A 144179-nucleotide genomic window follows, 5' to 3' on the forward strand; every position below is an offset into this window, starting at 1 on the left:
GACTCGTCGTATAACATGTTTTTGGCCATCTCTTGTTCCTCCTCTTCGAGGTGTGACAATTCAATAGGTGGATGCCATTTATCTGGAGTCAGAGCGGAGCAGGTTTGAACAGTGGAACGGTTGATGGGTTTTGGGCTGTTGGAGGAGTGGTTAATGGGTTTGGCCTCAGTAATTTCCTCTAGTGTGCCTAAAATGGTTCTCTGTGACAGATAGATGTCATGCTTAGTGAAATTCTGAATAGGGATTTTGGCGGTTTTAGATGTGCCATTGGGGACATCTACTAAAGTGGGAAAGGGGTCTAAACCCTCAGGGCAGTTGTTCTCTGGGCTCGGCTCAAATAGCATTGTTCCGCCACGGGGCCATGCTCTGACTCTGCACTTCACCTCACATATTTGACCAGAAGGGATAGTTAGTCCTTTCTTCCCAACTCGCACAGTGTACTGAGGAGGTGTTTCATCAGGGGGCAGCATCTGGAGAACAGAAATAAGGGTTTCCACTGTGCTTTCACTGACACTCATGGCTTCCTTCAGTATTGCAGTCAGATCCACCTGTTCTGTGTTCTCTTTGATCATCTCTGCAATGACATTGCTACCTAACAGGGGACAGTTAACACAGTTCTGACTGATTAATATGGGCACCTGTATGTCAGCATGTCCATGGTTCTCACTGTGTATCTGTAAGTCAACGTAAGCCCATCCATCAAAGGGAACCGCCGTGCCATTTGCTGCAGATATTTTGAGGGGTTTATCTGTGAATAGGGATGAGAGTGGCTGTATTTTGACACTAGGCAATGCTTCCTCTACCCACGCTCTCCCCACCATAGTCACTTGGGCCCCTGAATCGAGCAGCATTTGGAGAGGGACCCCATTGATTGTACATGAGACCATACATCGCTTGCCAATTAGTTGTGCTACACGTTTTCTTGGTGTTGGCTGGCACTGTGTAGTTGGTTTTCCTGGGTTTACTGTTTCAACTGAGTTAACCTGTACTGGAGACTTGTTACTGGCGACGGTCACTGGCAGCCTCACACCAGTGACCTCCTCTCGTTTCCCGATGCCTTTCTCTGCAGACAGCCAACGGCTCTATGTCCTTCCTGACCACATATGAAACAGTGAGGACAATGTTTAATGTTCTTTTGCACACAGTCCTGACATCGGCCCCTGGTCTCAGCTGTTTGGGGTCGAATTGAGGGTCGGTTCGGGGGTGGATCTGGGTTCACAGGAGTCGCAGATTCTGTGGGTTTGAGAACCTGGGCAAAATGTTTGGTCAGTGAGGACACTTGTGCGGTCAGTTCTAGAATGGCAGCACGGTTAGCCTGTAATTCAGAGTCAACTTTGGTCTGTTTAGTCTGGTCAGTCTGCTCAGTCTGAGCTGTACTTACAGTCACTGGTCGGGGTTTAATCACAGTACCAAGGCGTCTTAACCTCTCTGCCTCCTCACTGGTGGACTTAGTGATCTGTTCTAGGAGAAGGTCATCATTAACCTGCAAGTCTGTGAGGAAAGGTTTGAGATCACATCTGACATGGTTATTTTTTTCATTCAACCCTTGGTAGAGTGTGTGAAGGAATGTACCCTGAACAAGCTTTCTGTCATAACAAAAATCTGCACCTGGCTGTTGTGACTCAAAAACAACTCTCTGTTTTAGACCCATGATTCTATACAAAAACTGCTGTGGGCCCTCTTTGTCTTGCTGTCTGGCAGTACTAAGCTCCTGAAAAAGCTCAGTGCTGTTTTTGTCTCTGATATGGGAACGGAGAAACCGTTTTAACTCACTCATAGTAAGGTCATCTTTGTTAGTTAACATTTCTCTGAATGTACCAGGTTTAGTGATCTTAAGCACAGTGCGGATAACCTCGGACTCACTAAACCCTTCATGTAACCCTTCATCCATCTGTTTACAAAGGCTACTGAATGACATTTCAGACCCTGTGTCAGAAATCTGTCCACCATAAAGTTTAAACTCTCTGCGTGGAAACAGAGCAGCTACATCAGTCAATCTCACCACCTGCTCACCACTACTGGAGGACGGACTGGCACGGCCAGGAGGGGCACCACCTGCACTGTTGGTGATGGATCTGGCTGGTGATGTAGTGGCAAGGTTCCTGGTTGGTGTGCTAGTGTCTCTGTCCATAGTCGGTGGAGGTGCGTGAATGTCTCTTTCCCTGGGTGGGGACAGCAGGTGACTGTCCATGGTCGCTGTAGTTGAACTGGTCTGTTGAGTCGCTGCATCTTCTGTCTGGAGGGGTGCAGTCTCAACCACTCTTCTCACGTCCGCTCCTTCCACAGTACCTCTTCCATCCAGGAGTCGGAACATGTCATCGATCATGTCGTTGAGGGGAAGGATTTGTGACATGCCTTCATCCTCCATTTCTTTCAACTTGTCACCTTTCAGGTAGTCGACAATCAAATCAAACAGTTCTGGTTCACTCAAAGCCGCAAGCTCCTCAGCTTCTCTGTATTCATCAACAGCACTGGCAACAGTCTGTAGCTGACTGGTACTCAAAGCTAAGAGTCTCTTTTGGATCGTGAATATCAGCATCCGTCGTGGGGTTGTGGTAGTAGCCATCTTTAGCGCCCGTGGTCTCTACTCTCTGGATGACGCACAGCAATGCAGCCTTCCCTGAAGCTTTAGACACAGGTTCTCTCCGTGGCAGTTCCCACTTTCCCAGCTAGGTGGCGCTGTATCCCGGACGAGCCCCCAATTGTTACCGGCCTCAGACCTAGGGGAGTCTGGGTCGGCACAAGCGATACACAGGCTTGAATGCGCTGTGGATCTGTGAAAAACGAGGAATGGGACACATTCTTTAGTGTTGCGTAGCTCGGTCTGCAGCGGTTTATTACTGACTCAATGTATCAACATTCATTTGCATTCAGTATCAAAATAATAAAAACAGACATCTTAATTCACAATAGCTCCAAAAGTACAAAAGACAATAAACCAAATAAATCAAAAATAAACTGTATCCTTCATGAAACCAAAAATAAAGTATTATGCACTTTATAACCCTTGCCAAAATATCAATCTGTATTCTTACTCTCAACATACAACTTAATACTGTAGTCAGAACACTCCATTTATCATAACAATACATTTCCTGTCAGAACACTCAGATTGCATTTATCATCATAACAATAATACATTTCCTGAATCTAATACTCTTCTTCATTCACACCATCAGCTCAAATACACATTCAAAAGAACACGTTTGCATTCAGACACGCGCGCACGCACATGCGCACCACGTGTGGCGTCTGTGTGGTAACACAGTGTAACACTACCTGCAAACTACCTGGCAGCAGCCATTATTCAACTCAATCAAAACAATAAAACTACTGGTCCAAACTCACTTCAAGTACACTCAAAACGTTACAAAACATGTCACTGACAGTTCACAGTAGTTTCAACATCATTAGGAATGTTTAGATATCATATTTATACCTGTGAAAAACGAGGAATGGGACACATTCTTTAGTGTTGCGTAGCTCGGTCTGCAGCGGTTTATTACCGACTGCGCATGTGCGGGACCGAGACTATAGGCAGTTCCTCTATGATTCACAGAAGCGCATGAGCGCCATCTATTGACTAGGAAGTCTAATAAGATGTGGCATCTCATAGAAAAGTGTCAATAATGTTAGAATAGTTCTAATAAATCTTTAAAAATGGGGGGTGTATGTTTTAGTGCAAAACTACAATAGAGGCTATTTCTGAACCCTCTACACACGCACGCACGCACGCACGCACGCACGCACGCACGCACGCACGCAGCGGCATCAAAGTGTGTGCAACGCCTCCCCTCCTCAAACCCGCAGCAGCAGCAGCAGCGGCGATGCCTTGTGATGTGTCGTCCCTCCCCCCCCCCCCCCCCCCGTCCAACATGTCAGTGGGCTCACACTAAGACACTTACCAAATGAAAAGTGGTGGCTTGACGTTTTCCAACTTATCGAATCATATCGGGTTACCCCCCCACCCCCCCATCGCTCGCTCGATGGGCTCGCCTCGCGTACGCACTCACTCACTCACTCACTCACTCACAGCACGCGCGCCGAGGTTGGGGTCATCGGGTGTGTTGAACAGCCTCTTAGTGGCTTAGTGGCTGTCACGGACCCCGGAGTGCTCTGACTCTGTGCCTCTGCGTCCCTCGGGGGGGGGGGGGGGGGGGGGACAGATTGCAGCCGATATCTTTCGGCTCCCGTCACTTTCACCACCAGTTTTGCCGTTTCCTCGTCGTGTAGAAGTTGTATTCAAGTTGTCGTACGTATGCCAGCGCCGCTCACCGGAAACAATTAGGGCTGCACAATTAATCGAACTATGATTACTCCCACAATTAAATTAACGCGCTCGTCCCATTACTGATATTCAAAATGTGTGATGCATCGGGAGCTTGTAGATCGGCTATTTTCGGCACGTGGAACTGTCGTACGACGAACCGTCAGTTAAAATGGGTGTCAAACTATAAGTGAGGTTCAGCAGGTTCATTCACAATCATCCATCATGCAGGTACAATGAAAGACCCATCGGAGTGAATGCAAACTTGGTCAGGTAATTGTAAAATTATAGCATATAGCATATAGCACAACATGAATGTGAAAGCAGTCGTGCGTCACGTGCAAACTCGTGCCGAAGTCGTAATAATCATTTTGGCCATAATAGTGCAGCCTACACACACTGTGGAACGGCTACTTTCAGCAAGCAACGTCATACGACAAAAGTATCACTCCATTAACAGTTTGACGGCCGCTAATTGTTTAGTTCCACCGCGCGTAAAACGCTATACCCGACATTGTTTAATGCGTTTAATTTGCCCTTTTAAAATAATTAAAAAGAAACAGCGGATTTATCCGGGACCTGATGACGAGGCCGTCGCGTTATGATGAAGAAACCGGAAATCAAGTCATCATCTGGGCTGCTAGGGCTTCTGGGAAATTGAGCTCAATGTAAGTGGACGGGGGGTTTGTTTGGACTACAATGCCTCCTGTAGCGCATTGTAATGGCCGCTGGTGCTGATGATCATAACATGCCGACGGACCATTTTTCGCCGGATTTTCGTCGTTGAAAGCTGCAAATACTTCAGCGTATGCTCTAAAGGTAATAAAACAATCTCGGCAGCGTAGAATATTTTATTAAATAGCGGGTAACGAGTTTGATGGAGTCAAACTGTTAACAGTTTAAGGGCCCCAGACGGAGATCACTGTCAAGTTCAAGTTCACGGTCAGTTGCCCGAGACGGAGATTGATAAATAGGACGGAGATTAATGATAACAAAACCGGTCGCATCGCTCCACAGCCTAGGAGCACTTGTTGCCCAATCCTCGGTGTTGCACAACAGTGACACGTCATCAAAAATGTTCCCTGCCTCTTTAGCGGACGAAAACGAAAATCTTAAAACATTCAGAACTCGCAATCTAAATCATCACGTCTAATTATGAAAAAAGATCCGGCGCTCCGTGGTCCAGCCGCTAGTCGCGATAGATTTATTCTTACCTCTCGTTGTTGTCGATCGACTCTAGAGTGGTGTGGCTATTGTTAGCTGCACAGACATTCACAACAACTTCCGGTCCGCCGGTAAAAGTGGTCCTGGCGCTATAAATGATGGGCACATTTTATTAATGGATTAAATAGGCCCGGGCCCTCAAGGTGTTAATCAGGCTTTGCTTTCGCCACCTCTCTCTCTCTCTCGGCTGATTCTTACGAAAGACATCCGTTCAAGAACTGGAGCACAATATCAAGACCTGCGATACAATGTTTGAAAAGAGTTCAGAAATATAGTTAGCATTCGCCCGGCAACCAAATTCTGGAAGAAAAGTGACGGAATCCCGATGGGGGAGGTCACAGATCGGGGCTAAAAGTCCATTATTGGCCAAGTGAGATATATTTGTGTCCGGCGGACATGTCATGCACAAGTTCACATGGACCCGTATAAGGGTCCATTTGGTTCTATGTTTCATGGCTGGATTGGCTGCCCAGTGTCCAGCACGTCCCTTCCTTGACTTGTCTACGTGACATTTGAAAATGGGTCTCAAACAGGACGATAGCCAGACGGATACGCGAAGTAATAAAAAACAGAGAACGCTGGACGAGCGTCTCCGTCTGAATTCCTGTCTACCAAAAATGTTTATTATAAGGCTAATAAGTAGAAGTAGAACGAGAAGGCCAACACAAACATACACACACAAAATTGAGAAACAACTTTCATTAAAAGAAAATGTTCTGAGGTTCTGAGAAGAATTTACATTTCAGTCTAAACCGGCTTGAGTGAGTGAAAACCACTCCTTAAAAACATCCATTTCCATCTAGGTTGAGAATTTCCTCGACACAAAAAGCTATTAGCGAAGAAAAAAAAACAAAGAAAAGCGCTCGACTGGTCGCAACAATTCTCTGCTCAAATCAACCGAAAAAATATTTAGGGGGAAAATACACTGGCTTCTCCTCCTTAGCCTATCAGATGACATTCCCGTACACTTCTTGACGTCATTGAGCTCATTTCCACAGCCCAGTAGCCCCCCAGCCCTCCCTCTTACGTCTTACCCCCCTGAAATGTGATTTGGAATACACCTCAGAAACTCTCCCGTCACGGGGCCAAACAGATGCTAGCCATCTCGTCCTCTCATGTGAGTGAGGGTTGGTATAAAAAAACCGCAGAAATGGAGAGCAGGGTGAAGAGCCACAGCAGAATGTCAATCAAAATGCACAGTGGCTGTTCAGTAATGTCAGTGGTGTAAAATATTGACTTAAAGGAGAATTTCGGACTAGAAGGCTTTCTTACCTTTATTTGTAGTTGTTACGTCCCCTGCACCAAAGAGGTCCAGGTGTTATTTTGTGCAAAAGCGCAAATTATTTTGGGGAGTCCCAAAATTATTTTCTTTTTTTTTTGCAACTGAATGGCTGGAAAATGGAAATTAAGAGTTTACATACAGTAGTACACACATAGTGCATGCATAAACCTTCCTTAATGATTATATCTTGTTAAAGTATTAATTTATGATATCTTTTCTCTATTATTAAGGTTATTTTTGCAGTCAGTTTGTATTGGTGTTGGGGAAGGGGGCGCGAGACATGGCCAAAGCATTTCCGGGGGTCCCCATGGAGCCAAAAACGTTGAGAACCCCTGCATTAGGCTACGGACCCCCCATTTAATGGCATTTCTATCTCTGGGACCCCCAATTTATATTGTAAAGTTAGTTAGAGTTACTTTAACTCTGAGAGTGTGCAAATGGGGGTCCATTTGGTTCCATTTGTACACTCTCAGAGTTACAGATACATGGGTCCATTTGGTTCCTATATCCATCATAGCATGGGGGACCCCCTGGAACTCCCTGAAGGACCCCTTGGGGGTCCCCGGACCCCACTTTGCAGGAACCTGTGCCCTAGAGCAGTGGTTCCCAAAGTGGGGTCCGGGGACCCCCAGGGTTACTTGAGGGAGTTCCAGGGGGTATACCTAGCTCAATTAGAGATAGTTAGGAACCAAATGGACCCTTATGGGTCTGTAACTCAGAGAGTTACAGACATTTGTACACTCTCAGAGTTAAATTAGCAGTGGTTTTACAATATCATGGGGTACCAGAGATAGAAATGCCATTAAATCGGGGGTCCCTGCAGGCATAATGTTTTCAAATGGGGGTCCGTGGCCTAATAAATGTTGATTTGGGGGTCCTTGACACGAAAAAGTTTGGGAACCACTGCCCTAGAGCGCTGGATATACTTCATATATATCGGCGAGGAATAATAGGAAACACCTGATAGCCGAGAAGAAGCATTCCTTATAGTCCACTCCACAACAACAGCTTGGGGTGCCATGAAGAACCTCCCGAAGAATGTCGGACGGTAGTCCTTCCCAAAGTACTTTGTCTCGTTTTCGACCGACAGCGGACGTTTTGTGATCCGCCAGGGCTTCATGCTGCATGCTGGCACAGTCACCTAACAAGAAGACACAGACACGCTGAAACAATTATGGGGAATAATTGTGCTGTGTTTTAACAGCTGGGTGGATGGAGGAGGGGGGCCGGGGAGGGGAGGGGGGGCTGTGTTTTTTTTGTGCACGTTATAGCAAGAATCGTTCAAATGGTGATACAAGCATGACATTTGGTACATATACTCTTCAAATCCCACTCTTTTCAAAAATCCAAGATGTCCGTCCAGAAATGAGGTTTTTCCTTTATAACTTGAAATGCATTGATTTTAAGCCACATACATGTATTGAAGGCGAATATAAAGTGGGCATTGCGGATATGTTGGTGCCAAGTACATGTCTGCATCTATTACGGGTCTTGAGATACAGCATATAGGTACTTTTACAGACTCGGGAAAGCTAGAAATTTGTAACATTGATTGTTGTTGTGTGAAATGAAGTGAATATGGTAATACAAATGTTATTTTCATAATCCCATATTTTCAGTAAGGTTATAACATAACTGAAAAATAGCTTGACTAATGCTGGTTATTTAGTTAGGACCCATTACAGTGGTGTTCGATACGAACTTAACCGGGATATGGAAACCTCCAATGAAAAGCTCTATAATTTGCTTGGCCAGATATTCCGTCCTATCCAACTGACTCCGGTCAAAGATATTAGAAGATATTCTGCCACCTTAAGTCTCTGACTGTAATCCTTTTATACTTTTTGTCTCCACCAGGCCGAAGGCATGGGGAGAGAGTATGTTTTGCACTCCGTCCGTGTGTCTGTGTGTGTGTGTGTGTGTCCGTCCGTCTGTTACCAGCTAATCTCCGGCACCGTTAACCCGGTCGATGCCAAACTTTGCACACACACTCCCTGGATGCCAACGATGAACCTCTGCCCCACATTTTCCAGAACGGCCTGTTATAGCGCCACCATGAGGCAGCTTTTCAAATGTTTTACCTAAAACTGCACCGATCTGTGTGAAACGTTGCATGCACACTCCCTAGAGGCCAAGGACAAACCGTTGACCTGCATTTTCCGCATCTGCCTTTTATAGCGCCACCAGGAGGCCGACTTTTGTAAAACACATTTTTTTATATTACTCCTCCAGATTCTGTCCAAAAATCTCACAAATCGTTACACACTATCTCTATGGTCATGTGCTCAAGTCGGATCTGTCCGATATTTCATATTCCATCCTAATTGGCTATAATTAGCTTTCACAGTTTGCAAGATTGCCCCGTTTTGAACAAAAGCCTCAAATCATGAACGCAGCATGCAATTTACGTGAAATCTTTCACACATTTTCTTACTAGGCTGAGGAATTTATCCCACCCTTTACACATTGGCCTGTTATAGCGCCACCAACAGGTTGATTTTTGCAAAACACATTTTTGCAACAAAATGCCTCAAAGACATGTTTATATTAATCCTAAACATTTTGCCAAACATCTCACACAGTCCTATCCTCCTGGTGGAGACCTGTGCCCAGAAGGGCACTTTTTCTAGTTAGTTATATGTGTGTCATAATGACAATGCTATCCAATCGCATATGACGATGACACACGTGTATATCCCTATATGGGGTTCCCCTATTAATCTGATGTCAGCATTGGATATTTCCATTATCTCCACATATGGGGCTATAAAGTATCCTCATATGTGGAGATCCAGGTGATACGACGATGACACACGTGTACATCCCTATATGGGTTTCCCACATCAATCCGATGTCAGCATTGGATATTTCCATTATCTCCACATATGGGCCATAAATCATCCTCATATATGGAGATCCAAGTGACGGCCTTTTATCCCCATATATGGAGATCCATTTGAGAGCCTTCGCAACAATAACATTCTAAATGCAAGATGGCGTCCAAGATGGCTGCCATTAACTTGACGTAATCATATTTGAGCAACTATGACACATTACTTTTTGGCGTGCACCTGTTTTTGGTCTACGAATCGAATTATAGGTACTTTTACAGAATTGGGAGAGCAAAAATATGAGTTTGAGACCCACACAAGTGTAGTGTTACACCTCACAGAGCTGTACACACGAGACCCAGTTTATAGCACTTGCACCTGCCACGACAGCCAGATTTACTGCCACATTAGTGAGCTGTTCACAAGATTTGGCTATTGGAGAGTTGGCTGTCCAGAAGACCTGTCATTCCTCACCAACCTTCTGCCATTCCCAGTCTGCAGGGTCCAGCTGCTTCTGGTTGACACTGGGTTGCCTGGGCCAACACACAACCAGCCTGGTAGGCAGCACACCCATGGTGTGTTGGAGCAGAGCTGCTCTGGTTGGTGGGATTGACTCATAAGGCCTCTGCTTTCTGGTGAACATGTCAAGCCTGGCCTCATCCACAGTAACAGCTGTGCTGGATCTGTCATACATAGTATGACAAACTTCTCCAGAATCTCTAGGTCACTATACTCTAGGCCTCTGGACATATGTCCCATGTCTGCCAAGCAGCCCCATATCCATTAGCTAGTAAACCATAGTTGTTAGTTAGTGATAATAGTTAGATAGCCCACCTGAATTGACAGGGTGTGCCAGCGCTGGAGAGCCGAGCCAAGGGTAACGGGCCTTCAGTTACCCGGATGGTGTACAGATCACACGGGACTTAAATGGCACTGGATGAATAACCGGGCTAGGTGTAGGTTAAACAATAACTGAACCTAGTTGTATCCCATACAGGAATGTGTGTTATTTGATTGAACCCAAAATGGCAGATTCAAACCCCATGTTTGTAAAAACACAAACTGACTGGTCTAAATGTTGTCTTTGTCAAAAAGACAGCACAGACACAGACCTACAATTAATTTGTCTTTCATACTTCCTATATATCTGGATTTCATAAACATACCGATGTTTCATAAAATCCAGCAAATGCCATTGATCCTGGATCCAGCAAGGCTGGATGAAGGTCCTTCCCTGTTGCATTGAGCAAGGGTGGAAGATTGTACTCTTGCCAGAAGTTTCAGCTGACCTCTACCCGTGAGACGTATGTCCCACCAGTTGACAAAGAACCTGAGGCAGACATTCTCATTGTAGATGGGTCAACTTTGGTCCATGCCCTGCCACCAAAAAGATCCAAGACATTTGAGGACTATGCAGCTCTCGACTTCCTACCAGTGATACACATGTACACCAGCAAGTATCTGGTCTTTGATGTGTACAGCCCATCAAGTCTTAAAGCTGAAACCAGGTCCAAACGTGGCCAGGGAGGAAGACGCAAGGTGACAAATAAGAACACCATGCCATCTAACTGGCATAACTTCCCGAGGCACAATGACAACAAGACAGAGTTGTACCACTTTCTTGGCGACAAGATTGCACAAATGTTTGCTCCAAATATTATGATTGTCACAAAGGGACCTGTCCTCAGCACTCATGAAACTAGTCTTGATGGACTGGATAAATGCTCTCACGAGGAAGCTGACAGCCAAACATGCTGCAGAACATGGTAGCCAATCCATCATAATCAAGGCAAATGACAGATGTTCTTGTCTTAGCACTAAGTGTCATTGCTGCTCTTCAAGAGGCTGGACTACAAAATATGTGGGTTGCATTTAGGCAAGGTCAGACCCTGATCAATGTGCATGACCTATTTCACTATGTTGGCCAGGAGAAGGTCAAAGGCATGCTATTCTTTCACACGTTTACAGGATGTGTCGCCGTGTCAGCCTTCCGTAACAAAGGCAAGAAAACTGCTTGGCAGACATGGGACATATGTCCAGAGGCCTTTATTCTCCAAACTGGGTATTTACCCTCCCACAGTGGAGTATAGTGACCTAGAGATTCTGGAGAAGTTTGTCATACTAATGTATGACAGATCCAGCACAGCTGTTACTGTGGATGAGGCCAGGCTTGACATGTTCACCAGAAAGCAGAGGCCTTATGAGTCAATCCCACCAACCAGAGCAGCTCTGCTCCAACACACCAGGCATGCCTACCAGACTGGTTGTGTGTGGGCCCAGGCAACCCAGTGTCAGCCAGAAGCAGAGGACCCTGCAGAAGGTTGGTGAGGAATGGCAGGTCTTCTGGACAGCCAACTCTCCAATAGCCAAATCCTGCGAACAGCTCACCAAATGTGGCAGTAAAGCTGGCTGTCGTGGCAGGTGCACTACACTTGTGTGGGTGTCAAACTCATATTTTTGCTCTCCCAATTCTGTAAAAGTACCTATAATTCGATTCATAGACGAAAAACAGGTGCACGCCAAAAAGTAATGTGTCATAGTTGCTAAAATATGATTACTTCAAGTTAATGGCAGCCATCTTGGATGCCATCTTGCATTTAGAATGTTATGTTATAACCTTGTTAAATAACATTTGTATTACCATATTCACTTAATTTCACACAACAACAATCAATGTTACAAATTTCTATAGCTCTCCCGAGTCTGTAAAAGTATCTGTATGCTGTATCTCAAGAACCGTAATAGATACAGACATGTACTTGGCACCAAAATATCCGCAATGCCCAACTTTATATTCGCCTTCAATACATTTATGGGGCTTAAAATCAATGCATTTCAAGTTATAAAGGAAAAAAAACATTTCTGGACGGACATCTTGGATTTTTGGGGCCGCCATCTTGGAATTTTGCGTGGCCAGCGGTATTTTTGAAAAGAGTGGGATTTGAAGAGTATATGTACCAAATGTCATGCTTGTATCACCATTTGAACGATCCTTACACTTATCTGCTCCACTAGTTAGACAATCGGCAATGACGAGGGAGCGTCCATCCACTTTATGCATCCATCTCTCCATCCATCTTATCTATCTATCTATCCATCTATCCATCTATCCATCCATCCATCCATCCATCCATCCACCTACTGTATAGGCAATACAAGTCTAGATAAATACATTATATTTTTTATTATTATTATTAATTTATCATTATTATTTTTGTTTGAAGCATGCAATCCGTATGTCTTACACCGGATTCGAACCCAGGCTCCAAATCACACTTCCATCTTCAACCGCTTATCCGTAGTCGGGTCGCAGGGGGACGAGAGAGTTCCAGACTTCCCTCTCAACAGCAACATTAGTAACTTAAATTCTGGGGGATCCCGAGGTGCAGGTCCCGGCATATCTTGGAGATATAAACCCTCCAACTCATCCTCATGGTCTGCCCCTGGGGGGGGGGGGGTCTCCTTCAAGGGGGATGTGCATCGAGGACCTCCCTATAGGGAGACGCTCGAGAGGCATCCTAACCAGATGCCCGAACCACCTAAGCTTGGTACCAGAGCATCCAAGTCACACTTCCGAGACGAAAAACCACTTGACAAGGGGAGATGTCGCACTTATGACCCTCAGGCACATCTGACTATACCCGTTAACCTAACTAACTCCGCCGGGGTCTCCATGAACCGATGCCGCGTGCAAGTTATGCAAGCGACAATAAACAGTTTTGTCGGCCTGGGCCATGGCTCAGTGGTCCAGGCACCTTGGCTGGTAATCTAGTCTGGCAGTGTGCCGCGGGTTCGACTCCCGATCCCGACGGCCTTTACTGCATGTCATCCCCCCATCTCTCTCCCCATTTCCTGTCAGCCTACTGTCTGTCACTCCATAAAAAATAAATAAAATAAAGGCGAAAGCCACAAAAAAACATTTAAAAAATAAACAGTTTTGTCGGTCATTATTGAGAATGGAGCACTCGGTGGCGCTGTGGTATATCAAGTACCTGCCCACCAACGTTGAGTGGGACAAAAATTCGGCCCGGTCATTTTCGCATGAATTTGGCCCAGACCAGCCCACCACAACCAGCACGCAGATACCAGAAACTCTACCGCCCGCTCCGTCGAGAACAACATAAATGATACTGTATACAAACCAACAGACAACTACACAACCCTTTGTTGCTCTCACAAGAATGCTGGCAAAAGGATTCAAGATAGAAGAGGGTTTATTTGTCACTCAATTTGCCTGCCTGCCTGCCTGTCAAAAAAAAATATATATATTTATTTTTGAATCAAATCATAACTTGAGCGGCCCCCTACGGTCGCGGCCCACCGGTAATATGACCGGTACGTCCTGTGGCCAGTCCACCCCTGGTCCAGGGGTTCGAATCCACCGCGGTGCATGCATGGCCAAGTGTCTTATATATGAACACAGTTGGACCGCGGGGGATATTTGTCACTGCGTGTATACACCTATAGGGCTGCATGTATACACCTATAGGGCTGATACACTTATAGGGCTGGGGCGGCACCTCAACTCAATCTGCATGTATACACCTATAGGGCTGGGGCGGCACCTCAACTCAATCTTTATTTATAAAGCACATATTATTACAAAACCAGTGTTGTTTTTGGCAGCACAGTTTTATTTTAATTTTTGTCATAGTCTCTTCAATAGTTTTAATTTAGTTTCAGTCACATTTTAGTCACCCCATGGAATCAGGGCCGGATTAACACCTCTGAGGGCCCCTGGGCACTGAAGCTTGAAGGGCCCCCCTTCACATGCACGCGTAAATCTTTGTGCGTGCTCGTATTTCCCCAGAGTTACAGCCAGGCAGTAACAAACACATAATTTTTATTTGACCCACATAGTAAGCAAATGGGTAAGAGAATTCGCCAGTTCCAGTGTGTATTTCAGTGTTGTTTTTGTCTAACCACCTGACGCGCTATGCATGCAGAATGAAAACAAAGCAATGCTGGATGGCGGACGTACGTATTTTATTCCACCAGAATACACCTCTCCACCTGACCTCACACAGCCCAGTGGGCCCACCCACCTTGAACAACAGCCAATAACCTGACCTCACACAGCCCAGTGGGCCCACCCACCTTGAACAACAGCCAATCTAGTGCATTGTTGCTGCTTTACACACAATTGCACTATTCAGCTGCCTTCTCACTAACAATAAAACACTAATCTTTTTAGACACCATTTATTTCATTTGGATTAGCAGGGAAAATTCCAGTGGTGCCCCTGGGCACGTGCCCAAAGACGTGCCCATATGGTAGATACGGTCCTTATATGTAAACAAGCAAATCGGCTAACCAACCTATGTGTTGAACATGGGCCTTTCCCTCTGGGCTCAACTTTCTTCCAGAGGGTCTCTGGACTGAATTTCCAGATCAGTGAAGTTCTGGTACCCTTTGCGACCACCAAATATGTACAGCTCTCCATTGTAGGTAAAGGCTGAATGCTCCCAGCGTTCTTCTGGAAGAAGCTGTGCAGAAGGTGTTCTCAGCCAGAGGTTGGTCTCTGTGTCAAACACTCTGAGGATGTTGTTGCAGGTGGCGGCTCCTACCCCAAATACAAACCTATTTGGCCTGATGATGGTGGCAGAGTGGTGTGATGAAGCAGGAGGTGGAGTGCCTCTGGTGTTAATTAAAGTCCAGAGGCATGAATTTGCTTGGATATCCATTGTCTGCTGTTCTTATAGCTCCTCGAGCCCACCCTGTTTCTTCAGGAACAGTATTTCCTACTTCCTGTTGCTGCTGTTAGTCATGGCTGCCAGTTCCCACCTGATGTTGTGTGGGAGTCCAGACTGCTTCAGATTGTGCTGAATAACCGCTAGTTTGCAAAACGTCTTAAGACTAGGATTTAAGTCCAAGACATGCAGTTCATCAGGTCTGTCCAATGATCCAAAGAGGATGATGCGATCTCCCACCATGCAACAGGACATCATATATGTTGAACATGGGCCATTCCCTCTGGGCTCAACTTTCTTCCAGAGGGTCTCTGGACTGAATTTCCACAGATCAGTGAAGTTCTGGTTAAAATTGCTACCACCAAATATGTACAGCTCTCCATTGTAGGTAAAGGTTGAATGACCCCAGCGTTCTTCAGGAAGAAGCTGTGCAGAAGGGGTTCTCAGCCAGAGGTTGGTCTCTGTGTCAAACACTCTGAGGATGTTGTTACCGTTGGTGGCTTCTCCCCCAGATACAAACATCCTTGTCCCAATGATGGTGGCAGAGTGGAGTGATGAAGCAGGAGGTGTAGTGCCTCTGCTGTTAATTAGAGGCCAGACCATTGTGGTAGTGTCCATCTTGTACATGTCATTATAGTCTCCAATCCCAAGTCTCCATCCTCCATGGATAAACATGACCGTCCCCAAGACACAGGCTGAGTGGCTGCTCCTCGCCTCTGGAACAGTTCCAGAAACATTGGTCTTGAACCATCTGTGGGTGTCCACATCAAATGCATAAAGAACATTACAGTGCCTTTCTGTGTCGCAATTATAACCCGCCCAGATGTAGACGATATAATCTATCATCACAGCTGTGTGTCCCCACCGATTGGATGGAACTTCAAGTTGGCATTCTCCTCTTCCAGTAGTCTCTGGGGTCAACTCCGTCCAGCATAAAGCCACTGTGTTGAAGACGTGAACACCAATCTGATCCTTGTTGACGTCACAGCACCCTCGAAATGAGTAGACTTTGTCTCCCACGGCAACAGCAGCCTGTCTGTGTTCATTAGGTCCTCTGTTCAGATTCAGCGTCCAGCAGAACATTTCTCACAAACAGCTCCTCCGGGGATCAAAGACAATTCCTCAAATGCTTCTCTGTGAATTAATGGCATCCTATTGTGTGCACTGGCACTTATATTGGTTCAGTGGTGGAAACATCATAAACATTGTGGCCAATCAAAGGGCCGGTGGCTGTTGCAGTCCCTAATATGGCAAACTGATCAGAGTGACGTCATCAGAAGGCCAACAACCTCCTAACTCCACCCTCACACAGCCCAGTGGGCCCACCCACCTTGAACAACAGCCAATAACCTGACCTCACACAGCCCAGTGGGCCCACCCACCTTGAACAACAGCCAATCTAGCGCATTGTTGCTGTTTTACACAAAATTGCACTTTTCAGCTGCCTTCTCACTAACAATAAAACACTAATCTTTTTAGACACCATTTATTTCATTTGGATTAGCAGGGAAAATTCCAGTGTAGCTAAAAAAATAAAAATAAAAACATTTTTTAAGGGGCCCCTGGTGTCCATGTGCCCTTTTGGTGTTTTAAAGCATTATGTTATACGTTAGCTATTGAAAAATAGCAGATCTACAAGCTCACAGGTGCCGCGCTACGAGCTTGTAGGTCTGCTATTTTTGAAAAAAGCGTGGCGCAAATCTTTGAATATATATTCTTTCAGAGTGAAAGCTTTTAACTCAAATCTTTGAGTTAAAAGGTCCCTGGAACAACATATTTACAAATGGGGGATGGCGGCCAATTACATATAATCTTTGGTGTCCTTGACATGAAATATTGAGCACCACTGACACAAAACTGTCAGGATTTAGAAGACATTTTAAACATTTCGACGTCAGAAGTCAAAAGCAATTTGTTAGCTGACCTAAGTGGTCTGGTTGGGACGTACGGATAGGTACATGCGGGGGCGAGTCCATTTAGGGTTTTAAATAGTGGTGCAACTCCGTGTGGGGGTCCCCGAGGGGGTCCCCGCAACTCCTAGGCCCACAGGAATGCGCCCCGGGGTGCCGCCGGCCCGGTTCTGGCGAGCTGCCCCGTGTCCGAAACTTTCAATGAAATGAAATGAAACTGTACCGTTTTGTAAAAAAACGACCTCTCCTCTCCTGCACAAACTCTTGTGGCCACGACTACAGTTATACAGGAACCAAAGATGCTCCGTCCGGTATACCTTTTTTTTTTGGACCCGAACCGACCGAAACCATCTGCTGCTCATTTGGGTCAGCCGGCTCCTCGTCCTCCGTCTGTCTGCCAAGAACAGCCGACAAGACACATCATCATAACAAGCGAGCGGAAGAATGCGAGACGGCGTGAATCAACTTTACGTGTTGTTTCATGAGACACACGTGTGTCAACATGACAGATAACCCACTGAGTGTCAACAATGATAGATAACCCATACCGAGCTGTGAAATATCTGAGCCTCTGGATGTCATGCATGTCGCTTTTTCCTCAGTGCTGGAAAAAAAGTTACTTAAGTAAAAGTATCAATACTGCAATATATAAATACTCCGTTACAAGTAAAAGTCTGGAATTCAAAATGCACTCGAGGTAAAAGTACACAAGCATTGGTTTCAAAATGTTGAAAGTACCAAAAATAATAGTACTCAGTGTGCAGAATGTCTCGTTTCGAGTTTGCAAATGTAAAAATAAAATAATAATCATTTGAGAATAGAGGGTATGTGCATGCTTAAAGTGAATGGCACATCGAGTGGCAAATCGAGCATGCAAAGTGAGTTTAACATTGTTTAATGTTGTTTAATGCAATCAGATAGGACTTTTCTGTTTGGATGCATGGGTTGTCAAGGCCAGAAAGTAGTTTTTTGCCACTCAGTAGACATTCCTGCATAACTTCCGGGTTTGATGATGATGTCACACGCATACCCTCTATAGCTCGCATTGTGAGCTTGTAGATCGGCTGTTTTCAAATGGCCGAAATGGTTAATGTAATGTGGTTTTGTAATAATAATCAGAATCAAATACATTTGACCCCAGAGTTAGCGTCGAAGTGTCCTTGAGCAAGACACTGAACCCCTTTAAATCGCTCCTGATGTGCAGGTTGGTGCCTTGCATGGTTTCCTCCGCCATCGGTATGTGTGTGTGAATGGGTGAATGTAATGCACAATCTATGTAAAGAGCCTTGGATAAAGGCGCTATATAAATGCACCATTTACACCTGAAAAGTTTTAGACATGAGGTTTCCACCCGACAGAGACATTTACTACAAGTACAAGTACTGCACTCGAGTACAATTTGAGGTACAGGGGGTACAAAGTTGTGTTCGCAGTGTTTGCATGCATAATATTTGTGCACAGCACAAAATGCTATTGATCGGTCATTTGTGAGGCAACAATCTGCAACCGTTTTATTGCCTCGTTTTAAAACCCATTTAGACCCGAGGACGATTCTACAAAATGTCTTCGAAATCCTATAAATGTTTTCTGAAAACCCTATGTTTCTGTATCAGTCGTTCTCAAACTATTTCATCATGTCAAGGAGCCCCAGAATGATGTATTTGGCCGCCGAACCCCATCTGAAAATATGTTGTTCCAGGGACCCCCCCCCCGAGAAGCAAAGATTTGAGTTAAAAACGTTCGTTCTCAAAGAATATATATCCAAAGATTTGCGCCACATTTTCAAGATTTTTCAAAATAAATAGCAGATCTACATGTTCGTAGCGCGGCACCGAGTGCCGCTTTGAGCTTGTAGATCTGCTATTTTTTCAATAGCTAAAAGTATAACATATAATGCTTAAAACACCAAAAGGGGTTCTGTCTGTCAGATGAACACGTCTTTCTTTGAGTAATGCGCGCAGCGGATTCCTTGTGCCGCCAACGAGAAGTCGATAAGCTCCCGAGAGCGGATCCGTAAAAGATACATCCGTCAGAATTTACGTCATGGGTGGAAACGTGCCGATTTCTAATATAGCGGACGATCTCGGGGCCCCATGCTGGCTCCTGGCCAAGTTTTACAACGATGTCGTACATGCATGAGCACTCCATCATCGGCGGGGTCACTGGGAGGCCCGTCCAAAACGCCACGATGTTTGTGAAACCGCGCGCACACACACACCCCTAAATGGTGCATTTACACTATATAGCGTGCCTTTATCCAAGGCACTTTACATAGATTGTGCATTGTGTACGCACGCACACACGCACGCACGCACGCACGCACACACGCACGCACGCACGCACACACACACACACACACACACACGCGTAGTATATCGATATGTAAATAGCAAATATGGTATCGTATCGTTTGACTTCGTATGGTATCATCAAGCTGTCTCACGCTACAGAAACAGGAGGCTCCTGCAGCCCGATATGGGCCTCATGGCTACAGAAACAGGAGGCTCCTGCAGCCCGATATGGGCTTCATGGCTACAGAAACAGGAGGCTCCTGCAGCCCGATATGGGCCTCATGGCTCGGCAAGGCTTGCTATAATGTTTGCCCGCTTGCATGTGCATGACAACACAAAGATCCTGCTGGGTCTTATCAGGACGCTGCATGGCTGCTCTCTGGACAGCCAGAGGCCCAGGAGGTCTTATCAGGACGCTGCATGGCTGCTCTCTGGACAGCCAGAGGCCCGTGGGGTCTTATCAGGACGCTGCATGGCTGCTCTCTGGACAGCCAGAGGCCCGTGGGGTCTTATCAGGACGCTGCATGGCTGCTCTCTGGACAGCCAGAGGCCCGTGATGCAGAGCGCTGTCCGGGTATATATGGTGCTATCTGTGCTGGAGAGGAGAGCAAACATCTGCTCTGGTTTCTATCTGGGCTGGAGAGGAGAGGAGAGGAGAGGAGAGGAGAGGAGAGGAGAGGAGAGGAGAGGAGAGGAGAGGAGAGGAGAGGAGAGGAGAGGAGAGAGGAGACATCTGGGGCTGACATGGAGCTATGGCAGCTAATTGGTTGTTAGACCCGGGAATGAGTGCACGTCTCCGTCTCCGAGGAGAGTGCTGATAAAGATGTCCATTAGCTGTCTCACACTCGTACGCACGCACGCACGCACGCACGCACGCACACGCACATGTGTTACTATACTTGCGAGGACATCAACGTTTCATGATGTCAATTTTATGACGTTTAACTTTTAGTTTTTTTGCCACTTTTAAACCTTTTTTTTGTACACATTTTCTGTAGATCGGCTATTTTGGGTACGTGTGACGATAGGAAAACAGTCCTCACTATGTCTAGAATTGTGCTGGGGGGGGGGGGGGGGATTCGGCCCCCTGCACCAGTATAGTAAAACAAGTGCACACACATTCACACGGACGCGCGCACACATACCCACACGCAAATTACGACCTAGTACTAAAACTTGAGCGCTCGTATAAATCTAAGTGGCAGATACTAGCTGGCATATAACTGTCCATTGAAAGGAACAGCGCCTAAGAGTCTAAAAGCCACCCATTAGCAGCCCCTAGAGGCCGTGTTGCTCGTAACACCCACTTGTACATTTTAGGCGCTAGACAAGTGCTTCCCAAAGTGGGGTCCGGGGACCCCCGGGGGTCCTTGAGGGAGTGGGAGGGGGGTCCCCACCTGAATAATTAGTTAGGAAACAAATGGAAGCTTGTGGGTCTGTAACTCGGACAAATGGAACCAAACGTACCCTAAAATGGGTCCATTTGTACACTCTCAGAGAGTTAAATGAATATTGATTTTACAATAGGTAAGCCATTCATGGCCTACTTGTGTGTAACACGCAAGTCCTGACGCCACTCGCTCATCCCCTGGTCTTGCCTGGTTCACAGAAGTAATTTCTCTATGGAGAATAACATGGGGTCATCTTAAAATCGTTTCATATAAGCATTGTGGTCCAAAAATAAACAAAAATTGTCGAGGGAGGTGTCTCTGTATCGTTTGCGACAGTCAGTCACTCATATATGATACAGTCTGTTTCTAGCGAAAATGTAACTAATTCAGCAGCAGTAACAATAGTGTTTTCTCTCAGTCAGTTGATTCTTCATATCCATATGAGTGAAACGGCCTGGATGATTTGTTTATTTTTGAAACACAGTTCTTATATGAGGCGATCTAAAATCCCCCTATGGGGATTACAATGCAAATAAAAAGTACATGAACCAGTGAAGTTATAGCGCCCTCTACCGATATTGACGTCAGACGGTCTATAGAAGCCATTTCTATTTGGATATCAATACAATATTGTGGCTTTGACCCCAAACAGTCGGGTCTCCTCCGACCCACTGTTTTGGAAACAAGACGTGTTCTAAAGTCCTTTTTTGTCCAGTCACGATGATGGCCACTTGGTCAGCACGGTGTTCCTCTCCTCCTCCGGGGTGCGCGGAGGAGCCAATAAAGGCCTCTGTGGGGGTTTGTGTTACAATTAATTTTCTGTTTCGCTCGGGACAGGAAACAGAGGTTGTTTGCACTAACCTTTCCTGTGTGAATTGACTACTTGTTTCAACCCCCCCCCCCCCACACACACACACACGCCCCCCCCCCCCCCCCGATACCCTCCGCCCGAACAGGGAAGTTTTATCCTCGTCACCTTTGACCCCCCGTGTCTCCATATTTACGTCTCAGGGAAAATAGTGGAATTACGACACTTAGCGCTGTCGCCTCGAGAGCGTCTGGTATGAAGACTGTGGGCGCTCTATTGAGAGCCCGGGGGGGGGGGGGGGGGGGGAGGGGGTGTCCGATGTCTCTCTCGGCGCGTAACGGTGGCACGTTGGAGGGGCGCGTTCACGCTGACTGACACACATCGTGAAAACAACACAAAAAAGCTTGTGTTCCAAATGTCTGGTAGAGGAAAGAGAAAAGAAAAAGGTCATTCTTAAACGTTTTTAATTTAAGAATGAAAAACGGTCAGTGATTCCTTGGCGCGCGCGCACGCACGCACGCACGCACGCACACGCACACACGCACACACGCACACGAGCGCACACACCGATGGCCAATGGCTTCCAGTGCTGAACCCAAATCCAGTATACATCAAAAAATAGGAATTAAAACAAAAAGTAACACATCCAAAAATGTAAAGAGTGGCGGACCAAGTACCGTATTTTGCCAAATATAAGACGACTCTGATTATAAGACGACCCCCATTTTTCAAGACTCATTTGTGGGAAAAGAACATTGAATGTCAAATAGTCTAGTCCCCGATTCTAATACGACCCCATTTTTGTCTCCACCAGCCCGAAGGCATGGGGAGGGAGTATGTTTTGCACTCCGTCCGTCCGTGTGTCCGTCCGTGTGTCTGTCCGTCCGTCCGTCCGTCCGTCCGTCCATGTGTCCGTCTGTGAACAGCAAATTTCTGGCACCATTAACCCGGTCGATGCCAAACTTTACACACACACTCCCTGGATGCCAACGATGAACCTCTGGCCCAACTCCAGATTTTGTCCAAAAATCCTGCAAATCGTTACACACTATCTCTATAGTCATGTGCTCAAGACAGATCTGTCCGATATTTCATATTCCATCCTAATTGGCTAACATTGGCTTTCAAGGATTGCAGGATTGGCCCGTTTTGAACAAAAAGCCTCAAATCATGAACGCAGCGTGCAATTTACGTGAAATCTTTCACGCACTTTCCTACTAGGCTGAGGAATATATCCCACCCTTTTCACATTGGCCTGTTATAGCGCCACCAACAGGTGGATTTTTGCAAAACACATTTTTGGAGCAGTCCCCCCTTTCATGACGACGCCAGGCCCAGGAAATAATTCCTAATGCATTTTCCCGATAGACATTTCAAAAAGTATTTATTTAAAGACCTTTTAAGAAAAACAACAAAAAAATGTTGTAACCTGCCGTTTTTTTTCGAAATATTTGTTCGGCCCAAAACATTGTGTTTATTGTTTTGATTTGTCACGACAAGAGTTTGCTTTGTCCGCGGCGTAAACGTCTTTAAATAAATACTTTTTGTAAAGTCTATTTTCCGGGTCTCTCGAGGGCCCGGGGTCTCTGCGACGCTCTATAGGGTACTGACATTTCCATTTCTTTATTGGCACACACCAAAGAGCCTTCATCAGAGCATTCAATGCTCTGATTAAGGCTCTGAATTTTCTTTTTTTTATTCCTATTTTTGACACACACTATATACTTGATTCTCGTCCGATTATAGCTAAAAACAGCTCAAATCCAATCTTGCGAGCTTACTTGGATTATTACAGACAAAACATGCTTTCTGCATTAGCTGATCCGATCGTAATATACCCGATCCACAAGCTCACAACACATGTCTTTGGCCTATATACAGGCCAAATAGGGCCGGCAGGATGTAAGTGTAAGTGTGGGAGGCCTGAGGAGGCTAGCAGCGGAAACTAACGGAAGCGGGGAAAAATGTACCAATAATATTTTAAAATATTTTTAATCAAATCTCATGTTTTCTCGTGGACGGTAATATAATAGCTTTCCTCGAGATATCTCGTGGATGGCTTGGATTGGGTTAACCCATTTAGACATAAGAGAACAGATTCTAGAAATGTCTTCTAAATCATGACGCTTTTCAGAAAAACCTCTGTTTCTATGTCAGTGGTGGGAGCGGACGTAGATGACCTGATGAAGATCAAAAAGATCGAAACGTTGTCAGAATTCTCAATAAAGAACGTTCTTGTACCTGTGGTGTGCGGGCTCCATCCAATATCTATGTCAGTGGCGCTCAACCTTTGTCATGTCAAGGACCGCCAGAATTATATGTATTTGGTCACGGAACCAACATCTGAAAATATGTTGTTTCAGGGACACCCCCCCCCCCCCCCCCAAGCAAAGATTTAAGTTAAAAAGGTTCACTGTGAAAGAATATATATTCAAAGATTCGCGCCACAATTTCAAGATAAAAAAGCTCATATAGCGTGGCACTCGGTACTAGCTAAATTATAACATATAATGCTTAAAACACCAAAAGGGGTTCCTGTCCTGGATGAGTTAAAACAGACACATTGAGCTGACAGAACGGGGTGCAGTCGAAACACAGCCGAAAGCCATACAACAGCTTGTAGTCCAAAATGTGGACTACAAACCATGTGACTCCCATTGGAAATGCATTGGGGCAAGATGTATCACACCCTTTGCATACAACAAGCATACATCAATCTGTTGCGACCGTGTGAGTGAGGCCTAGGTAAACGTCCGGTATTCAAAATGTACTTGAGAAAAAATACAAAAGTATTGGCATCAAAATGTAGCCTACTTAAAGTACTCATTGGGCAGAATGTCCCATTTTGCAAAATATACAATTGTACAAAGTAACTATAGTAAATAAAGTTGTCAAATAATTGTAGTGGACTAAAAAAGTACAATATTTGCCTCTCAGATGTAATGGAGTAGAAGTAAAAGTACCGAACATTGGAAATGCTCAATTACTCAACTGCAGTACTTTATTGCTAAAGTAAAGATACACACACACACAGTGTCCTCCGTTTTCACAATCACATTCTCGCTACGACGTCAAACAAGGTTAATTAATTGTGGTCGTAGTCACGCCTGGGCAAGATGCAACTATAAGCTGAAGTGGGAGGTGAGTGGTTTAATTTCGAGGAGACCCCCCCCCATATCTCAATTGTTTTACTTAAGTAAAAGTACCAATACTGCAATTTAGAAGTACTTCGTTACAAGTAAAAGTACAGAATTGAAAATGCACTTGAGTAAAAGTACAAAAATGTACTTAAAGTACTAAAAGTAAAAGTACTCATATTGCAGAATGTCCCATTTCACAAGTTCAAAATGTGTACAAAATCTATTGAAAATAGCCGATCTACAAATAGTACAAGCTCACTTGGCCGAAATGTATAGGGTTGAAGTGGTTAATGTATGTTTTCTAATCAAAATTAAAAGCACGGCTCACCGCTCCAAGAGATGGGTCAAATGCGGAGAACAAATTTCACTGCGGTAACGTCTGTGTGACTAATTGTATGACTTTGATGTCATGTAAGCCACAAATGCACGTGCGCACCGCACCCCCACAGTAGATGGTTTGACACAGAGGTCCATCCAATAAGCCCATATCTGTTACGCACACAAACCCCTATTTTTCACAATAATACATAAAAAAAAGCCATTTACACAGGATATCCCACAGGCCTAAAAGAACAGTATATGTGAAAATGTCCTTCCTGATTATTATAAATGACATTGAAAAGACATGTCCTGGCTTATAGTGGCTACATCCTGACGATCAGTCTGGTGAAGGAAAACGTCACTCAGCGCTTTACGGGTGCAAAAAGTACTTGTTAAGTATTTGTTAAAAATGAATGTGCTGCGAACGTTCCTTCTTTTTGTACAGTTACTCGAGTAATTCATCGACAAAAGCAAACCGGCGGCGATAACCTCTGTGATCGTCCCTGTGATGCGTGGCCACAGCAGTGGTTTCGTTTTCATTCTCTCGTGTTTCTAAAACCCTTCTTCTCGGCTCAATCAAGTGCTCGTGGAGCGTTGCGGAGTGTTGCGGAGCGAAGGCCACGGCTCGGCTCCGAGGAAGCAGAACCAACCAACCGCTCGGCCCACAGCGAGAGGAACCGCCCCCGGGGGGGAGGCCAATCAAATCAACGGGCCAATCACATTCCCTCTTATCGGTTTGGTTCTGCCTGGATGGGAATGTGAATCAGTCCCATATCGTCGATCGGGGTAATGGTGTTCTCGTTAATTGCCCCCTCCCCCCCCACGCCTCGTTGAGGGGGCTGTACCCCCCCCCCACTCCCTCCCTTTACTTATGATCTTTATCTGCAAATGAGGTCAGCGAGGCATGTGGATCTGGTTTCCTCCAAACCGAGCCGCTCTGCTGAACGCTAAAGAGGCCATTTGTATAACTCCTCGGCTGTATACTCCGGGGTACTCCGTGGCCGGGCAGCTGATCTAATAAGCTCACGTACGACGCGTGGTGCTGCCGTGCCACGCGTCGCGAGCTTGTAGATCGGATATTTTTTTCATTTCAGTTTGGCAGTGTGGACAGACCGGTTGGGGTGATGATGATTGATTGCCTGTGGACCCTGCATGCATGTGTGGTTGCTGGTGTTTCTCTATCCATATCGTCGTGTTGCAAAATTAAACCTTTTCATAGATGTCACAGACGTGTTTGACAGCACTGTCCTCAGTGCTACTATCTTCATAATTTAACCACTTGACCCATTTAGGCCTGACGTCGAAATAAAAAAAAACGTTCGCTCTGAAAGAATATATATTCAAAGATGTGTGCCGCATTTTTACGATTTTTCAAAAATAGCAGACCTACAAGCTCGTAGCGCGCCTCTCGGTGGCGCGCTATGAGCTTGTATATCTGCTATTTTTCAATAGCTAAAGTATAACATAATGCTTAGTTAAAACACCAAAAGGGGTTCCTGTCCAGAATGGGTTAAACTGTCAATACTTCATACATGTAACCATTCACTACATGGTCTGCTCTATTTTCCCCTCTACACCAAACCTCTTAGCCAAATATGTACAAGCTCACAGCGCCTCGCAGTAGATCCGCTATAGTTGTGGCTATAAAGTTCCCCTCAGAATAGGGGTGCAGGCCTGGGTCGTGGCTCAGCGGTCCAGGCACCTTGGCTGGTAATCCAGTCTGGCAGTGTGCCGCGGGTTCGACTCCCGATCCCGACGGCCTTCACTGCATGTCATCACCCCCATCTCTCTCCCCCATTTCCTGTCAGCCTACTGTCTGTCCCTCCATAAAAAATATATAATAAAGGCGAAAGCCACAAAAAATAGGGTTCAAGTGGACACACTAAGATTAGGCAGCCTCCCTGTAGTAACTCTGTCAAAAAGACGCCTTGCTCTAGGATGAGGGCTTCGGTCATCGCTGTGACACGTTACTGTCACCGCCATCAACGCCGTCCGACGTTCAAAGGCTCTGTTTTCCGGCTGCGTCCAAACAGTTATGCAAAAAGCATAAGCACGGCGATTAAGGCTGCTCTCTCTCTCTGAGCAGGGCTCCCTCCCTCCCTCCCTCACCGCCTCAGTCCGACACAAACCAGAGCATCATTGTTCGGTGCAAAACGAGGAGGTCGGTGTCAATCTGCATTCAATTGGCGGTCAGTCTTATCGTGCGGTCGCTCCGTCCCCCGAGAGAGAGAGAGAGAGAGAGAGAGAGAGAGAGAGAGAGAGAGAGAGACAGCTAGCGTTTGCTATAGCATTTGCATATATTCAGCCCAGCGCGGGCGGACGTCTGCCGTGCGCCTCGTTAAGCCACGTATGGCAGCAGAGTGATGTGTGGAGGGACAGCTCCGGGGCAGAACGCAGCCAGAACGTCTGACTGACATGCAAATACGCTCTGATCCGTCTCCCACGCCCGTCTCGTAGCGTCGTGGAACTATATAAGCACCCAACGCTGAACCCTAGTGTTGGAACCAGTGGGGTAAAGTAACTAAGTACATTTACTTACAGTATAAGTACTGTGCTGGGACTACAATTCCGAGGTATTTGTATACTTTACTTGAGAATATCCAATACTTTTACCTCTACTCCACTACATCTCGGATCCAAAATATTGTACTTTTACTCCTATACTTACTATTTTACTCAACTACTGTTTTACTACTATCTTACTCCACTACAATTTTACTACTATTTAATACATTTGAGTACTATTTTACTCCACTACTATTTGAAAATGTCAGTTACTAGTTTTAGATTAAATTTAAAATTATTATGACAAAACATACATTAACCGCTTCAGCCCTATATACTAGTCCTTACCCGTTCTACAGCAAATGATGTTCAGTGTGGGTAATCTATCTAATCATTTAGCGATCACCCCTTAAAAAATGCTTTTTTTATTAATTTTTAGCTCCACTGGAATTTTCCCTGCTAATCCAAATGAAATAAATGGTGTCTAAAAAGATTAGTGTTTTATTGTTAGTGAGAAGGCAGCTGAAAAGTGCAATTTTGTGTAAAACAGCAACAATGCGCTAGATTGGCTGTTGTTCAAGGTGGGTGGGCCCACTGGGCTGTGTGAGGTCAGGTTATTGGCTGTTGTTCAAGGTGGGTGGGCCCACTGGGCTGTGTGAGGGTGGAGTTAGAGGTTGTTGGCCTTCTGATGACGTCACTCTGATCAGTTTGCCATATTAGGGACTGCAACAGCCACCGGCTCCTTTGATTGGCCACAAAGTTTGTGATGTTTCCACCACTGAACCAATATAAGTGCCAGTGAACACAATAGGATGCCATTAATTCACAGAGAAGCATTTGAGGAATTGTCTTTGATCCCCGGAGGATCTGTTTGTGAGAAATGTTCTGCTGGACGCTGCATCTGAACAGAGGACCTAATGAAGACAGACAGGCTGCTGTTGCCGTGGGAGACAAAGTCTACTCATTTCGAGGGTGCTGTGACGTCAACAAGGATCAGATTGGTGTTCACGTCTTCAACACAGTGGCTTTATGCTGGACGGAGTTGACCCCAGAGACTACTGGAAGAGGAGAATGTCAACTTGAAGTTCCATCCAATCGGTGGGGACACACAGCTGTGATGATAGATTATATCGTCTACATCTGGGGGGGTTATAATTGCTACACAGCAAGGCACTGTAATGTTCTTTATGCATTTGATGTGGACACCCACAGATGGTTCAAGACCAAGGTTTCTGGAACTGTTCCAGAGGCGAGGAACAACCACTCAGCCTGTGTCTTGGGGACGGTCATGTTTATCCATGGAGGACTTGGGACTGGATACCTAAATGACATGTACAAGATGGACACTACCACAATGGTCTGGTCTTTCATTAACAGCAGAGGCACTCCATCTCCTGCTTCATCACTCCACTCTGCCACCATCATTGGGACAAGGATGTTTGTATTTGGGGGAGGAGCCACCAACGTTAACAACATCATCAGTCTGTTTGACACAGAGACCAACCTCTGGCTGAGAACACCTTCTGCACAGCTTCTTCCTGAAGAACGCTGGGGTCATTCAGCCTTTACCTACAATGGAGATCTGTACATATTTGGTGGTAGCAAATGGAACTTCACTGATCTGTGGAAATTCAGTCCAGAGACCCTCTGGAAGAAAATTGAGCCCAGAGGGAATGGCCCATGTTCAACATATAGGATGTGCTGTTGCATGGTGGGAGATCGCATCATCCTCTTTGGATCATTGGACAGACCTGATGAACTGCATGTCTTGGACTTAAATCCTAGTCTTAAGACGTTGTGCAAACTAGCGGTTATTCAGCACAATCTGAAGCAGACTGGACTCCCACACAACATCAGGTGGGAACTGGCAGCCATGACTAACAACAGCAACAGGAAGTAGGAAATACTGTTCCTGAAGAAACAGGGTGGGCTCGAGGAGCTATAAGAACAGCAGACAATGGATATCCAAGCTAATTCATGCCTCTGGACTTTAATTAACACCAGAGGCACTCCACCTCCTGCTTCATCACACCACTCTGCCACCATCATCGGGGCAAATATGTTTGTATTTGGGGTAGGAGCCGCCGCCTGCAACAACATCCTCAGAGTGTTTGACACAGAGACCAACCTCTGAGGCTGAGAACACCTTCTGCACAGCTTCTTCCAGAAGAACGCTGGGGTCATTCAGCCTTTACCTACAATGGAGAGGTAGGTGTACATATTTGGTGGTCGCAAAGGGTACCAGAACTTCACTGATCTGGAAATTCAGTCCAGAGACCCTCTGGAAGAAAGTTGAGCCCAGAGGGAAAGGCCCATGTTCAACACATAGGTTGGTTAGCCGATTTGCTCGTCTACATATAAGGGCCGTATCTACCATATGGGCACTTTGGGCACGATATAGGAACGATTCTCTCTTTCCCTTTCTTACTGTATTTAATGTACCTGTGCAGACTAAGACTTGCACAGGTCCCATTCAGGACGGGAACCCCTTTTGGTGATTTTAGCATTCTGTTATACTTTAGGTATAGCAGAAGATACAAGCTCATAGCGCGGCACTCTCGCGCTATGAGCTTGTAGATCTTCTGCTATTCTTGAAAATGTTTTAACTCAAATCTTTGCTTCTGGGGGGGGGGGTCCCTGGAACTACATATTTTCATATATGGCGGTCCGCAGCCAAATAAAGACAATTCTAGGGGTCCTTGTACAAAGGTTGAGCACCCACCCCCACTGACATAGAAACATAAAGGTTTTTCAGAATACTATTAGGATTTAGAAGCCTTTTTTTTCTTTTTTTTTATCAGCCTCAGGTCTAAAACGGGATGAAGTACAACGTCAAACTTCGAACCTCAGGCACAATCAGGAGGTCAAAGGTCGGCGTGGCGCATGACAGAAAGGGGGAGAAATGTCATTTCTTTGAACCGTGCGTCGAGCCGCGATGCTAAACCCCAGGCTAATAAGCAGACGCAGATCGGCATGAGACGAAGTGAAAGGGTTGGGTCATAATCGCGGGATCGCCCTCATTGTCGGCCTTCCTCGATCCACCCCAACCCCCCCCCCCCCCCCCCCCCCCCAAATCAGTCTTTCACTATGAAGGTATAGGGGAGGCAACCTCTGCTCTTCTTAACCCCCCCCCCCCCCTTCCATCAATAACCCCACCCTCAGGGCCAGCTCAAGAGGAGAGAATAAGGGTCTAAGAGCATTCCTTCCCCGTGAAGACTTTCCCCCTTTACTACCTTTACTTTGATTTCACGCTCATTACAAGCCCCCCGTCTGTCCCCTGTGGCACAGACAGGACAAGGGCCTCCGTACCTGGGGGAACAATGGGGGGGTTGAGGGGGTGGATGGGGTGAGTTGAGGGGTTCGGGGGGGTGGGGGTGCAGAAGGCAGTGCATTGTCCCCCCTGCACGACCCCTCTGTACCTCAGACTGGCAGGAGGAATGGGGGAGAGAGATGGCCATTATTGTCCCCGATTTTCTGCAGACTAAAATCAAATTAGCAGAGTATATAGAGGGCAGACTGGAAGTGTGTGTGTGTGTGTGTGTGTGTGTGTGTGTGTGTGTGTGTGTGTGTGTGTGTGTGTGTGTGTGTGTGTGTGTGTGTGTGTGTGTGTGTGTGTGTGTGTGCATTGCCATGTCTGCTATAATTATAAGGGACTTACAAAAAAAAAGTTCCAAAAATGTGCCATTGAGCATTTGAAGTGCTCACGTACCTGTATGTGTGTGCCTATTAATTAAGAGCCGCTTCCTTTGGGCTCGTTCTCCGAGACCTGGTTGCTTGTTTCTCTCACAACATTTGGCAACGAGGGAGGGGGGGGGGGGGGGTCAAGTCGCCTCTTACTTCTTTGTACTATGTGCTGCCGCCCAGCTGTTGTGTGTGCGTGTGTGTGTGCGTGTGTTCGCGTGTGCGTGTGTGTGTTGGTGTGTGTGTGTGAGTGTGTGTTTGTTGCGGCTGCGGTTTGAAGGAGGCGGAGAAGACCCTTCCTCTTACCCCCTGATCTCCAAACCTCCAACCTCTTAATGATGCCCTGGAGGCACATGGAGGGGCCGGAGGGCAGGTGGCAGGGTGAGAGAGCAGAGAGGACCTCTCTCTCTCTCTCTCTCTCTCTGGATGGATGGACGGATGGGGACAAACCCCCTCTTGCTCCGATGACCTCACGCACATAGTCTTTGAAGTGCCAAACAGGCCTTAAGACTAAAGGTTTACAGAGTGGATTTGTTTGTAAGGGCCAGGGGGGGATTCAAAGAGGATTTTGAATCCACAAAGCCATGGGGCTCAGGTTTCGGGGCCCACAAAGATTTCCTGTTTGCAGTGAGTTGGTATGTCCGTCCGTCCGTCCGTCCGTCCGTCTGTCTGATATATTGAGTAGTGTTTGAGAACAACAAACAAACAAAGAACTGAACCGATAATAAGACGAGTGATTTGAGGGAATAGGAGTTGTTAATAAGCTCGTGTTCAGGACGGGAACCCCTTTTTTAAGCATTAATGTTATACTTTAGCTATTGAAGGATCGTGTCGCAAATGTGTCGCAAATCTTTGAATATATATATATTCTTTCAGAGCAAACGTTTTAAACTGAAACAGTTCCTGGGGGGGTCCCTGATATTTTGAGAGGTTGGCAGACAATTACATGTATATCATTCTGGGACTCCTTGACATGAAATAGTTTGAGAACCACCAAAATAAAAAGGCAGACGTTTAGCACGTTTAAGGGTTTAGCATGGACAAAAATACAGCCTCTCTGACCCCCTTTCCACCGGTTGGTGGAAAGGGACGTTGGTGCCCAACGTCCAACTTCTCGCCGCCGCACACCGCCGCCGGACAGGAAACGGACACGGCGGGTCGGCTGAGGATGAGGCCTCTCCGTTGTCTTGACGCCGAGGTCAGAGGTCTTCGGGCTTGGTGGTGACGAGCACGGCCGTGCCCGGGCCGAGACCCCGGGGTGCGTGACATTCTGAGAGAAGCAGCAGCAGACCTCTCCTCAGCAGAATGGTGCAGCAGCCCCCGCCGCGCTGACCCCCGTATGGTGACGCTGTGTAGTCCCACTGGACCTTGGCAAACTGGTAGAGCTGTAGTCTGGACGTCGTGTTCACCAGGACACTGAGGAAGCGCACGCACACGCACACGCACACGCACTCAGCATGTCTTCTATGAAATCCTGCCACGCAGCGAAAATAGTATCTACAAGCTTTATTTAAGCTACATTATTGAAGGAGCACTATCCGCTCCAACGCCTGGCTTTGTGTGTAGTTGTGTACCCCCTTGACGTCATGTGATGTAGTGGGTGCCCCCAAAGGTGCCCCTCACCTCACATGAGTGTGACACATAATGGTTTAAAGTGCTCATGTTGGCCTAGTATTGACTTATTTTGGGCTTGTTTTCATAGACCTATAGTTTCTTATTCCTCTCACAAAATCTGGCAACACTGCTGACAGTGCAGTGACAGTACAGACTCACTTGAAGCCGTGGCAGTGCAGTGACACTAGACAGTACAGACTCACTTGAAGCCGTGGCAGTGCAGTGACACTAGACAGTACAGACTCACTTGAATCCGTGGCAGTGCAGTGACAGTACTAGACAGTACAGACTCACTTGAATCCGTGGCAGTGCAGTGACAGTACAGACTCACTTGAAGCCGTGGCAGTGCAGTGACACTAGACACTAGACAGTACAGACTCACTTGAAGCCGTGGCAGTGCAGTGACAGTAGACAGTACAGACTCACTTGAAGCCGTGACAGTGCAGTGACACTAGACAGTACAGACTCACTTGAAGCCGTGGCAGTGCAGTGACACTAGACACTAGACAGTACAGACTCACTTGAAGCCGTGGCAGTGCAGTGACAGTAGACAGTACAGACTCACTTGAAGCCGTGACAGTGCAGTGACAGTAGACACTAGACAGTACAGACTCACTTGAAGCTGTGGCAGTGCAGTGACAGTAGACACTAGACAGTACAGACTCACTTGAAGCCGTGGCAGTGCAGTGACAGTACAGACTCACTTGAAGCCGTGGCAGTGCAGTGACAGTACAGACTCACTTGAAGCCGTGGCAGTGCAGTGACAGTAGACATTAGACTCACTTGAAGCTGTGACAGTGCAGTGACACTAGACAGTACAGACTCACTTGAAGCTGTGGCAGTGCAGTGACAGTACTAGACAGTACAGACTCACTTGAAGCCGTGGCAGTGCAGTGACAGTACAGACTCACTTGAAGCCGTGACAGTGCAGTGACACTAGACAGTACAGACTCACTTGAAGCTGTGGCAGTGCAGTGACAGTAGACACTAGACAGTACAGACTCACTTGAAGCCGTGACAGTGCAGTGACACTAGACAGTACAGACTCACTTGAAGCCGTGACAGTGCAGTGACAGTAGACATTAGACTCACTTGAAGCCGTGGCAGTGCAGTGACAGTACGGGGATGTATGTTTTCAGGACTCTCAGACAGTCTCCGGTGAGGAAGTGAAAGATGCGGACCTTTCCGTCCATGCAGCCGGTGATGACGCGCAGGAAGCACAGCGTCACGCAACGCACCTCCCTGAAAAGCAAAATGACATTATCCTTATTATCAATGCTGTTGGGTGCACGGACTGTTGTTTTTTTACCCATTTTGACCTGAGATCAGATTCTAAAAATGTCTTCTACATCCTGACAGTTTTCTGAAAAAGCTATGTTTCTATGTCAATCGTTCTTCGATTTTTCAAAAATAGCAGACCTAAAAGCTTGTAGCGCGCCACTCGGTGGCGCGCTATGAGCTTGTAGATCTGCTATTTTTCAATAGCTAAAGCATAACATAATGCTAACACCAAAAGGGGTTCCCGCCCAAGATGGGTTAATGACCTCATCCGTTTCAAAATATACAGAAAAGTGTCAAATATATTTGACAATAGCTTGTGGTAGTATTGTTCTTCTTAATTTGGGTGTCTGAAAGTGTTGAGACAGTTTGGTTAAATCTGCTATAAGGAATAATATGTCAAAATTCAGACAGCCAGCAATGGGTAAAACGCTCCCCAAAATAATGTAGTCTCTGTGACACATCTAGGGGCTGTAATCTGCATTCAAAGAGTTTCCCAGAAGCTTTGTCATTGGTCGATTTGCCTGGGTTCGACCGGGTTTTTTTCGACCAATGACAAAGCTTCTAGGAACATCTTTGAATGCAGATTGTGGACCCTAGATGCCCCTAGAAGTTATTCGCCCTTTCAATTAGTAATGCCCGACGCCCAGGACGAAGATTGATTCAAAGGACGGAGATTATTGATATCAAAACCGATCGCATCACTCCACAGGCTGGGAGCGTCTGTTGCGCAACATTCAATGTTGCGCAACAGTGGGACGTCATCGAAAATGACCCCCCCCCCCCCCCCCCCCCCCCCTGTTTAGCCGACGAGACCGAGAATCTTAAAACGTTAATAACTCTGGATCTAAATCATTCCGTCCAATTCTAAGCAAAGATCATGTATTAGACGGCCCACAGCAGTCCTGTCGCTAGTCGCGGTATAATGTATCATACCTCCCGTTGTTGTCGATCGCCTCTAGAGTGTTTTGGCTACATCTAGCTGCTTCAGCCACATCCGGGATAACATCCGGTCCGTCGGTAAAAGTGCTCCGATGCTATAAATCGCTGGGCGCTATGATTTAATGGATTAAATAACTCCGGGCGTTCGGGGGTGTTAAAATGTTGACATATTATTGCTTATAGCTACTTTAACCCATTTTGGGCGGGAACCCTTTTTGGTGATTTAAAGCATTATGTTATGCTTTAGCTATTGAAAAATAGCAGATCTACAAGCTCATAGCGCGGCACCGAGTGAACTTGTAGGTCTGCTATTTTTGAAAAATCGTGAAAATGTGCCTCAAAGTTTCAGTTTTTAACTAAAAGCTTTGCTTCTGGGGGGGGGGTCCCTGGAACAACATATTTTCAGATGGGGGTCCACGGCCAATTACATATAATCTTTGGGATCCTTGACATGAAATATTGAGAACCACTGATATAGAAACATGAGGTTTCTCAGGAAAAAAATACATTTTAAAAATACATTTTTTTTTAAATTTCGACGTCAGGCCTAAATGGGTTAAGAGGTGGTTCTATTTACTTTGGGTGGATGAAGGTGTTCAAACAGTGATTGGCATCACAGCTGCTGCTCCAGGCCATCACCTGACCATCACTGTCTCCAGACGAGGTGCCACTGGTCCACATACAGGCACTTTACTGGCCTCTGGTGGACGTTAATCACCTGTGGGGGGAAAAGTAGGGCAATACAGTGATCCTCAGACGTTTTAGTTTCACAGATAGACCCCCATAACGTACGCGTTGAGAATTACAAACCAGTACTAATAAAGCATTAACCCATTTTGGGCGGGAACCCCTTTTGGTGTTAGCATTATGTTATGCTTTAGCTATTGAAAAATAGCAGATCTACAAGCTCATAGCGCGCCACCGAGTAGCACGCTACGAGCTTGTAGGTCTGCTATTTTTGAAAAATCGAAGAACCACTGACACAGAAACATAGCTTTTTCAGAAAACTGTCATGATGTAGAAGACATTTTTTAGAATCGTTCCCAGGTCAAAATGGGTTAAATCAATCAAGAAATGGTTCCAAATGTGACGGTTCCTCAATGAGGTTGTGTGTGTGTGTGTGTGTGTGTGTGTGTGTGTGTGTGTGTGTGTGTGTGTGTGTGTGTGTGTGTGTGTGTGGACTGTGGAGGTCTGTCTCACCCTGAGCAGAGCTCCGTGGTGGAGGTCCCAGGTCTTGATGAGCCCTCGGTCACAGCTGCTGTACACCCGTGCCGCGTGGACCTTCACACAGCGGACACAGCTGGCGTGTCTGAACTTCAGCTCCTCACGACACCTCCCCGTCTGGAGGTTCCACACTGATGCGACATACGGAGGAGAAACAACTTAACCCATTTAGACCTGGGAACGATTCTACAAAATGTCTTCTAAATCCTGACAGTTTTCTGGAAAAAAAAATGTTTCTATGTCAGTGGTGTTCAAACTTGGTTCATGTCAAGGAGCCCCACAATTCTATGTAATTGGCCGCCGACCACCATCTGAAAATATGTTGTTCCAGGGACCCCCCCAGAAGCAAAGATTTGAGTTGAAAACGTTCGCTCTGAAAGAATATATATTAAAAGTTTTGTGCCGCATTTTCACGATTTTTCAAAAATAGCTAAAGTATAATGTAAAGGGGTTCCCGCCCAGAATGGGTTAACACAATGAACCCCTGGGATTCCTTCAAAATAAGAGCTCTGGGGTGCCGTTTAGACATGACCGCTTTTACTCTTACATTATTACCCTACTCTCGGTTCGCCAGGAACCCATGTCTAACCAATGACTAGTCTAAACTAAGTATGCACCCCGTTTTAAGCATTATGTTATGCTTTAGCTATTGAAAAATAGCAGATCTACAAGCTTGTAGATCTGCTATTTTTGAAAAAATCGTGAAAATGTGCCTGAAATATATATTGTTACAGAGGGAGTTTTTAACTCAAATCTTTGCATCTGGGGGGTCCCTGGAACAACATATTTTCAGATGGGGGTCGGCGGCCAAATACATATAATTCTGGGGGTCCTTGAGATGAAATATTGAGCACCACTGACATAATAGAAAAATGAGGTTTTTCAGAAAACTGTCAGGATTTAGGAGACCTTTTGTAGAATCGTTCCCAGGTCAAAATGGGTTTAATCAAGCAAGCTGCTGACCTTTGACCTTGCAGTCCTTGGCACCAGAGACCAGCGTGTCGCCCTGTTGGTCCAGACAGGTGATGGTGGACGAGTGACCCGACAGCAGCAACACACACTCCACCGTCCTCAGGTCCCAGCACCTTCACATACAGATACTATTAACACACACTCCACCGTCCTCAGGTCCCAGCACCTTCACGTACAGATACTATTAACACACACTCCACCGTCCTCAGGTCCCAGCACCTTCACATACAAATACTATTAACACACACTCCACCGTCCTCAGGTCCCAGCACCTTCACATACAGATACTATTAACACACACTCCACCGTCCTCAGGTCCCAGCACCTTCACATACAGATACTATTAACACACACTCCACCGTCCTCAGGTCCCAGCACCTTCACATACAAATACTATTAACACACACTCCACCGTCCTCAGGTCCCAGCACCTTCACGTACAAATACTAATATTACACACTCCACCGTCCTCAGGTCCCAGCACCTTCACATACAAATACTATTAACACACACTCCACCGTCCTCAGGTCCCAGCACCTACGTACAGATACTATTAACACACACTCCACCGCCCTCAGGTCCCAGCACCTTCACGTACACATACTATTAACACACACTCCACCGTCCTCAGGTCCCAGCACCTTCACGTACACATACTATTAACACACACTCCACCGTCCTCAGGTCCCAGCACCTTCACGTACACATACTATTAACACACACTCCACCGTCCTCAGGTCCCAGCACCTTCACATACAAATACTATTAACACACACTCCACCGCCCTCAGGTCCCAGCACCTTCACATACAGATACTATTAACACACACTCCACCGTCCTCAGGTCCCAGCACCTTCACATACAAATACTATTAACACACACTCCACCGTCCTCAGGTCCCAGCACCTTCACATACAAATACTATTAACACACACTCCACCGTCCTCAGGTCCCAGCACCTTCACATACAAATACTATTAACACACACTCCACCGTCCTCAGGTCCCAGCACCTTCACGTACAAATACTATTAACACACACTCCACCGCCCTCAGGTCCCAGCACCTTCACGTACAAATACTATTAACACACACTCCACCGCCCTCAGGTCCCAGCACCTTCACATACAGATACTATTAACACACACTCCACCGCCCTCAGGTCCCAGCACCTTCACATACAGATACTATTAACACACACTCCACCGCCCTCAGGTCCCAGCACCTTCACGTACAGATACTATTAACACACACTCCACCGTCCTCAGGTCCCAGCACCTTCACATACAGATACTATTAACACACACTCCACCGTCCTCAGGTCCCAGCACCTTCACGTACAAATACTATTAACACACACTCAACCGTCCTCAGGTCCCAGCACCTTCACATACAGATACTATTAACACACACTCCACCGCCCTCAGGTCCCAGCACCTTCACATACAGATACTATTAACACACACTCCACCGTCCTCAGGTCCCAGCACCTTCACGTACAGATACTATTAACACACACTCCACCGTCCTCAGGTCCCAGCACCTTCACATACAGATACTATTAACACACACTCCACCGCCCTCAGGTCCCAGCACCTTCACATACAGATACTATTAACACACACTCCACCGTCCTCAGGTCCCAGCACCTTCACGTACAGATACTATTAACACACACTCCACCGCCCTCAGGTCTCAGCACCTTCACATACAGATACTATTAACACACACTCCACTGTCCTCAGGTTCCAGCACCTTCACATACAAATACTATGAAATACACACTCCACCGCCCTCAGGTCCCAGCACCTTCACGTACAGATACTATTAACACACACTCCACCGTCCTCAGGTCCCAGCACCTTCACATACAGATACTATTAACACACACACTCCACCGTCCTCAGGTCCCAGCACCTTCACATACAGATACTATTAACACACACTCCACCGTCCTCAGGTCCCAGCACCTTCATGTACAAATATTATGAAATACACACTCCTCAGGTCCCAGCACCTTCACGTACAAATGTTGTTTTTGTCGACTAAAACTAAGACGCAAAATGTTTGGCGACCTTTTTTCACTGGCAAATACTAAATGGAAACGAAATGAAAACTAAGCTATGATGACTAAAACTAAGCTAAATGTAAACAGATATAGTACATACATAGATACATTTTACACTTGGTTGCATGCTGAAAATAGCAGATCTAATTTCTAAATTTGAGCAATAATCGTGCAGCACTAGCTGGCTGTCCAATTCATTTTAGTTACTCTTATGATTTTAAGTCAAGCACTTTCATATTGTCTCTTGAAAAGGCACAGTAGTTGGCTCCAGGTGCCACATTTTGAATGTAGTAAATGTTCAGACTAAAGACAACAAATAATTTCATGGGAAAAAAATGAGAATTGTGAATTTGTGGAAGAACATCGAGATTCACATTATTTTGAGCAAGAATCATGGAGCACTAATGCACAAGTGTTAAAGAGGCACTTTTAAGCATTGAGGCATGAACATAATGTTGTATAAAGTTGAGCGCCAGACAGCTCTCTTATTATAATGTTAATAATGTGAATGGGTCAAATGATTTCATTACATTGTAGTAACTCGAGTGGACTTGGTGGGGGAAGTGTCCTTGATCCGAGTCAAGACAGAGACAAATTATAAGGGCAAGAAAATGTGGACTGACTGGACTCGAGACCAGACTCGAGGACTACAACACTAGCAGTGTTGATTTCGTCGACTAATACTGAGACGAAAAATGTTCGTCGACAACCTTTTTCACTGACGAAAACTAAATGGAAACTAAATCAAAACTAAGCTATGGTGACAACAAAAATAAGACTATTGTTGTAAATTTTTTGACAATTTCGTCAACAAATTAAAACTAACTAAAATGTTAGGAAGGGACTAGTGGACAAGAGATCCAGTAGAAGTCATTTTACAATTAGTTGCATGCTGAAAATAGCAGATCTACAAGCTCACAACCCATCGCAAGCTTGTAGATCTTTTATCAAGTGTAAAAACAGTCGTTACGACGATCTACAAGCTCATCGGCTATTTTCAGCAAGTGTAAAATCTGTCATTTCATTATTTAAGTTAAATCTGTCATTACAACGACATCAAGGCCTGCCAAAAAAAACACATTTTAGTCGACTAAATCAACTGTAGATTTAGTCAACTAAAATCGCATGACACTCAGTCGACTAAAACTAGACCAACACTAAAACATTCCAGGTGACTTAAGATTTGACTAAAACTAAATGAAGTTTCAGTCCAAAGACTATGACTAAACTAAAAATAGAAATTTGCTGACAACACTGAACACTAAGATACAGAGGTGAAAATGTCTGATCCCAATTTTTTTTTTGTAAGTATTGTTTATTATCATACATTTTGTCTTATCTATAAGTCTATTCTCCCCTCAGGGCTAGCGGGTGGGTGGGTGGGTGGGTATGTGTTATTGTCGGTTTTGTTTTGTCATAGATGTTGTTGTTGTTTTGTTTTTTTTGTGCACCATGTTCCTTGTATGTCTTGTATTTTAAAAATGGAAAAAAAACAATAAAAGAGTATAAAAAAATGTCTGACCTGATGTTGAGGTCATAGCCGGCGCTGATGACCATGCGTCTGTCCTCGCACAGCAGCAGCGTTCGCACGCTGCCGGCGTGGCCCTTCATCGGCGTCGGCGCCGCCCTCTTCCTCTCCGCCACGTGCAGCAGGCGCACCAGGCGGTCCCTGGACCCCAGGGCCGCCAACGCCCCGCCTCTGTAGTCCACCGTGCGGTACGGGTCCTCCCTGTCCCGAGACACGGTATATATACGGGTTGAAGTCAAACGTTCTCACAAATATGGCAGAAATACGGTACCGCAGTATTTTATAGTGTGGGTTCTGTAGGAGGCTAGCCGTCTATGAAAAGGTCGGTCGGTCGGTCTGTGCGTGCATTGCAAAATAGTACTAACTTCTCCAGCAGTACCCGGACATTATAGACTCCACAGTAGACATTCCGTTCTTCCATTTCCACCATCTTGGTTCTGACGTCAGAATAAACAGCCTTAAAGGGCCCGTCCTGTAAGAACACAAAGATATTATTGTTAATCATAAGCATGAGCATGAATAGCCTATAACAGTAGACTTGCTTCAAGAAAGCACTCTATAGCAAATCACTTTGAATTAGTTTGTGACATGTTTTCCACCTGGGGGGGGGGGGGGGGGTCCCTGGCGCAAAACATTTTCAGAATGGGTGTCTGCAGCCAAATACATATCCTTTGGGGTCCTTGACATGAAAAAGTTTGAGAAGCGCTAGGGCTTTAAGAGCAACCAGTCGACTATTCAACTTTTGTTTTGTTTTTTTTCGTTTTTGTAGGCCTCAAGATCAGCTAGGATACTACATTATAGTCACCAATGTACAGTTTTTAAATGTTTTTTAAAACAGTTCTACTGCCAAAAAACACGTTACCCGCTATTTAATCAAATATTATACGCTGCCGAGATTGTTTTATTACCTTTAGAGCATACGCTTAAGTATTTGCAGCTTTCAACGACAAGAATCCGGTTATGGCCGCTGGTGTGGATGATCATGTTATGATCATCCACACCAGCGGCCATTACATTGCGGTACAGGATCCGCCTCTATGAGGCATTGTAGTCCAAACAAACCCCCCGTCCACTTACATTGAGCTCAATTTCCCAGAAGCCCTAGCAGCCCAGATGATGACTTGATTTCTGGTTTCGTCATCATAACGCGACGGCCTCGTCACCAGGTCCGGGACAAATGCGTTTCTTTTTAATTATTTTAAAAGCGAATTAAACGCATTAAAAAAATAGCGGGAATGCCGCATTACGCGCGGTGGAACACTGGATTAAACAATTAGCGGCCGTCAAACTGTTAACATAATAGGTAGTTAAAGTGAAAGCCCTAAGAAGCGCTGATGGAGTGTAATGGTGACTGCTGAGCTGACCTTGTGGACATTGGAGAGGACGTCTTCTTGCTCCTCCTGCTCATCATCATCATGTTCCATGATGGGGACCGGCACGCCCACCATGTTGGCAAACAAGTCACTCACCCACCAGTTGTTAGAGCTGTTCTGGAACCAAGATACAGACAGCAATAAAACACCAACTGTGTTCCTGACCTTTTTCTGTGATCAGGGCAGTGTTGATTTCGTCGACTAAAACTAAGACAAAAAATGTTCGTCGACTACCTTTTTTCACTGATGAAAGCTAAAATGGAAATTAAACGATAACTAAGCTATGATGACTAAAACTAAATATATTGACAATTTCGTCAACAAATAAAAACTAGACTAAAATGTTAGGAAGAGACTAGTGGACAAGAGATCCACTATGAGTCATTTTACACTTGGTTGCAGCGCGACACGTTGTGAGCTTGTAGATCTGCGAGCTTGTAGATGTGCTATTTTCAGCAAGTGTAAAATCAGTCATTACGACAGGATCAAAGCCCGCCAAAATAAAAATCTTATTATATTTAGTCGACAAAACTAGACTAACACTAAAGCATTCCAGGTGACTAAAATGTGACTAAAACTAAATGAAAACTATTCAACAGACTATGACTAAAACTAAAATCTGGATCAGGGCCCACTTGAGAATCTCAAAAAGTGTGCATTTTGGGCCCACCAATATGACCAAACGTGTGCATTTTTAGAGCATGTATATTTTGTAACACGTTGTGCGCTACTACTTTAATCCATAACATGGCGCCAGTGCCAAATAAATCAGCACTATGAGCTTACAAAACACGTCACTTCCGCCTTCCCCGGATGCGATAGCCGTCCATATTGGAGCCAGATTCTCATTACGGGATGCATCGCCGCCCCGCGGATTGCTTTCACTTTCTTAGCGCGATCAAAGTTTAGACTTTTATAAGGTCTCAAAGATCGTAGTTTGTCTCATTTTGAAAATAATAAGGACTATTAACACCCCGGACGCCCAGGGTTATTTAATCCAGATTTATAGCAGCGGAGCACATTTAGCGACGGACCGGATGTTATCCCAGATGTAGCTGAAGTAGCTATAGATGTAGCCAAAACACTCCCGAGCTGATCGACAACAACGGGAGGTATGATTAATTCTAACGCGACTAGCGACGGGACCGCGATGGGCCGTCTAACACATAATCTTTTCTTAGAATTGGACGGAATGATTTAGATCAAGAGTTATTCACGTTTTAAGATCTTCGTTCTCATCCACTAAAATGGGGGGGGAACATTTTCGATGACGTCCCACCGGAAGTTCAATTTGTTTCCACTTTAGTATAGAAGACAGTGGTCTGGGTTCTGTACACTTCAAGTGTACAGAACCCAGACCACTGTCTTCTATACTAATTTGTTGTCAGGCATTGACCAGTCCTGTACAGTGTACAGGACTGGTCAATGCCTGACAACAAATTAGTATATTGTCAAATCCTCAAAGTCTACTGTGCTCTATTGTTCTCATTTTATTTCTTATCTATATTTACAGTGAAATCCCATTGTGTAATGTGTAGGCCTGTGTGCAGAAACATGTGTCCATAGTGTAAGGTATTAATTCATGATCAGGATAAGTCAGGATAAATCAGGATAAGTCATTCTTATAATACTCATATCCTGTATTCATGGGAAACAAGTAAAGTCATTGTGCAGGTTGTGTTGCTCTGAGGGAATGAGGAGCACTCGTGGAATTAGTTTCAATAGGCTTGTGGCTGCACTTTATTAAAAAAATGAAATGCTAAATAGTGAACAAAACCCACATTCTTTCCCAGGTTAAAACACGCTAAATGATGCCTGATGCTTCATTCACTATAGACAACGCATTAAAATGCAGAGATTAAACATGTTAATGGTCACTGGTTCTCTGGCATCGGACAGATCACCTGTTAATGATCACATTATGGATGCACTGAGACCAGTTTACACCTCTTTGACTCTGATGAGTTTCAGCAGAACTACAGACATAGGTCTATCATCACATGGAACGTATTATTATCCTTTGTGAAATGTCAATGGTGTTGTAAGGGATATGTTTTGTTAAAATAGCTCTAGTAATCATTGATAGGCTATATTGTTTGTTCAGTAACAGAAGTCTTCCCATGTCTCCATACCTACTTCACTAACAATACTAAACAATATTCCATACTAACAATATTAAAAATCCATTGTATGACAAAGAAACATCCCCAACATGAACGAGACAAAAATCATCTAAATGAAGCTTTTACATACTGATCAGAAATGATTGATATCCTGGAGGAGTTGTGGAGAACTGACAACTACAAACTCTTATGCTAGAGAGCTTGAGTTGGAACCACTAACGGCTTGATGTTGATTGACCAAGTGTTCACACAGATTAATCGTGTGTGTGTGTGTGTGTGTGTGTGTGTGTGTGTGTGTGTGTGTGTGTGTGTGTGTGTGTGTGTGTGTGTGTGTGTGTTGAATTTCCCATTGTAGAGAAGTGTTGTCCACACTGATCACATCCATAGGGTTTCTCTCCAGTGTGAATTATCTGGTGTTTTTTCAGGGTGGACTTGTCAGAAAAGTGTTGTCCACATTGATCACATCCATATAGTCCAGTAATAATGTAATTTGACCTCTAACTAATTGCAAAAAAAAAAAACTCAACTGATTTTGCATCTTCAATATATCCTGAATAACAGAAAGAAAGTTGCCTGGAATTGTCTGAGGGGAAAGTGTTGAAAATGGCCTGTACAGTATGGCCACCATTGACATCCTATTATAAGGCAATATTTTCTAAATTTCCTTATGCTTTAAGTAGCATGTGACATATCAAACTAGGTTGTTGTCATGATGCTGAAGCCATTCCAAGCATTAGTTTTGCATAAAAACACTCATTGGGCTAAATTTGGCCATAGCAACTTGCCAAAATGTAATGAGGTCAGCACATTTGGGCAAGTTGCTATGGCCAAATTTAGCCCAATGAGTGTTTTTATGCAAAACTAATGCTTGGAATGGATTCAGCATCATGAAAACCCCCTAGTTTGATATGTCACATGCTACTTAAAGCATAAGGACATTTAGAAAACATTACCTTATAATAGGATGTCAATGGTGGCCACACTGTACAGGCCATTTTCAACACTTTCCCCTCAGACAATTCCAGGCAACTTTTTTTCTGTTATTCAGGATATATTGAAGATGCAAAATCAGCTGAGTTCGGTTTTTTTGCAATTAGTTAGAGGTTGATCCTGTATTTTCCATAGATTTCCTGTACTAATAGGGTTTCTCACCAGTATGAATTCTCTGGTGTTGTTTAAGGTGTGCCATTTGATAGAAGTGTTGTCAACACTGATCACATCCATAGGGTTTCTCTCCAGTGTGAATTCTCTGGTGTGTTTTAAGGCTGTTCATTAGAGAGAAGCGTTTACCACACTGATCACATCCATAGGGTTTCTCTCCGGTGTGAATTCTCTGGTGGCCTTTAAGGCTGTCCATTCGAGAGAAATGTTGTCCACACTGATCACATGCATAGGGTTTCTCACCAGTATGAATTCTCTGGTGTGTTTTAAGGGAGTTAATTTGAGAGAAGCGTTGTCCACATTGATCACATCCATAGGGTTTCTCTCCAGTGTGAATTCTCTGGTGTGTTTTAAGGCTGTTCATTCGAGAGAAGCGTTTACCACACTGATCACATCCATAGGGTTTCTCTCCGGTGTGAATTCTCTGGTGGCCTTTAAGGCTGTCCATTCGAGAGAAATGTTGTCCACACTGATCACATCCATAGTCTTTCTCTCCAGTGTGAATTCTCTGGTGGCTTTTAAGGTTGCTCAAGCTAGAGAAGTGTTGTCCACACTGATCACATCCATAGGGTTTCTCACCAGTATGAATTCTCTGGTGTATTTTAAGGTCTTTCATTGTAGAGAAGTGTTGTCCACACTGATCACATCCATAGGGTTTCTCTCCAGTGTGAATTCTCTGGTGTCTTTTAAGACTTCCCATGTGGGAGAAGTGTTGTCCACACTGATCACACCCATAGGGTTTCTCTCCAGTATGAATTCTCTGGTGTGATTTAAGGTCTTTCATTGTAGAGAAGTGTTGTCCACACTGATCACATCCATAGGGTTTCTCTCCAGTGTGAATCCTCTGGTGTATTTTAAGTCTAGACATTGTAGGGAAGCGTTTACCACACTGATCACAGCAGTGGCATTTTTGCTTAGCTAAGCTTCTTTGTTCATTCACCTCTGGTAGAACAGGGAAGCCAGACTGATGATGCAACACTGAATTGGAAACAAAGACAAAGGGAATGTTGTTTAGAGGCATTCCTTAAAAATAGCAAAAAACTAGTGTGAAGTTATTGTACCCAATTATTAATTTAACATCCATTTATAAATCGATTCTACAATTGTTTTATATTTTAGAAAATACACAAAAACAGGTCGCCAATGCTAACATTAAATCAAAAACAAACATGACTAGATAAAAGAAATCCTTATGGCATGCTGTATAACCATATAGACCAGTAAGTAACTTACAGAGGGTCATTGGGTCCTCCCTGTTGAGCAGAATCGTTTGAGGTGGCATTGAGAGAGTCCATCTTCACTTCAAGCCTGGAGTCCACAGTCAGATGAGATCAGAAGGTATTGATATCCTGGAGGAGTTGTGGAGAACTGACAACTTCAAACTCTTCTTATACTGGAGAGCCTGAGGTGGAACTACTATCTGCTTGGTGTTGATTGGCCAAAGAGTGGAACTGTTACAGGCCTCACGATTGAGTTGCCTGATGGCAGAAGATAAGTCCTGTTGTACAGGGAAAATATAGACAGGAGATTTATGTTGCGTTCATCAGAGCAGGCTGCAAATCTGTCTTTATTCACAGAATCTTATTTTCATATTCTTTCTCTTTTCTCTCTTTGAATGCAATCATCATATTCATATCACATTCAATAATCACATATTCACATTCATATTTCACAATTCACAATAAACTGTTACTGTAGAATAATACAACTTTACACATTTGGTCTTTTCTGTTGTCACATTTCACCAAAATACGGTATAGAAAATACATTTGTACTGTATGTGCTCCAAAACTCACATTTATAATACTGTTACTTTAACCAGTCTCTGTACTTTACTTTTCCAGTCAATACTGTAATACTGTTTAAACCTTGCTTTGTTTACTTTTTTAGTCAGTCTTACTGCATACAGAACGTTTTTTATAAAACACACAATGTACTGAATTAATCACATTAGGCTACTTGTTCACAAAATATCACAAAACATTCAATAAACATTTGTACATTATCACACCAAACCCTATGCTAAACTGTGGTGTTAAAACACATGTCAGTGAGCTCCGTTTTTTACAAACAATAAACAAGGCCTCCATTTTAGATTCAGTCACTCATTCACTTGTACATTTCCCAAGTCTCAAACTAAACCAAAACACAACATTTCTGTATCAGTCTTAGCCCAAACAACTGAAGAAAGGCTTATGAGTCCTTTGATATAAGTTATGATGCTTTTGCACACTTTACTAACCTGTTGTACAGGGAAAATATAGACAGGAGATTTATGTTGCGTTCATCAGAGCAGGCTGCAAATCTGTCTGAGGACCGGAAGCCTCCGTGGTCCATATACCACACAAACCATTGCTCACCCTAGGGCGATCTCCCCCTTGTGGCGTGACTCAGTAACTACTATTAGTATAGTTTGAACACAAAACACAACTGGAATTGGCCTCTCTCAATACAAATACATACAATTAAATAAAAACAAAACAACAATTGTGCACATACACTTGTAAGTGTCACAGAACAATAGAATCATCAGCCACCAATCACACCCTAACAAACTGCTACATGTCCTCCAACCCTCTCTGACTCCTCCCCCAGGTCATGCTCTATGCAACATTCTAGAAATAAACTGCTAACTGTGAGATTGCTTTGTAAGCTTCATATTTAATATATTAATCTATCTACATCCAATATAGAGTATCTGACTATCTGGATAATATATGTACAGTCTAACAATATTGAATAAGCGGATATTAATTAATTGTTACTGCAGCAGAGCCATTAAGTGGATTTCTTTACATTATTTCAGTAACATAGAACCAGCTCTGGTGAAGAAACAACAAGAAAAACAGTTTCCCAAAACTATTGTTTTCAAAACACAAACTGCCACCCACCCCCTAAATTATTGCAAACAGTCTTTATAAATAGTACACAAGCCTTCACATCTTGTCTTTTACAAGAATACTTAAACGTTAGAAGACAGTGGTGGGGTATCTGTACAGGACTGGTCAAGGCCTGACAACAAATGAGTATATTGCCAAATACTCAAAGTCATTATCCTTATAATAATCATATACTATATCCATCATTACATTGTTATTAACAACAGAGACACAATAACAGCAACAACTGTATTTGTGTAAACCTGGGAAACCTGGACAACCTTTTAAGTCTTTCAGGTAAGTTGTTCAGGTTGTTTTGCTCTGAGGGAGCACTCAGGTGTGTGGAATTAGTTTCAATAGGGTTGTGACTGAACTTGTATTCAATGTTTTTTCAAATGCAAAAAAATGAACAAACCCCACATTCTTTCCCCAGGTTAAAATGTAAACAGGCTAAATGACCGCCAGAAGTCTGTCAGATTTTGACAGCTTCAAATGAGTGTTAAAAATAATATAACCCAATTGACTCCAGTCATCTCTGTTTAATTAACTACAGTAAGCACTTGTGTTATTTGTAATGTTTGTAATCTTCTTAGAAGACAATTGTAAACAGCTCCCTGGATACATTGTAAAAGTATACTGTACCAATTTTATAATCATTTATAACATGTTAATACAAATGTATGACAAAAATAAAGTATAGTTGATTATTTGAGCTTGTTTCTAAAGTGTAGTTGTTTATGGAGAGTAGGTAACCAAGTGATTAGATGTAAAATTGTGTCAAATTCAGGGATAATGAAAGTTAAAACAACTCCATGACACATTCATTTAAACCAAAGATGAGGCACTTTATTTACAGAAGCTAAGAACATAACAGTGGAATATATCTATATAATGAAACTATATGTATAAACTATGCATATATACCATGAAGTGCTATGACTACATAATGCGTGGGGTCAAACTGGGGTTTTTTCATGACTCTGAATCCATTAAAAGCATTACTTTTGCACAAAAAGCACTCAGGGTGACACTACAGCTCTTGTCATGATTTCTGGATCAAAAATGCAATCATGAGAGAGATGGCTTATTGACATTCCATTCATCCTGGATAGATGGCTGTGTATGGCCTATTGACACCCCATTCCTCCTGGATAGATGGTTGTGTATGGCCTATTGACACCCCATTCCTCCTGGATAGATGGTTGTGTATGGCCTATTGACACCCCATTCCTCCTGGATAGATGGTTGTGTATGGCCTATTGACACCCCATTCCTCCTGGATAGATGGCTGTGTTATGGCCTATTGACATCCCATATCTCCTGGATAGATGGTTGTGTATGGCCTATTGACACCCCATTCCTCCTGGATAGATGGTTGTGTATGGCCTATTGACAACCCATTCCTCCTGGATAGATGGTTGTGTATGGCATATTGACACCCCATTCCTCCTGGATAGATGGTTGTGTTATGGCCTATTGACATCCCACAATCAAAATAGGAATGTCAATTGGCCTGCTTGATTGCCATTGTGTTTGTTTGATTGCCAAGTGTATGGAGTCCATACCCATTTCACCAACATCATTATTACTCTTTCATGATGTGAAATGTGTTAATAATAAAATTGACCAGTACTATGAAGAGAAGAAGGCCCATGGGCTCTACAGTATAATAGCTTATGACACAATATTCGTTCACAGGTTTTAATTTAAAAAATGCTCACATGTGCTTACCACATATATCACTATAAAATACATTAGGCCTATATACAAAAACGTGTGCTAATTTCTCTCTCTCAGTTGGAATGGAGACAAATCTGAAATGGTAACCAGAGAATTGGAATTTGAGATGCATGATCTGAGTAGGAAAGAGAGAGAGAATACATCTTGTGATGTCAAAGTGCAATGTCAAATATAAATTAAAAATAATAAAACAAAATTATTAAAAGAAAAAAAATCACTCACCGTCAAACATTATGACAATCAGTCACCAGAATACGGGTGTTTTCAATGAATCTGAATAAAGGAGATGTAGTTCGCACACCGGCCTTGAGCTCCACATTTTTATTTCATGGAGAAGAGGATAAAACGTTTCGACCCCTTCGGTCTTTGTCAGGATATGTTCAATTAATCTAACATGGTTAAAATGGTGTTTGAAAATACAATGGGAAGCTTGTATATGGACTTCTGTTAAATGGCCCCAAACTGTGAAATACCCCTTTCATATATTTGACCAATGGCTGTAGCCATAATATATAAGAACATAGGCCTACGTTCTTATATAGGCCTACGTTCTGCTATATTGTTGCATAACAGAGATACCCATTTCACTAACATAATTATTACTTTTTCATAACGTGAACTGAGACAACACTTAGCACGCAGTGAAATCCCATTGTGTAATGTGTAGGCCTGTGTGCAGAAACATGTGTCCATAGTGTAATAAGGCATTATTAATTCATGATCAGGATAAGTCATTATCCTTATAATAATCATATACTATATCCATCATCACATTATTAACAACAGAGACACAATAACAGCAACAACTGTATTGTCTAAACCTGGACAACTTTAAGTCTTTAAATCATTGTTCAGGTTGTGTTGCTCTGAGGGAATGAGGAGCACTCAGGTGTGTGGAATTAGTTTCAATAGGGTTGTGATGACTGCACCTTTATACAATGTTTTTTTCTAAATGCTAAATAATGAACAAACCCCACATTCTTTCCCCAGGTTAAAATGTAAACAGGCTAAATGATGATGGCTGATGCTTCATTCACTATAGACAATGCATTCAAATGCAGAGATTAAACGTGTTAATGGTCACTGGTTGTCTGGCATTGGACAGATCACCTGTTAATAATCACATTATGGATGAACTGAGACCAGTTTACACCTCTTTGACTCTGAGTTTCAACAGAACTTCAGAAATAGGTCTATGACACAGAACTTATTATTATTATTATCCTTTGTGAAATGTTAAAGGTGCTGTAACTTGTAAGGGATATGTTTTGTTAAAATACCTCTAGTAATCATTGTTATATTGTTTGTTCAGTAACAGAGGTCTTCCCATGTCTCCATACCCATTTCACCAACATCATTATTACTCTTTCATGATGTGAAATGTGTTAATAATAAAATTGACCAGTACTATGAAGAGAAGAAGGCCCATGGGCTCTACAGTATAAGAACTTATGACACAATATTCGTTCACAGGTAAAAAAATGCTCACATGTGCTTACCACATATATCACTATAAAATACATTAGGCCTATATACAAAAACGTGTGCTAATTTCTCTCTCTCAGTGGGAATGGAGACAAATCTGAAATGGTAACCAGAGAATTGTAATTTGAGATGCATGATCTGAGTAGGAAAGAGAGAGAGAATACATCTTGTGATGTCAAAGTGCAATGTCAAATATAAAATAAAAATAATAAAAGGATTTAAGTACAGAAATGCCTCATCAAGTAGAAAAAGTAGAAAATCAAAAAAATGAATTAAAAGTAAAAAAATCACTCACCCGCAAACATTATGACAATCAGTCACCAGAATACGGGTGTTTTCAATGAATCTGAATAAAGGAGATGTAGTTCGCACACCGGCCTTGAGCTCCACATTTGTATTTCATGGAGAAGAGGATACAACGTTTCGACCCCTTTGGGTCTTCGTCAGGATATGTTCAATTAATCTAACATGGTTAAAATGGTGTCTGAAAATACAATGGGAAGCTTGTATATGGACTTCTGTTAAATGGCCCCAAACTGTGAAATACCCCTTTCATATATTTGACCAATGGCTGTAGCCATAATATATAAGAACGTAGGTCTACACAATATGTATTTTGTAACACGTTTCATTTCATCCATACTTGATTGATGATCATGTGCCAATTTCTTCCCTGTCACAGACAATGTGTCTAATTTAAAATGTCTTGAAAAATGTCCAATAAGAAAATCCATTAACAAGTTAAACAAAATCGATCTATACATACAGATGTATGGTCACAAAAAATATCTGAAATGGCAACGAGAGAACTGGCCATTTGAAACATCTATTCTACATAAAAGCGAGAATATGCCTACATGTTGAATGTTGCGCAACAGACGCTCCCAGCCTGTGGAGCGATGTGATCGGTTTGATATCAATAATCTCCGTCCTTTTTATCAATCTCCGTCCTGAGTGCTACCGTGACGCAGACAACGCGATTGCGTGGGGGCCCATGACGCAATCTCTGGATGAAAACGAAACAACTCCCTGCAACAGAGGAAATTGGACAAAGAAGATGAAGATGGATCGGGCACACACTGCGCAAGCCAGTATCAAACACCACCAGACAGGCTCTGACTGGTGGTGTTTTCTCCAGTGTGAATTATCTGGTGTGTTTTAAGGGTGTCCATTCGAGAGAAATGTTGTCCACACTGATCACATCCATATGGTTTCTCTCCGGTGTGAATTTTCTTGTGGCGTTTAAGGTGGGACATTTGAGAGAAGTTTTTTCCACACTCAACACATCCATAGGGTTTCTCACCAGTATGACTTATCTGGTGTGATTTAAGATTTCCCATTGTAGGGAAGTGTTGTCCACAATCATCACATCCATATGGTTTCTCTCCAGTGTGAATTCTCTGGTGTGTTTTAAGGTTGCTCAACTTAGAGAAGTGTTGTCCACACTGATCACATCCATAGGGTTTCTCACCAGTGTGAATTCTCTGGTGTGTTTTAAGGTTGCTCAAGTTAGAGAAGTGTTGTCCACACTGATCACATCCATAGGGTTTCTCTCCAGTGTGAATTCTCTGGTGTGTTTTAAGGTTGCTCAAGTTAGAGAAGTGTTGTCCACACTGATCACACCCATAGAGTTTCTCTCCGGTATGAATTATCTGGTGTGTTTTAAGACTGTCCATTCGGGAGAAGCGTTTATCACACTGATCACATCCATAGGGTTTCTCTCCAGTGTGAATTCTCTGGTGTGTTTTAAGATTTCCCATTATAGAGAAGTGTTGTCCACACTCATCACATCCATAGGGTTTCTCTCCAGTGTGAATTATCTGGTGTGTTTTAAGACTGTCCATTCGAGAGAAGCGTTTATCACACTGATCACATCCATATGGTTTCTCTCCAGTGTGAATTCTCTGGTGTTTTTTAAGGTCAGACAACTGAGAGAAGTGTTGCCCACACTGATCACATCCATATGGTTTCTCTCCAGTGTGAATTCTCTGCTTAGCCAAGCTTCTTTGTTCATTCACCTCTGGTAGAACATGGAAGCCAGACTGATGATGCAACACTGAATTGGAAACAAAGACAAAGGAAATGTTGTTTAGAGGCATTCCTGGACTTAAAATGTGACCACACGCGATGTACGGACTGCCATCGCGGGGGTGGCAACTGTTGAGGACAGCTGAAAAACTATTTTCTTTGTCCTTTTTTATTGTTCTGTCTAAAATAATCTGAAGCTATATTATTATTCATGTCATGTTAGAGCAGGTCTGAAATAAATGTCAGAGCCGATAGACATATAAATATGAAATAAATGCTTAAACATGTCACTATGTCTAATGTTATAACCATTGGGTTAACCAATGCTAACTAGACATACGGCTTCCCTGCTAAAGTATGCAAATTCCGCTAAAATCCGCCTTTTTGTACACAATCGTTTTGGAAGATAATACTAGTCTTTTACTAACTGGCTAACAGAAATAGCAGAGAAAGAAGTATTAACAACGTAAAAAGTGTGTTTATTTTGGTCCGCCTAAAGCTAATTCATGCTAATGTTCCAACTGGGGGCACTGGTGACCACAACAATGGAAAATGCGGAAATGGCTTCCTATTTCCAATAGCAGAAGAAGAAGACTCGAATGAATGTAATGTAAACATTGTAACATTATGTCACCATAACGTGGTTATTATTAGTTGCTTTGGAATGTACCTGCCATGAAAATTAAGGTCATAATAACGCAGATCGCATCGATATGTAATATAGCGTGATAATGTACTTGTTTTAGCTACAGGATTGATATCAATATATTAGCTAAATGTAGCTAACGGCTATCGTTGCGGGGTTGCCAGTTTCTGCGAGAGAAATAAGCAACCCGGTATATGAAAAGAAGCCCAAAATAGCCGATCTATATGCATACAAACAACACAAATCTTGTGTCTGGCATAAATTATTTTCATATGGGGGTCTGCAGACAAATAATAATAATAACAGGCTAATGAAACAGGAATTAAGAGAAGAGCATTCATATAGCTCTTTTATTTGTACTCATCTGGAACATTTACATAGGCCTAATTTATCTGCCACTGTTATTTTCCCTTTTTCATACTACAAAATGCCAAATAAATACAGTAGCCTATTTAAAAGAGAGATAACAACATTCTCTAATTGTGTAGACTTATTGTAAATTAAGTAATGCAGATGTTTAACAATTATGTATATCTTGTGTAAAATGAAACAAAATTTACCTTTAAGGTTTCTTTTTACACTTGATAGTTAAAGATCTAATAAGGGTCCACTTGGTTACCAACTCTCCATAATCAACTACACTTTAAAAACAAGCCCAAATGATCAACTACACTTTATTTTTGTCAAATACATTTTTATTAACAGGTTATAAATTATAAAATTGGTACAGTAGGCCTATGCATTATTTTTCTTTAGAAACAAGGCCAACTAATTATAATAAGCAGACATGGCAACACTGCTGGTTGACTAATGGAGGAATGAAGGGAAAACAGCACCCCCTAAAGTCACAGATCACTGAACGAAAGCTTAGAAGTCCATTTTCTCTGCTTGGTCTTTTTTCCACTACTCCTGCAAGACATTTCTCTATAAGCCATATCTCCAAAACTGGTGGGTCAAACTGAACAACCAATATGTCAATTTGAAGCTATGATTCCCTGCTTTCATATGACATGAAAATTCAAAACAATCCAATGGCAGTCCTTCGATCAAATCGTCACAAATAACAAGACCTATAGTGTTAAGTTAATGTACCCGATTATCAATTTAGCATCCATTTATAATTCGATTCTACAATCATTTTATATTTTAGAAAATACATGCTAAAATAAATCAAAACAAACAAATTACTAGATAAAAATAACATCCTTATGGCATGCTGTATATCCATATTGACACAGTAAGTAACTTACAGAGGTCTTGATGATCCTTGGGTGTGTTGAGAGAGTTCATCTTCAGCTGAAGTCTGGAGTCCACAGTCAGATGTGATCAGAAAGTATAGATATCCTGGAGGAGTTGTGGAGAACAACTACAAACTCTTCTTATACTAGAGAGCCTGAGGTGGAACCACTAACTGCTTGGTGTTGATTGGCCAAAGAGTGGAACAATACAGTCATCAGCCACCAATCTCAACCTAACAAACTGCTGCATGTGCTCCACCCCTCTCTGACTCCTCCCCCAGGTCATGCTCTATGCAACATTCTAGAAATAAACTGCTAACTGTGAGATTGCTTTGTAAGCTTCATATTTAATATATGAATCTATCTATATCCAATATAGAGTATCTGGCTATCTGGATAATATATGTATAGTCTAACAATATTGAATAAGTGGATATTAATTATAATTAATTGTTACTGCAGCAGAGCCATAAGAGGATTGCTCCACATTATTTCAGTAACATAGAACCAGCTCTGTGTGAAGAAACAACAAGAAAAACTGTTTTCCAAAATACTATTTGTCTTCCAAAACACAAACTGCCACCCACCCCCTAAAATGATTGCAAACAGTCTTCATAATTAGTACACAAGCCTTCACATCTTGTCTTTTACAAGTATAATACTGCACACCCTGTACGCACATCCCGACTTTAAGTCAAGTCAATTTTATTTATATAGCACATTTAAAAACAACAGCAGTTGACCCAAAGTGCTTTCCAGAGAATAGGTACACCACAGTGCAATAGTAGAACAAACAAACAAAATAACAACAAAAACAATGAACAACAATAAACAATAAACGTCACACTGTATTAAAAGCCAGACTAAAATGGTCCAAAATCTGTGTGGAAGATTATTCCAAAGTGTATATAGGTCCAGCTACAGACCGATCACCTTTTCTTTTCAGATTTGAAGGGGGGACTGCAATGAGTTGAGAGTGGAGGATCTGAGTGTCCTGGTGGTAGGGGGAGCAGGTAATAGTTCAGAAATATAGGAAGGGGCAAGGCCGTTTAGGGATTTAAATACAGGACCCTCTGTAGGCGGGAGATGGCGGAGTGGACTTTAGAAGACAGTGGTGTGGTTTCTGTACAGGACTGGGACAGCAGAGAGTACCCAGTGTACTCTCTGCTGCCCCATCTGGCGGAGTCAGGTTAGGGGAGACCCAGGATGAGCTTGATGGAGTTGATAGCAGTGGTATAAAGAAACCATATCATGGATGGACACTGAATCTTATATGATATTGTTTATTAATTGTCTCACATTGTTTATTACACAGACATGTTGTCTTCTATGTCTTCATAGTTGTTGTCAAAATGACAAACCCAAAACATCAAGGTAGAGTAGGGGACTACGACGTGAAGCACCGGACAAAGATTTATGTTCTGACAGTTTGTTTGTGCAAGGAGTCCAGTATTTATAGGTGGTGGGTTGATTGTAGCAGAGTTCACAGGTTTGTAATTGGCTGGTGCTGATGAGAGTGGAACCAGGTGTGTAACTAGGACTGAGGGCTGCAATGGGAAGTGGGAGTGGCTGAAGTGGAAAGACAGACACAACTGGGCAGAGGGAGAGATACAGAAAGAGGGGAATAAACAGGCAGAGGGCCAGACCATGACAATACTAAACTTACGTACAATCATGTTGGCTTGTGCATATCACATTCTACGTTGCCTGTAGATGTCCCTATCATCAGATAGGTCATTTGTTAAATAATGGCTTGACGTACTTGACCTCACCACAAAACTTAAGGGCTTTACCAGACAGAAAAAAGACTGGAAATTACAAGTATACTACCGCACACCCTAAGTTGCAATGCAAGTTCAATTTGTTTCGACTTTAGAAGACAGTGGTGGGTCTTCTGTACAGGACTGGTCAAGGCCTAACAACAAATTAGTATATTGTCAAATCCTCAAAGTCTCATAGCAAATTGTGCTCTATTGTTCTCATTTAATCGCTTATCTATATTTACAGTGAAATTACATTATGTAATGTGTAGGCCATGTGTCCATAGTGTACGGCATTATTAATTCATGACCAGGATAAGTCAGGATAAATCAGGATACGTCATTATCCGTATAATAATCATATCCTATATCCATCATTACATTGCTATTAACAACAGAGACAAAATAACAGCAACAATTGTATTTGTGTAAACCTGGAAAACCTGGACAACTTTAAGTCATTGTTCAGGTTGTGTTGCTCTGAGGGAAAGAGGAGCATGCAGGTGTGTGGAATTAGTTTTAATAGGGTTCGACTGCACTTTTATTCAATGTTTTTTCAAATGCTAAATAATGAACAAACCCCACATTCTTTCCCCAGGTTAAAATGTAAACAGGCTAAATGATGATGGCTGATGCTTCATTCACTATAGACAGTGCATTCAGATGCAGAGATTAAACGTGTTAATGGTCACTGGTTGTCTGGCATTGGACAGATCACCTGTTAATGATCACATTATGGATGAACTGAGACCATGTTACACCTCTTTGAGTTTCAACAAAACTACAGAAATAGGTCTATGACACAGAACGTATTATTATTATCATCCTTTGTGAAATGTTAAAGGTGCTGTAACTTGTAAGGGATATGTTTTGTCAAAATAGCTCTACTAATCATTGCTATATTGTTTGTTCAGTAACAGAGGTCTTCCCACGTCTCCATACCCATTTCACTAACATAATTATTACTATTTCATAATGTGAAATGTGTTAATAATAAAATTGACCAGTACTATGAAGAGAAGAAGGCCCATGGGCCAAATCTGAAATGGTAACCAGATAATTCGTCAGGATATGTTCAATTAATCTAACATGGTTAAAATGGTGTTTGAAAATACAATGGGAAGCTTGTATAAGGACGTCTGTGACTCCTTTCATATATTTGACCAATGGCTGTAGCCATAATATATAAGAACGTACACAATATGTATTTTGTAACACGTTTTATTTCATCCATAGTACAAAATGTGATTACGTGCTAATTTCTTCCCTGTCACAGACAATGTTTCTAATTTAAAATGTCTTGAAAATGTCCAATAAGAAAATCCATTAACAAGTTAAACAAAAACCAACAACAAAAAATCATTTGGGTTTCTCTCCAGTGTGAATTCTCTGGTGGCCTTTAAGGTGTGCCATTCGAGAGAAGCTTTTACCACACTGATCACATCCATAGGGTTTCTCTCCAGTGTGAATTATCTGGTGTGTTTTAAGATTTCCCATTATAGAGAAGTGTTGTCCACACTCATCACATCCATAGGGTTTCTCTCCAGTGTGAATTTTCTGGTGTGTTTTAAGGCTTGACATTTGTGTTTTCCACATTGATCACATCCATAGGGTTTCTCTCCAGTGTGAATTCTCTGGTGTTTTTTAAGGTCAGACAACTGAGAGAAGTGTTGCCCACACTGATCACATCCATAGGGTTTCTCTCCTGTGTGAATTCTCTGGTGGCTTTTAAGGCTGGACATTTAAGATAAATGTTGTCCACATTGATCACATCCATATGGTTTCTCTCCAGTATGAATTCTCTTGTGTTTAAGATTTCCCATTGTAGAGAAGTGTTGTCCACAATCATCACATCCATATGGTTTCTCTCCAGTGTGAATTATCTGGTGTGTTTTAAGGTCAGACAACTGAGAGAAGCGTTTACCACACTGATCACATCCATAGGGTTTCTCTCCGGTGTGAATTCTCTGGTGGCCTTTAAGGCTGTCCATTCGAGAGAAATGTTGTCCACACTGATCACACCCATATGGTTTCTCTCCAGTATGAATTATCTGGTGTTTTTTTTAAGTCTAGACATTGTAGGAAAGCGTTTACCACACTGATCACAGCAGTGGCATTTTTGCTTAGTCAAGCTTCTTTGTTCATTCACCTCTGGTAGAACAGGGAAGCCAGACTGATGATGCAACACTGAATTGGAAACAAAGACAAAGGAAATATTGTTTAGAGGCATTCCTGGACTTAAAATAGCAAAACCTATATTGTTAAGTTAATGTACCCTATTATCAATTTAGCATCCATTTATAATTCAATTCTACAATCATTTTATATTTTAGAAAATACATGACAACAGGTAGTCAATGCTAAAATAAATCAAAACAAACAAATGACTAGATAAACTAGATCCTTATGGCATGCTGTATATCCATATAGACACAGTAAGTAACTTACAGAGGTCTTGATGATCCTTGGGTGTGTTGAGAGAGTTCATCTTCAGCTGAAGTCTGGAGTCCACAGTCAGATGTGATCAGAAAGTATAGATATCCTGGAGGAGTTGTGGAGAACAACTACAAACTCTTCTTATACTGGAGAGCCTGAGGTGGAACCACTAACTGCTTGGTGTTGATTGGCCAAAGAGTGGAATAATACAGTCATCAGCCACCAATCTCAACCTAACAAACTGCTGCATGTGCTCCACCCCTCTCTGACTCCTCCCCCAGGTCATGCTCTATGCAACATTCTAGAAATAAACTGCTAACTGTGAGATTGCTTTGTAAGCTTCATATTTAATATATGAATCTATCTATATCCAATATAGAGTATCTGGCTATCTGGATAATATATGTATAGTCTAACAATATTGAATAAGTGGATATTATTATAATTAATTGTTACTGCAGCAGAGCCATAAGAGGATTGCTCCACATTCTTTCAGTAACATAGAACCAGCTCTGTGTGAAGAAACAACAAAATACTATTTGTCTTCCAAAACACAAACTGCCACCCACCGCCTAAAATGATTGCAAACAGTCTTCATAATTAGTACACAAGCCTTCACATCTTGTCTTTTACAAGTATAATACCGCACACCCTGTACGCAACTACGCACACCCCGACTTTATTCAAGTCAAGTCAATTTTATTTATATAGCACATTTAAAAACAACAGCAGTTGACCCAAAGTGCTTTCCAGAGAACAGGTAGACCGTAGTCTATCACAGTGCAATAGTAGAACAAACAAACAAAATAACAACAAAAACAATGAACAACAATAAACAATAAATGTCACACTGTATTAAAAGCCAGACTAAAATGGTCCAAAATCTGTGTGGAAGATTATTCCAAAGTGTATATAGGTCCAGCTGCAGACAATCACCTTTTCACTAGGAAAGACCAAACATCAGACATGAGAACCTTTTAGATGGTTTATTGAATAGATGTGGCGCGTGGACGTTTATGTACTCGTCGCATGGGGAAGGAGCATGGGACGTGAGGCATAAACGGCCACGGCAGGACAGGTGAGGGTGAAGCCAGCATGGTCATCGAAGGTCAGCACCACACGCTTTCTTGCAAGAGTGCGGTGTGCGGGGGGGGGGGGTGCCATAACGGGCCTGATCATCCAAGGTCACGACCTCACGCAAGCGTGAAGTGTGCGGCTTGGGTGGTCGGGGCACGCATGACATGTGGGGCGCCGGCGTGACCATCCAGGGGCATCACTACTCGCGAACGTGTAGCATGCGGCTTGGATTGTCAGGTCGGGGGGAGGATGCCATTAAAGGTGCTCAGCAAGAACATCGAAGGTCATCACCGCACGCGAGCGTGCAGTGTGCGGCTTAGATGGCACGGGGCACGAATGACATCGGGGGTGCTTGATCATCGAAGGTCAGCACCACACGCTTTCTTGCAAGAGTGCGGTGTGCGGCTTAGATGGTCAGAGCACGGGAGTGGGCGTGGGGCATGAATGACGTCAGGGTGCTTGGTCATCGAAGGTCATCACCACACGCGAAGCGTGCGGTGTGCGGCTTAGATGGTCAGAGCACGGGACGTCGGCGACAGTGGGATCAGGTTCGAGGGGGCGTGGACCCAGGTACTTTGGCTTAGGGGTCGAGGCGAGCGCCTGTGTGATTGTGTTGGAACCCCCTCTGGAACCTGCAGAGAAGATGGGAGTAGGAGAGAAAAGGGGAGGGAGGGAGGGTTACTGGAAACTGGCACACTGGCATTTTTTTAAACTTGCGTTTAAATACCCCCGGTGGTAGGTGAGGGAGGAGTGGCCAGGTTGGTTGGAGGTGGGTGAGTGGTTGGCAAGGGTGGCAAGGGTGGAGTTGGCAGTGGCAGGTGGGTTGAGCTAGGTAGTCATCTGCTTGGCCAAACCTCCCGAACCTCAGTTGTTCCAACTCCATTTCACTAGGAAAGACCAAACATCAGACATGAGAACCTTTTAGATGGTTTATTGAATAGATGTGGCGCGTGGACGTTTATGTACTCGTCGCATGGGGGAGGAGCATGGGACGTGAGGCATAAACGGCCACGGCAGGACAGGTGAGGGTGAAGCCAGCATGGTCATCGAAGGTCAGCACCACACGCTTTCTTGCAAGTGTGCGGTGTGCGGCTTAGATGGCCCGGGGCGGGGGGGATGCCATAACGGGCCTGATCATCCAAGGTCACGACCTCACGCAAGCGTGAAGTGTCCGGCTTGGGTGGTCGGGGCACGCATGACATGTGGGGCGCCGGCGTGACCATCCAGGGGCATCACTACTCGCGAACGTGTAGCATGCGGCTTGGATTGTCAGGTCGGGGGGAGGATGCCATTAAAGGTGCTCAGCAAGAACATCGAAGGTCATCACCGCACGCGAGCGTGCAGTGTGCGGCTTAGATGGCGCGGGGCACGAATGACATCGGGGGTGCTTGATCATCGAAGGTCAGCACCACACGCTTTCTTGCAAGAGTGCGGTGTGCGGCTTAGATGGTCAGAGCACGGGAGTGGGCGTGGGGCATGAATGACATCGGGGTGCTTGGTCATCGAAGGTCATCACCACACGCGAAGCGTGCGGTGTGCGGCTTAGATGGTCAGAGCACGGGACGTCGGCGACAGTGGGATCAGGTTCGAGGGGGCGTGGACCCAGGTACTTTGGCTTAGGGGTCGAGGCGAGCGCCTGTGTGATTGTGTTGGAACCCCAAAAGCATCTTACCCTCGGATTACGAGACCATGGAGAGCTGGGCATTGTGCAGGTCCGGGGCGTTGGTGCGGATGTAGCCGTGGTAGGCCTGGGACGACCACCGGCCGAGGATCTGGATCACATGGTCGGGAACTCCCTTGCTCGAAGCCGTGGATGCTGCTCCGATTCTGAAGGAGTGGCCTGAGAAGTGTTCTGGGGAGATTCCCGCTTTGGTGAGGACCAGGCGGAGGTGGGAATGGAACCAGGTGCGGGTGGCGACTGAACCACTGTTGGTTATGAAGAGGGGATCCGATGGTGTAGCGTGCTGGGCACGTCGGGAGAGAGAGTGGTTAACGAGGGGCTCGTATGGGCTGAGGAAGGTATTGAGTTTGTAGAGGAAGATGGGGGTGGTTTTACCAAACTGGTCCGTTTTGCTGTGCTTGATGGTGAAGATGAGGGAGGAAGTGCTGTGGATGGTTAGGTCGGCCAGCCTGGGATGGAGAGCTGGGTCGAACCTGGAGTTGGAGGAGGTGAACTCCGAGCATCTCAGAAACCCAAAAAAGGCTAGAAGGAACATGGCCTCGAGCGTGGCGTCGGTGTGGGGGACTGAGTAGCCTGTGCGGAGGATGTGGACGCAGCTGGTTAGGATTTCGGCTGTGAGGGGTTGGCGTTGGGGGGGGAGTTTTGGCTCGATCCTCTGGAAGCCTTTGAGTAAGAGGGTGGTCTGAGGATGTTGTATGGATGGATGGGGAGAGCCGGTTATGAGTTTTGTGAAGAAGTTGATGCCGCACAGGTAGACTCGGATGGTTGATGACCTGGCGGTTGTGGAATGGAGGTAGCTGATGTAGGAAGAGAGGGTGATGAGGTCCGAGGATGGGAAGTGGACGTGGAAGAGGGTGTGGAAGGACTGGAAGTTCTTCCAGGCTGTCCAGTAGGAGGAGAGGGTGGATGGGGCAATGCCTTGCAGGATCATGTGCCGGGAGTGAGTGAGGAGGTGGTGAAACGGGTGGTTTAGGGGAAGGTCATTTCCGAAAAGGGTGGAACCGGGGTTGGTGTCGGGTCTGCTTCTGGGGCCAAGCTCCTGAATCTCTGAAAGGAAAAGCGGGAAAGAGAGTCAGCGATGGTGTTCTTGTGACCGGGGATGTGGGCTGCGCGAAGGATGAAGTTTTTTGTGACAGTTATCCAGGTGAGTCTGCCGAGGAGGGCCATGATGGGGAGTGAGGAAGATCTGCCTTTGTTGATGATGTGCACTGTAGTGAGGTTGTCGGAGTGGATCAGGATGGACCTGCTGGCCCATTCTGAACCCCAGAGGGAAGCCGCCACGACTATGGGGTAAAGCTCGTAGAGCGCGGAAGAGTGGACGTCGCTGGCTGACTGGGCCAGCAGCGCCTGGGGCCACTTGGCAGCGAACCACCGACCTCCGAAGTACCCCCCGTACCCGATGGAAGGTGCTGCGTCGGTAAAGAGCTGCAGATCCTCTGGAGATGACGCGAAGTCCTGATAAAATAAAGTGATGCCATTCCAGTGGGTCAGGAGCTGGTGCCACAGTCTCAGTTCCGAGAGGCACTCGGGAGTGAAGGTGACTTGGTGGTGGAGCGAGGGGACTGAAGATGCCAGGAGGAGGAGGTGGGAAATGAAGGAGCGGCCTTGGGGGATGATGCAAATGGCGTAATTGAAGTGGCCAAGGAGTGAGAGGAGCTGCTGCTTGGTGCACTGCGGGGCGACGAGGTGGTCGGAGATGAGGAGTAGAATGCGGTTGAGCTTGTCTGGGGGGAGTGAGGCTTGGAAAGTGACGGAGTTGAGCGTGATGCCGAGGAACTCTATGGTGGTGAGGGGGCCTTCGGTTTTTTCGGCTGCGAGGGGGATTCCGAGGCGGTTGAAGACGGACTTAAGGATTGTGAGGCTTCTTGCTGGTGGTGCTGATGGGGGGTCGACTGTGAGGAAGTCGTCGAGAAGATGGACCAGGTATGGGAGTTTGTAATTGTTAGTGAGGATCCAGCAGAGGAGGTTGTCAAAGAGTTTTGGGCTACTCTTACAGCCAAAGGTCAGGCGGACGGCAAAGTAGAAGGAATTGTCCCAGTGAACACCGAACAGGTGCCAAGAATCTGGGTGGAGTGGCAAAACTTTGAAGGCGGCGGTGATGTCAGCCTTAGACAACCAGGCGTTGCGGCCGGCAAGACGGATGAGGTTAATGGCGTGTTCGACGGTGGCATATTGGAGGGAGAATTCTTCGCTGGGGATGAGGCTGTTGATGCTGCGGACGTGGGTGCCGTGGGGTGATGAGAGGTCGATTATGAGTCGTTTCTTGCCTGAATATTTGCGGGTGGCTATGCCAATGGGGCGGTAGGTAGGGAAGGGGGGGGAGGGAAAGGGGCCGATCATAAAGCCGTTCTTAACCTCCTTTTGGAGGAGGGAAAGAACGGTCTCTGGATCGGTGGTGGCGGACAGGAGGTTGGCTGGAGGAAGGTAGGGTGATGAGTCCGGGGGAGAAACCATGGTTGAGGCCGTCTAGGAAGAAGCGGATGAAGGTGGGATTGGGGTTGTTGGAGAGTTCCTTGGCTAGTTCTGGGATGATGATGGGGGTGGTGAGGTGTTTGGCCAGTCAGCTGCGTGATGGATGTTTGGCTTGTTTGTTGGTGCAGTTGATGCGGGTGTGAGATTTGCCACAGAAAGTTCAGATGTGAAGCATGCGGCAAGAAGACATGTCGCAGCCGCCTTCGTTGTAATTATTACACAACATCTTGCTCCCTATGAACAGGAGCGGACGGCCGCGCCTGTCTCTGGCGTGGCTGGCGGAGGGAAGGGGTTTGCTGGAGGTGGTGACGCTGAGGAGGGAGGGGATGGTGGAGCTGGTTTGGAGTGAAGCGTGGGGGCGGGGTTCTGGGGCTATGAAGGTGCAGAGGGTGGTGGGATGGGTGGGGCAGTTGCAAAGACTGCAAGCTTCAGAGGTTTTTCCTGCAAAAATCCGGCAGTACAGCTCCAGGTCGAGGGAGCCCCAGTACGTGCCGGAATTGAATTGCTGGAGTCTGGAGGCGGCCCTGGCAGAGAATTGCCGATGGTACTCATAGAAGAGGCTGCCTCCGAAACGGGCGCAAAGGTCCATACACAAATAGAGGTGGTCATCGAGCTCTTGGCGGCGGGAAGGATAGGTGGTGCAGCGGAAAATGGAGAAGGCTAGAACAAACTCGGTGGGTGTGAGGACGGAGGAAGTGGATGGGGAGAGGTCGCGGAGAGTGATGGAGACTCCTTCTGCGGTGACGGATCGATGTTGGGCGGTGCTGGCGGAGGGGCGGATGAGGGAGGAAAGGTCAGTGTCCATACCTTGGAGAATTTGGGATCGGAGGGATGAGGAGACCATGTTGAGGGCGATGGCTGATGGCGGGACGGGTGCTGGCGTGGCTGTAGCAAGGGAGAAGGAAGGATGGGGGGGGGGGGGGGGGGGGTTGGGGAACACTGGGTGGGGGGGGAGAAAAGAAATGTTAAAGTGAGGGGCACTGGGCGCTGCTGGGGGATATCCTAGTGTGGCTGGGGGACCTCCTAGGGCCGCTGGGGGACCTCCTAGGGAAGATGGAGCCTGGAATGGGAAAGATAGGTTGTACTGGAGGAGGGGGGAGGTGGGGTGGGGGGGGTGGAGGTGGGGTGCTGCGGCCTGCTGGAAATAGGAGGGAGGGACGGGTGGGGCAGAAGGGAGAAAACCGGGTGGAATTAGTTTTGTAGTGTGTGGTGGATGGAGGATACTGGCCGTTTGCATGGTGGATGGGGCTGAAGTGGCTGGAGCTCCTATGGTTGAGTGATGGGAATGGAGATGGTGGGCGTCTGGGGAGAATGAGAGTCTCTTAAATGTCACTGTGGCAGCGGAACGCTGCGTGACGTCACCGGAGCGGGACGGAGCCGCCGACTTTGTGGCGGCGCCGCCACGAGACGTGGCAGCCCGACGCGAGGGGTTTCCGCGATGCGACGGCGCTGCCTGCTGCGCGACGACGCCACCACTCGGCCGAGCGGACGCCCGAGAAGCGTCTCCTGGGCTGGGTGGATGACGCGTGACGTCACGGCTGCGCGACAGACTCGCGTTGGCTGGCGAGGCTGCTGTTGTTGTGCTGTTGCTGAGCTGAGCAACGCGGGTGGACGTGAGTAGTGTAAACAAGGCTAGCTTGTTTGCTGAGCGGGTGAAGTTGATGCCTTTGGTGATGAGGGCTCTTTGAAGGCCGACTACGGTCCAATCTGACACGAGCGTTGGTGCTGGTAGGTTGGAGCCGCGCGGAGAGGCGACAGGAAGGCTGGTTGGAGAAGCCGCTGCTGCTTGAGCCTGCTGGCCGAGGCGACGGGATGAGGTGCGGGATGGCTTGGGCTGCTGGACCGGTACCGGGTTCTGCTGGTGCCCGTCTCCTGACGGGGAGGAATGTGGACCCTCGCGGAACTCCCGGGGTGTCCGATTCATGTTGGACGCGGCGGAACCGGGAGGTACGTTCACAACTGACCTGAGTCTACCGCGGAGGTGCTCTGGGGTGTCGGGCACGAAAAGGAGATCGGCGGCGACGACGGCTCGGTGAGTACCGGTGTCGGCGGCGGCGGGTTCGTTGGTGGAGGGTACGCCGACGAATAGATCCTCGTCGTCCGAGGCGTGGATATTCAGCAGGGCTGCCATACTGAGCGTTGGATTGCAAGCTGAGGTGAGCTAGATAGAGAAAACATACGCGTATCGATTCTCTTGGCGTTGGTGTGTGCTTTGTTTACTGGAAACTGGCACACTGGCATTTTTTAAAACTTGCGTTTAAATACCCCCGGTGGTAGGTGAGGGAGTAGTGGCCAGGTTGGTTGGAGGTGGGTGAGTGGTTGGCAAGGGTGGCAAGGGTGGAGTTGGCAGTGGCAGGTGGGTTTAGCTAGGTAGTCATCTGCTTGGCCAAACCTCCCGAACCTCAGTTGTTCCAACTCCATTTCTTTTCAGATTTGAAGGGGGGGCTGCAATGAGTTTGAGAGTGGAGGATCTGAGTGTCCTGGTGGTAGGGGGAGCATTTATTAGTTCAGAAATATAGGAAGGGGCAAGGCCGTTTAGGGATTTAAATACAGGACCCTCTGTAGGTGGGAGATGGCGGAGTGGACTTTAGAAGACAGTGGTGGGGTTTCTGTACAGGACTGGTCAAGGCCTAACAACAAATTAGTAGATTGTCAAATCCTCAAAGTCTCATAGCCAATTGTGCTCTATTGTTCTCATTTAATCGCTTATCTATATTTACAGTGAAATAACAACAGAGACACAATAACAGCAACAACTGTATTGTCTAAACCTGGGAAACTGGGACTGGGACACTGGGACAACTTTAAGTCTTTAAGTTTGTTCAGGTTGTGTTGCTCTGAGGGAATGAGGAGCACTCAGGTGTGTGGAATTAGTTTCAATAGGGTTGTGATGACTGCACTTTTATTCAATGTTTTTTTAGAAAGCTAAATAATGAACAAAACCCACATTCTTACCCCAGGTTAAAATGTAAACAGGCTAAATGATGGTGGCTGATGATTAATTCACTGTAGACAATACATTCAAATGCAGAGATTAAACATGTTAATGGTCACTGTATCTGGCATTGGACAGATCACCTGTTAATGATCACATTATGGATGAACTGAGACCATTTTACACCTCTTTGACCCTGAGTTTCAACAGAACTACAGAAATAGGTCTATGACACAACTTATTATTATTATTATCCTTTGTGAAATGTTAAAGGTGCTGTAACTTGTAAGGGATATGTTTTGTTAAAATAGCTCTAGTAATCATTGGTATATTGTTTGTTCCGTAACAGAGGTCTTCCCATGTCTCCATACCCATTTCACCAACATCATTATTACTCTTTCATGATGTGAAATGTGTTAATAATAAACCAAAAAAAATGACCAGTACTATGAAGAGAAGAAGGCCCATGGGCTCTACAGTATAAGAACTTATGACACAATATTCGTTCACAGGTTTTAATTAAAAAAAATGCTCACATGTGCTTACCACATATATCACTATAAAATACATTAGGCCTATATACAAAAACGTGTGCTAATTTCTGTCTCTCAGTGGGAATGGAGACAAATCTGAAATGGTAACCAGAGAATTGGAATTTGAGATGCATGATCTGAGTAGGAAAGAGAGAGAGAATACATCTTGTGATGTCAAAGTGCAATGTCAAATATAAAATAAAAAAAATAAAAAAGGATTTAAGTACAGAAATGCCTCATCAAGTAGAAAAAGTAGAACATCAAAAACATTAATTAAAAGTAAAAAAATCACTCACCCGCAAACATTATGACAATCAGTCACCAGAATACGGGTCTTTTCAATGAATCTGAATAAAGGAGATGTAGTTCGCACACCGGCCTTGAGCTCCACATTTTTATTTCATGGAGAAGAGGATAAAACGTTTCGACCCCTTCGGGTCTTCGTCAGCATATGTTCAATTAATCTAACATGGTTAAAATGGTGTTTGAAAATACAATGGGAAGCTTGTATATGGACTTCTGTTAAATGGCCCCAAACTGTGAAATACCCCTTTCATATATTTGACCAATGGCTGTAGCCATAATATATAAGAACGTAGGCCTACACAATATGTATTTTGTAACACGTTTTATTTCATCCATACTTGATTGATGATCATGTGCCAATTTCTTCCCTGTCACAGACAATGTGTCTAATTTAAAATGTCTTGAAAAATGTCCAATAAGAAAATCCATTAACAAGTTAAACAAAATCGATCTATACATACAGATGTATGGTCACAAAAAATATCTGAAATGGTAACGAGAGAACTGGCCATTTGAAACATATATTCTACATAAAAGCGAGAATATGCCTACATGTCATTTGAACAGTACTGTATTTCTGTGTCACTAATCATACATCACAACATTCACCTGTGCCACAATGTCTAATACAGAATTAATCAACAAATTAGTTTCATTGCCATCGTATTATTCTTGATCATCATGCTACACTTGGATCCATCGTTCATAAATTCATGACGTTTTCGGTGGCTTGAATTAGTAAAATTATTCCTACACTGACCACAAGGGAACAGTTTAACATTGAATGTTGCGCAACAGACGCTCCCAGCCTGTGGAGCGATGCGATCGGTTTGATATCAATAATCTCCGTCCTTTTTATCAATCTGTGGCGTTTAAGGTGGGACATTTGAGAGAAGAGTTTTCCACACTCAACACATCCATAGGGTTTTCTCACCAGTATGAATTATCTGGTGTGTTTTAAGATTTCCCATTGTAGGGAAGTGTTGTCCACAATCATCACATCCATATGGTTTCTCTCCAGTGTGAATTCTCTGGTGTGTTTTAAGGTTGCTCAAGTTAGAGAAGTGTTGTCCACACTGATCACATCCATAGGGTTTCTCTCCAGTGTGAATTCTCTGGTGGCTTTTAAGGCTTGCCATTGTAGAGAAGTGCTGTCCACACTGATCACATCCATATGGTTTCTCTCCAGTATGAATTATCTTGTGTGTTTTAAGGGAGTTCATTTGATAGAAGCGTTGTCCACATTGATCACATCCATAGGGTTTCTCACCAGTATGAATTCTCTGGTGTGTTTTAAGGGAGTTCATTTGAGAGAAGTGTTGTCCACACTGATCACATCCATAGGGTTTCTCACCAGTATGAATTCTCTGGTGTGTTTAAAGGTTTCCCATTGTAGAGAAGTGTTGTCCACACTGATCACATCCATAGGGTTTCTCACCAGTATGAATTCTCTGGTGTGTTTTAAGACTTCCCATGTGGGAGAAGTGTTGTCCACACTGATCACACCCATAGGGTTTCTCTCCACTGTGAATTCTCTGGTGTATTTTAAGGCATTTCATTGTAGAGAAGTGTTGTCCACACTGATCACATCCATAGGGTTTCTCACCAGTATGAATTCTCTGGTGTGTTTTAAGACTTCCCATGTGGGAGAAGTGTTGTCCACACTGATCACACCCATAGGGTTTCTCTCCAGTGTGAATTCTCTGGTGTATTTTAAGGCATTTCATTGTAGAGAAGTGTTGTCCACACTGATCACACCCATAGGGTTTCTCACCAGTATGAATTCTCTGGTGTGTTTTAAGGGAGTTCATTTGAGAGAAGCGTTGTCCACATTGATCACATCCATAGGGTTTATCACCAGTATGAATTCTCTGGTGTGTTTTAAGGTTTCCCATTGTAGAGAAGTGTTGTCCACACTGATCACATCCATAGGGTTTCTCTCTGGTATGAATTATCTGGTGTGTTTTCAGTCTAGACATTGTAGGGAAGCGTTTTCCACACTGATCACATCCATAGGGTTTCTCTCCAGTGTGAACTCTCTGGTGGTTTTTCAGGTTGGACTTGTCAGAAAAGTGTTGTCCACACTGAACACAGCCATAGGGTTTCTCTCCAGTGTGAATCCTCTGGTGTATTTTAAGTCTAGACATTGTAGGGAAGCGTTTACCACACTGATCACAGCAGTGGCATTTTTGCTTAGCTAAGCTTCTTTGTTCATTCACCTCTGGTAGAACAGGGAAGCCAGACTGATGATGCAACACTGAATTGGAAACAAAGACAAAGGGAATGTTGTTTAGAGGCATTCCTTAAAAATAGCAAAAACTAGTGTGAAGTTAATGTACCCAATTATCAATTTAGCATCCATTTATAATTCGATTCTACAATTGTTTTATATTTTAGAAAATACACAAAAACAGGTCGCCAATGCTAATATTAAATTAAAAAAAACATGACTAGATAAAAAAATCCTTATGGCATGCTGTATATCCATATAGACACAGTAAGTAACTTACAGAGGTCTTGGTGATCATTGGGTCCTCCCTGTTGAGCAGAATCGTTTGAGGTGGCGTTGAGAGAGTCCATCTTCACTTCAAGCCTGGAGTCCACAGTCAGATGAGATCAGAAGGTATTGATATCCTGGAGGAGTTGTGGAGAACTGACAACTACAAACTCTTCTTATATGCCTGAGGTGGAACTACTATCTGCTTGGTGTTGATTGGCCAAAGAGTGGAACAATAGAATAATCAGCCACCAATCACACCCTAACAAACTGCTACATGTCCTCCAACCCTCTCTGACTCCTCCCCCATGGCATGCTCTATGCAACATTCTAGAAATAAACTGCTAAATGTGAGATTGCTTTGTAAGCTTCATATTTAATATATTAATCTATCTACATCCAATATAGAGTATCTGACTATCTGGATAATATATGTACAGTCTAATAATATTGAATAAGCGGATATTAATTAATTGTTACTGCAGCAGAGCCATTAAGAGGATTTCTTTACATTATTTCAGTAACATAGAACCAGCTCTGGTGAAGAAACAACAAGAAAAACTGTTTCCCAAAACTATTGTTTTCAAAACACAAACTGCCACCCACCCCCTAAATTATTGCAAACAGTCTTTATAAATAGTACACAAGCCTTCACATCTTGTCTTTTACAAGAATACTACCGCACAGTGCACACCCTGTACATTAATTTTTAAAAGACAGATTAATTTTAGAAGACAGTGGTGGGGTTTCTGTACAGGACTGGTCAAGGCCTGACAACAAATTAGTATATTGCCAAATACTCAAAGTCATTATCCTTATAATAATCATATACTATATCCATCATTACATTGTTATTAACAACAGAGACACAATAACAGCAACAACTGTATTTGTGTAAACCTGGGAAACCTGGACAACCTTTTAAGTCTTTAAGTCATTGTTCAGGTTGTTTTGCTCTGAGGGAGCACTCAGGTGTGTGGAATTAGTTTCAATAGGGTTGTGACTGAACTTGTATTCAATGTTTTTTTCAAATGCTAAATAATGAACAAACCCCACATTCTTTCCCCAGGTTAAAATGTAAACAGGCTAAATGATGATGGCTGATTATATTCATTCACTGTAGACAATGCATTCAAGTGCAGAGATTAATTAGTACCAGCTTAGTAACAGTGTTAATGGTACTATACAGAAATAGGTCTATCACATGGAAATTATTATCTTTTGTCCTTTGTGAAATGTTAAAGGTGTTGTAAGGGCTATGTTTTATTAAAATGGCTCTAGTAATCATTTTCATTGCTATATTGTTGCATAACAGAGATACCCATTTCACTAACATAATTATTACTTGTTCATAACATAACACTTAGCACACAGTGAAATCCCATTGTGTAATGCAGGGGTGTCAAACTGGTGATCCGTGGGCCGCATGCGTACAGGTACAGGTCCAATGCGGCCCTCGAGATGATTTTCAAAAAGGAAACAACACTGCTACTCCCCCTCCCCCACCTACCCCACAGCCCTGCTGTAGACGGCTTTGTCTCTGCCCAGGTGTGGAATGTTGTCACTGATGGGCTCGTTAACAGTCTATTCAACTACTAGTTGAGTTGTGGTGGATACTCTCCTCACACTCTGATGCAGCAGGACATGGAGAGGCTAATCATAGTTGTTACAGCTCAGTAGAGTTTCATTTCAGTTACCAAGTGTAGTGAGGAATATAGTCTACTTACACACGATGATAAAATAATAATTGCATTTTGAACTATCTCCATATGTCTATTATCGAATGGTTTATTGGGTCTTTTTTCCAACTATCATACCAAATGTCTTGTAGCCTACAACTGTAATACAAATAAAGTCAATTCATGTCAATAAACAGTCTAGAAAACAAAGCCGAGTGACAACTGTAAGTCAACGCACGTGAGCTGCAACTGGTCGCGGCCCTCATCAAGTCACCTTGCGCGCAATGTGGCCCTCGCCCCAAAATTAGTTTGACACCCCTGGTGTAATGTGTAGGCCTGTGTGCAGAAACATGTGTCCATAGTGTAATAAGGCATTATTAATTAATGATCAGGATAAGTCATTATCCTTATAATAATCATATACTATATCCACCATCACAGTATTAACAACAGAGACACAATAACAGCAACAACTGTATTGTCTAAACCTGGACAACTTTAAGTCTTTAAATCATTGTTCAGGTTGTGTTGCTCTGAGGGAATGAGGAGCACTCAGGTGTGTGGAATTAGTTTCAATAGGGTTGTGATGACTGCACCTTTATTCAATGATTTTTTTCAAATGCTAAAAAATGAACAAACCCCACATTCTTTCCCCATGTTAAGATGTAAACAGGCTAAATGATGATGGCTGATACTTCATTCACTATAGACAATTCATTCAAATGCAGAGAATAAACGTGTTAATGGTCACTGGCTGTCTGGCATTGGACAGATCACCTGTTAATGATCACATTATGGATGAACTGAGACCAGTTTACACCTCTTTGACTCTGAGTTTCAACAGAACTACAGAAATAGGTCTATGACACAGAACGTATTATTATTATTATCCTTTGTGAAATGTTAAAGGTGCTGTAACTTGTAAGGGATATGTTTTGTTAAAATACCTCTAGTAATCATTGTTATATTGTTTGTTCAGTAACAGAGGTCTTTCCATGTCTCCATACCCATTTCACCAACATCATGATGTGAAATGTGTTAATAATATAATTGACCTATGAAGAGAAGAAGGCCCATGGGCTCTACAGTATAAGAACTTATGACACCATATTTCGTTCACAGATTTTAATTTTAAATTTTTAGCCATGTGCTTACCACATATATCACTATAAAATACATTAGGCCTATATACAAAAACGTGTGCTAATTTCTCTCTCTCAGTGGGAATGGAGACAAATCTGAAATGGTAACCAGATAATTGGAATTTGAGATGCATGATCTGAGTAGGAAAGAGAGAGAGAATACATCTTGTGATGTGAAAGTGCAATGTCAAAAATAAAATTATGACAATCAGTCACCAGTACGGTTGTTTTCAATGAATCTGAATAAAGGAGATGTAGTTCGCACACCGGCCTTGAGCTCCACATTTTTATTTCATGGAGACAGGCCCGGCGCCAGGATGAAATGACTGAGGGGTCAATTGAGATTTAATAATGTCACTAATAAAATATAAAACTACCTTTTGTGCTGGATTGGTTTTCTAGTGAAATTTGGCAGTTATATTCACTAGCAGCACTGGTTATAACAACTCTAAACATGCTGCTACAAACCAAAACAGTTTAAAAAAAAATCATATTGTGTTGCTAAATCAAGCAGGCAGTGTCAGTTCCATGACTCAGCTGGTCATATACAATATTGTAATGATAGCACTGGCCCGACAGGGGGGGTGCTATCCAGATCTGTTTTTTTAAATTTGCGATGAAAATGCTTCAATCTGGTGCACTTTGAGATAAAAATGAAGAGGCTATAAAGAACTACACACATCATATTAGATTATTATCATCTTTACTGTGCTATTATTGCCATTTGCCAACATCACAGTAGGCTACAAAACAACATTGGAAAGGGCAGGGGTGGGCAACTTTGATGATGGAGAGGGCCACTATATTTCAAACTCACACCAGAGGGCCACAATGCATATAGTCAAAAGTAGCTGATCTACAAGCTCAAAACGTGTCGCAGTGCGATGCATTTTGAGCTTGTAGATCTGCTTTTTTGCTATTTTTTAAATTGGAATCCTGAATTATTTTCACCTATTTTTTAATTGGAATCCGGAAAAGTAATATTTTTTATTTAATTTCAAATACATTTATATGTCATGTTAACTTTATGATTATGAACTGAAATGCAAATATTGGACATAAAAAAGGCTAGTACTATAGTCATTAAGCTACTAGTAATTGAAGTGGGTCATGTTTGCATGTTTGGAATTGTAACAGCTGAAATCAATAACATATCAGTATTCTGATATTAACCTGCAGACCGCATTAAGTGAACCGAGTCTGTGCTCAGAGAATAAATAGAGAATATTATATCCAATCTACAAGCTCACAATGGATTGCACATGCACATGCACCACATGAAATAGTTTGAGAACCACTGACATAGAAACATAGTTTTCAGAAAACTGTTAGGAATAAAAATAAATATTGTTTTAGAATTGGCCTCAGGTCTAACTGGGTTTAAGCCCGGAGCTCTGAGGGGCTCTGGTCAGTGAAGAATAGACAAGATATACACACAGTACGTGGGTTAAAAGAACAAAACCCTGTAGAACTGCAGCAGGTAATATCTTTAGCCCAAGGACATTCTGACAGGACATGTGGTGGTGGTGGTGGTGATGACACCTGGGTTTTTTGGGTTATAAAACCTCTAGCCTTCCAGTTACTGTGTACAGGACAGCCTGCCTCTCTCTACAATAGGCCTCCTTGGAGCCATGATCATATAACTCCAATCCAATGAAGCCAGGGTTTATGAGTGAATTTTTGTTTGTGTGCAACTTGACATGAATCTTAATGTCAAATCTTGAACGAATGGTTGAAAATCATGAAGACTTGGGTGCCGCCCTGGTGGCACAACCAGTAAGTGCAGCTCCTATAGTGTGAGCACTGCATGGGTTCAAAATCGACCCCAACTTATCTCGCCCACAATAGTCCACAGCCCACTTTGCCACTTGCTCTGATCCACTGCATCAATAGCACCCCTCCCCCCCAATGGCAGACAATCATATGTCAGACACATACATTCAGTTGATCCGAATTAACGTGTTAAATTCCTGTGCCTCAGGAATGTCGTACTTCTTGTTCTTTCCAGATGGGAGATGGCCATGACGCATGTTAGATGTTCCTTGCATGCCTGTACAATACATGTTTTTGTTTGTAGCAGCATGTTTTGAGTTGTTATAACCAGTGCTGCTAGTGAATATCACTGCCAAATATCACTAGAAAACCAATCCAGCACAAAAGGTAGTTTTATATTTTATTATTGACATTATTAATTTTAGGGGTCAAGGAGGTCGGGTTGAGGGGTCAAGTACCCCCTTTGACCCCTTCGAGTCTTCGTCAGGATATGTTCAATTAATCTAACATGGTTAAAATGGTGTTTGAAATTACAATGGGAAGCTTGTATATGGACTTCTGTTAAATGGCCCCAAACTGTGAAATACCCCTTCATATATTTGACCAATGGCTGTAGCCATAATATATAAGAACGTAGGCCTACACAATATGTATTTTGTAACACGTTTTATTTCATCCATACTTGATTGATGATCATGTGTCACTAATCATACATCACAACATTCACCTGTGCCACAATGTCTAATATAGAATTATTCAACAAATTAGTTTCATTGCCATCATATTATTCTTGATCATCATGCTACACTTGGATCCATCGTTCATAAGTTCATGACGTTTTAGGTGGCTTGAATTAGTAAAATTATTCCTACACTGACCACAAGGGAACAGTTTAGCATTGAATGTTGCGCAACAGACGCTCCCAGCCTGTGGAGCGATGCGATCGGTTTTGATATCAATAATCTCCGTCCTTTTTATCAATGTCCGTCCTGAGCGCTACCGTGACGCAGACAACGCGATTGCGTGGGGGCCCATGACGCCTGAGGGCACACCCAGATCGGGAGAAAAAAAGAAAAAGAGGCGGCAAAAAAAAAGAAAAAGATGCGGCCGGGCCCCTTAACAATATATTGTTAACTGAGGTTGATTTTACGTCGCAACTTAATATTTTATAATCTGACCATGTATGATCACTTCACTTTTTGATGGGAGGGGGCATGCCCCCGGCGGCCCGGCCCCGCCTGGTACCGGTCCGGAAGACGGAAGAGACAGGTCACAGCTAGGTTATAGGTGTAAATGGCGACAGACACAAACAAACAATGGCGAGCAAGAAACAGAAAAGCGATAGTGAGAAGCGAAAACTAAAAGAAGAGAAAGACAAATAGATAAAGAAACAGAAATGTGGTAGTGAGAAGCGAAAGACAAAAAAATAGCAAAACTTCCAAAAATAATTGGTTTCTTTCAAAAGAAAGACGATAATAAGGTTGATGCGGCCGCGGGGGGACAAGAAGAAGAGGCACCACCACCACCGGTTGGGGCTTGTAGCTCAGGCCAGGTGCAGTTGGTAGAAGCTGGGGAGACCAGCCGAACGTGGCCACAGTGACTGCTAGCACCAGCAGCGGACCACGCAACCACGATGGAGGTGGAGAACTTGGAGTTCTTAATGAGAACATCATCATGGACATGGTCATGGAGACTGAGCCGGCGGAGGGGATGGAGGAGGAACAAGCTGCGATGGAGGAAGAGAATTCAAGAGGGTACCAGGTCGACTCGCCCCTTTTCCAACTCGCCCTCGCGAAAAGTGAAGACGGCTCGCCACAGAATTTCGAAAAGTGAGGACGGCTCGCCCCGAGCCGTGGAGAGCCCGCCCCCATAGTGTGGACAGCTCGCCCCACCGCGTGGATATCTCGCCCCAACGCATGGATATCTCGCCCGTGTTTATTTCATGTTTATTTTACCTTATTTCTCATATTAGAACATTGTTTGTCAAAGGAGAACATTTAGAACCAGTTAGAACCAGTTTGTTGTTGGTCAAATGAAAATTATGCATGGATAATGAATGGCTTACTCCCCTCCATTGTTCTGGAAATTCCATTCCAAGTACAGTACTTGAAATTCCAAGGTGTTCCTTTCCCTATTACTGAAATTAGTTGTTGTTGTACTACCATTATGTTAAACTTAAAGGGTGGAGGGGCTCGTTAGCACGCCCGACTCATACATATAGGCCTACTGTTATCATGTCTCACCTGCACCTGAACGACAGTCGTTGAGGTTACCTTTTTGCTGGACTTTGAAACTAACCCTATGGGACACTAGTTTTTGCTGCTAGTATTGAAGTAGCGTTGTGCATTTTTGTTCAACATTTATTCTTCTAGTATTGAAGAAGCGTTGTATATATTTTTTTTGTTCAACTATTATTTAAAGTGGCATCTGCACAATCACAAACAGCTGTCAGTGAGACATAACAGCTACATGTTAATATCTCTCTCTCTCTTTGTTGGGGCGACTTCTCCAGACTTTTGGGGGTGAATTCTCCGGACTTTTGGGGGCGAATTCTCCGTGCGTTGGGGCGACTGCTCTTCCCGTTGGGGCGACCGCTCTTCCCGTTGAGGCGACCGATCTTCGCCGCTTTTGGCGAGTTGGAAAAGGGACGAGCCGTCTCGCATTCAGAAAGAGCATGCTGCTGGAGATGAGGAGGGGCAGGGGAACTTGGACAATAGTAGGGGGTAATACCGTCTGGAACGTTACGCGGCGGATAAAAGCATGAAATTTGGTACACATGTCCCTTGGGTCATCCTAAAACATCCCAGAAGGGGTGCCCAAAAAAATCTTAAATAGGAAGTGAGTTATTGACAAAATTCAAAATGGCCACCCAGTTGACACAAAAGACAACAAAATAATCTCCAAAAACCATAATATTTGGTACACATGTCCCTTGGGTCATCCTAAGACATCCTAGAAGGGGTGCCCAAAACAAATCTTAAACAGGAAGTGAGTTATTGACAAAATTCAAAATGGCCACCTAAACTGTTGACAGTTGACTCAAAAGACAACAAAATAATCTCCAAAAACCATAATATTTGGTACACATGTCCCTTGGGTCATCCTAAAACATCCCAGAAGGGGTGCCCAAAAAAATCTGAAACAGGAAGTGAGTTATTTACTAAATTGAAAATGGCCACCTAAAGCATGTGATACAAAAGAAAACTGATGGTTAATCCTTTAACTAAAGTGCTTAGACAGGAATCAAACAGTTTTGCAGTGCTTGAAATATGCACCTGTGTTCTGTATGGCAAGACAACTGACATTGAAAATGTTAATGATCTAAGGAAGGACCTGTTTGCTCAAAAATGTCTCTCAATGGAAAACATTCCTCCCACACAAGCTGCACTGCTACAACATTCTGATTGAGCAGTTTACCAATCTGGCTTTTGGTCCAGATCGAAGCCTGAAATATGGACGGATTAAAGTTGCTGATTTGTGGACACTTTTAATTTTTACTCTTTGTTCGAGAAAGACGGTGCCAGGATGCTGGGTTACCTTGCACAGCATTATGTCAATGTGCTGGTGTGCAATGGCACACAGTTGCTAGAAGAAAATAAATAAGAAGATAGAGTCCAACATAAACAACAAGATGAGTGCAAAATAACTAAGATGCAGAGAGTAAAATAACAATATGCAGAGTAAGATAAGATGCTGAGTAAAATACACAAGGATATGCAGAGTAAGATGAATAAAGATTCAAAGAGTAAAGTAAAGAAAAGGAAATAAATATGCTGATGAAGTGTAAATTTAAACATAATACGCCAGGTTATACATTCTGCAGTTGTCAACAGTTTAAACATCCATTTAGAATTACTTCTAATTTCTTCAACATTTATCACCTTTAGAAATAATAGGTAATTTCTGGTGGCCATTTTAGATTTTTCCTTTCCTTTAAAAAAAAGCCTTTAATGGGCACCCCTTCTGAGATGGTGAGATACACCCTAAAGAGTGCATGTACAAGATGTGTACAGAAATAGGTCTATGACACAGAACTTATTATTATTATCCTTTGTGAAATGTTAAAGGTGCTGTAACTTGTAAGGGATATGTTTTCTAGTAATCATTGTTATATTGTTTGTTCAGTAACAGAGGTCTTCCCATGTCTCCATACCCATTTCACCAACATCATTATTACTCTTTCATGATGTGAAATGTGTTAATAATAAAATTGACCAGTACTATGAAGAGAAGAAGGCCCATGGGCTCTACAGTATAAGAACTTATGACACAATATTTCGTTCACAGGTTTTAATTTAAAAAATGCTCACATGTGCTTACCACATATATCACTATAAAATACATTAGGCCTATATACAAAAACGTGTGCTAATTTCTCTCTCTGTGGGAATGGAGACAAATCTGAAATGGTAACCAGATAATTGGAATTTGAGATGCATGATCTGAGTATGAAAGAGAGAGAGAATACATCTTGTGATGTCAAAGTGCAATGTCAAATATAAAATAAAAAAATAAAAAAAAGGATTTAAGTACAGAAATGCCTCATCAAGTAGAAAAAGTAGAAAATCAAAAAAATGAATTAAGTAAAAAAAATCACTCACCCGCAAACATTATGACAATCAGTCACCAGAATACGGGTGTTTTCAATGAAACGTTAAAAAACGCTAAATGATGATGCCTGATGCTTCATTCACTATAGACAACGCATTCAAATGCAGAGATTAAACATGTTAATGGTCACTGTTTCTCTGGCATTGGACAGATCACCTGTTAATGGACATCACATTATGGATACACTGAGACCATTTTACACCTCTTTGACTCTGATGAGTATCAGCAGAGTCAGATTGACCAAGTGTTCACACAGATTAATCGTGTGTGTGTGTGTGTGTGTGTGTGTGTGTGTGTGTGTGTGTGTGTGTGTGTGTGTGTGTGTGTGTGTGTGTGTGTGTGTGTGTGTGTGTGTGTGTGTGTGTGTGTTGAATTTCACATTGTAGAGAAGTGTTGTCCAATGTCCACACTGATCACATCCATAGGGTTTCTCTCCAGTGTGAATTCTCTGGTGTTTTTTCAGGGTGGACTTGTCAGAAAAGTGTTGTCCACATTGATCACATCCATAGGGTTTCTCACCAGTATTAATAATCTGGTGTTGTTTAAGGTGTGCCATTTGATAGAAGTGTTGTCAACACTGATCACATCCATAGGGTTTCTCTCCAGTGTGAATTATCTGGTGTTTTATAAGGCTGGACTTGCCGGAGAAGTGTTTTCCACACTCAACACATCCATAGGGTTTCTCACCAGTATGAATTATCTGGTGTGTTTTAAGATTTCCCATTGTAGAGAAGTGTTGTCCACAATCATCACATCCATATGGTTTCTCTCCAGTGTGAATTCTCTGGTGGCTTTTAAGGTTGCTCAAGTCAGAGAAGTGTTGTCCACACTGATCACATCCATAGGGTTTCTCTCCAGTGTGAATTCTCTGGTGTGTTTTAAGGTTGTACATTCGAGAGAAATGTTGTCCACACTGATCACATCCATAGTCTTTCTCTCCAGTGTGAATTCTCTGGTGGCTTTTAAGGTTGCTCAAGTTAGAGAAGTGTTGTCCACACTGATCACACCCATAGGGTTTCTCTCCAGTATGAATTCTCTGGTGTGTTTTAAGTCTAGACATTGTAGGGAAGTGTTTTCCACACTGATCACAGCAGTGGCATTTTTGCTTAGCTAAGCTTCTTTGTTCATTCACCTCTGGTTGAACAGGGAAGCCAGACTGATGATGCAACACTGAATTGGAAACAAAGACAAAGGGAATGTTGTTTAGAGGCATTCCTTAAAAATAGCAAAAACTAGTGTGAAGTTAATGTACCCAATGATCAATTTAGCATCCATTTATAATTCAATTCTACAATTGTTTTATATTTTAGAAAATACACAAAAACAGGTCGCCAATGCTAATATTAAATCAAAAACAAACATGACTAGATAAAAAAAATCCTTACACAGTAAGTAACTTACAGAGGTGTTGATGATCATTGGGTCCTCCCTGTTGAGCAGAATCGTTTGAGGTGGCGTTGAGAGAGTCCATCTTCACTTCAAGCCTGGAGTCCACAGTCAGATGAGATCAGAAGGTATTGATATCCTGGAGGAGTTGTGGAGAACTGACAACTACAAACTCTTCTTATACTAGAGAGCCTGGGGTGGAACTACTATCTGCTTGGTGTCGATTGGCCAAAGAGTGGAACAATAGAATCATCAGCCACTAATCACACCCTAACAAACTACATGTCCTCCAACCCTCTCTGACTCCTCCCCCAGGTCATGATCTATGCAATATTGTAGAAATAAACTAAATGTTAGATTGCTTTGTAAGCTTCATATTTAATATATTAATCTATCTACATCCAATATAGAGTATCTGACTATCTGGATAATATATGTACAGTCTAATAATATTGAATAAGCGGATATTAATTAATTGTTACTGCAGCAGAGCCATTAAGAGGATTTCTTTACATTATTTCAGTAACATAGAACCAGCTCTGGTGAAGAAACTATTGTTTTCAAAACACAAACTGCCACCCACCCCCTAAATTATTGCAAACAGTCTTTATAAATAGTACACAAGCCTTCACATCTTGTCTTTTACAAGAATACTACCGCACAGTGCACACCCTGTACATTCATTTTTAAACTTTAGAAGACAGTGGTGGGGTTTCTGTACAGGACTGGTCAAGGCCTGACAACAAATTAGTATATTGCCAAATACTCAAAGCCATTATCCTTATAATAATTATATACTATATCCATCATTACATTGTTATTAACAACAGAGACACAATAACAGCAACAACTGTATTTGTGTAAACCTGGGAAACCTGGACAACCTTTTAAGTCTGTTTAAGTCATTGTTCAGGTTGTTTTGCTCTGAGGGAGCACTCAGGTGTGTGGAATTAGTTTCAATAGGGTTGTGACTGAACTTGTATTCAATGTTTTTTCAAATGCTAAATAATGAACAAACCCCACATTCTTTCCCCAGGTTAAAATGTAAACAGGCTAAATGACGATGGCTGATTATATTAATTCACTGTAGACAATGCATTCAAGTGCAGAGATGAATTAGTACCAGCTTAGTAACAATGGTTAATGGTACTTGTGCTGTTCCTGCCAAAGTGTATAGCTTAACTTCAGCTCAACAGCGAGCTAAACTCCAATTCCCCATAGAAAGAATGACAGAATCGTGAGGTAAAGTTCCTTTACTGAGTGGTTCTTCATCTTTTACAAGGTCATGGAGTAAAAACTGAAACAAACATAAAATACAATACAACATGCATGAGTTCAGTTGTCCTGTTCTTAATTTTACAGTAGCTTGTAAATACAATCCTTTTTAATCCAAAATTACCATGAAATCCTTTTTTTAACATTAACTTATTATGCATGAAATTGAAATTCACAAGTTCACAACATGAAATACAACACTTCCATAAGAGTCCTAACTTACAGCATTGCCTCCTGGTGAAGGTATGCAGAAGGTGAGAAAGAAAAGCTTCACATGTTGCACAGAGAAGTAGTGGGTGCACTCTCTGTGCTGCCTCTAACACAAATGATGTTTGCAAGCCCACACAGCTGATTACTATCCAGTGAGTGCAATCATCTAAACTCACGCACCTGCCTTAACTAGGCCAAAAGTCACAGTGACCTCTTCTAATCAAGAAGGCATTTCAATATAAGGGTCCTTAAGTCTTTAAAAAATAAAGCCTTTCTAAACATAACTGTTTACAATATAAATGACATTATAAAACAACACAGTACTATACAGAAATAGGTCTATCACATGGAAATTATTATCTTTTATCCTTTGTGAAATGTTAAAGGTGTTGTAAGGGCTATGTTTTATTAAAATGGCTCTAGTAATCATTGCTATATTGTTGCATAACAGAGATACCCATTTCACTAACATAATTATTACTTGTTCATAACGTGAAATGAGACAACACTTAGCACACAGTGAAATCCCATTGTGTAATGCAGGGGTGTCAAACTGGTGATCCGCGGGCGGCCCAGGTAGAGGTCCAATGCGGCCCTTGAGATGATTTTCAAAAAGGAAACAACGCTGCTACTCCCCCTCCCCCACCTGCCCCACAATGGCCCTGCTGTAGACGGCTTTGTCTCTGCCCAGGTGTGGAATGTTGTCACTGACGGGCTCGTTAACAGTCTATTCAACTACTAGTTGAGTTGTGGTGGATACTCTCCTCACACTCTGATGCAGCAGGACATGGAGAGGCTAATCATAGTTGTTACAGCTCAGTAGAGTTTCATTTCAGTTACCAAGTGTAGTGAGGAATATAGTCTACTTACACACGATGATAAAATAATAATTGCATTTTGAACTATCTCCATATGTCTATTATCGAATGGTTTATTGGGTCTTTTTTCCAACTATCATACCAAATGTCTTGTAGCCTACAACTGTAATACAAATAAAGTCAATTCATGTCAATAAACAGTCTAGAAAACAAAGCCGAGTGACAACTGTAAGTCAACGCACGTCAGCTGCAACTGGTCGCGGCCCTCATCAAGTCACCTTGCGCGCAATGTGGCCCTCGCCCCAAAATTAGTTTGACACCCCTGGTGTATTGTGTAGGCCTGTGTGCAGAAACATGTGTCCATAGTGTAATAAGGCATTATTAATTAATGATCAGGATAAGTCATTATCCTTATAATAATCATATACTATATCCATCATCACATTATTAACAACAGAGACACAATAACAGCAACAACTGTATTGTCTAAACCTGGACAACTTTAAGTCTTTAAATCATTGTTCAGGTTGTGTTGCTCTGCGGGAATGAGGAGCACTCAGGTGTGTGGAATTAGTTTCAATAGGGTTGTGATGACTGCACCTTTATTCAATGATTTTTTTCAAATGCTAAATAATGAACAAACCCCACATTCTTTCCCCATGTTAAAATGTAAACAGGCTAAATGATGATGGCTGATGCTTCATTCACTATAGACAATGCATTCAAATGCAGAGAATAAACGTGTTAATGGTCACTGGTTGTCTGGTATTGGACAGATCACCTGTTAATGATCACATTATGGATGAACTGAGACCAGTTTACACCTCTTTGACTTTGGCTTTGTAAGCTTCATATTTAATATATTAATCTATCTACATCCAATATAGAGTATCTGACTATCTGGATAATATATGTACAGTCTAATAATATTGAATAAGCGGATATTAATTAATTGTTACTGCAGCAGAGCCATTAAGAGGATTTCTTTACATTATTTCAGTAACATAGAACCAGCTCTGGTGAAGAAACAACAAGAAAAACAGTTTCCCAAAACTCAAAACACAAACTGCCACCCACCCCCTAAATTATTGCAAACAGTCTTTATAAATAGTACACAAGCCTTCACATCTTGGTCCTCATTCACAACGGCGTTTACGCCAGAGTGTAACGGAAGCGTATACAGATACTAAATATCATCGTATTTCTCTGTCCGATCACGCTGCGATTTGCTCCCGTCTTATTCAGGGAAGCTGGTGTAATCACTTCATTTGTGCGGATCGCAGAGTGTAGCCTTTCCGCATTTTTCCCAAGCGATTCGCCTGGTGTCGCCTGGTTAGAACGCCCATCCCACACCATATAAGGCAACAGGAAATATCGAAATACGTCATCATAGCCTGCACCGGGCTTTAAATTATATACAACAGCCGCGATGAGCTTGTAGAGCAGTTCATTTTGACAGGCGGGTCTCTGCACGGACAGATCTTCAAGCAAACAGCGCAAGTTTTGTATATAATTATAAACGAAACTTGCCAACTTGGCACGCATTGCTTCACTCCTTGTTAAATGTCAGAACGTTAATAAGTTAACTGATGTTACAGTTACTTTCACATAATGAGAAAGAAGTTAATTTGTACTGTTCACCACACAACCAAATGCTATATTAAAACTCGGCAATGATAAAAGGCCCTATTGATTAGTCTACTGCGGTGATTGATTCCCTGCCCTGCACTGTCGGATTTGGAAAGCAAATATATGGACATGCATGGACACAGGACATATTTTCTTTCTTTTTTTTCTTGTGGGATTTGGACTTAAGGCTATATTTCATCCGATCCAACTACGTTGTATGTTTCCTCAGCTGCAGGTAAGAGTTGGCTATTCTGTGTGGCGTCCGCATGTGATCAATATACATATTATAAATTAATACCACGACGCAAATGGAGGCAGATAGGTGCTTGCAGCAAATGCATTTAGGCCTACGTGAAACTTTAATTGTGGTAATAATAATCATCATCAACAGCCTTTCTTCATGTCTGTCCGTCATGTTTGTGAACAAGCGCGAGTGGAGGTGAGCTGGCTTAAAACTATGATATGACTGGCCGACTTTCAAACACGCCGATGCCATTCATTCAAATAGGCAAATGTGGTCTTCTATTTTTTATATAGGGCTAAGGGGGGGGGGGGGGGTGGCGAACGCGGCCACAGACTGCTAGCACCAGCAGCGGACCACGCAACCACGATGGAGGTGGAGAACTTGGAGACTGAGCCGGCGGAGGGGATGGAGGAGGAACAAGCTGCGATAGAGGAAGAGAAAGAGGGTACCAGGTCGAGTATAGTACTTGAAATTCCAAGGTGTTCCTTTCCCTATTACTGAAATTAGTTGTTGTTGTACTACCATTATGTTAAACTTAAAGGGTGGAGGGGCTCGTTAGCACGCCCGACTCATACATATAGGCCTACTGTTATCATGTCTCACCTGTGCCTGAACAACAGTCGTTGAGGTTACCTTTTTGCTGGACTTTGAAACTAACCCTATGGGACACTAGTTTTTGCTGCTAGTATTGAAGTAGCATTGTATATATATTTTTGTTCAACTTTTTTTCTTCTAGTATTGAAGAAGCGTTGTATATATTTGTTTTGTTCAACTATTTTTTAAAGTGGCATCTGTATATATTATTTCTCTCAAATAAATGGTTACATTGCTACAGTTGATCTGTTGTTGTTCTTGTTGTAGTAACGACCCAGCACACTCAAACAAAAGAGGATGATGACCCCCCTTGGGCCCCCTCCACTCTCACTCTCACTATAACTAGACACATACCCCCCCCCCCCCCCTCTCTCTCTCTCTGTTTAAAAGTACAGGTAGGCTACTATTGTGAATCAGTGGACCATGACAGCTTAAACACAACTCTTCTTTACTTTCAAAACTCAGAGTCAATAATAAGGCAAAGCAACATCATCACACATCATGACAACCTTGATGTGGCCAACTACTTGAATATCTTCTTTACAAACATAGCAACAACTCTGGTTAACAAACTGCCCTCCCACTCTGGGCTCTTTGGTGTAGAGCACATTACAACCTTCTACAGAAACCTAGGTGTTTGTAAAGACGATTTTAAACTAGTTATGGTAACAACTGATGAGGTAATTAAGAAACTGAGTGCCCTCCAACCCCACAAGGCCACAGGCCATGACAACATTCCCTCCAAATTTCTCAGAGACTCAGCCATCTCTATAGCTCCAATCATCACCCACATAGTAAACCTCTCCATCAAACAGGGACAGGTCCCCCAAGATTTCAAACTGGCCAAAGTAACCCCCTTGCACAAGAAAGGGAGTAAATTAGACCCCGGCAACTACCGCCCTATTTCTATTCTTAGTTCCATCTCGAAAGTGATGGAAAAAATAGTCTATGAACAGGTTGAAAAGTATCTTGACACTAATAAATTATTGTACGAGTTCCAATCTGGCTTCAGAACATCCCACTCCACTGACACATGCCTTCTCTATTTGAGCGACCACATCAAACAAGAGGTGGACGCTGGCAAATACTGCGGCATGGTCATGCTGGACCTCCAAAAGGCTTTTGACACCGTGAACCACTCCATACTGGTTAACAAGCTAAAAGCAATTGGTTTCGATAGCACATCAGTGAGCTGGATGCAATCCTACCTGGAGGGGAGAGAACAGATGGTGGAAGTGAACGGAACACTGTCCCCCCCCCTCCCAGTGAGCTGTGGCGTTCCACAAGGAAGCATACTAGGGCCTCTACTGTTCCTAATATATGTAAACGACATGACTTCAGCTTGTGACTGCAACTTGTTCCTGTTCGCAGATGACTCAGCACTGCTGGTCTCGGACAGGGACAAACTGCAGGTTGAAAATGCCCTCAGCTCTGAACTCGGTAGAATCTGCACCTGGCTCGCTGATAACAAACTATCTTTACACCTGGGAAAAACTGAATCCATTCTCTTTGGCTCTATTAATAATCTCAGCAAGGCAAATGGCTTCTTGGTTAGAGTGGGTGACAATGTTATCACACGAAAAGATGAAATTACCTACCTAGGTTCCATCCTGGAGGCTAATCTTTCCGGTGATAAAATGGCCACCAACGTAATCAAAAAAGTCAACCATAGAACAAGATTCCTCTACAGGATCTCCTCACTGGTCAACAAAAACACCTTGAAGACCTTAACAGGAGCCCTTGTACAGGGATTCTTTGACTATGCATGCACCTCCTGGTACCACAGCACCTCAAAGGCCCTTAAAACCAGGCTCCAGACTTCCCAAAACAAACTGGTCAGGCTCCTACTTGATCTAGCCCCCCGAACCCACCTCACCCCTGCCCACTTCGACAGGCTGGAATGGCTTAGGGTCGACGACAGAGTACAGCATCTTGCAATGGGTCTGGTCCACAAGATTCGATACACCACCAAGATACCCATGTACCTGTCTAGATACTTCCTTAATGTTAACGAAGTCCACACCCACAACACCAGAGGGAGTGCAACGAACCATGTACAACCCAGATTCGGCACAAACAAGGGACTAAATTCTTTTCGCTCCTATGCCACCAAAATGTGGAACGCCCTACCAACTGTCATTAAGACATGCGAATCCCTTGACTCCTTCAAAACCGCTCTCAAAGGGCACCTACGGATGGCTGCAATTCGAAACTGGCCCCCGTAAAATCTGAATCCCCCCCCCCCGCCCCCCCCCCTTTTTTTCCCCTCACTGTATATATCTCTTTTCCCTTTTTACCTCCTTTATGATGAATTCCTGTTCTGTCTATAGAAGTGTCTATTTGTACGTCTCTAAATGTTTTGATGATTTGAACATGGTGGACCCTATTGGAAACAAGTGTAATGCTTAATTGGGTCGTCCACTCACAGTTAACAGCCTTTGTATTGAGTTTGTGCTTGAAATGTACTGTAATTCTGCAAACTGTTAATAAATTCTTCAATCAATCAATCAATCAATTTTGTATGTCAAGACTGAAGTAGTCGATCCCAGATAATCCCCCCAATCATCACAAACAATACAGGAATATGCAAGAGCGCAGTACAATCAAACAGCTGTCAGTGAGACATAACAGCTACATGTAAAAATCTCTCTCTCTCTTTGTTGGGGCGACTTCTCCAGACGTTTGGGGGCGAATTCTCCGGACTTTTGGGGGCGAATTCTCCACGCGTTGGGGCGACCGCTCTTGCCGTTGGGGCGACTGCTCTTCCCGTTGAGGCGACCGATCTTCGCCGCTTTGGGCGAGTTGGAAAAGGGGCGAGCCGTCTCGTATTCAGAAAGAGCATGCTGCTGGAGATGAGAGATGAGATCAGATCGCTCATTACTAACTGGGAAGAAGACATGGCGAACAAATAATTGGCAGAATCTATCCCACAAAATTCAGCTACATGAATCAACTATTATGCATACCGCTGCTTGTATGATTTATGACCGGGGGCGTTTGAATGGAACGATCGACGAGGACATGGAGAGAGAAATAAGAATGGACTTTTGGAGACAGGTACTGGACCGTGTGTTGAACGTGACGCTTTCAATAGGCGAAGGCAACAGTGGGACTTTCCTGACTATCATTGAGCTCATGGCAAGATATGACCCAGTCCTAAAATATATCATTAATCACCCCGCCAACTCAATGAAGTCCCTAATGAAGTACCTAAGTCCACAAATACAAAATGAGCTCATTGACATCCTTGCAAAACGTGTTGAAAATGACATTCTGGACGAAATCCAAGCAGCCCCGTTTTTTTCTGTCATTATGGACACCACCCAAGACATAGCAAAAATCGATCAAATGAGTCAAATATATCGATATGTCACAATTGAGAGAGACGCCCGTGGTGTTGCCACTGATGTAAAGATCAACGAGTCATTCCTCAGATTTCGTGAAGTCGCCGATTCACATGCAGAAGGGCGAATACGAGACGGCTCGCCCCTTTTCCAACTCGCCCAAAGCGGCGAAGATCGGTCGCCTCAACGGGAAGATCGGTCGCCTCAACGGGAAGAGCGGTCGCCCCAACGGGAAGAGCGGTCGCCCCTTCAGTCTTGACATACATACAACATGATGTGTGATGATGTTGCTTTGCCTTATTATTGACTCTGAGTTTTGAAAGTAAAGAAGAGTTGTGTTTAAGCTGTTATGGTCCACTGATTCACAATAGTAGCCGAAAGATTCCACGTAAATTGCATGCTGCCTTCATGATTTGAGTCATTTTAAAAAATCCACCTGTCTCCACGGCTCGGGGCGAGCCGTCATCACTTTTCGAAATTCTGGGGCGAGCCGTCTTCACTTTTCGAAATTCTGTGGCGAGCCGTCTTCACTTTTCGCGGGGGCGAGTTGGAAAAGGGGCGAGACGACCTGGTACCCAGAAGGGCTAGCCAATGACATCACCGCGTCTATTGAAAGCAACGGATTACAACTGTCAAAGTGCAGAGGGCAGGGGTACGACGGTGCGGCTAACATGAGCGGCATCTACTCTGGAGTCCAAGCAAGGATAGCTGCAAAGGAGCCAACAGCCGTGTATGTACACTGTGCTTCTCACAACTTAAATCTGGCCCTTAATGATTCAGTTAACATTCTAGAGATATCAAAGTTTTATGACATTGTTGAGTGTGTGTAATGTGTTCTTTGGGCACAGTATAAAGAGATGGGCAATGCTCTCAAATACAACACAAACGGATAATGATCTTAACAATAACATCACACTGAAAATAATATGCCCCACTAGATGGTCATCACGTCATGATGCAGTGACCTCGCTGAGATATCGCTACAGTGATATTATCAAAGCTTTGACTAAACTGTCACTGACGAGCAAAACGAGAGACGAGCGAGACGAGGCTACTTCACTGAAAGGTTCAATTGAGAAATTCAACTGTTGTTCTCCAAAGCAAGATTTTGGAGCGAACAAATGTTGTCTCAAAACTTCTGCAATCCCAAGACGCAGACCTGGCCACAGCAGTTAAGCTGCTAGACAGCAACATCAAAGATTTGACCGCATTTCGAGCGAGTTTTGATGATGCCAAGCTGACAGCTGAGAGGCTTGCTGAAAAATGGGGTGCCAGCAAAACCTTTGAAAACGTTAGGTAGAGGAAGGTGAAGAAACACTTTGATGAGCTTTCGTCTGACGAGCGTATAGCGGACCCAGAAACCTCATATAGAGTGAATGTGTTCCAGGCCTGTTTGGACATAATCATATCACAGATGACCCACAGGTTCAAAGGGCTGCGCTCTACAGTGGATACATTCAAAGTCATTCAGCCTGACACGCTTTGCAACGCCACCAACGACGAACTAGCTCAACAAGCCCAAACCCTCGTAGAAAAATACAATCATGACTTAACCTGTCAATTCCCCATTCAACTTGTATCATTCCGTGAGTGCCTGAGAGACAGCTTTGCAAATGTGAAGACCATCCGAGAGCTCACGAAACTGCTTATTGTGGAGAACAGCAGCATTAGTGCTAGTTTTGGCGAAGTCTGCACTGTATTGCTGCTTTTCCTAACCATTCCAGTCACAGTGGCATCAGCCGAATGTTCATTCTCGAAATTAAAGCTGATCAAAAGTTATCTGAGGAGTACAATGGGACAGGGTCGGCTCAGTGGACTTGCCACTCTGTCCATCGAGAATACCCGTGCACGCCAGCTGGATGTGAAGGACCTGATAAATGATTTTGCAGAGAGAAAATCCCGGAAGGTTCACCCATAAGGTAAGCAGAGCGCAGAGGCAAAGCCTCTTTATTTAATTACATAATTGCTGTCTAATTTCCGTGGTGCGCCGTCACCAGATTTTTATAGCCCAACTTCAACTCTTTTTTTTGTCTCTCTTTTTTTCTCCTCTCAACCTAGAGAGCGCTGTCCAAGGTGCTAATTCAAGTGGCCTGCTGCCTGTGGGTGGTCTTCAAACAAAGCTTTTCATATGGAGTCTATATGGACATTGTTGTGATAGAATGTTGCTGTATTTTACATGGAGGACTTGAGCATAATTGTGGGCGCAAACTGCAAAGCATGCAGCGCGCTGCCGCTGCTGCGCAACTGAACTGGCCATTCTGCCCATCAGCCCATTTATTGTGGTCAAAACAGCTTTGAGAAGCACAGTGTTTATTATCGTTTGCTATGAGGAGGAAAATTAATAGTTGCCAGTGTTTTACAGTACTTGATTATTTTGTTGTTTACTTTATTAAGCATTTCTAGCTTGCCGCTTTTTAGTTTTCCGTGCGCAACATGGCCTTATAGATTGATTGCCCATTTAATTGTTTTGGCTGTTTCTTTTCATAATTGGCTAAACAGAAAAGAGACCGAATTTGATATATAATGCCACTTGCCACAGCTTGAATCTGATTCATTTTAGAGTAGTGTTTGGTCTGATACAAAACCGTTGTTTTAAACATAGTTAATTTGTTTCTATAGCGGCTTGGTGGGGGTGGGGGGGGTGGGGGGGCACTCTAGACCGTCCTGCATCAGGGCCTGGTGCTGCGTAGTTACGCCACTGGCTGGGTGTTACCAATTGATTGAACGGAGAACTCCGTCCTTGCCACTCAGGGTGTTAAGCGTGCGCGTCGGATCCGTGTGGAGGCTAGGTAGCCTGGCTAATAAGCCAGACTCAAATCACACTGTCGTGTGGTATTTGAGTCTGGAGATGCTGTGTATGGATCTTGTTTCCCGGGGGGCGGGTTCAAACATTTTCTCTTTGACGCAATTGGTCAGAGCTACTGTCAGTCAAAGGTCTCAAGCATTGAACGTCACTGTACCAAAGCCCGCCCATATTGCATACCGTGTCCCGATTGGCCACACCAGTTCTCTGGTGTAGGAAATGGGCGTACAATTGAGCCTCTCCAGACCGTAATCCGCTGGCAGGCAATTTTTTTTTGCCAACGGCTGATTCGGTCTGGTTTATTAGCCAGGCTAGAGGCTAGGCTGTCTAACATGCGAGTAAAAAAATAATGAATAATAATGAATTAACAGATTAAATTAGACGTGAGTTCACGTTCTGGCACAGGCGGGGGGAGGAGAAATGTACGCGATTCCGCGTCCCTGGCCTTTTATTGGGTTCAATATGTGACATATATATACCTGCATGATCATGAGCTGGTTCCGTAGCAGGGTCTGGGTCTTCATGTCCTCCATGGTTTCGTCTGCCAGGAACCTCCAGTGGAGAGAGACGTCTCTACAGCAGCGCAGGGTGGACTTATCCAGCACACCTGATGGACAGAGGACTAGATAAATACCTCCGTACCCAGAGGTACTTAACCCATTTTGACCTGAGATCAGATTCTAAAAATGTCTTACTACATCCTGACAGTTTTCTGAAAAAGCTATGTTTCTATGTCAGTGGTTCTTCGATTTTTCAAAAATAGCAGACCTACAAGCTCGTAGCGCGCCACTCGGTGGCGCGCTATGAGCTTGTAGATCTGCTATTTTTCAATAGCTAAAGCGTAACATAATGCTAACACCAAAAGGGGTTCCCGACCAAAATGGGTTGAGAAAGCCCGGACGGGCGAAAAACATTGTTTGGTCGTTCAAATAAAGAGGACGGTGATCAAACATATCGCCCTTTTTCTTCACTTGCTCATTTTTTGGGTCCCAGCACCGTATCTAAGAACTGTGGGGACGTACATATCAATCATATTCCTTTTGTACCATACATACAGGCACAAATAACTACTCTTCATAAACAAGGCATAAAGAACTAATATTTACAAACATCTTTACAGAAAAACAAGCCCAAAGTCGCTTATAATAAGCAGACATGGTAACACCGGCTTCCAGTTTTCCTACTATATACTAGTACTGAGGACCACACACTGGACTTCCCTGGTGTTTCGCCCAGGTGGAAGTGGTTTTGAGGTTAGGTTTAGGCATAGTGTTTGTGAGGTTAGGGTTAGGTTTAGGTATGTGTTTGTGAGGTTAGGTTTAGGCATAGTCAGTATTGTTTAAATTTCCATTTTAGTTTTAGTCAGTCGGTGGAATGAAACTTAATTTAGTCACATTTTAGTCACCTGGAATGTTTTAGTGTTAGTCTAATTTTAGTCGACTAAATGTGCGACGCGTTGGGAGGTTGTAGATCAGCTATTTTCGGGGCGCAACCCTGCACTCTTTTAGCTAGTGGAGATGCGGTGTAACGACATGGATTTTGAAACAAATTAGTTCAGGAGACTTAAAAAAAAAAAAAAAGAAATCTCCTGAATGCTGCCTTCCGGGATGGCATGGAAAGTTGAGGAGAGGAGGGCATTTGCATTTCTTTCACCATAGCAAATGCTGCATTCGTGGTCCGGAGAGGGGCAGTTGTTTTACAGACGGGGTAAAAGGGCAGGGGCTGAAGCCCCCTTTGATGTGACGTCCCTGGACACATGCACCAAAGGAAGAGGGAGTCCCGAGCCAGCCACTGGTTCAACTTTCTCTTTGTTTCTCTGTGTTTGGTCTGAAGGATGTCCTTGACTCCCGACACTCGAGGGAAACAAACAAAAGCTAATCAAAATGAAGCCATGGGGATGGAACTACAATTACACAAGAATGGCCTCGCTAAACAGGCCTTGTTATCTACCTACCTACCCCTGGATATACAAGCCAACACAACCCTGCCTAGCAACAAACACTTAACACACCACTCTCCACAATAAATAATGGCTCCACTGTCTTTTCCTCAGTGACTTCCATCTGCACTATAAAAGCCACATTACTCATGGGAAGCCTGTGTCGAATTGGAAATAGCCGCTGGGCTGAAAAGTGTGAAGTGAGTGGTGCAACTCTGTGTGGGTCCCTGGAAGTTCCAGACACACAGGAACGCGGCCAGGGTGCCGGCCCCGGTTCCGGCATGTTCCGAATTGGTCGAGAAATGACAGAGTTACCGTGTGGGGGTCCCTCTTACTGTACTGTACTGTAACACACACACAGTGTGTGTGTGTGTGTGTGTGTGTGTGTGTGTGTGTGTGTGTGTGTGTGTGTGTGTGGCTGCGCAACAGTGACACTTGGTTGTGAAAACCAACCAAAAGCTATTTCCGTGCTCGGACAGACCCAGCCAGCCAGGGACAGACCCAGGGACACGGACACACGGCTGTCTGTTTATCCTGGAGGCTAATCTTTCCGGTGATAAAATGGCCACCAACGTAATCAAAAAGGTCAACCATAGAACAAGATTCCTTTACAGGATCTCCTCACTGGTCAACAAAAACACCTTGAAGACCTTAACAGGAGCCCTTGTACAGGGTTTCTTTGACTATGCATGCACCTCCTGGTACCACAGCACCTCAAAGGCCCTTAAAACCAGGCTCCAGACTTCCAAAAACAAACTGGTCAGGCTCCTACTTGACCTAGCCCCCCGAACCCACCTCACCCCTGCCCACTTCGACAGGCTGGAATGGCTTAGGGTCGACGACAGAGTACAGCATCTTGCAATGGGTCTGGTCCACAAGATTCGATACACCACCAAGATACCCATGTACCTGTCTAGATACTTCCTTAATGTTAACGAAGTCCACACCCACAACACCAGAGGGAGTGCAACGAACCATGTACAACCCAGATTCGGCACAAACAAGGGACTAAATTATTTTCGCTCCTATGCCACCAAAATGTGGAACGCCCTACCAACTGTCATTAAGACATGCGAATCCCTTGACTCCTTCAAAACCGCTCTCAAAGGGCACCTACGGACGGCTGCAATTCGAAACTGGCCCCTGTAAAATCGGAATCCCCCAAACACGAACGCAAGGACAACACAAGAGACGGTCGCGGCCACATAGCCAACTCAAGGTATGGCCACTGAGCCGACTTGGGGACCCAACGCAAGGACAACACAAGAGACGGTCACGGCCACACAGCCAACTCAAGGTACGGCCACGGAGTCGACTTGGGGACCCAACACAAGGACAACACAAGAGACGGTCACGGCCACACAGCCAACTCAAGGTACGGCCACGGAGCCGACTTGGGGACCCAACGCAGCTCCTCCCAGGAAAACAAACAAATTAACGGAGCTGAACGTGAATCCCCCCCACCGCCCACCCCTTTTTTTCCCTCACTGTATATGTTTCTTTTCCCTTTTTACCTCCTTTATGATGAATTCCTGTTCTGTCTATAGAAGTGTCTATTTGTACGTCTCTAAATGTTTTGATGATTTGAACATGGTGGACCCTATTGGAAACAAGTGTAATGCTTAATTGGGTCGTCCACTCACAGTTAACAGCCTTTGTATTGAGTTTGTGCTTGAAATGTACTGTAATTCTGCAAACTGTTAATAAATTCTTCAATCAATCAATCAATCAAAGTCTAAAAAAAATAGTAGTAGCAAAACAAATAAACGAACTAAGCTTTCCATTTGTCTTGGAAGCACTCTGATTTTCTGCACCGTTGCTTGAGTCGCACAGTGTGCAACGAGGTAGTGACAGGACAATACTGCTGCTGGGAATTACATTGAATTTAAATAATTGTCTATCAAATCAAATAATTTCTTATTAACATTTCTCTTTTGCCATATTACTGGAACAGTTGATAGAAAACACATACAAACATACATTTGCAGTAACAAGCAAATTATGCATTATGCACAAGTCAGAAGTCAGTCACAGACTTCCCAAAACAAACTGGTCAGGCTCCTACTTGGCCTCACCCCCCGAACCCACCTCACCCCTGCCCACTTTGACAGACTGGCATGGCTTAGGGTCGGCGACAGAGTACAGCATCTTGCAATGGGTCTGGTCCACAAGATTCGATACTCCACCAAGATACCCATGTACCTGTCTAGATACTTCCTTAATGTTAACGAAGTCCACACCCACAACACCAGAGGGAGTGCAACGAACCATGTACAACCCAGATTCGGCACAAACAAGGGACTAAATAATTTTCGCTCCTATGCCACCAAAATGTGGAACACCCTACCAACAGTCATTAAGACATGCAAATCCCTTGACTCCTTCAAAACCGCTCTCAAAAGGGCACCTACGGATGGCTGCAATTTGAAACTGGCCCCCGTAAAATCTGAATCCCCCCCCACCGCCCCCACCCCCCCCCCCCCCCTTTTCCCCTCACTGTATATGTTTCTTTTCCCTTTTTACCTCCATTATGATGAATTCCTGTACTGTTCTTTGTCTATATAGAAGTGTCTATTTGTACGTCTCTAAATGTTTTGATGAATTGAACATGGTGGACCCTGTTGTAAACAAGTGTAATGCTTAATTGGGTCGTCCACTCACAGTTAACAGCCTTTGTATTGAGTTTGTGCTTGAAATGTACTGTAATTCTGCAAACTGTTAATACAATTTTCAATCAATCAAAAAACAACATTGTGAAAAGGAGTGTAAAGGAGCGGGTGAAGTGATGTGTGCAAGGTTCCTGCGAATGCAGTTGCTAAATAAATCAGACAATAAGAGTTGAAGCTCGGGTCTAGTCCATTGTGTAATAAAATGTTATTTAGTCCAATCTGCATTGGTAGAGTATGTTAATACCTTAACATATAAACTTTATAAAGGTCAAACACCTGCAACCTTGTGGTGTGCAAATGCTGGCAGCACTGTACCCTGTCCTGTACATGCTGCCTTCTGGGCCATAAAAAGCACTGGACCATGGACAGTAACTCCTTAGATTACAGCGTTGGATTACTTCATACGGTGTAACGCTTTAGATTACAGTTTTAGATTACATCAGACGGTATAACGCTTTCGATCAGAGCTCTAGATTACATCGCTGGCTGTTTATCTAAACAGGCAGCGATGAAATACGATTCTGAACAAGCATCACCCAATTGAACTTAGTGCTGTGATGCAGATATGGGTCTCAGAGTGCTTTAACACTTTATAGCCGTAAGGCAAATACAATTTACAATGTAGGCATTTAGCGGACGCTCTTAATCCATGAGCAATTGGCAGCCGCTGGCCTAGCGGCCTAGTGGCGCATGCCACATATAGGCTCTGGCCTGACAGCGTGTCGCGTGTTCGAGTCCCTTTCATGACGACCTTTGCTGCATGTCTCTCCCCGTCTCTCTCTCTCTCTCCCTCTTTCCTGTCAGTCTTCACTTGATACTATCTGTTATAATATGAGCTGCCCATGTACATCTTAGTCTGTGTACTTGAACTTGAGATACAGTGTACTTGATATGTATTGTGTACTGCCTGTACTGTAGCATACTTTATGGATAGGCTACGAGAGACATCTCAGCGCCAGCAAGGTCAGCCTTGCTGCATTAGTCATTATCATTGTCACGTTTCTATGTCTCATATCTTGTTGTCACGTCATTATGATCTAGCACTATATATGTTCCTGTTGTGTAATAAACTTTGTGAACCTTTAGCGTGATACTGTCTCGTGTCGCGTTATTGTTCTCCCGGGCCCGTCGCCGCAGTCGCCGTACCAAAGGAAATATTTCAAACGGATTATCACACACCACCCAGCCTGCACACACTACCTGTCTGTCAAACCAGACAAGGGTCCAGTACTTAGATATTACAACACTATCAATAAAGGCAGGAAAGCAAAAAAAGATATATCTAAAAATATATATATATTAATCTCGAGCAATTTACAATAAGCAAGGTAAACACGAGGAGATAGATACATCAAATGCATAGAAATAGTAATCTGGGACCAAGAACCAAAAACCTATCATTAGTCAAACTCTAGTCTAAACAGTATAACATTAAAAAAAATGAAAACATTGAAACTATACAAACTATAGGATGTCAGGTCAACAAATGAACCCATGGCACCTAAAATAACCTCTAGACTAAAATAACATGCCATCTAAATTTCATTTAAACCTTTGTATGGGCCTGCAAGGTCGCCAAGGCTGGCTGGGTCAAGTGCTATGGCCTACGGGCTCCGTCTGAAGAGGTGAGTCTTCAGATTACCGCAGAAGATTGGGAGTGAGTCGGCACTTCTAACTGCATTGGAGTCTGCAACTCTCAAGAGGATTTCACCGATCGGGGGACCCAGACATTTGAAAATGTATTCAAATCGTGGCCTAGTGTAACCTGACTCCGCCAGATGGGGCAGCAGAGAGTCCACTGGGTTCCCCCCTCCTGCTCCCATCTGGGAACTCTCAGGCAGACTTGATGCTCCGGCCACCGGCAGGCAACAGCCTGGCCAATCAGCGGCAGCTAGAGGCGGGATCAAGTGTACTCTCTGCTGCCCCATCTGGCGGAGTCAGGTTACGGCCGGGCTCCACCGGGCGCGTCAGCGTCGCGTCTCCGTCACCGTCAGGGAATGTTCCCTTTTTAATCAATGAAGGGTGGCTCCACTGCCCGCGTTGACGGAGACGCGACGCGTGCATTAAAATTGAACCGGTGCGTTTTTTGACGCGACGCAGACGCAACGCAACGCGTCCGGTGGAGCCCTGGCGTTAGGCCTAGTGCAGTGGTATCCCAAACAATGAGTCGGAACCCATTTGTGGGTCTGACATATTTGTATGGGTCACAAACACGTTTTTATTTATTTTGTATTAATTCAAACAAAAAAACAAGATTTCAGAAACAAAACTATAATTTCATTAATAGAAATCAAAGAAATTCCCTACATCCAAAAACGACTTTAAAGAAGTAGTGAAAATAGAACACCTTGTGAGCTTGTTTTTACTAGTTTGGGTCCCTGCCCTGGGAGTCTTCAAATGTGTCCTTTGAGTCTCAAGCTAAAAAGGTTTAGGAACCACTGGCCTTAGTGTATAACCCGGGGGTCCCCAACAGGGACGTACACATAGACCCCCTTTCCACCGGTTGGTTCCCAATGGGAACCAGTTCAGTTCTTTTTGGTTCTTAGTCCATGAGCCAGAGCTCCAAAATTGGTGGGGAAAAACTAGACCTATATTAAACTGTTTATAGGATCAATACAAGTAAGTAAATTAATACATGATAACCCTTCCACAGTAGTAGCTTTTTCATATTTTCTATTATTTTGCATATTTTCCTACATAATGCCTCATTTGCATGTTCAAAATGTAAAATGTGTAATACAATAAATCAGTCTTTATGTAAGTAATCAATTGGGGAAATGGCATGGTGATAATCTAATATAGGTATGGTTTTGCACACTCAATTCAGAATTAACGTTCCGATTTTGGAGCTCTGTCTCATGGACTAAGAACCAAAAAGATCTGAACCGGTTCCCATTGGGAACCAACCGGTGGAAAAGGGGCAAGAGTGTTAGAGAGGCAGGGGCTGAAATCCCATAAGAGGGCACTTTTGGACAAAAACAGCAGATCTACAAGCTTGTAGATCGGCTATTTTGGGGGGGCAACCCAGCACTCTTTATCTACTGGAGATGCGGTGTAACGACATGGATTTCGAAACAAATTGGTTCAACGCAAAATGCTGCGTTCCATGTTCAGGAGACTTCGGAAAAAGGCAATTCTCCTGAATGCTGCCTTCCGGTATATGGCATGGAAAAGGAGAGGAGGGCATTTGCATTTCTTTCACCATATAAAATGCTGCATTCGTGGTCTGGAAAGGGCAGTTTTACAGAAGGGTAAAAGGGCAGGGGCTGAAGCCCCCTTTGATGTCTATGTGTGCACGTCCCTGGTCCCTAATAGGCCTATCTCACAGCATTTCCCCGCCCCCTTTTGGAGATAGTGGTGTTATTTTTTTTTGCGGTCCATAGGCTTCCATGTTAAAAGAGGTATTTTCACAAGCCACAAACTACCGTTTTGTAAAGGTAAGGTTTATTCTACTTATTTGAGTTGTTATACCATTGTGTTTTCTTCATATTATTATCGGTCTTTGACATTTTAACATTAGGAAATGTACTTAGATTCTCCAGAGAAAAGAATTGTAAATGCCTAATGTTAAATGACACCACTATCTACCGGAAGTGGGCGTGGAAAGGGGGCTGTGAGATAGGCCTATAAAACAAACAAGCTTGTATACCTAATATCCTCTTGGCCAGGTGAACGGGCAGGCAGCGCAGGAAGTCACGGTGTCTCCTGACCCCGGACAGCGATGCAGAGGAGCCAGGGATCACCAGGGAGAGCGTGTTCATCCTCCTCGTGGTCATCATCACTGGAGTCCATCTTCTCACCAGGTTCTTCCCCTCGCTCACCCGTCCTCTTGTGGGACAAACCTTCCAAAATATCAAGAGCATAACTGATGTTTAATAAAACACAAGAACAACAAGTGGTTCTAAAAATTAAAGTGTGGTAATTGTAAATATGTGACCAGCTTTGACTGAGAGCCATCGCACAAACTCCAGCTGTTCACAAGAGAAAAACCTTCTTTTTTCCCCAAAATGAGTTAATAGCACAGGCAGACTCTTCGCATACTAGAGAATGTCTGAAATAAATGTCAGAGCTGAAATTAACATGTAAATATGAAATAAATGCTTAAACATGTAGCTAGGTGTAATGTTAGAGACCACAGAAGTGAACCTTTCAAGCCTGTTTTCTCAACTTGCTGTTTTCTGCAAGACATTACTCTATAAGCCATAGCAGGGCTCCAGACTAACTTTTTCACAGGTAGCACTGGTGCCACCTACCTTTTCATTTGGTAGCGCCACCGCAAATTAGGTAGCACCATTTTTTTCTTTATATAGCGTCATTAGCGAGGTATTAATACATGACCTTATCATGCCCCCACATCGGGCGCCATTTAGTTATGTAGTGGTTTCCACCATTAAAGTAGGTTTTAATCATAAAACCCCCTACAAAGGTCACTGTGTAAAAAAACAGCATCCTACCATGGTTATACTTCAAAACACTGTAGAGTAGATGGTTTCAACCCAACAAGTCACTCAAAGTCAATACAGGCAATACTTTTACAATATCTCCATTACCATTATCCAAATTAATTCCTACAATTAATTAATATTTGTACATTTTGGGAAAAAATAGCTCTTTTGCAATGTGAAATGCCACCGAATTCTTAATCAATTTACTTGTCTTCATGGCCCAGCCGCCCAACTTGTGAAAGCTGCATGCTTTTATTGTGAAGGCAAAAGTTTCTGAATGTTCTCAGTGCCTGCATATCTCTGCGTGCTGAAAATGGCTGATCTACAAGCTCACAGCGCGTCGCGGACGCAGCGCTTTGTGAGCTTGTAGATCAGCTATTTCCAGCACGGAACACGTTGTACGACGAAGAATAAATCAGGCATCAGTGCACTTCACTCACTGTGGAGTGAGATGTCTTTGGTTGGCCGATCGTATGGACACATACCTCCTCGATGGAAAAATAACAAGCTATTGGAACCTATTTATCGTGGCACATTATGTTTAATCAAACAAAAGGTTTACCTCCTCACTCAGTGTTTGGGTCGGGAGTCGGCTGTCTGCGTCATAGAGTATTAAAAGGGTCTGCGTAGATGACTGCATGCAGTTACATGCGCGCTGCGCGCTCCAGTGAAATTGTACAGCTGAGAAGTATTAGTTAGTTAATTTGTGTCGGATAAGGGCTTATTGCCGTTGGTGGGTATCCGTGAACGATCGTTCTTTGAACGCGTTCAGGGACAACACTGGGCGTCAGGCGACCGTCCAATGTTTTTATCATTGGGACGGGCAGGCACTGCGGGATGGTTTTTTTTCTTCCTCCCTGCAAGTCGCACTGGTGCGACCTCGTTAAATTTGAACTCGCACGTTGAGAAATTAAGTATCATATGCGACCTATTAAGTCGCACGCTGGAGCCCTGAGCCATAGGCCTATCTCCAAAACTGGTGGGTCAAACTGAACAACCAATATGTCAATTAGAAGCTATGATTCCCTGCTTTCATATGACATGAAAAAACGAAAATTCAAATGTAGTCACATATGTTCTTGAATTGTTTATCCCACAAAATCACAAAGTTTGGTGTGTCCAAAAACGTAGTTACTGCACTTGCTGGCTTTGTAGGGCAGTATACGTTTGTCTGAATAGATATTTTGTAGTCTTGCCAAATTCAAGACAGTACTTCTCAGCTTTTAACCGCTTAAAATGTGTGGCCTACGTTTGTAAGATTAAAGTCAAAGTCAATTTACAGTGGCATGAATCACAATAAATCATCAAAGTAAAAAAAAAAGTGGGTGTGTAGTTCCCATCGTGTCATTTTCCAAGAAAACAAAGAAAGGGGAAGAAGGGAGAGGGGGGGTAATAAGGAGATCAAAGGCAAACTACCCGAGGCAGGGTTGGCGAAAGGGCCTTTCTGTGTGGAGTGTGCATGTTCCCCGTGTCCCATAGGGTAGGTACCCTCACAAAAACATTCAGTAATCCTGGTCTCTAAACTACCTCCCCCTGGCCAGCCGGAGCGCCTGATGGAGGGGAAAGGAACTGGTTGGAATAACGTGTTTCTTCCACGCGCTATGTCCAACCAGGTAAACTCCCCCCTGTCAGGTGTAAAGGAGCAACTTGGACACTCAGGCACTCCCATTTCTCAAGAGGTCTTTCTAGTCTAATTCACTGATCTTCAACCGGGATTAGGACAACCAGCCGCCGCACATCACGATGGAGGATGACGGATGGCCATGCCACCACGTCTTTCACCACCTGCGACCAACTGATGGGCAGACTTGGACATGTCCGCACCTTTACGTCCCTGACGACACCCTGGTTATCTGGATTCACCTCCACGACACGACCCATCCGGAATCGACCTCGTAGAGCATTCTGGTCCGCGACCCACACCAGGTCGCCGACGGCCACGTTCCGTGCTGGAACGTGCCATTTCTCTCGGATGAAGAGATGAGGGCCCGCCAGCTGGCTCCACCGCTTCCAGAACTTGTCCACCTCGCGCTGGACCGCCCGAAGACGACTGTACGGGTAGCTAGGGAAGTCAAAGCCCAGGATGTCTCCCCTGGGCCCTGCCCGCCCCAACAGCAGAGAGTTGGGAGTGATGATGTCCACGGAATCCTCGTCGACCTGACTTCTGGCTCCGATGGGTCTTTCGTTGGCCAGGTTAGCAGCAAGGTAGAGTAGAGTCTGGAACTCCAACGCCGACAGATCATCGGTGTCGCCGACGCTGCTCAACGCCCTTTTCAGAACATGGACGGCAGCTTCGGCCGCCCCGTTCCGATGCGGTGAGTCCGCTGGGCTAAACTCCCATGCCCAGTCGGTCCCTGCAACTGCTGCTCTTTGCTGGATCTGCTCCTTGTCAATGTCCCCTAGGAACTTGTATAGATCCTCCAATGCTGGTCTCGCGCCAACAAAGTTCGTACCCTGATCAGACCACAACTTTTTTGGATGGCCTCTCAGAGCAGTGAATCGCTGGTAGGTCTGCAGAAAGCCTTCTGTAGACAAGTCCTCAACTAGGTCTGCATGGACAGCCCGTGAGGCCATGCAACTGAAGACCACGCCCCAGACTTTTCTCTTAATGCGTCGCTTCACAGTGCCCCTGACAGTGTAAGGACCGAACAAATCCAGCGTTGTGAACTCGAACGGAGCTGCTGGACTTGTGCGCACTGTAGGAAGATTAGCCATCACTTGACTGGATAGCTTAGCCCCCCGTTTGCGACAAAACAGGCAAGAGTCGATCACCTTACGTGCGACCCTTGGCCCCTGAACCACCCAGGCTTTCTTCCTGACTCGCAGGAGTGTCCCAGCCACGCCCTCGTGGTTTGCACGATGGGCCTCCTCACACAGTAGTGTGCTGAGTCGTGCCTCGTAAGGAATGATGGGCACGCCCTGGCTTTCTTGGTCAACGGTCTGAACCCGGCCTCGGCATAGCAAGAGACCTGTCTTGTCGTTCTTACTAACTACAAGACGGTTTAGTGTCGTTGTCGGGAAAGAAATTCCCTCTTGGGCGGCAAGGCACAGCTCCTTAAATGCTGTGTCCCGCTCTCCGACAGAGAGCACCGCCCCCCACTGTACACGACTGCCGGACTTGAATAAGCCTCCGTGGCCGTGCAACACTCTGCGGACGTAGCCAACTGCCCCGCAGAGTTTTGACAGTGTGCTGCATCTAGCCAAGTCCATTTGGTTCACAAGGCCTGACCCCCACAGCTGTTCAGTTTCGTCATTAGATGCTGCCACAGAACCCCCATCACTGACTGGTGAAGGACCCCTGCTGACCGCTGGAGACCCCCCATTGTCTGGTGAAGATCTGCCACTGACTGGCGAGGACCCGCCACTGTCTGGCAGTGGCGCGGACCCCTGGTTCTTAGTTTGGGATCTAGTAACAGCAGCAGAGAATGCTTTCATTTTGAACACTTTTCTCTGCAATGTACTCACGATTTCCCGCGATGAAGAAGCCACCTCAGCAGCAGACTTCATAGGCCATTGGTCGACTGGTCTGGCTAGGAACTCTGGTCCCTTTTGCCACAGGGAATCACTGTCTAATTGCTCAGGAGAACCCCCCCTCGTGACTAGATCAGCTACATTTTCCACCCCGGGAACCCACCACCAGTCAGTCACAGGCCCCGCCTTCTGGATTTCCCCAACCCTATTGGCGAAGAACGTTTGGAACCCATAACTGTCCCTTTGAATGGCACCCAGCACTGTCTGGCTGTCGACAAAGTGATACCACTTCTCGATTGTCAGCCTGCTATGCTTCAGCACGTACCCTTTCAGTCGTGCGGCAAAGACAGCACCGCAGATTTCAGCTTTCACTGCATCACCCTTTTGGTCTAGAGGAGCCAACTTGGCTTTTGACTCCACCAGACGAGTCTCCACCCCGCTAGCAGTTTCCCACCGCAGGTAGAGCACCGCTCCGTAGGACTCTGAGCTCCCGTCGGAGAAGGTGATGCCCCAGGGTTTCCCCACCCATCCGGGCGGAGTGATACACCTGGGGAACGTGATCGCACTCAGCTTTGCGTATTCCTCAAAAAGTTCAACCGCTCTCACGCGGAGATCGCTAGACAACGGTTGATCCCAAGTGTCTTTGGTCAATGACCCCGCCTCTTGGAACGCCCTCCTGACTAGAATAACGCCCTTCTGTTTCAGAGGCGTCACAAGGCCAATGGGATCATACAGCCCCGCTACTTGACTCAGCAACATACGCCGAGTCAGAGGATCTGGCGTTTTCTCCGCCACCTCCTTCAGAGCAAGGTTTTCCTCGCTCCGCACTTTCTTTTTTCTGGCGGAAAAGTTTATGGCAACCATGATGAAGAGGCTGTCCTCCTTCACATGGTAACCGACCCCCAGAGCCTTATTGTCCTCCTCTCTCATCTGATTCGGAAACAACATAGTCTCTGGTTTCATTTCTCCATCTCCTTCCCTCCCACTTTGGCCTGACCGTACCCAGGGCTTTAGGTGAAACCCCCCGGTAGCCAGAATGGTTTTAACCCCCGCCAGTACCTCCTCCAGCCTCTGGGGGCAGTTGTGAGATAGAAAAATGTCATCTACGTAAGCGTTCTCCACGATTACGTCCCTCTCGTCAACCATGTGGGTGAACTGAGGTAGATACGCTGTCTCGCGCATCGCTATTTGAGCTATGCTACCCGCTGGACGGTCTCCCATATTGACCCGTACAACTAGTCTTCAATCTTGCTGTCAACTGAGTCCCTCCATAGGAACCGGTGCAAATGTACCTCCCGCTCTTCTAGCCAAACGGAGTGGTACATTTTGCTTACGTCGCCAATGGCGGCGTGGGACCTCTCTGAAACGCAGCAACACTGCTCGGATCGGGTTCAAAACATCGGGCCCCTTTAGCAGGATACTGTTCAAACTCACGCCCCGGAATTCTTGACTACTGTCCCAGACTATCCTAACTGGCGTGGAAACTGAGTGTGGGTTTGGTGCCATAAGATGGTTGATCCACCAAACAGCCCCGCCCCACATGTCCATGGCAGCTTTAGACAGCTTGACAGCAGCACCTCTTTTGAGCATCTCATGCACCTGGCTAGCATAGGCCTGGTACCACACGGGATCTCGCCTGAGACGTTTCTCAGACTTTAAGAACGTGGCCTCAACCGCCGCCCTATTATTTGGTAAAGTAGACGGGTCCTCTTTCCAAGGATAGCTCGCGTCCCAATGCGACTCATCGCTGTGAGAGTCGCTTGTCTTAAAAGTCAGGCCCCTCTTGACAATCTCCATTTCTCTCTCGTCAGCGAGAGACATCTCTTTGCCACCAGGGGCGCATTTTCCACAACGACAACCCCCACACAGGGGATCGCATGCCGCCCCAATACTGTCCCAACGCCACCAAGACAGTGCCGCGCTGGTGTCAGTATGGCACGTAGCAGCCTTAATTTCAACGGCTCCACCTCTCATTGAAAGAGCAAAATGGGTTGACGCCCACTGTCCTGTGACCATTTCACTGGCGTCGAATAGAGACGGATGACATCCGCTAACCGTCTTACCCAAAATCCCCGACCAAAGTACCAAATCTCCACATCTAGCCAACCGCTGTGGGGCTAAACGACCCTCACGCGCACTGATAAGTATTTCCACCTCCAGTGGACGTCGCAACTCCTCCGGATCGGTGCCCGGGAAAAGATCTGCAATGCGCCTAGGATTAACTGGACAATTGATCTTTGCAATCTCATTCAGACCATAACAAGTCATGTCATGGTCCAGTGGAGAAGAGCCCTTCTCCCCCATTGTCTTCAACTTAATGGAGTATTTTTTCGTCTTGAATGTCTTTTTCATCCCCCCAACGCCCTGCACGCTCAGAGTGACAGGTCTTCCTTTCAGCCCGAGCCTGTCTGCAGCTTTGTGGGTGATATAATTCGTATCAGAGGCGAGGTCAATCAAAGCCCCCACCCAATCACCACTTTTCGTGGTTACTTCCAACGTCATCATCAGAGCAGGCAGCTCTCCGCCCTCAGTGCAGCCTGTCGCGGCTGTATTGTTCGTGTAAGCTTTGCGCACTATAGCTAGTTGCTTTGGCGTCAACTCGGCCTCAGCAAGCTTAAGTTCAATTTCATGTGTAGGCCCACGTGAGTCCCTCCCCACGCTACTAGCCCCCCCTCTCGCGCTGTCACTATTATTATTACTAGTGCTACTATCCCCATTACGTGGACGCGCCTTGGGGCACAACTTGAAATTATGAGGAGGCGACGAGCCGTCCCTTTTGCACTCACTTATCCTACACAGGAAATTGTCATTGCGCACTCTGCATTGGCCGTCATGTAGATATAAACACTTAAAGCATGCTTTATGTTTCTTCGCATACGCACGCCGGCCTTCAACGTTGGCTTTCATGAACATTTTACAACGGAACAATGCCCCTGAGTGATCGCTCTCTCCGCAGATTACGCACGAACCCCGCGCCTCCTCGCCGCTAAACGTAGCCCTTGTCGAAGCACGCTTCTCGCGCGCCCCGTTCCCCGGTTTATCATTCTGTCGGTCATTATTACGGCTACGTGGGCTCGGATCACTTCGTTTGGTCCCTATGCCTTTTGCATTTAATTGTTCTTGTTCAACGAGCACTTTTGTATGCTCGCGTAAGAAGGCAATGAAATGCGGGAACCTGTTTTGGCTATCAATATTATTATTTGGATTACAACGCATCACAAGCCACCGTTCTTGCATTTCTGGCGGCAATTTAGCCTCTAAATTGTGAATGACGAGCTGATTTTGAATGACGTCGCCAGCATTAAGATCCGCTAGATCCAGAACCGATTGCTCTATTAATCTAACAAGATTTAATGTCTCCTTTGGCTGGCCACTGCTTACAGCGGGCACACTTTCCAACTTCATTATAATCTCCTTGACAATCTGTCCTACGTTTCCATAGTGGAGTTCTAATTTCTGGTAGACCTCATCTGAAGTCTGGCAATAATCAAGCCTTAATTCATCATTTATCCTTTTATCAATGGAATCAATCAGTAGCTGGTAACGCATGTCATCACCCCATCCAGGATTGTCAAAGAGTGCATAAATCCTATGCCACTGTTTCTTCCATCTGAAGTATGACATGCGTTCCCCACTGAATTGGGATAATTTCATAGGCTGAGCAGCCAGCTTGCTACCGGCTGACTTCTTTCCTCCATTGTCAACGGCGAGAGGTACACTTTCTTGTTTAATTTCCTCTTTCATTTCTATTACTATTTCGCCTTTGTGCTTTAAATCCTGGAGGTTGGCACTCTTACGTGCTTTCAAAGCATACACCTCAGCTAATACCTTGGCCAAATTCCCGTCAGAAATGCAACCTTCCCATGAGTTTAATAACGTCTGCATGTCTGTTAATGATCGCTCAATTACACTCTCTAGCCCGTAAATAAGACTTAGGTTAATATCCTGTTCTTCGTAACGGTCAGGACGCGCTCTGTCTGCTGCCTCTGCCGCCCACTTGAGGGTGTGCTGCACAGACTCTTCTATGAACCGCTTCCATAAGTTTTCCTGCAATTCTGTCCGAGCCAAAAGATAGGATATCTTTGCGGCATCGAGTCTCGTACTAACAACTTTTATGTCCATAGCGTTTTCATCAGCCTCTACCATTGCACTTGTATAATCCGTGCTACAAGTTAGAAGCTCATCAAAACCTATATCCATGTCTTTCAGTAAAGCCTTAAGTTCACTTTCGGACTTATGGGCAGCCGTACTTTTGGCTTTGGTCGTTAACCTTGTTAACGCGCCTTGGCTCGCCGAGCGCGCTTTCTTTAACGCATCTAAGGCTGCCATGGTTACACGAGGCTACTCGCTCGCCCCCCCCACCAACCTTGTCTCTCTTTTTAGATGGCCGGTTCGGCGTTCCTCTCTGGCGGCCAGTCGTGCTGTGAAACATACACAATGTGGTAGCCCCAACCCCTATGCTATTAGCGTTAGCATTGGCTAGGCTAGCCCAACAACATCCAACTGGAGTTACCCTCCTTTAGCTTAGCATTAGCGTTAGTCAGCCCTCCTTTAGCTTAGCATTAGCGTCAGTCAGCCAGTTAGCCACCGTTAGCCTAATGCTAGTTGGTTGCTAGGCACAATGCAATGTCAATGGGAAGGTGGCTAGCTCCTTGCTTGTTTACAATTTAGCTTGGTCTGGTATACCCCCCAAAGTCAATGCACAGTTCCTTTCTGCAACACACAATTTCAGCGATATTCCCCCCAATGCACAAGCACTCATGTGGGCACTGAAACTCTTTATTTAGGTCGGCAAAACCGGATGCTTCCTAGCACCCAGGGCACAACCTCCTTAGCAGCAGGATCACGCTACCAGCATCCTTTCCCGAGTTAACTCAGGTCACCTCAATACGGCACGGATGATTCCCGCAGATATCAGCTACCTCCAGCAGCCTACGGGTTTCGGTCGCTGGTCCTTGGACACGGCGATCGTTGACGGGTCAGCGATGCTCCGCAAACGCTGGATGGCCGTCCCTCGTTGTCTTGCTTCTCAGCTAGCGTCACGCTAACAGCAGACAACCACCATTGCTCACGTAGTAGCTAAGCTAACAGCTAAGCTAACACGGGCCGATGGCTTTCATTAGCATTGCGGATCACACAATGCTCGTATTACTTTGAATAGCTACGGTGAATTAAGTACCGTTGCTTCAGTAACACGTCGGTGGGTTACACCGCAATGAATTATTACTCACCGGTGATTACACACGGTTAATTATTACTCTGGTGAATTACACCGCAATTAATTATTACTGTACGGATATAACTAAACTTTGCTGTTTCATAGCTTTGCTTAATTACTGATTCAGACCCTCCGCAAAGGGGTTATAACAAACAGGTCTGGTAACTGTGATTTAACACACACCAAGGTAACATTTATATTACTCAAACACACATAGCCTCGACGTTGCAATAATGCCCGTAAACAATCACTTGATTTTGGCCATTTTATTACTATTATCTCATAACACACTCACACACGTACAAACATACTTCTACTACACTTGTGTACAGTATAAAGCCTTATTTGCCTTGTCTGGCCCGTGTTAGATAGTACAATAGCATTGATGATCATTACAACAAAGGAACCTGAGACTGTGGCGTTTAGGTAATAACTGCAAACACAAAGAGAAACACAAGATACATACTATTAATTCACAGATATAGCGACTGCATAGATGCATCATTTGTGACTGAATTTAGAGCATTTAACGAACATATAACACATTAAAAGGACTTACTTAAACGCGTCATCCCGTTCGTTACATTGTTCTGCACTGAAAGAATGAATGAACACATCGTGCCCCCTGGTATAGCTCGCCCCTCTCTCTGTCACCCGACACTTCCTATCCCCATACCATGTCCTGTCCTAGTATGAACTCGCATTCCTGGTATATAGTAGTATCACATTGGTAACACATTGGTAACACATTTACCCCCCAATTAGCTGTATTAATATCTACATCCCTGAGATAAACTGTAATTGGTTGATAAGAGGATCTCTGTTCTTATATAACACAGAGTATTTACTGTATAGGCAGTGAACTTCATAATAGCACCAACATTCTATACATAAATGACACAACATGAAGTTACAAATATAAGCTGGGCCGGCACTTAATATTATAATGATCCCACTCACGGAATAAACTCGACAGGCATGAAGGAAGCATGAGTTCAAGTCCGTTGCTCTCCTCATGTCCCCCATATATGTTGGGGACTAGGTTGGCGGAGGGTGTGTAGAGCCCAGGATCACATTAGATAATTGACACAGGGGTGAAAAATGGGTTACAAAATCGTGGGATAAAAAATAGGCAGGAAAGAAGAAAGTTTGAGTGCGTTTACCACAAAACGAACAAATAAAGGGTTCCAGATATTAGAATGTGTAGAATGTAAATCCCTTGACTCCTTCAAAACGGCTCTCAAAGGGCACCTACGGACGGCTGCAATTCGAAACTGGCCCCCGTAAAATCTGAAACTGCTACTCAAATTATACTGAATGACCTTTAATTTGCATGTACATACTCATTTAAGAGAAGTTTGCAATATTGTATTAACAATATTGCAAATATAAGGTTCTGAATAACAAACTTTATTTAATTGTCTTATTGTTTAAATAATAAATAAACAAATAAATAAGACTATTTGCAAAAGGGAAAACTGTTATTATATTATTATTGATAAGTGAATACATTATCTGTTCAAGTTTAAGCTTTTAACATTAAAATATCATGTGGTTCGACTTGCCCCTCGACTTGGATCAACTTACCCCTTACCTGGGGCAAATTGAGCCACATGACCACCTTTTTTAAAAAGGTCATATTTTCATGGCCCTTTGTAATAGATGCTTACTCATCATTTCAATTGATAGAAGACATCCTGAAATATGGGTAGATCATTAGATTTCACTGCCATCTCATTTTGCCTTGCTTCCAGGACAACTTAAGCAAAAAGTGGTTCATCTTACCCCGTTCTCCCCTATATGTTTTCCCCCTTTTTACCTCGCTCCTCCTTTATGATGATTTCCTGGTTTTGACTATATATAAGTGAATATTTGTACTTCTCTAAATGTTATGAAGAATTTAAAACGGCGGACCCTCTTGTAAACAAGTGTAATGCTTTATGGTGTCGTCCACTCACAGTTAACAGTTTTTTTCGTATCGAGTCGTGCTTGAAATGTACTGTAATTCTGCAAACTGTTAATAAATACTTCAATCAATCAAGAATTACATACAATGCGTGAGAGAGCGAGAGAGAGCGAGACAGACAGACATACATACGGTAAATACTGTACCCTCACATTGCACAAGAGCACGTTTCTCCCTGGCCAGGAGCACAGAGGTCAGATTCCCCAGCATGCGCAGCAGCTCGGGGTCACACAGTCGCAGCACATGCAGCAGGTAGGTGGCTCTGACCCAGTCTGGTGTGCTGGCGCTCCCGAACCAGTCCCACACGTCCAGCATGTCCACTCCCAGCGGCTCCGTGTGAGCTGCTGCTCTGTCGCTGCAGTTGGAGCTGCTGCATCTAGCGACAGTGTCTTCAGCTGAACTTGGCTTCTTTGACCTGGTATGGACCATATATGCAGACCGCGGCCATCTTAACATCCTACCATAAATGCGCCACGTCTCTGTCTGCGTGCGTGTGTGTGTGTGTGTGTGTGTGTGTGTGTGTGTGTCTGTGTGCGGTTGTAATGCACATAACTCGAGAACCGTTTGCCCCTGACTTCAAATTCGACACACGCGTTCCACACCCCCGCAGGGAGTGCAGTGTCCGGTATCGAGTCGGTCGGACCCACGGTTCTCCAGAACCACCACAAAAGGCTCTGGTCAGGCTCTGCCAGTGGTCCTAATGAGCCAAAGTCCCCTCACATGTGCAATTTCCAGCCTTTGCCTCAGCCAATTGATTGCCATGGCAACCCCACACCTGCACAGGCAGACCGGCAGATACAGAGATCTCCATGTGGGACACAGACAAACGGGTGCTATGACAAGTTGACAACAGGTATTATGTTCCAAAGTTGCATCGTTCTCAAGTAGGCCGATGGCCAACGGGCACATACAGGTCTAGTATATGTTAATGGAAAGGTTCTAACAAGGTGCAACTTCCCATTGGCAGCCCATTCATCCAAACAGAAAAGTCCTATCTGATTGTATTACACAACGTCAAACTCACCAACATTGCAGCTGTACGAAAAGCTTGAATTATTCTCTTTTTATCCTCAAAGTGTTTGTTTCATAAAGATCCACCGTAGACATGTTTATGAGCTACTTTGTGTCCTGGCAGGTGATTCTTTTTCTAAGTGTTGCAGTTTGGAAGTGCTCGTTAGATATCACTCAGTGAATTTGCACATATAATGGAGGCAGCAGGACATTGCTTTACTGAAAACGAGTGCTTCCAAACTCTTATGGCAAGATGGCCGTGGTCTGCAAATGGTCAATACGGGGTTGTTATAGTGAATAATTAAAAAAAAACTAGCAAAATAATGAAAATTGAATAAACGTTTTAGACAAAGGAGCACTCGCGAGAGTGACGGTCAAGCTACACCAGGCTTTTCTCGCATGTTGCGCGGCCCGCGCGTGCATTTTTTAAAATAGGACTGGACCTAAATTAAACGCACGCGCGGGGTTAAACGCGCGCGTTTTGTGCGCGAAAAGCCTGGTGTAGCTTGGCAGTGAGAGGGAAGTCTGGAGCTGTACTGGATAAGCGGTCGAAGACGGATGGAGGCATGGAGCACTCGCTAGTGAGCTGTGGGATGTTTTATTTTTTATTTTTTGCGAGCGTTCTACCCATTGCTGGCTGTCTGAATACCAAAAAAATAAAAAGGTCATTGAAATTTTGACTTATAGCCTAGCAGCTTTAAGTGTTGGAGTTTGGAAGTGCTCATCGGAAGTCACTGAACGGCCCTCCGAATTACCGGTTTCAAATGTGCACATGTGCAGGAAGCAGCAGCACGATGCGTTAATGAAAACGAGTGCTTCCAAACGCCAACACTTATCATTATCATTCACAGCATGGATTTTATTTGCAGAAAGTAGCTCGTAAATCGCAATAGATATTGACAAAGACTCATGTATAAACCATTGGCCATGCTAGTTTTAAGCCCGGTTGTCTGAGCTTTTTGAATCTCGCCACTGTGACTCAACCTTTTCAGGCCACCGCTGGCCACACCCACGACCCCCCAAAGTAATCATATTTGAACAGGGGACCCCCCCACCCCACACCGAGTTGAGGCATTATGTTTCTCGGTTCCAGAGATAAATATTGTGTTCACTGTTCACAATAGTTTGCCATATCATTTGACAATTTGGCCAATATTTTCCCAATCTTTATAGTATATAGGCCTAGTTTGTTGGTAATCAACAAACTATAGGCCAAATACTGTAACTTTTTTCATTCGTTACTAAAGTCCATTCATTGTCACATTTGTCATCTGGGGACTGGGACCCTAATAATAATAATATTTAAAAAACTGAAACTTTAGCTGAAACTACAAGAAAATACAAAACTACAATAATAATAAGCTTGCCTGGTGTAAGTGAAGTCCTTCCCAGATGTCACCTGCAGCACGTTGTGTATTCTCTGCACCACAGAGACGCTTGTGCAGCGGAGCAGCAGACCAGCGAGGAACCTGGTCTTAGACGAGTCTCCTGCCCTCTGCATCCACTGCGTGGTGGTGGAGGAGACCCTCTTGCAGTCTATGGTGGAGACTCTCTTACAGTCTATGGTGGAGACCCACGGCTTGGCTGGTGGAAACACACGAGATGTTCCACAGGAGCTGCAGCAGCAGCACTCTTCTGTCTTCTTCTTACAGGAGTAGTTGTAGGCCTCATTGTGGGCAGAAGAATGTCCGTCCTTTCTACATTCAAACAGCTTCATGTTGGTTTTCTTTTCATGTAGTTTGGTGTTTGTTTGGCCGTTCTTCTTCAGAGTTTACATCATGTCCCTGGGTGGTGTGTGTGGCTGCCTGTTGGGCCAGGTGGTGCTGTTTGTTGTTGCCATGTGTAACTGAAAACAAGCTGTTCCCTCTGAGCTTCACTTCAGAAGGGGGTTGCCATGTTTGCTAATTATAAGCGACTTTGGGCTTGTTTTTGTTTGTTTTCTTTTTTGTTTTGTTTTGTTTTTTTCGGTAAAGCTGCTAGTGGTTAAACCCCCAAATGAATATGTATTACTATTAAACCAAAAAACATGTTTTGTGCAATTTTGTGATTTTGTGAATCCAACCCAGATTATATAGGCTACTAATGAGAGCAGAGCATAAACAAAGCTAAATCCTGAGTCCTCCTATGCACAGCTTTGTGTGTAGGTTGATTTATTTTTGAATGAACTGCAAGTCTGAGTAGCCCGGCCTGATGAATGAATTTCACATTTGTTTTAATGTAAAGGTTTTTAAGGTGTGACAATAAAGTCTTTCTGAGTTTTTCTGACTTCTGGGGGCATGTGTGTTCGGCGTGAAAATTCAAGATTTTTGTGAAAATAGCCGATGCAATATCTTGTTTGAATATATTGACTATTGGCTACCTGTGCTGCTCTAAAAATACAGCCTTTGTATTGAGTTGTGCTTTCATGTGAAATGTAACCATTCTGCAAACTGTTAATAAATACTTCAATCAATCAATCAAATTTAGGCAGCAAATCAAATCATCAATATTGGGTACACACAAACACACACAAGGCTGGGCATAAATAATATATTGATTTCAAAAGATTTTCTTTAGAAATAAATATTTTTTAATAATTTTTGAGGAATTTTTTGGGAGACATCACATTTCTCTGGGATACATCACATTTAAAGTATTCAAACAACCAATCAATCAATCAAGCAATCAATCGTGCTCATGTGGTCACTTCTTTTCATAGATCCTGGTTGCTTATTTTTGTCGCTAAACCTTAACTTGGCAACACTGGATCAAAGTGTTGCCGTTTCGTCACTCACTCAGACTTGAACTTACTGTTAATGAGCCATGCTGCCATGCGATACAGCGGGACTCGCTTTTCTCTCTCGGGTTCCGAATCCACCAAACACTCGTCACTCATGATCGCATCCATTGCATACAAAACTAATTGATTGGCTTGCTTGACAGTAATGCCACAGACGAAAAACAGTCTAAATCCACACTATTGATCCATAATGTATAAATTATAGATAAGGGTTCAGGTCAGGACAACGAGGCCTTTTCGTGGAGGGGTCAGAATGAAATTTGGACTTTTTTGATTATATTTTGACACTTAATTGCTTTGCCAATGTAAACGTATGTTTTCTCATGTCAAAAACACTCACTTGAATTTAATTGATTGGGGTATATTTGAATCAGAAATGCAACAAGGATCTAAAATCAAAAAATCGTAAAATGGAAGAAAATCTATGGACGAGAGCTATTAAGAATAGATTCAAGACTAGTAGATGTATTTGATCGAGGCAGACTTTTATTTTGCCTATATAAAAACGAAGGGGGGGGGGGGGATGGATGGATGGAATACAGCTACGATAGTCTTGATACTACTAGGTGGCAAATGTTAGCACATTTAAAGTTTTTACAGGCTAGACAGAGACAACTCAAATTAAGTTTGCAAACATTACAAATACGAATAATGTAGATCAATGTTAAGAAATCCATGTCTCAAATCTACATTGATGTAGGACTGAACTTCTTCATGCATCCATGTATGTTATGAATCAATGTGTGTATGTGTTTCTAGCACTTCATTGATGGGAAGCCAACGAAAGCACACCCAAACCCTGTTGATGCAGGAGGTTCACGTATTGCATGCAGACCATCTCCTAAAAAAAGGTAACATTCAAGCAGAGCATTAAGCTTTCATAAGATAATCATTTTGGGTGTATCAGTGACCTGTGAATAGCATGTTTCCTTGATTGTTTCTTGTTTATTAAATATGCATTGAGTTCTATTATATGCACCCTTTTTATTAAGTATACCTTCTAACTATTTTCTAATAAATTAAATTCCAGGTTCATGACATGTTTGCCAAAGAGGAAGCCTGACGCAGAGCAGCACACAGCAGAAATTGGTATGTACAGTATGTGCAAAAGCAGTTTACCCCCCCCCCCCCCCCTGAAGAGAGATGTCATATTGGTTTAAGAAGGGGAAAAAAGAGAGAAATGTCAGTTAAGATTTTTTTTATTAAAGTAACTTGGCAGCTGAGAAATAAAGTGCCAGTGCCATTTTCACTTAGAAAAATAGAACAGTGCTTCGGTGCAAATACATGTCAGTAAACAGTGCAAATGTTGTGGTTCTTGGCCCGAAAAGGTTTGAGAACCTCTGCTTTATAAGGCATTTATAGATTTGGCCTCGGTCTTAACATGACAATGTGTAAAAAACTAAACGGTTTCAAAAAAGAAATTCCATCTGCCACACATGAACATCGCTGCCTAAACTGGAGCCAACAGATAGTGTACAGTACTAACAACACTCAGTAACATCTCATTTCTTGACAGTAAAATGGCTAACATGGAATTTGTGGAGTCTCACAATCATTTGATTGATAAATTCTGTGTCTCTGTGCACGATATTTTTGCCCCGATGTTTTCTCAAATGTACAAAATCTACAAGCTCACAACGTGACATACTGTAATACGCTGCATTGTGAAGCTTGTTCATTAGCTTTAAAAAATAAAATAAAATAGGTATGCCGATAAGATATAAAATCTGATGTAGTCAAAAATAAAAACGATATGGGTCTTTCTCTAAAAAAAACAAGTATTTATGGTGCATGGTATAAAACAAGACACAATAAAAGCATGACATTATCGACAAGTTATTGCAAATAATTCAGATACTGTGGGTAATCCTCAAATAAATTAATCTTTAAAAAAGACATGTATTTTTTTTTTTTTTACATTTGCATATTTATTTATTTAACTTTTTCCATCTTTATTTTTCTTAGAAAAAGTGTTAAGCTTTGAAAAGCAGCTAGGTGGGTTGAAAATATGCCATAAAGTCACTCATCAAAAGGCTTAGGATCAAAAGCCACCAACACGTAAAAAAAAAAATAATAATAATAATAATAATAATAATAATAATAATAATGTAATTTCCACAAACTTCCTACACAGAAGCAATAAAGCATAGGCATTTCCGTGTCACCCCACTGGACCTCTGAACACAACACAAAGGTGTCACTCTGATAAGAGTCATTCACTGTAATGAGCCACACACCTCTAAATAATATCTATCATTATCGCCGCTGGCGGCTGGAAACCTCGTATGTCCAAATAATTACGTTACAATAACATTTCAGGAAATGGGAAAATACGTGTGCTCCAATGAATCCAATGTAGTTATATTTTCTAGTATTACACGTGAGAGAATTCCACGGCCATGATGCAAATAAAAACACAATGCAAATTCTAAACAATTAAACAACACGGTCAGTGGCCAAAGACACATCGCTGTCTGCCTTCATTCAAAGTGTACGCTTTGTGTATGTGCCTCTGTCTCACTCACGACGGACACACGATATTCACGGACAGACGACGACAACGCGGACCGCGTGGCCTATAGACGCGGGCGCGCCGCATGCGCACAATATTCTAGTTTAGTCACAAAGCTCTTGATTCATTGGTTCAACATTTATAAAACCCACAGACAGACTTTCACGTTTTAAAAACAAAACAGCAAAGATCGCAGAAAACACAGATTAACCATGAGCTTGTAGATCGGCTACTTTTCAGTACTTTTGCTTGTGCAACGAAGTAAGGCAATCATTTATTCGAAACGGAACAAAACGAGAGCATAAACATTTGAAACATGGAGACACAAGGCTTCTGCGCGACGGCGACGATATTTGATTTGATTGAGGCAGCTGTGATTAAAAAACAAACAAAAAAACCCAGAAACGTTGCATAACTGGTGCGCCAGTGAGAACAGAACGGACCTCCTCACAGACACATAATATTGCTTATGACTAAAGCCAAAGTCATTACCCAATGCTGCGTCGACACAGGCAGATGCAAAAGATGCAGTCGACCATTCATTTTCAATGGAAGCCAGCGACGTGAAGATGCAAAGATGCATCCGACGTTTGTAGCTCATGCTGCAACAAAGCTACACAAAGGTTGAGCTGGTTTCAACTTCAGTTACAAAGAAACTCTACGTACAAATACGCTGTGTAGCGTTGCATCTTTCGCATCTGCCAGTGTGAACATACGTCACTCAACCCTTTCCACTTTCAGCTCTTTCTTTCAGTGTTCCATAAGTCAATTCTTCTTTTTCGCCAAAAGGGGTCATCTTTGACCAAGCATCATTTAGCCTTCAGTTGTTTCCGACAACTGACATGCAGTCACATTTTAAAGTCAACAGCTCTCAGCTGGGACTAATGTCTCGTTCCGACTACGAAGGGTAAAGCCAGAATCCTTCCATAACCCAAACTTCACAAGAACCTGTGAAGTTCGGAGATTGTTTGTTTGCTTAGGTTTGCTATCATAACCACAACCACCCCTGGAAGTCCTGAAGAAAGAAATAATAGAAATAATTGAAAATAGCTGATCAAGAAGCTCACAACACGTCGTAACATGGTACGTTGTGAGCTTGTTGAGCTTCCATTTTCGCTAGTTTTAGAAACACGTTTCAAAGTATTCTCAGTGCTTCTCAGTTCCGGGGTTCAGTACCACCACCACCACCCCTCCTGAGCAAGGGCCCCCAAATTAAGGTTCTGAGAACCTTATGTGAACCCTGAGCCGCAGAGTTTGCGCAAACACATCCAGAACCTGTGAAATGCGTTCCACGTAACGGCACAGTTCAATTAGTTCTTGTACACGACAGAGTGCACACAGGAGGCCATAATGTCAGTCATCCCAGCCAAATATACGTCCCGTCATCTGGTAGAACTTCATGTTGAAGGGCCTGTAAAAGTCCCGTAGGCGCTGCACCACCTCAGGGTCAATGTTGGGGTGGGTCCTCCCTTTGGACTTGCCCAGGCAGTGGGGCTTGCTGCTGCCCTCGGCCTTCTTGAGGCAGGGGAAGCCCTTGGTCTGGTTGAAGTAGAAGTGTTTGTCCGTGATGATCCTCTTGAGCCCCAGGAAGTCCTGCACGCGGCCCAGCTCCCCGGCGGGGTCGCTGATCAGCCGCTCGCCGCTCACAAACAGGATCTGCTCCATGGGGAAGTACTGCAGCCAGTTGTCCAGGTGCTTGGCGTAGATGCCGATCTGGATGGCGCTCCACGACGTGTCGATGAGGCCCGTCGTCCGGTTCCTGAAGGTCAGGCTCTCGAAGGAGGGGATGTCCGGCTTCTTGGACAGCGTCTGCGTGTAGTCGGAGATGGCCCGGGTCACCGGGTCGCGCACCACCACGATCACCTTGGTGTCCCGGGACATGGCCGAGATGCGGGCCGGAGCCTCCCGCGTCACAAAGTAGCTGGGGGTCTTTTCCATGGTGATCTGGCCCTCCAGGGTCTTGGGCATCAGCTCCCTGCGGACAAATGGAAGGAGAAGAGGGGAAATCAGTTTGATAAAATGCGCGCACACACACACACACACGCACGCACGCACACGCACACACACACACACACACACACACACACACACACACACACACACACACACACACACACACACAGACCAGAACATTTCAATAGATTTGAAAACAGCCAATGAAGAAGACAATGAATTCAGTATGGAAATCAAGTGCTCCATCAAACTGTGAATTCATTCACGATATAAGCACAGTGTTGAACCAATTAATTCCCCCTTTTGGGTGCAGGCGCAGTGGTAATGTTCCTGCCCACCACTACAGAGGGGGTTTTAATCACAGTGGTAATGTTCCTGCCCACCACTACAGAGGGGGTTTTAATCCGTCTTCGTAGAGTGTCTATACGTACACAACTGGCTCGTGTTCGGGGGAGGGAAGCACGCGCTTCTGCAGTGTTGATTTTGGCAGCACATTTCTATTTTAGTTTTAGTCAAAGTCTCTTGGATAGTTTTCACTTAGTTTTAGTCACATTTTAGTCACCTGGAATGTGTTGGTGTTAGTTTAGTTTTAGTCGACTAAATGTGATATTTTAGTCGACTAAATCTACAGGGGATTTAGTCGACTAGAATGTGTTTCGGCGGGCGTTGATGCCGTCATAATGGCTGATTTTACACTAAATAGCCGATCTACAAGCTCACAACGCGTCACGCTGCAATGCTATTTTCAGCATGCAACCAAGTGTAAAATGACTTGACGAAAAATGACATTTTTCGCGGACTGACCTCATGCTTCCTTCTATGCATGAGTAGTCCAGACAGAAAGTAAGTTAACCCACCCACAAAACAGGTGCAGGATTCATAAAACAGCTGATGAAGAAGATAAAATTCGTTTTAAATGCTCCCCAAACGTTACGACTATTTTGGAGAGCACTGGGAGCACACAGCAATGGGTAGAACGCTCCCAAAAAAAATGTAGTCTCTGTGACACATCTAGGGGCCGCAATCTGCATTCAAAGATGTTCCTAGAAGCTTTGTCATTGGTCGGGAAAAAAAAGCAGTCGCAATGACTAACCAATCAGGAAGTAGACAGGCAAATCGACCAATGACAAAGCTTGTAGGAAAATCTTTGAATGCAGATTGCGGCCCCTAGATGTGTCACAGAGACTACATTTGTTTTGGGAGCGTTCTACACATTGATAGCTGTCTGAATACAAAAATAAAAAGGTCATTCAAATCTTGACATAATATTGCTTATAGCTTTAAAGCATAATTCAAATGTGACATTTTTGCCTTATATAGGTTTTCAATGGTAGCCCAACGTTCAACCCCTGAATTTACCACAATCCATAATTTATATAATAATACATTTTTAATATGTTATTTGGATGACCCTAAGGATCATATAAAAAACCTTGAACGATTACTATTGCAATTTATTTTGGGTCAAATCTGGCCAAATATAATGTCCCAAGCCTGTTATACTTTTCAGGCTTCAAAACGCGTTGCTTCAAGTTGAGCTGCTTGGGGATCTGCTACGTTCGATGCTTTGGTGTGACGCTTTAGTACACAGTGTTGTTTTAGTCGACTAAAACTAAGACGAAAAATGTTCGTCGACTACCTTTTTTCACTGACTAAATGGAAACTAAATGAAAACTAAGCTATGATGACTAAAACTAAGACTAAATATATTAGCCGATCTACAAGCTTGCAGCGCGACACATTGTGAGCTTGTAGATCTGCTTTTTTCAGCATGCAACCAAGTGTAAAATGACTTATAGTGGCAGCGGTGGCCGAACGGATAGCGGCGCGGTCTAGATACCGGAAGGTTGCCAGTTCGAATCAGCCGTCCGACACGTTAAAATTACCACCGCTGAAATGCCCTTGAACAAGGCATCAACCACTACGATGAAATGTGTTCTATGAGCAGGGCCTGGCTGGAAACAAGTTCTTGAGCTTAGCCCAGATACCCTGGGTAAATATAGATTTCATTTCATTTCATTTCATCTCTTGTCCACTATAGTCCCTTCCTAACATTTTAGACTAGTTTTTAAATTTTTCGTCATAGTATTAGTCGACGAAAACAACACTTCCTGAAGGCATAATGAAACAAAGAGGCTTTTGGACCAAAATAGCGAAAATAGCAGATCATCCTATTTCCGGTGGTGCAACCCAGCACTCTTTATCTACTGGAGATGCGGTGTAACGACATGGATTTAGAAACAAATTTGTTCAACGCAAAATGCTACGTTCCAAGTTCAGGAGACTTCGGGGAAAAAGCAATTCTCCTGAATGCTGCCTTCCGGTATGGCATGGAAAGGAAAGGAAAGGAGTGGCATTTTGCATTTCTTTCACCATTTAGTAAATGCTGCGTTCGTGGTCTGGAGAGGGCAGTCAGTCTCTCAGTTGTTTTACAGAAGGGTAAAAGGGCAGGGGGGCTGAAGCCCCCTTGGATGTCTATGTGTGCACTAGAGACTGACACGGGAGTGGATTTTCACTCCTGTCCCATCCCACTCCTGCAGAAAAAATCCTGTCCTGTCCCAATCCTGGGCCAGAGTAAAAAACAAAATCCCATCCTGTCCCACTCCTGCAGAATGACTCCTGGTCCCATCCCGCTCCCACTCGAAATTACTCCCGCTCCCATCCCGCTCCTGTTTTTGTTTTTTTTATTAGGAAAAGTTATTCTATATCTATCCATCTATCCATCTCTTCCTGCTTCTCAAGACAGATAGCCTACCAATAAAACAAATAAAAATAAAGTGGGCAATGGTGGATTTAACTTTGACTACCAAATACAGTATATCCTATATTCATATCAATATTAAAACAAAACCAAGAACAGTTCTGACTGTTGACAAGTGCTTTGTCAATTGTTGAGATATATAATAGCCAATAAAAACATAATATAAATAATTTTTACACACAGTAATAAACGTAATACAGATCTTCTCTTATGGGGGTCCCTGGCATCTTTTCAAATGGGGGTCCGCGGGCTAATAAATGTTGATTTAGGGGTCCTTGACATGAAAATGTTTGGGAACCACTGGTGTATGGGACTCGTTTGGGAGAAAGAAGGGAGACGATGTATTGTAGAACATTCGCTCAGCCTCAGACAGCTGTTCAGGGAGCCAAGCAAGTGCCAACAGTAACAGCGTTAGCATGTAGCTAACGTAGCATCACAATTGCAAGTTGCAACGTTGCCACTGCCAGGGGAAACAAATGCATCAGGATGATCAGGATGATCTGGCTATAAATAATCGATTATATCACATCACCGGCGCGATGCAGAATCATGCACGGCCGCACTGCGATGTCTTCATATTAAACTTTATGAAACGTCCACTGGATTGCATGAAGGAAGTTTTCATCCTCTCCCGGTTGGAGCGGAGCCTGGAAGCATTAGCACTGCTGGGGTATGTAGTTGGCTCACTGAAAGATGACTACAACAAAGATGGGCGCTTCTGTTCTTTTGGTTGGCAGCGCGACCAGTTGAAAATATAATTCACGGTCCTGCACACTCCTGTTGACTTTCATTCCCGTCCTGTCCCGATCACGGGATTAATAAAAATATGAATCCCATCCCGCGGGAATCCTGCGGGAATCCCGTGACCCGCGGGAGTCCCGACAAAATGTCAGTCTCTAGTGTGCACGTCCCTGGGTGTGGAACATGAAAGGAAAAGCATCAATCTCCTTCCATCCATTGATTGATTGATTGATTGAAATATTTATTAACAGTTTGCAGAATTACAGTACATTTCAAGCACAAACTCAATACAAAGACTGTTAACTGTGAGTGGACGACCCAATTAAGCATTACACTTGTTTACAAGAGGGTCCACCATGTTCAATTCATCAAAACATTTAGAGACGTACAGATAGACACTACTATATAGTCAAAGAACAGAACAGGAATTCATCATAAAGGAGGGAAAAAGGGAAAAGAAACATATACAGTGAGGGGAAAAGGGGGGGGAAATCCATGCATCCCAGCGCTGTACTGTATATTTATACCGGTTATAAAACATTGATAACTGAACACGACGTCGCTGCCTTCAGCATAACTGGATTTTTCCTTAATTTTATTGCTTTTTCAATGAAATCAGGGCGAGCAATAAAATGACAAATGAAACAAAAACAAACGGAAAAAAACGGAGGGCGGAAAAAAAATCTATAAAGCTAACGTTCTGCTCCAGTAAAACAGTGATATATGAAGGAGAGGAAAAAAAGTGTGAGTTTTGTTTCTCTTGTTTCCAGTTTAATATCGCATGTATTTCGAAACTCTTTCGGGAGAACTTCATGCTGTGTTTGCAAGCGCTATAAACAGTTCCCCCGTCCGTCCGCTGCCCGGGACATACCGTGTAGAAAAAGTCAGACATAATAGCACTCACGAAGGCTGATATATATATATTTTTTTCTTCTCCCAAAAAAATGTATCGGGAGTCGAGACTGCTGGGAAATTAAATACCCGGCGATGAAAGAACTCCCATAAATCCTGCGCTTTAAATATTTACAGCGAGAGAGTTCAGCCGGGGCGAGACCCGCTCCAGCCCACGACGCTCGGCTGTAGATTTTGCTTGGCCGCGTTCTCCGTTCGCCGCACGCTATCGGTATAGGCTATAGCTCTGCTTTTTAACCGCGCGCTCACAAAGAGGGAGGAACAGGACTTTTGGACCTTGGTCTTGGAATGACCTGTACAGACCAGACTCAAACTATGGCTTCATGTGATTCCCCTAGTGAGCTTTAAAAGGATTGCCGTGGGCACACTTCCCAAACATTGCTCCTGCTTTGACGTATAGCAAATGTTGGTTCTCCTGCTTTTTTAGTTTATTAGCAAATTTCGTTGCGTTATTAGACCTTCCTGTTCTCCCTTTGAGCTGTAGTGGGTATACTGTATGTATCGTTACTGGCAGAGCTGTGTCACTTATTTGGCCTCTTCTCTTGGCCAGTTCACACTTGTAAACGAGACTTCAGTCTCAATGTGGTTTTTACTGGTTAAATAAAAGGTTAAAAAATACAAATAAATAACATAACAATATAAAACAGGGTCCATCCATTCGGCCATGACACCCCTAACTCTTCTACTCTCAGCATATTTACTTAAGTACTTAAGTACAATTCTGAGGTATATGTACTTCACTTGAGTATTTCCAATTTCCAGTACTTTTACTCCACTACAGCTGGGATCCAAATATTGGGAGTATCCACTACATTTATGGGAAGATTTTAGTTAGTAAGTTACTTTGTAACTACTATCACAAAACATCACAAAACATTATCACAAAACATACATTGACCACTTCAGCCCTATATACATTTTGGCCATTTGAAAATAGGGGATCTACAAGCTCATTTTTTTTTAATACACAACACAATGAGTACTTTTACTTTTGGTACTTTAAGCACATTTTTGAAGTCAATACTTTTGCGCTTTCTATATTGTATATTATACATAGGCCTACAATATCTTTCTATATTGTATATTATACATAGTATGTAAGGTACTTACATACAATATCTTTCTATATTTCAGTATTGATAGTCTCACTTAAGTGAAACATGTGAGTACGTTTTACACCACTGACACGCACGCACGCACGCACGCACGCTCGCTCAACAAACACACAGAGACACACGTTTGTGTTACTATGCTTCCCACCTCTCTTTTCCTCACCCCTCTCCCCGGCCCTCACCACGCTCCGCCATACCCCCACACCCCCCCTTCCGTCAGCCCCCCCCCCCCCCCCCCCCCCCACAACCCCGGCGCCTTGAGGACGGTGACCTGAACCGAGACAGATAAAAGCTGCCCATGAATGATTAACTCTCCCCCCCGACACACACACACACTCCTCCAACTTTCCCCTCCTTCCACCATTTAGAGAGAGAGAGCCCTCTGCAGAATACGGCTTTAAAATTCACCCCCAAAGTACTAGAATGCCTCAATTATTCATCCTGTTTGGTTGGTTGGCTGGCGCGGCGCAGCGCTGCATGCCTCAAAAAGCCCCGGGCGGGCTCCCCGGGTGACCAAAACACATAACATAAACGGACCCCCCCAAAAAAAAAAAAAAATCCTTAGTGTTTCTTTTCGTTGTGGCCATGCTCGAACCATGCTCCGATGAACTGTACGCGCATCCGAGCGACGGGGGGGGACGGGGGGGGGACTTGCACCGTGTTCATTGGTCCAGGCCGACGCGTTGGAACAGTGACATGGGGGACTTGCACCGTGTTCATTGGTCCAGGCCGCGCGTTGGAACAGCAACAGAGTAAAGCCACCATGCAGCTGTCATGTTTAATGTACAATATACTAAAGGCTCACTTGGCTAGAAGGCCCGGCGGTGATGCGTTCGTTCTCTTCTCAACAAACTCTCCCAGATTGTCTGTGATTCTTTCTTAGAACTTACACGCTCCTGGACTCGTACATCATGAAAAGGAAAGCGACCAGCCGAGTCATTTAACCTCAGACTACATTTAGCTCTCTATGCATTAAGACATGTTACGCAAAAAAACAAGCCTAGGTTTGTTATTCGTTGCGTGCAGATGTCGCACCGCGGGGGTTAATGATCAAGATACTTTAGCTATTGAAAAATAGCAGGTCTACAAGCTCATAGCGCGGCACAGAGTGTCGCGCTATGAGCTTGTAGGTCTGAGCTTGTAGGTCTGCTATCATGAAAAATCATGAAAATGGGCCTCAAATCTTTGAATATATATTCTTTCAGAGTTTCAGTTTTTAACTCAAATCTTTGCTTCTGGAGAGGTCCCCTGGAACAACATATTTTCAGATGGGAGGTCGGCGGCATATTACATATCATTTTTGGGGTCCTTGAGAACCACTGATATAGAAACATGAGGTTTTTCCGAAAAAAATACATTTTAAAAATACATTTTTTAACCCATTTTGGGTCGGGAACCCCTTTTGGTGTTTTAAGCATTATGTTATGCTGTAGCTGTTGAAAAATAGCAGACCTACAAGTTCATAGCGCGGCACTCGGTCCCGCGCTATGAACTTGTAGGTCTGCTATTTTTGAAAAATCGTGACAATGTGGCACAAATCTTTGAATATATTCTTTCAGAGCGAACGTTTTTAACTAAAATCTTTGCCTCTGGGGAGGTCCCTGGAACAACATATTTTCAGATGGGGGTCCGCAGCCTAATTCAGATAATTCTGGGGGTCCTTGACATGAAAAAGGTTGAGCACCACTGAAACATGGGTATTTTCAGGTCAGGATTTAGAAGACATTTGTAGAATCGTTCCCGCAGGTCAAAATGGGCTAATATACGAAAACGTAAAAATATGGAGATAAGAGGTTTCTCCCCGACAGCGAATATACATCATCCAAGTTGATGTAACTGTTGGCAGAATGGCGTGCGGGCCCCCATGCGCTGTGGGGTTCAGTCATGAGAAATAGATACCGTGTAGGAAGCCATAACTTTCATCTTTCACTGGAACATAAAGACACAGATGTCTGGCATCGGAGAGAGAGAGAGAGAGAGAGAGAGAGAGAGAGAGAGAGAGGGTTTGATGGTGAATAGTAAAACAAATCTATAAATGCGTACTATACCCACAGAGAGAGTGAGATATGGTGCAGGGGGGCGAAGGAGTTCAACTGGATTCCTCCTCACTGTCACTGTTGGCCCTGGTATGACGACGCTGGACATGCTGTTAGAACTTTGGTTGGGATCATTTAGGATTTTTTAACGATCCCGATTCCTTAATCCATTTTGACCTGGGAACGATTCTACAAATGTCTTCTAAATCCTGACAGTTTTCTTGAAAAACCCATATTTCTATGTGTCAGTGGTTAACGTTCGCTGTGAAAGAATATATTCAAACACTTGGGCCACATTTTCACGATTTTTCAAAAATAGCAGACCTACAAGTTCGTAGCGCGCCACCGCTTAAATAGCTAAAGTATAACATAATGCTTAAAACACCAAAAGGGGTTCCCGCCCCAAAATGGGTTAAAGGACAACTTTAGTTCTTTTCAACCGAGGTTCATGTTTTAGGTTGTTATTAGAGAAAGTAAAAGATGAGTGTTAATCTTTTTTTAATTTGCTGCTTTCTTTCGTTTTACTGATTTTATGTAATTTTGAAAATAATATGGTGATTTATTTATTTTATTATTTACTATAGTCCTACTAGACCCCAATAAATGATATCTGGCCACAAAAGATCACGGAATCTATTGAGTACTGAATGTGACAAACTGACATATTGAGCCTATTACACACTGCAGTATGGCATCCCCCTAGTACCTCTACCTTCACATTCAGTAGATCCTGTGATCTTTTGTGGCCAGATGTAATTTCATGGGGTCTAGTAGGACTGTAGTAAATATTAATAAAGAATTTAATAATAATAATAAAGATTTTGTAAAAAAGGACGAATGTTCGAATGCCCCTCCCCCCTGTCAAAAATTGCTAAAATCACTAAAACGAAAGAAAGCAGCAAAAGAAAAAAAAATAACACTCACCTTTAACTTTGTCTAATAACAACCTAAAACCTGCACCTTGGTTGAAAAAAACCTAAAGTTGTCCTTTAATGGTTCCCTTTTTACGATTAATTTTCGGGGGGTTCCAAATTTAACCTTGCAGGACTGTAACCCAGAGAGTACAAATGGAACAGAATGGACCTTGTGGTTCCATTTGTACACTGTCGGTGTCCTATTTTGCATGTATTATATGTTCCAGGTCTTCTGACTTAACTTAAGACCTGGAGGTGTGGCCAATGCTGTTTAGCTATTTTGAGTTGCCAAACAGCATTGGCCACACCGCCAGGTCTTAATTTGTGATTTTTTTTCACCCTGAAACATGATCATCGGGTATTATTATTATAATATAAGGAGGAAGATTATTTTTTTTCTCCAAAAAAGTGTACAGTAGCCTATGTGTTAAAATGTCGTTTTTATGTTGACACGCCTAGCAGTTCATTAAGTATGCCTGGTTCGCCTGGTGGGTGGTGATCCACCTGAACTGAAGCCACACCCACAGCTTGAATGATAAAGGGGAGGGGTTAGGGGAGGGGATAATATTATGCTGATGATATTATACTGTTAGCAAAGCAAGCACTCACTGCGTCTGAAAACTGCCGTAAAGTAATCCGCCAGCTGCAAAAAAAAAGAAAAAAGAAAACAAGGATGTGCCATAGTTGGGCATTCTATTTGTGCACATTTTAGTTTGCCTTGTTATGTCCTATTTACACTTAATTTATGCACAGTAGTAGTAGTAGTAGTAGTCGTTTTGTCTTTGCAACGCTTATCCTGTTTCTTTGAGTCCGGGAAAAAAAAGAAGATACCGTTTGCTTCGGGTTTTTAATTCAAACCATCAAATGCGACCATTGACGGTCAAGCTACACCAGGCTTTTCTCGCGCGTTTACCCCAAACGCGTGACCCGCGCGTGCGTTTTTTAAAATAGGACTGGACCTAAATTAAACGCACGCGCGGGGCTAAACGCGCGCGTTTTGTGCGCGAAATGCCTGGTGTAGCATCATTCACGAGTTGAAAAAAGGATAACACTAGCAGCAGGCGGACATTTTGTTTTCCCCCAACTGCCAGTTCCTGCCTGTAGAGCAGTGGTTCCCAAACCTTTTCATGTCAAGGACCCCCCAATTGACACTAATTTGCCCTCGGACCCCCATTTGAAAAGATATGCCATGCAGGGATATAAGAAGATGTTTACGGCTCTAGCAGAGATTCTCAACCCTTAATAATTTCAAGGACCCCCAGTATGACATGCATTAGTCTACGGACACCCATTTGATGGCATTTCCTTTATCTCTGGAACCCCCCATTTTTTTCCCAGTTTAACTCCTTCAAGGTTCCCCGGGGGTCCCCGGACTAGAGGGCAGCACGGGTCCATCCGGAACCGAACACCCGAGAGCCGAACCGAGAACCGAGCCGGTTCGGGCCCAAAATATTGACTTGTCCCCCGGGCAGGGTACTATATTAATGCAAAGCAACGAGCAATGTGAGACTAACCTCGCGTCACCAGGATTTCCACCTCGGAGGAAAAATGTGGGACAGTTTTGTTGCGATTGTCAACAGCTCTAGTAAGAATGTTGGTGCGCTAAAACGCACTATAGCCTATGCAAGTTTGCAACCCTCCTCCTCCTCCTCTCGAGAGGCGGCGGGGTGCACGTCGCTCATAGGGAGCAGTCTCATGTCATGTTAAAGCATATAATATTGCAGAGAACACACTATGGGTCCGGATCTATATCGGATCGGATTGGATCAGCGCCGTTTTGGTTGGACCGGTTCCAAACAGTCAAATCCTTCTCGGGGCCGGTTCCGGGGCGGGTGCGGCCAATTACAATGTTTCTCGGATGCGTAGCGGTTCGGTTCAGATATCACCGGTCCCGTTTCGGATTGAGGATCAGTCAAATGGTGGCGTCAAGCGCCTTCTAGTGGTTAACACTGAAAACTGAAAATCTCACCTCATTTTACTTGTTTGTTTATTTTTTGATTTATTTGTTGGCCATCATTGATAGTATAGTAGGCTGACAGGAAATGGAGAGGTAGGGAGTGACACGCAGTAAAATGGCCTTCGGGATCGTGACTCGAACCCGCGGCACGCTGTCAGGCTACACTGAGCCTATAGGTGCCTGGGCTGCTATACGCCAGAGGTCCAGGTCCGATTGTCGATTCTTTGCATCAGTTTCTCTTTCTCTTTCTTTTGTTCCTTGGTCTGGAGTTTGTTCTCTGTTCTTGTTGTGTGTTGTCATTGGTTGTAATGGCTGCCAGTTCCCACCTGACGTTGTGTGGGAGTCCAGACTGCTCCAGACCGTACTGGATAACTGCTAACTTACATAAAGTCTTAAGACTAGGACTGAAGTCCAATATGTGCAGGTCATCGGGTTTGATTTGTCCTCCAAAGAGTATGACACGATCTCCCACCGTGATGCAACAGCAGGTCATACCCAGTCGGGACGGGCCATTCCCCTTGGGCTTTTCCCAGGTTGCACTGATCCAGGAGAAGGTCTCTGGACAGAATTTCCCCAGGAACTTCTGAGGTTCGTAGCTGCATTGACGACGGATTATGTACAGCTCTCCATTGTAGGCAAAGACTGAAGGCCATCGACCTTTTGGTAGACCTACCCTTGGTATATTCGGTGAAGAAGGCGGGCTCAGCCAGATGTCGGTCTCCGTGTCATACACTCTGATGTTGCCGTTGGCCTTCCAGTCGTTCCGCATGCCCCCGACTACAAACATCTTTGTCCCGTTGATGGTAGCAGAATGATAACATGAAGCAGGTGGGAGAGTACCTCTGGCACTAATTAAAGCCCAGACCATCGTGGCGGTGTCCAACTTGTACACGTCATTAGTGCAACTATCCGGCTGGGTCAATCCCCCATGAATATACATGACCTTCCCCAAGACGCAGGCCGAGTGGTGGGACCTCCCCTTCGGAACAGTCCCAGAAACCTCGTTGTCCAACCAACGGTGGGAGTCGACATCGAAGGCGTAAAGCCGCCTGTGTCTGAATCCTCCTCCCCACATGTAGATCACAGCTTCAATCAGCACAGCTGTGCATCCACGACCCACGGGCGGAATCTTCGGGGGACGTTCTCTTCGAAAATCAATAGTCACTGGCGGTAACGTTCTCCAGCGTAAAGACACCGTGTTGAAGACGTCGACTTTCGTTTGGTACTTGACGGCGCCGCACTTGTACTTGACGGACAGTCCTCTGGACCGTCCGAAGCAGTACACCTGGTCCTGGCGCTCCACTGCGACGACGGCGTAGAGCGCCCTCCCTCCTCCCTCCTGGTGAAACGTCCAGCGCAGCATTCTGTATCTGTACGACGGAAAGGATTCCGATCGATAGCTTTCACTTCAGCTCTATATGATCCGACACTCAGGGGAATGCGTGTGTGGAAAAAACAAAGGAATACACAGTCCAGGGAGATGTTATCGAAACAGATTATTATGATTTCTTTGGCAATTTGATCATCCGGGTCTATTGATTTGCTTTTGTGAGCCGTTTCTGCCATTTCACCTTCCCTTTATACTATTCTGACCTTGTTTGTGTATTTTCATATTTGGATGGGGGGGGTGTCACATGTCCATATTTGACCACTGCAGTGCAGTACATAGTGACATCATCCATGATGTCATGATGTAGGCCTACAATAGCCGTGATTGGACCAACACACTGAGGTATTAGCGGAGGCAGTGAGGGTTATTATGCATAGGAAATGAGCAGGTAAAAGTAATGGCTGAGGAGAGCAGTGAGGGCAGAGATTGTAGCGGTAATACGGGGGAGGCCTTGTTTGGTTAGTTCTTGAAGGATAAGTCATTTAGGAGCGAAGCCGGTAAGTGGGGGGAGGCCTCCGAGGGATTGCAGGATAAAGGGTCCCGCTAGGGCCTTTGTTCATGAAGTAGCTAGGGCATTGATGTTGGTGGAGTCAGACATTTTAAATGTAAGAAATTTCGGAGATGGTCATAATAACGTAAGTAAATCAGGCTATAAGGGAGGGCTTGCATTGGAGGATTAAGATTATCCATCCTAGGTGGGCAATTGATGAGTAGGCTGGGAATTTGCTTTAGTTGGGTTTGGTTGAGTCCGCCTCATCCTCCGACAAGGGTGGAATCTAGGCGTATAGAAAACTCTGCAGTGCAGGGGTGGTCGAGGTGAGGTGAATCCTGTGTGTGTATGGCACTTGTTGTCATCGCATTCAATTTGATTTCAGGCTCACCTCACAGCAGCTGACCAGGTGTGTGTGTGTGTGTGTGTGTGTGTGTGTGTGTGTGTGTGTGTGTGTGAGTTGTTGTGTTATGTTATGTTGTGTTATGACAGATATCGTGTCGAAGTAATGCATGGACACAGAGAACGGTGACGTCACTCCATGCGACACCATGGTGGGGCGCGTTTCAACTGCGAGGCTCAGAGTCTCTCCAACGCTTGAACATAGTAGGCTGTAATTGGTTCCTTGACTTCCTAGTCAATGCATGGGCAGGATATCAAATCAAGTCAACCTTTATTTATCTCACACAACCTTAGTGGATCAACGTGCTGGCACAGGTAAAAGCAAGGCAATTACATTAAAGCAAAGCACTTCCGCTATTTTAAAAAGATTTGTATACAATGAAAACATGAGACATCTTCCAGCACTTTCTACTTTTGGTACTCTCAAGTACATTTTGATACTGATACTTTTTTCCAGAGTATTTCTATATTGCAGTATCAATTAATTAATGTTTTTTAGTAGTACAGTCAAAGTATCATTTCACTACTTTTTATAGTGCGGTAAAACAGTGGTTCTCAAAGTGGGGTCCGGGGACCCCCAGGGGCTAAATGATAGTTTGGAACCAAATGGACCCTTATGGGTAGGGATGGAGCTCGTTAAGGTTTTATTGATAACGATCACCTTATCGAGCAGGCTTATCGAGCCGGGTCCTTATCGAGCCCACTATCGAGCATTTGCTATTATTTTGTGGAAACACAAAATGTACTGTAATTCTGCAAACTGTTAATAAATACTTCAATCAATCAATCAATCAATCAATGGCTCAGTCGTTTAACTTTCCCGACGTTAAGCTGTGTATCTGTTCAACAACACAGCCATGCAAGATAACATTGACAGCTATGAGGTGACGAAAGCTTGACCTGCATAGCAACGGTTGCTATGGACAATCACTTTTTGGGGTGGGGTTTAGCGAAGGGCTAATTAATCCATCACGTCGATATCGGAAGATATTGGCCTTAAAATGCAACATTGGTATCGAATCTATATCGAAATAATATATCGGTTTTAGAAGATATATATTTTTTTATAATTATGTCGAAACATGCCTGAAAAAGCCTTTTGTGATGATGAAGGCTGCACATTCTATCAGTGTTTTCTGGGAAAGCTTTCAAAAGAATCAACAAGTTGGAACATTTTTTAAATAAAAATACTAGGCCTACATTCAAAGCTGTTTATGTTGGGATGTTGGCCAACACTTTAATAAGTGTTTATAAGCCTTTTTTTCAGAATGGACACAATTATTATATTCGAGTACAAAAATAAACTTAAAAAAGCAATGGTGACTTGATTGATTGACATCAAAAAGGGCCTACCAGCTCAAATCCACAATGCAGTACTTTACAAGAAAACCAATTGAAAATCCCCCCCCTGTATTGCCCATTGCAAGTGAATTTGTGTTATATGTAACGCCATCGCCACTATTCCAAAGCCCCTTCAGGTACATTGTTTAACTATTTTCAGCAATTGGATACAAACGTTTATTTTTTTATTATTTTTTTGGCGTTTTCTTGCCTTTATTGACAGGAGAAAGTAGGTAGACAGGAAAGGAGGAGAGAGATGTGGGGAAGACATACAGTAGTCGGAATCGGGACTCGAACCCGCAACTCACTGTGGCGCTGGATTACCAGTCAGGTGCCTGGACTGCTGAGCCACGGCCCGGGCCGATACAAACGGTTTTTTGGTGTCATTTTGAAAGTAGCTCTCAAGTAAAAAATCACACCCGTGTGAACTGAGTGGTGTAAGGTCGTATATAGCCTGTCTGACGTAATGAAATCATGTCTGACGTAATGAAATCACACCCGGGTGAACAGGGTGAACATAGCAACCATGCTCATTTTTTCTGCACTAACGTCTGACGTAATGAAATCACACCCGGGTGAACAGGGTGAACATAGCAACCATGCTCATTTTTTCTGCACAACAAAGCCAGATGTAGGAGTGGTTTACACCACTCAAAAAGTGCGGGACCTATAACATCTCACCGGAACAGCCAACACTGACGGCAACAGGAGGCACTGTACTGAAGGAAGTCAGGGACTTCCAAGTACTGTACCTGGGCTCATGGGTCAACTCAACCGAGCAAAATCTGAAAGTGAGGAAGGCACTTGAATGGAGGGCCCTGACCGGCATGACAGGTGTATGGAACTTCAACCTCCCCGTCAAATCAAACTCAGCTTATTCTATGCAACGATAGAGTCTGTTCTTCTATATGCTGGACCCTGAAGCCAACCCTGCAGGAGGAGTCTCTTGACGGGTGCTACACCAGCATGTTGCGTGCAGTGCTTAACATCACCAGGAGTGTACATGCTATCAACGAGACCCTGTATGAGGGAATGCCAAGGGTGAGCCAGAAAGTAGCAGCCAGGATAATTAGACTATAGCAGGACACTGCCAAAGAGAGTGAGCCCTCTAGTGGTGAAGACTGAAGACTGAAAATCTTGTCTTTCTCGTATTTGCAACTCTCAGCCTTGGAATGAACATAGGAGGAATCAGAAGAGGTAATTAATCCTCCTGGTTGTTCTTTTGATTCTTGAGTCTTTTTTTAAGAATTATTTGTTGGACTTTTTTGACAATAGGCTGACAGCTAATGGAGAGAGATAGGGCAGTACAAATGCCTTCAGGATCGGGACTCGAACCCGCAACACACTGTCAGGCTACACTGAGCCTAGGTTCCCGGGACGATTGTTGATTCTTTGCATCAGTCCTCTGATATTTATTTTGTTCCTTGGGCTGGCGTTTGCTCTCTGTTCTTATTGTGTGTTGTCGTTGGTTGCCATGGCTACCAGTTCCCACCTGATGTTGTGTGGGAGTCCAGACTGCTCCAGACCGTACTGGATAACTGCTAGCTTGCATAAAGTCTTAAGACTTGGACTCAAGTTTAAGATGTGCAAGTCATCAGGTTTGTATTCCCCTCCAAAGAGTATGACAACATCTCCCACCATGCAACAGCAGCTCATAGCCGTTGAGGACAGGCCGTTCCCCATGGGAAGCCTCGCCTTCGTCCAGGAGAAGGTCTCTGGGCAGAATTTCCACAGATCTTTCCACAGATATTTCTGAGGCTGGTAACTGTAGCGACGACCTATTATGTAGAGCTCTCCATTGTAGGCAAAGGCTGAATGATGAGACATGCACTTGAAATCTTGTGAACTACACCGTGCAATAGTGGGCGTGTCCAGCCAGCAGTCGGTCTCTGTGTCAAACACTCTGATGCTGTTGGTGGCGTAATGGTGGGCGTAATGGTGGGCCCAGCCACTGCAGGGGCCCCCAAATACAAACATCTTTGTCCCCATGATGGTGGCAGAGTGATAACATGAATCAGGTGGCAGAATACCTCTGGCATTAATTAAAGTCCAGACCATCGTGGCCGTGTCCAACTTGTACATGTCATTAGTGTATCCAGTTGTGTGGTTGGATCCTCCATGGACATACATGACCTTCCCCAAGGCGCAGGCCGAGTGGTGGCACCTCCCCTTCGGAACAGTCCCAGAAACCTCGGTCTCCAACCAACGGTGGGCGTCGACATCAAAGGCGTAAAGCCGCCTGCGTCTGAATCCTCCCCACATGTAGATCACAGCTTCAATCAGCACAGCTGTGCATCCACCACCCAGGGACGGAATCTTCGGGGGACGTTCTCTTCGAAAATCAATAGTCACTGGCGGTAACGTCCTCCAGCGTAAAGACACCGTGTTGAAGACGTCGACTTTCGTTTGGTACTTGACGGCGCCGCACTTGTACTTGACGGACAGTCCTCTGGACAGTCCGAAGCAGTACACCTGGTCCTGGCGCTCCACTGCGACGACGGCGTAGAGCGCCCTCCCTCCGCCCTCCTGGTGAAACGTCCAGCGCAGCATTCTGTATCTGTACGACGGAAAGGATTCCGATCGATAGCTTTCACTTCAGCTCTATATGATCCGACACTCAGGGGAATGCGTGTGTTGAAAAAACAAAGGAATACACAGTCCAGGGAGATTTTATCGAAACAGATTATTATGATTTCTTTGGCAATTTCATCATCCGGGTCTATCGATTTGCTTTTGTGAGCTGTTTCTGCCATTTCACCTTCCCTTTATACTATTCTGGCCTTGTTTGTGCATTTTCATATTTGGATGGGGGGGGGGGGATGTCACATGTCCATATTTGACCACTGCAGTGCAGTACATAGTGATCATCAATGATGTCATGATGTAGGCCTACAATAGCCGTGATTGGACCAACACACTGAGGTATTAGCGGAGGCAGTGAGGGTTATTATGGCATAGGAAATGTAGCCTGGCTAATAAGCCAGACCGAATCAGCCGTTGGCAAAAAAGAAATGCCTGCCGGCGGATTACGGTCTGGAGAGGCTCAATTGTACGCCTATTTCCTACACCAGAGAACTGGTGTGGCCAATCGGGACACGGTATGCAATATGGGCAGGCTTTGGTACAGTGACGTTCAATGCTTGAGACCTTTGACTGACAGTAGCTCTGACCAATTGCGTCAAAGAGAAAATGTTTGAACCCGCCCCCCGGGAAACAAGATCCATACACAGCATCTCCAGACTCAAATACCACACGACAGTGTGATTTGAGTCTGGCCAGGCTATAGGAAATGCGCAGGTAAAAGTAATGGCTGAGGAGAGCAGTGAGGGCAGAGATTGTAGCGGTAATAAGAGGGAGGCCTTGTTTGGTTAGTTCTTGAAGGATAAGTCATTTAGAAGCGAAGCCGGTAAGTGGGGGGAGGCCTCCGAGGGATTGCAGGATAAAGGGTCCCGCTAGGGCCTTTGTTCATGAAGTAGCTAGGGCATTGATGTTGGTGGAGTCACACATTTTAAATGTAAGGAATTTCGGAGATGGTCATAATAACGTAAGTAAATCAGGCTATAATCTTCTTTTTACCAAAACATCCCTTGCACTAGGGCATTAACCAAACGTCGATTACCAAACGTCGATTATTTGGGGGTAAAATATATTTTTTTTTCCCCCATACAACAAGCATTTAAAGTTTAAAACACCGTGTTCTGAAACGAACATGGAGTGAAGGGTTAACACAGCCGAGCACAGCCAGCGAAATGCATGCAGGCTGGCTTTGCAGCTGCCGTTCTGATTGGCCAAAATTCACAACAGCTGTTGTCAAAGTTACAAGTCTACACTGCCTCACGCCTTGTGAGCTTGTAGATCTGCTATTTTCGTTGTGCAAGACCTTTCTACGGAGCAGCATAGCATTAGCATGTTACGTTACTTTGGAATGGAGTTATACAGGCACGGAGGAGAGGACAGCGCTGGTTGAAAAACGATGGGATGTTATTTATTCAATTCATACAAGCCTAAATGTTCACAACAAGTTACAACCACAGTTCCTTTGGTCTTTATAATGGTTATGATTATAGCTCTGGTCCATATAGCTCATATAACTCTGAGAGTTACGGGTCCATTTGGTTCCATTTGTACACTCTCAGAGTTAAATTAACATTGCTTTTAAAATATAAATTGGGGTCTTCAATGGGGGTCCGTAGACTAATGCACGTCGAACTGCAGGTCCTTGAAATGAAACGGGTTGAGAATCTCTGCTAGAGCCGTGAAGATCTTCTCTTACGGGAGCTCCCTGGCATATGTTTGTAAATGGGGGGGGGGGGTCCACACAGGGCTAATTAGGGTCAATTTGGGGGTCCTTGACATGAAAAGGTTTGGGAACCACTGCAGTAAAACAACCTAAAGTGGATTCCTCCTCAGCCGTCATGCGTCCTCAACAGGGAGGTCAGAGCGGAGCAGAGAGCTGCTCCATGCGTCCTCAACAGGGAGGTCAGAGCGGAGCAGAGAGCTGCTCCATGCGTCCTCAACAGGGAGGTCAGAGCGGAGCAGAGAGCTGCTCCATGCGTCCTCAACAGGGAGGTCAGAGCGGAGCAGAGAGCTGCTCCATGCGTCCTCAACAGGGAGGTCAGAGCGGAGCAGAGAGCTGCTCCATGCGTCCTCAACAGGGAGGTCAGAGCGGAGCAGAGAGCTGCTCCATGCGTCCTCAACAGGGAGGTCAGAGCGGAGCAGAGAGCTGCTTAAGCTTCTATGTGTGCCGCTACGGCAGAGTCGATGTTTCCACTACGCGGCGACCGCATGCGGCGGACGCTCTCTAAATGAAACTTTACTGGCGGCGTAGGTGAGGCGATGGACGGACGGACGGACGGAACCGTCCCGAGTTTTCCAAGAGATTTACGGCCCGCGTTTTGATGTCTCCTCCTGTCCCGTCCCGTCCCGACCCGCCACACGCACCGCCGCTAAAAAGGATACAGCTCCCCGGAGCAAAACGCTGCCCGACGCCTGAAACACGTGGGGACGCTCGTTGACACGAACTGGAACGGGGCGAAGAAAGGAGCGCCGGCGGATGAACACACACACACGCACAAAAAAAAGCCCCCGTTCGGAATATATAGCAGCAGAGCCCTGTGTTGTTTTTTTAAAGCAGTGGTTCTCAAACTCCCCCAAATGAATGTATTTGACCACAGACCCACCAATCTGAAAATATTACAAGACTTACAAGACTTTTTGTGTGTCAAACTGCAACGTCCCCCCCTAAAAAAAGAACATAATAAATAAATGAATACATACAAAATAAATAAAAATAAAACACAAGCCACAGCTTTACAGGAAAACTAGTCAAAATGTGCTTATAATAAGCAGAACATGGCGACACTGCCGCTCACCAAACCTGCCTCTCATACATCCTCCCCTCGCACGGACGCACGATGACTCATGCCTGCCTTCGCCTTTAAACGTGCGATGATCATGAAAACGAACACGTTAAAAAAAAAAAAAAAAGACGCGGGCATTTAAGTTCTAATGCGCCGTAAATCTGGCGCACGCACGATTTCACGGTTATGAAATATGGATTGGGAGGAGTAGGAGGAGGACGGGAGGATAAGTAAAACAAATTAACAAAGGCTCAGTTCAGAATGAACTGTTTCCTCCTGTGTTGTTATCCCAGACCTGGGTAGAAAGAGGGCCTGGATAGAGGCCAGTGCCAGACCTGGGTAGAAACAGGGCCTGGATAGAGGCCAGTGCCAGACCTGGGTAGAAACAGGGCCTGGATAGAGGCCAGTGTCAGACCTGGGTAGAAACAGGGCCTGGATAGAGGCCAGTGCCAGACCTGGGTAGAAAGAGGGCCTGGATAGAGGCCAGTGTCAGACCTGGGTAGAAAGAGGGCCTGGATAGAGGCCAGTGTCAGACCTGGGTAGAAAGAGGGCCTGGATAGAGGCCAGTGTCAGACCTGGGTAGAAACAGGGCCTGGATAGAGGCCAGTGCCAGACCTGGGTAGAAACAGGGCCTGGATAGAGGCCAGTGCCAGACCTGGGTAGAAAGAGGGCCTGGATAGAGGCCAGTGTCAGACCTGGGTAGAAAGAGGGCCTGGATAGAGGCCAGTGTCAGACCTGGGTAGAAACAGGGCCTGGATAGAGGCCAGTGTCAGACCTGGGTAGAAACAGGGCCTGGATAGAGGCCAGTGTCAGACCTGGGTAGAAAGAGGGCCTGGATAGAGGCCAGTGTCAGACCTGGGTAGAAAGAAGGCCTGGATAGAGGCCAGTGTCAGACCTGGGTAGAAAGAGGGCCTGGATAGAGGCCAGTGCCAGACCTGGGTAGAAAGAGGGCCTGGATAGAGGCCAGTGCCAGACCTGGGTAGAAACAGGGCCTGGATAGAGGCCAGTGCCAGACCTGGGTAGAAAGAGGGCCTGGATAGAGGCCAGTGCCAGACCTGGGTATTAACAGGGCCTGGATAGAGGCCAGTGCCAGACCTGGGTAGAAACAGGGCCTGGATAGAGGCCAGTGCCAGACCTGGGTAGAAACAGGGCCTGGATAGAGGCCAGTGCCAGACCTGGGTAGAAACAGGGCCTGGATAGAGGCCAGTGCCAGACCTGGGTAGAAACAGGGCCTGGATAGAGGCCAGTGCCAGACCTGGGTAGAAACAGGGCCTGGATAGAGGCCAGTGCCAGACCTGGGTAGAAACAGGGCCTGGACCATACATGTAGTTATAAAGCAGTGGTTCCCAAACTTTTTCATGTCGAGGACCCCCCACATTGACATTAATTAGGCAGCGGACCCCCATTACAAAATATACACAAAGGACCTCCATTAGAGAAGATTTTTACGGCTGTCCCAAAGACCGCCAGTTTGACATGCGACCCCGCGACCTCAGAGAATGTTTTCATTCGGGATAAAATCCTAAAAATGGTCTATGGTCTATAATGGAATAAATCGATGATCAAAGTTTTCACGACTCATCTAACTGTAACTACAGTATAGGGCCGTCACCTTAAAACAAACATTGAACTAAAAACAAACATTAAACGCACTTTATTGTCAATGGCGTTTTTTAAAACAAACATTGAACTGTAAACAAACATTAAACCTGTATATAGGAGGGGCTAGCGCCCCTCAAAAATGCGGAAGTAGAGCGTTCTACCGGGTGCTTCAAAACGCCACTGAGTAACTTCCATTGAAATGAATAGCAGGGGCTATACTGTACTGATACTGTACATGAGTGATGTCATATCTCTGCTGTCGGGGGGGAAACCACTTGACTCCAAAATCTTCATTTTTCAGGAAATGGAAAAACAAATTTTACATTTTTCAGAAATTGAAGAAAACCTTATATTTTTGAAAGAAAGCAATACTGCCTCATCAAAGTTGGTATTGTGACTTTGTATATTATCAGATACTTGCATGTGTCATTATATTATCACCACTTTACCCAAATACAGCTCAAGTGGAGTTAGGTGGTTTTCTCTGTCATTGATAGTTCTTATCAATGACAGAGAAAACCTCCTAACTCCACTGACAATGGGTCTCCAAGCTCCAAGTTTGACACACACACACACACACACACACACACACACACACACACACACACACACACACACACACACACACACACACACACACACACACACTCAGTGTCGGTCTGTCCCTCTCTCTCTCGCTCACTCACATGTGCGCATGGGCGCACACATCAGTCTCAGTCTCACCCATGCACGCACGCACGCACGCACGCACGCACGCACGCACGCACGCAATCACGCGCGCACGCACGCACGCACGCACGCACGCACGCACGCACGCAATCACACACGTGGGACCGACACAAACAAACACTCACGCAAAAGTTGAATCCCCTTCCTCCCATTCGTGCCAGCAGGCAGCAGGGGAGGAGTGGGATCATGATCTTGACACAACCTACTGTCTGTGTCTGACTTTTCTTTGTGCTGGACTGGAGTAGCTTGAAAAAGATAAAGTAATGAGAATATTATCCATTTGAAACGCGCAATATGTGCTCCGCCATGGCAGTCAGACGGTAAACACAAACGCCCCCACAGGGCAGTGGAGTTAAGTGTTTCTACTGACAGTTTGAGGATCCAATGGAGTTGAGAGGTTCTTTCAGAAGCGCTTTTTGATACTTTCCATTGGTTCAATATGTTCATAACAAAGTAAAGGGTGTTCAGTAGCACCGATTTATGACAAAATAAATACATAAAAAAACTTGAAAATGGACTTAAGAGGTTTCCTCCAGACAGCGACGATATGCTGGTGGTCACATGGAGTCTGGTTTAGTGACTCAATGTCTTCTGTTGTTCCTTCATGGAGTCTGGTTTAGTGACTCAATGTCTTCTGTTGTTCCTTCTTTTAGTGACCTTGTTGGCAGTGGCTACCAGTTCCCACTTGATGTTGTGTGGGAGTTCAGACTGATCCAGACAGTACTGAGTAACTGCTAGTTTACATAAAGTCTTAAGAGTAGGACTCAAGTCTAAGATGTACAGCTCATCAGTGGGGAGTCTGGAGACTCTGCGATTTAGTCCTCCAAAGAGTATGATACGATCTCCCATCATGCAACAGCACATACCAACCATTAAATATGGTCCTTTACCCTTGGGCTCAACCTTCTTCCAGGAGAAGGTCTCTGGGTTGAATTTCCACACATCATTGAAGGACTGGTCACCGTTAAGACCACCAGCTATGTACAGCTCTCCAACGTAGGTAAATGCTGAATGACCGCAGCGTCCATCTGGAAGAAGCTGTGCAGACGGTGTACTCAGCCAGAGGTCGGTCTCTGTGTCAAACACTCTGATGTCGTTGTATTGGCTCAAGTCCCCTCCGCCCCCAAATACAAACATCTTTGTCCCAATGATGGTGGCAGAGTGCCATGCTGAAGCAGGAGGTGGAGATCCTCTGGTGTTAATTAATGTCCAGACCATTGTGCTGGTATCCAACCTGTATGTGTCATTAGTGAGTGAGTCAGTCTTCGGTTTCCATCCTCCATGGATAAACATGAATTTCTTCAACACACAGGCTGAGTGGCTCCACCTCGCCTCTGGAGCAGTGCCAGAAACCCTGGGTTTGAACCAACTGTGGGCGTCCACATTAAATGCATAAAGCACATTGTAGAACTGCTCTCCACATGATCCTCCCCAGAGGTAGACTGTATCTTCTACCAGAACAGCTGTGTGGAATTCACGCATGGATGGAACTTCTAGGTGGCGTCCTCTTTTTCCAGGTTCCACTGGAGGTAACTTCTTCCAGCATAAAGACACTGTGTTGAAGACATGGACATCCATCTGTTCCATGTTGTTGAAGGTCCCTCTACCACGGTAGCCTCCAAAGG

General features: G+C 44.4%; 1 protein-coding gene across 1 annotated transcript; it reads right to left on the minus strand.

The window, feature by feature from the left end:
• Positions 1-32540: 32540 nt before the first annotated feature.
• Positions 32541-115280, minus strand: LOC306918350 (F-box/WD repeat-containing protein 10-like; the record flags this gene model as incomplete). The annotated part of the gene is made up of 13 exons (XM_079531247.1): positions 32541-32757; positions 34072-34197; positions 35826-35893; positions 36376-36530; positions 37363-37459; positions 39107-39125; positions 40961-41167; positions 41332-41438; positions 42331-42456; positions 93324-93451; positions 101102-101294; positions 112712-112967; positions 114931-115280. 13 exons carry the CDS (start codon positions 115278-115280, stop codon positions 32541-32543), a joined length of 2049 nt encoding a protein of 682 aa, XP_079387373.1.
• Between the last annotated feature and the right edge of the window lie 28899 nt (positions 115281-144179).

Source organism: Electrona antarctica (genome assembly GCF_951216825.1).
Source record: "Electrona antarctica genome assembly, contig: scaffold_33, whole genome shotgun sequence".
NCBI lineage: Eukaryota > Metazoa > Chordata > Actinopteri > Myctophiformes > Myctophidae > Electrona > Electrona antarctica.